The sequence below is a fragment of the Gossypium arboreum genome, chromosome 5 (assembly GCF_025698485.1).
Source record: "Gossypium arboreum isolate Shixiya-1 chromosome 5, ASM2569848v2, whole genome shotgun sequence".
NCBI classification, from domain to species: Eukaryota; Viridiplantae; Streptophyta; class Magnoliopsida; order Malvales; family Malvaceae; genus Gossypium; species Gossypium arboreum.
The window spans coordinates 87,863,717-88,006,236 of NC_069074.1; the positions used below are offsets into that span (position 1 = coordinate 87,863,717).

Sequence of the window (142,520 nt, forward strand, 5' to 3'; positions counted from 1 at the left end):
TTTGAACTTTTTTGAAAGAAAAAAAAAATGTGGAGCTCGCTTAATTCATTCATCAAACATACAATCGAGTCATACATGAGTAGCGTGAGGAGTAATGTTATGATTGGACGGCACTTTGAATGCAATAGGATGCTTCTTGTCCTACTTTGTAAAGAAGTCTCTAGTTATTACACATCTACTCCATTATTTATGTATACCCTGTGTTAGGTGATTGGTTGAGCATCCATCAATTGCAGTCTTAACTCATTTAACAAAATATAATGTCAAAACCTCTATCCCGATTTAAAAGGCACTCATAGACTGGCAGTTCAAGAAGTGGTCTAAGATGTACCCACATATCACCATCCAATTGGTGACCCAAAGATTAGCCACCACTATGTTTTATACTGCTCGCATGGGATCCGTCATCATGTCATCTGTTATTAGTGGTACACTCTCATCTTTAAGAAAGAACAATTAAGGCTTAACCATAGATATATAGTGGACTTACCACTTGATGGACCACATATGCAGGCCACCATTTTTATTGTCGGTGACATGATACTGTTAGGCATTGGGACCTTTCTTCTATATATACCTCAACACACAACACACGATAGATAAATAATATTTTTCCCATTTTTACTCCCTTAAGCCTTAGCACTCTACAGTCTCCTCTCATTATTGCCTTTTCCTCTCCAACTTCCTTCTTAGCTTTACTCTGGCTCTATGCCTATAACAAGTGAACCGACTTCTTTGTCATCACCATCTTCTCTTTCTTGGTCCTTTTAAACACTAGTATCAACGTACCAAATATCTAATCAAATCATTTTATAAAATAATAAATAAGTTATATAAAATTTTTAAAAATAACACAATAGGATTTGAACCAAAGATCTCATAATTTTAACATTTCAACTTTACCAATTCAACCAAAATTTTATTTATTTTTATCTAATTTTTTATAAATATATTTGTTTCGAAAAAAATTCGCCAACACCGTGGGTGTGTAATAATTTAGTTTAATATTTAAGAATTTGATTGAATATGTGTAACCTATTAATTGAGACTATCTATGAAATTATCAAAATCTATTATTTTTGGTATTTTTATCTTTTATATTTTTATATAAACTCTAGAAAAATATATACACATGACAATATTTGAGCCCAAAATATTATAGTTTTCATTATCTCAGCTCTATCGTTTTAACCAAAACCACATTTTTTTCTTACGTCATTATTTATGATTTTTATATAATCTTTTTTCACCTACATCATAAGTTTGTCATAATCTAGTATTTATAGAGCAGATAGGCAATTGTTCTGATTAAGGTTAAATCACTTTTGGGGGCCTGAAATTGGTAACTATTTAGTTTGAATTTTTTTGGTCCAAGTTAGTACTTGATATTTCCTTAAAGACCCTAATGTTCAAGCCTCAATGTGGGAAACAATTGTCAAATTTAGGGACTCACCTAATTCAAACCTCAATATGAGAACAATTGTATAGATATTGAGTGGTATCTGATTTCTTTATTATAGTTAAATTTTGATTTTAGTTTTTGTGCATATATAGTTTTATCTCTTTGTTTTTATAATATTTCAAATATTTTTATCGTAACACTTCGGTTTAATAATTTTATTGTGTCTCATGTGATAATAATTTTTCATTTAATCTTTTAATATCTCATTTATAACTTAATTATCTATAAATTTGTGAATTCGATATTTGAATTTATGTCTTAATTATGTCATGTCAGTAAGTGTTTATATATCAAAAGATATAAATAATAAGAATTTTTATATAGTGTAATTGAAACATTAACCAAATTTATTGAGTAGATTAGCTTTAGATTGGATTAATTGAGGTCGAGTTAGATTAAAATCTAAAGATTTTTCAAATTACGTCACCTTTGATTTAAATCACTTTGAAATACTTGTTTAAATTTCATTTATAATTTATATCATTTTCATGTCCGAGTTAAACCTATTTAAATTATCGATTTGTTTCTATGATGAAATCGAATAAAAAGTGACAAAATGCGAACATTAAGCAGGTGGGTCGTTTTCCAATTTCCATGGATGCCACACTGATTTTAGGTTTAATTAAGCTTTCACTTTCATGCACCAAAGGGAACCTACTAACATGCTTTTTAAACCTGTCTCGTTGTCTTGTCTGAAAATACCTGCTTTCAATTTATCCATTCCCCCTTTTCAGCAATAATAAACCTAATCCAAAAGCTTAACAAATATTGCCTAAATCAAGTGCACTCAGAAACGATAATGCCAGTTTCTCTCCCATTCCCTTTCTAATTTTTCTATCATCCTCTTTTCATCTTCCAAAAACTCTTAGGGTAGTTCACATGGTGTAAGAAACCCATAGAGCACCATTCAATGAAAGTTGTTTAAAATTGATTGTGAACCTTGTGTGTTGGTGTCATTGTCAAAGTGTTCATCGCCCAGGTGTGGTTTAGATTTAAGTCGTGCTAGTCGCGTTGCTGTTAGAGTTTTGCCCTCATTTTGTAATTCATCAAAAAAAAATTGATGATTGTAGTTTTTAGTTTATGTTAGTTTAATTTTAATTTAAAACCATTTAGTTTTCTGGGGAAACAATAATAGTTCTAATTTAGTTTCTTTTCGTTTTTGTTTTTGGTTATGTTCTTGCATATTTACAAAATTTATCAAGGCAAGTGTGTTGCTAGATCTAACATGAATCATTATCGGGGAACTTTATCAAGATACACCAATGTAATAGTGAAAATAATATTGAACTCTAAGATGATAGAAAAAGGAATAAGTCATTTAAAACTTGCTCTTCATATATCACGAATACGATGAGATCTCTTGCGAACCTTTGATAATGACTAATCGATTTACCAAAATTTGATTTGACAATGACGAGACAAAAATACAATTATTAATGATTGATCCCACACTATTAACTAATATTTATGGTTTGTGGTAATGAAAGTGTCTTTTATTACAATACCAATTAGGATAAGCATGGTTTGGATTAACGTTCTTGAAATTAAAAGCATAGATGACATATGTAGGACCAACTTTGAAGGTTTTAAAATTAACCCTACACCACATTTGAATCCAAAATTATCACTTTAAATTTTTTTTAGATTACTAATTACAACTAACTACATTAAAATTATAAATAATATATATTTCAGCAATTATAATTAGAATAAATTCAATAAAAAATATACATGAATTAAAAATTAAAATAATTCGAACAAAGTTTATATATAATGAGACTTAAACTCATAATAAATCTGAAAGAGAATCTACATGACTACACATGGTATTTACGAATAGTGAGGCTTAAACTTATGTTTAGAGTCCCAATGTTTTAACATTTGTCAACACTACTAAAACCGCATTGATCACTCTAAATCTTACATTATTTCAAATATAAACAACAAAAGAATTGCGTTCGGATATTATAAATAAAAATTTTCTTTTTTGGGATTCCTTTAGCTTCTAAGCTTTAAATTTTAGTCAATTTACTTTTTATTGGACGAAAAGTTTTCCGAACTATTAAAATTTTAACGGTATTGATGTGATAACTCCTATGATGATTCATGTATAATTAAAAATTTAAAAATTAAAGAAAAATAATAAAACAAATATGATTAACTAAATTTATAATTATGTATACTTAAATAAAATAACAATCACAAACCCAAAACCAAAACAAAATAAAACAATATTTGTCCCATGAAAATTCATCATTTACTTCTTATTTTTTCCCCTCACATGCATGTACCTGATTTTCAATGGTGCTTGTTAGTAAATGGCCAAACCAGAAGATACTTTTGTAGTTCGACAAAATCATTGCTGTACTTGAAACAGCTACAATTACTTCAACTGTCATTTATCAGACATAATTATATGTACAAACACTCCAAGACAACTGAGTTTCTGGGAATTTTCTTTTTGGCTGCAACTATTTGATAATATTTCTCAATCCCCCCCCCCCCCGTTACGTGTGCAGATAATCATTCTTGGTATTCCAATACCACCCACCAATCTCCGGGCCAACTCCATGTTCTACACAGTGTACTTCCATCCATTCAAATCTTCCCTTACTTTCATAAGGGATGTAAATGGGATGCTTGTGTTTCTAAGCTACTCGATTTCTATTCAAAAAGAGCTCAAATTCAATTTGATTATTGTTAAGTCAAGATCGAGTAGCTTTAGCTATAGTACAAGTTATGTTCGGATATCTTAATACTTGATTCAAACAACTCATGAGCCTAAACGAATTTTTACCCTTGATATATATTCACTTAAAACCTCCCAAACCCTATTTGTGGTTTAAATAATGTAGATGAGCTTAATCAAATTGAGTTCAAATAGTTCTGTTTTACTTTGAGTCAAGCTTAAACTTTTATAATAGTATTGACTAAACTTGAGTTGAGTTTAAGTAGTGAATGTTGAATCGAACTCAAGTTTCTTGTTGTTTGATATTGACTTAATTAGATTACTTCTCTCCTAGCTAGCAATGACAAAAATAGCATCGAGATTAAAATTGAATCTTCTTATCATAAAATTCTGTAGAAAATAATCCTATTCATGTGTTAGATCATGGTCCAATTTCAAAATATTGTTGTCTAGAATTGAATTTGACTTGGCCTAACTTATCTCTATGGCTCGGTTCATAAATTATAAAATATTAACAATTTTTTTATATTTTTTATTATTTAATTTGAATGCCAGCAGAATCTAGTCAATTCAAGATCAAACATATCCTATCCAAGGTTGGAGTTGGATGAGTGCTTGACCAATGAACACATCTATTAAAAATCAAGATTAAAAGAGACTCTCATACTAGAAATGTGTTTGGATTGTGGTAAGATGAGAAAAATGTAAGTAAAATAAGAAAAACCAAAGGCTGTTTTCTCTTATTCAGGTAGGATTTTTTTTTCTTTATTTAATGAGAACCGACTATATCAAAAATGATTTTTAGTGACATTTTGAAGACATCATAATTAATAACAACACAAAAAAGGTAGTTTTTGAGCTTCTGTGATGCTCTCAACGAAACGTAAGAAAACGTCACGCATGAAAAGTAATGAAAAAATTTTCGTGACACTTTAAAACATCACAAAATGTGCTTTTTTGTGACATTTTTTATTGTCACTAAAAGTAAAAAATTCTAAAAAAAATTTCATGACGCTTTAGAACATTACAAAATGTGATCTTTTTGTGACACATTTTAACGTCACTAAAAGTAAAAATTCTCACATCACCAAAAGTTTGTTAATCTGGTGGCGCGTAAAATGTCACGAAATTTGAACAAAAAAAAGTCACGAAAAGTTTTTCTGTTTAGTGACCCTTTCTTAAAACTCAATTTCTTAAAAGCATAGAGGAAAGAAAATATATTTTAAAATTATAAATCTTTTTACACTTTTTATGATTTATTTTATTTTTAAATGGTGTAATTAAAAAATGTTATAACACATCATTTACTTTCTTTTCCATTGATGAACTAAAAGATAATTGTTGCAATTTATTGTATTTATATTTAATGCATTGATCATGTGTAATTTCATGCGCTATCAATGAATAAGATAATGATATGTCATTAAAATGTTTTTAAATAAAATCTGTGTGACTTAATTTTTAAAAATGTGTTTGCATCGGCTTCATTGATAATGCATAAAATAAGGTTTTTCCTTTTCGCTAGAATGTATATGCTTTTGCTTTGGTGTCTGTGCATGTGATTGGTCATGGCAAGTCAAGTTGTCTCATGTCTTTCATTCCTTTCTAGTAAATATGGAATTTGGTTTCTAAAATTTACCTTTGTTAGATAAAGAGAATGGAAAGTTATTGATCATAAAGGAGAGCACAATTGAAGAGGAAATAAACTACGACTTATGTCTATTTGGCACATTCTTAGAGGAGCAGATGGTGAATTCGAAAGCAATGGAGAAGACTTTGTTAAGTAAATGGCGTCTGATTGAGGGAGTTTGTATCAAGGCTCTCAATGACAATCTCTATCTTATTCAGTTTTATCGTAAGTTTGATTTTAATAAGTTGGTCGAGGCCATGATCATTTAATAACTGTTTGTTGCTTGTACATCAATTGAAACAATGTGAGAACCACTTTCATGTTGATGTTCATTATGATGATTTTGGGGTTCAAATACGTCAATTGTCATTGGGTTTTGACATTGTATCTCTAGCCAAAAATCTTGGAAATCTTATGAAACATGAAAAGAGAAATCAATAGGATAAATATATATATATATGTGTGTGTGTGTGTGTGTGTGTGTGTGTGTGTGTGTGTGATTTAAAGTGAGGCTTGATATCCGAGAGCCTCTTATGAAATGAAAAAAACCTAAGCAAGCAAGGGAACAACTATTTAGAAGTGGCTTTTAGTTATGAAAGGATTCTAATTGTTTGTTATCTGTATGGGAATGTCAATCATAGTTAAGCTTATTGCCAAAACTATTGACTATCTCAGAAGGGAAAGCTCAACAGGAATGGATAAAAGAAATCAAGGAAGAAGTCAAAGCATAAAATCAAGCCGGATAGAGTCCTTGGAGGTGAGATTAGCAAGATTATCAATTCCCCATTCAACTTCAAGTTTTTATGAAATATAAAGTTTGAGTCCTACAGAGGACCAGGGCACAAGGATTGAAAACAAAATGGCCATTTTCTGAAAGTAACAAGTTTAAATCGGCCAACACATGAGTGGAATTTTCTATGGATGTTGAGAAAGAGAAGGGCTTTGGAGAAAATACTTCAATATCCAAAATGAAAAAAAAAAAGAGGCTATGCAAACAAGGAGTATGTAATAATGCAAATAAAAGAAAACAAGAAGAGGGTGTGAGTTCTTGTTGGTTCCACTAATGATGGGAAGAATAGCAGTGGAGGTGTTTACTCTTTGCTGAATGATGATATTTTTACCTATAGTGTTATATCGACGAGTTCTACTTAGTAGGCTTGTCGAGCTCCATAATTTGCTTAGCTTGGAACTACCGAGGATTTTGCAACATTCATGTAGTTATAACTTTTAAAAAGTCGGTTTGTTCTAATAAGTTAGATATTCTATTCTTGATGGATACACTTGTTTGTGAAAATAAAATTGAGGAGGTTTAGGACACTCTAGGAATGGATTTTTTGTTGGATCTGGTGCCCTAAGTGGGGTATATTTGCTTGTAAACTTGTAATTTTTTTCTGAACAAATTAGTTAATAAAAAAATCATGGATTACATTAATATACTTTGTATAATGTTCTCATATGGTTTTTGCATGCAAAGCAAAATAGAAGAAAATATTAACTTACTGGTTGTCTAATATTTAAACTAATACTAAGTGGTATTACGTGGTCTAATCATAATACGGAAAGACAACTTATATTAGTAGACGAACCTAAACATGTTCTTATTCTAATTGGAAATGAGCAAATCGATTGAAAAACTAATATATCATCTATCAAGTGCAATTAGGGAGATGTTTTATCTTGGGCATCGAAGTGGATGACTCCCAAAAGATAGAGACATAGATGTGACTGATTGGATTGATAGCACATCGGACTGGACCGAAGAAGAATAGATCTTGAAACTGTTTATGAATTTATTCACTTATGACGTTCAAAGTGTGGCATACCTTAATCCTAAGTGGATGACGAACTATGTATGCGTGACTCGTATACTTTGATGTAAGTAAAAGTTGAGTTTAAATAGGTAAGGAACCAAAAGTTGGTGTGTTGAGTATATGACTTCTGTAATATGTAGCATCATTCATAGCAGTGGAATTCATAGCGCGATTGTTATCAAGCATTGTGATCAAGGTGTCACTCTATGTCAAAATTTTTAATACAAAGAGTAATTCAATATAAGTATATGCAATTTTTATTTCTAGTACTCCCCCTTACAAGGTGCATATTCTTGAAACATTCTCCCCTTTTTAAGATATCAATTGTTATTTCAAGAATAAGGTATGAAAATCAAAATAGTACTATGTTTTTGGATATCAAACCTTATCAAAACTACAATGATACTAATTATGAAAAACGTAAGTAAGAGAAAAATATGAAATCATATTTTATTGAATGAACAGAGCATATTTTCATATTTTATTGAATGAACAGAGCATATAGCTAAACAAAAAAAATTCATTCAATAAACATATTTAGCATCACACATTATCACCATGTTAAACATAAAATTCTATGAAGCATATGGCATGACAATGGTATCCAATCAGTGATATAGTAATACAAGCGTACAATGAATACCAAAAAAAGTGTAATGTGAGGGAGATGATCATGACATATTAATACAAGTAAATTTTAAATAAAAGCACAAAATATGTCATGGAAAATGTAACTAAAGGATATGTTAATTCATAGCAAGATACCAATGAAAGGAATCCTAAGTCCTAAACTTAAGTCTAATCCTAATTGTAGTTCTAAGTTCAATTATAGCTCTAAACTTAATTCTAAGTTAAATTCTAGAGCTAGTCCTAAATTGAATCTAAAATTTGATCCTAATTTTAGTCCTAAAACCAGTCCTAAAGATTAATTCTAAGACTAATTCTAAGTCTATATGCTAACCCTAATCATAAGTCAAATCCTAAAACTATACCATTCCTAAAGTATGTACAAGTATACCTTATACATAACTTAAGGTAACATGGTAATTAGAGCTTAAGAAAAAGAGTTTAAAACTTTATACTCTATAAAATGACCATCAAAGGTTCAAAATAAGATAAAAGTACTTTCGATTATCTTGAACATTTTCAACAAGATTTAAGAATTAAAACAAAAGTGTTCAAGTGATAGTTTGGCCTTAATTTCAAGAAATTCAAAAGTTTATCTTTAAACCTCACATTTTCTTGAAAAGTCAAATGATTTTTAATAAAGATTATTAAAATACAAAGTATTTTCAATTTAATTTAAAATTTTAAGCTAAGACACTCCTCTAAGTATATGTACAAATATGACTTGATCATACATCATTTATATGTACATAGGAACTTTTAAAAAAACCTAAAAACTAGGTATTGATACCTTACCTCATGAAGAAAATAGCATAGAAGTATCGAAACCTTGTAATATATATTGATACCCTATAGCAAAAGTGTAGGAAAATGCAATTTAAACAAGCCTACACTCCTATATAAATGTTCTTAAAGCCTATAGAAAGTATTTTAACATGTGTACAACATAAAACATATATAAATAACAAGAAAATAACAACATAAACATGCTAGAATCGAAGAATCACTAGGTGAGTTCTTTGTGTAAGCCAAAAGTGATGCGAGTCTAAAGGCCCAATTTTAGACCCATGGATGTGATGGGCTTACACTGCCGAATGCCCAACAACAAGGTTAAAGGCCAAGCAAATCAAACCAAGATTTGATCAAAGACAATATGTGAAGATGAATCTTTTCGTAGAAACCAAGAATGGTACATGCACAGAATGTGTGAAATTTATTTGGATGTACTTATTTAGATTAATTAGTTTAAAACTATTCTTATTTAGATTAATTAGAGTTTCAATATACTTTAGAGTTTTATTTGGATGTACTTAGCTAGTCTATATAAAGGCTTCTTCATTGTTCATTAAGGACACAATTGTTTTCATTAATAAAGTTTTCAACTCTGAGAGTAAGTTTCTTTGTGCAATAGTTCTTTCTTGTGATTTTTAGAAGTAGTTTTCTTCTTGATTTTCTTCAAGGAGTCGTGGGAATTCATTCTTCACCCTTCAATTTGCCAAAAATTATTTTATGGAGGATTGATTAGAGTTATTAATTGAGTTTGTTAGTATTTATATCTCAAAGTATCCAATTTGACATTTATCCATCTATCTATCATATCCATTGGTTTACTCGTTTCATCTTCCACTTTATTTTAATCTATCTTTTCTTTATTTAGCTATTATTTTTAATATTCATTTTAATTTTTAAATTTCTTATTTTTATTAATTTCTTTACTTTTTCTAAAACTATTTAATTTCTTGCAAGCTAATTACAGTGTAATGAATGACCCTATCACATTATTAATAATAATGAATTAATTTGAGTTATTAATTATTTGTAACCCACATTAAAAGTTGTCCAATCAAGGAGAAGACTTTTAGATGATTTTCTAGGGACAATTAAGCTTGGATATTAATAGGATTGAAGGGATTATTTTGAGAAAAGTAAAGAAAAGAGAAGTTTGTCAAATTATATTGTAATTGCAATCATTTCTATGTTCAAATCACTCAATTTGTTTATTATAATTAATCAAAGCAGTATTTTAATTTTCTTTATTTTTCTTCTACCTATAATATAATTTAATCCAACCTTAGAAATGATTGCAATTACATAAGATTTCACAAAATTAATTGAATTGATGCTTCAAAAAGGGCAAATAATAACATTTATCCCAACAACTTTTACAAATTTAGAATAATAATCAACTTTACAGTGCATGCTTATGTGTTCCATTTATGAGACATCTTCCTAAATATTCTTTCCTTTTTTCACATCACTAATAAAATAAATATAAAATCTATTACACATGGCTCGAAGGTTGGTCTGAAATTTGAGGAGATATAGATAAAAATTTTAAGTCCAAAAAATAGGTTTAGGCAAAATAATTAGGTCCGTTTAAAATATGAGTTGGACTTGAGCTTAAACATTCAAGCCCCGAATTCGGCCTAACCTGTTTTAAAGTTTATAATATTCTATATTATATTTTTTTTATATTATATAATTTAGAACACATTAAAAAACTTATACTAAATGTATAATACAACTCTAATATAAAAATTAAAATAATGTTAAGATTATTATATAAAACTTTCAATAAATAAAAATATAATTATTAAATATTAAAATAATATCATATAAATTTAAAAATAATATGATCGGGCTTAAAGTAGGCTTGGGTAAATTTTTACAAATATGAACGGATTTGAATAAAATTTTTAATCAGTATTTTAGGTCAAGCTAAATTTAACCAAGTAGAAAATTTATTAATATTATACTTTGATCCAACTCATATAATCATAAATAGAAACACAATTATGAATATAAATAATATGGATTCGAATAACTATAATTAAAATCAAGTATTAAAAAACATAATGAATTGGCAATCGAAATGTCTTCCAACTTAAATTATAATAAATTTAGACAGAATTGACGCATAGTAATTTTCATGTCATAAACATTTTTGAAATGTTAAAAATATTAATTTAAAAAAATGAAATGATAATTACAGTGAGAGAAATCAAATGGGTCCACATGTTTGCAAAAATAGGTCCCATTTAGAACATAAATTAAGGGAAAGAAACAAGCAATAAAGTTCAAAATCTCGCCGGGATTAATTGCTTTTTTAATCCTTTTCATTTCTTTTCCACTTGTCTTTTGGGGGGGACAAAAATTATGAAACTTTTTCTTAAAATTGGTCACGAGACGAGACACTGGTGACCTATTTCATTCAAGTGCTTCCATCCATAAATAATTAAGCTTTAAACCCTTAAACAATCTCTTCTTAATTTATCTTCCTATGATATTATATAAATATATTAAATTTATATAACTATAAAATATATTAAACACAATTGAGATATAAAATTTGATTATGATACACCTAAAATTATGTAATAATTATATTTATAAAAAATTGATATAAATAACAAATGAGACTTTGATTGAATGGTTAAAGTATAAATTTTAAATACTATAGAGGATTGAATTCAAATCTTATTATAATGGTTGATTTGTCCATGGGTCGGACCACTTGGCTTGCCTGAAAAATGGGAAGGTTTTGGCAAAAATATAGGTTCAAAAAATGGGCTTGAACAAAAAAATAATGCTTGTTCTCTAAATAGGTCGAGCCTTGGGTAAGTTTTTTTGGTACGGGTCCGAACCGAATTTGCAAAAAAAAAATGGTGTTATTTTTTTACTATTTTGCCATTGTTTTTTTTCATTGCTTTGCTATCATTTTGTTGTTATATTGTTATTATTTTGTTATTATTGTTGGGATATTATATCACTCTTATTTTATTATTAATTTTGCTACTATTTTAGAGGTATTTGTTTACTAAATTGCACTTATATTAGTGTTATTTAAGTATATATTTTTTTAATTTTTTTCTCTTTTGTTGAAAAACATTTATTTTAATGTTTTAATGTATTATATTTTTAAATTTATTTTTACATAAAAATTTAATGCGGGTCGATCGGGCTCAAGTTTAAGCATTTTTATCTAGGTCGAGCCGGGTTTGAGCTTAGAAAACTAGTCTAAATTTTTACTTGGCCTAGCCCGACCCATGGACAACTCTATACACTGGTATATTTTTTATGTAAAATATATAAAATGACAAAACACCCTCAAGATAGTACAATTTAGATTGTAAAGTAAGAGTGTTTTGGTTATTACCAAACTAAATTGGTATCAAGTTAACTCATAACACTAACTTGATCAAGTATAAAATATACCTTAATATATGAATAAATTTTCTAAAAATGTCGTTTTTAAAATAAAATTACAAATTACTTGATTAGGCTTTTTTTTTTTTGGAAAATTACAGGACTAAGTAGAAATAGCATTTCTAGTTGGAAGCGTTTTCAACGTATTAACACAAAAACGCTTCCAATTGGAAACACTTTCTGCCCCCGATATCTATTTTTTTAAAATTTGGTGTCATCTCTTGTGAAAATAAAATTTGCAAAAAAAAATTTTAGTATAGATACTAAGTCTCATTTCTCTTATTTTCTTAAGCGTTATGGGATATGAGTTTATAAAGACTCATAATTCATTTACAGTTTGTTAGTTTGTTCCTAAACAGTGTGAGATTACTTATTTTTTTTATTAATAACATATTATTAAAGGCTACACTTAATTCTTAAAAATTGATGACAAAACTTTGTACAATATTAATAAAATATTATTATTCAATTTTCTTTTACAACTTTATCCCTTTCCTAATTGTTTCTGCTTTTGTCACGAGATTAGTGGGCCACGTTAACAGTTAATGATTAATCTCCCTCCAATCTTTGATTTGCAATTTTGTATGGATTTAGGTGAACGCATAATTACTTATATGCCCATGTAAAATAAAATAATTTTGAAATATTAATGGGTGGTTTTGGCTCTATTTTTATTTTTTAGGAAAGCACTATTTCTAATTTCCTAGATATCAAAATTATATAAAATAAAATAAAATAAAATATATTTTCTTATTTTATAATTGATAATCATAGAAATATATAATTTTCGTCCTTCCCATCTAAATGATTAACTTGAATAGTCGATTGGGTCTTAACTCACTGACATAAGTATTGTTACCAATGCAAAAAGATATGAGTTCAAGTGCGATAAAGCGCATTATCCTCTTATTTATGAGCTGAATATGAACCATGAGTAGTCGTAGACATTATGTCAAAAAATTAAAAAAAAATTCAAATTATACCCAAGACATAAATTATTTTATTTAAAGTCAAAAGAATATCCTTACAATTTCTCATTATAAGATTCAAACTTTTAATTATTTGAACTTCCTCCAAAGGCCTCATTAACAAACTTTTGACTTATAAAAATACCTAATCATGCTATAATTTGTAGTCATCAACGTAATTAATTTTAAATTATAAAATAAGCTTTCATAATTTAACTTAAAAAATATCAAAATAAAAAAATAATTTCTCAAACCACAAAATATGTTTTTCTTTCGCATCAAAACTATTTAGTAAGTGTTTTATTAAATTAGTATCATTCTCAATCTGGTCAACAATTCGATTAAGAAATTACACAAATATTCTCCGAAATTAAAATAAGTTATATTATTCGAGGATAATCTAATCTTTTATTTAATAATAATATGTACATTGTGAGATTTAAAATCAAACCAATTATATTAGTAAAACTTTTAATTTACCACTCAATTAAGATTTTATTTTGATATTTTAGTTTGTGTCACAAGTTAACTCGACATTGATTCAAGATTGATGACAATACTATAATACAAAAATTTAATTTAATGTTTTCATTTTAATATAATATATATTTCATGTGTTATTATTAATTAGTTTTAAACTATACGTTTAATTATTTATTGTACTTATTTTTAAACATATATTTGTGTTCTAAATTTGTGGTTTTTCACTGCATACACATGTGATAGGATTTCTAATATTTATAAGAAATTTTTAAAAATAAATAAATAAATTTCTGTTGAAATGACAAAGTAAGGTTTTAGAAATCTTGGTATTTGAAGTTTAAGTCGATCTAAGTTATTAATTGAATATGATAAAGATGTTCATGAATTAAATTAGATCTATATTTATTTTTTAGGAACCCTTTACTCAAATTATTTAAAAGAAATTATAAATAAATAAATAAATAAATATATTATTAAAATTAGTTGCTACCTTTCCCAAAATAGATGTGACCATAAAATATCCAAAACTTCATAAGGGGCATAAAAGTTTTGCTATCTTACTATGGTTCATTAATTTGTGATCCAACAACATCCAAGTTGGGGAATTAATTACCACAGTAATTTATGTAAATCAATGCTTAAATGAGTGAGTAAATTAATTGTTGTGGTTGGATTGCAAGTTAAATTAATTTTTCACAATTTAAAAAGGAACGATTATTAAAAGGTTTATTGAAAATAAAAATAAAAATAATTTAGTTAAAGTATAAATATGAGTAATTAAATTTAGATTTACCTATCTACCTACCAAAGGGTAATATTAAAATGGAAGTTATATTAATGGTTGTAATTTTGCTTTAATCAGCAGATTGATCACTGGTACATTTGGCACATATCTAGAGAAAACAATCAAGATGCTGATAGATAGATTAAACTAGCTCAACATAAGACACATGATTTATACTTATATGAGGTCTCCTCGTTAAGGGGAACAGTTTAGACTATGTAATTAATTTAAGTACTCTTTCTGTAAAAAAAACAAATAAAAACAAATGAAAATTGAATTTGGTAAAGAGGTGAGTAAGCCTTTTTGTTCATTGGAAGCAAATGTTTTGCATTCTAAAGTAACCAAATAATGGACCATGATTTGGATATCACAAAAGAAAAGTTGAATTTAGAGTATATAATACTTTATTGATAGATATATTGTTTTAAATTTTAAATGTATTTATAAAAAGTAATCGAGATAAAAAATTATCTAAATTATTGAAATGTTTGATTAATTAATATACATGGTTGAAACATATTAAAATTTTAATTTGAACAATATTTAGCATTCCTCCGAATGGACGTTTACTTCTAATATGATGCATTTAATTTTTTTTATCTCACATTACAATATCATTACTGTATCTAATCTCAAATAAACAGATCACATATCTGAAAGAACGCTTAAATTATTTAATATCGATTTAACACCGAAACTATAAGGATAGTGTGATAGTATTGGTCCTACAACAATACCGACTACCATAGTTGAATTTACAATATCATGTTGATTATTATTTTATGAAAAATGATTTTTGTTCTGTCCATTTGTATCTTGTTTCCTTTATGGTACATTTGCTCACCAGTCAAATGGTCTGCACAATCCAGTAGGCTGAATTTACATGATTTGAAATTTGAGTAATAAAAAATATTTTTAAATTTAATTCAATTATAAAATAATATTAATATTCAACTATATTGTTGTTGAAGTCTATGTCTTCGGTATAACTTATTTTATTTGTTAATATTTATTAAAATAAATTTTTTCTTCGATATTTGATATTAATCGTCAAATCTACTTGGATTTAAGATATGTTTAGTTATCCATTTTTAAAACTTGCTAATCGGATTTAAAAAAAAAAGAGTTTAACCGTTCATTGACTTAAATAACTTTTAAATAGTTTAAAAACTTAAATGAAAAATTTCAAATAGTTCAGTAATTATTTTATAATTTTTTAAAAATAAGTGACCAAAACGTAAATTGTTTGACTTAGATTTTACGTAAATTGTTCGACTTAGATTTTAACTCATTGCACACATTTGGTTGGAAACTAAGTGTGTTTGTATACTAAAGGCTCTGTCATATATAAAAGTGATTCTGCTGTTATAGGGGAAATTATGCGAAACCATAATGTGGAGTGGATTTTTAGCTTTAATAGATTTTTGGGGAATTGCTCAACGTCGGAAGCTAAACTCTGAGGAATCTTAAATGGTTTAGACATTTTAAGTGTTCAGGATATTGATCATATAATTATTCAGACTAATAGTCTTGAGACAGCTAAAATTATTCAAAAGTGACCAACGAGAAGTTATCACTCAACCTTGACAAGGAGAATTCTTTAGTTACTGACACAGTTTAATTATTGCATGTTTCGCATGTTTCTAGAAAAGACAATTAAGAGATTAACAAACTAATCAAGCTGGCATAAGGGGGGAAGCCATGAGATGCGAATTTTTGAAGTGTTCCCTCTAGGGGAATTGAACTAGCTTTTGTAATCTGTATTTGTTTTAATTTTTTAATTTTTAAAAAAAATTCATACAACTAAAAGGGTATAAAAGTAATTCAATAAAAATTCAAAAAACAGTACTTTTAACGGTAATTTTATACAAATCCCCGATCTAATCCAAAAACCCCTTCTTTTTTCCTTTCGTTTCAGATTTTAAAATATTAATCAATCTAACAAATCTTAAATATATTTCCCTAAAAAGCCCTCTCTTTGCTCAGATCCAAGCTTTCTATTTATTTTATTTCAAAAAAGTTTTTTTTATTTAATTATGCATATATTTTTAAATTTCTGACATTAATCCCATAGGCCATAGCTAAGCAGAAAAGAAGAAGAAGCTCATTGTTTACTCCAAAACAACTTCAGCAGTTTTTGTGTGTGTGTGTCTCTGTGTGTGTGTTTAAATGTTTGCTTCTAACAACCTTAATCTTTTGTAAGAACTTTTTTTTTCTTTTTTGAATTTCTATGATTTTTAATCTTGGATTTTTCTATATCTTTCTGGGATTTTAGCAGATGATAGTTCCACCGCAGTTTTTGAACAAAATTCGAAACGTTTCAGTTCTCTGTTTTGTTTCTTTTACTTCATAATTTATGCTGTTTTGATCTCTTTTTTTAGTCTTTTTTTTCCAGTGCGAGTTTAGTAAAGAAACTAAATTGAGTTTCTAAAAGAAGAATTCACTTTTTTTCCGGTGGATTTTAGGGTTTTTGTTTCTAAAAAATGATGTTATCGGTGTCGCCGATGGCTCCAGCGAAAAGTTCGCTAGAAGAAATGTTGGAATCTCTCCGGCGACAAGACGAAGTCGACAAACCTAAAGATTTACCGCCGGCTTTACCGGTCCGGCCGACTTCCAAAGCCAGACTCCCGTCGGCTCGCTGGTCCCTTCCGACGAACTTCAAAATCGATGCTAATGGTGTAGATGGTGCCGTTTTAAGTGAAATGAAAGGAAAAGAGGAAGTTAAGAGGAACGAAAATGAGCTGGGAGTGAAGATAGTTAGTTTTGGGAGTAAAAAAATGAGGAAAGATGTGAATGTGGATTCACCGTATAATTTGGATGCCGTGGAAGAGAAGAAAGGGGAGGATTTGGAAGGGCAAATTGAGGTGAAGGGAGGGAAAGGGACTGCTAATATTGGGTATTTTATTAACAAAGTAAGTATTAAGTGGCAATTAGGGGTTTTTTTTCCCATTTTTGATATGTTTAACTTGGCTTGATATTTAATTTTTAATATATATATATTTGTTGTTGCTGCTAATGTGTTACTGCGTAACCCAATGAAGCTTTTGATTAGTGAGCTTAAGAAGAGTTTTTATTATCTCTAGATTAATCTTAGGGTGATATTTGATAAATCTGCAAAAGGTTTTGTTTTCTTTGCCTTTTTGATTTAATGCTAAGTAGTAAATTTAGTAGACACAGGAGAAAATATAGAATTTTATGAAATGGGAATTTGCAGAAAAGTTTAGGGTGTTTAGCTGTGAATTTTTATTTTTTTTTTAAAAAAGGGTTTTCTTGCTGTTAGTAATGTGAGTGTCAAATGTAATGTTGCTTTAATGAATCTTTTAACTAGGAATACTTATGAATTTTGATGAAATGAGTTTGGGGTGTTATGCTTGGAATTGAGGGCAATAACTAAATGGAATCCAACTTTTTCATTATAAACTTACGATTCATGATAATGAACTTGGAAATATTAAAATCTAGAGTTGGTAGTGTTGTTGATTTGTTATACGGTGCTTGGGTTTATAACTCAAGTATCTGGATTATCATCTGGATTGCAAGATGACTGTGAATTGTGTTCTTTTATTGGAACATCATGAAATCGGAGCATCCACTTGGCATTTGTTTATCTTCTATAAAAAGTTACTACTATCTTAGGTCAATTATTTGATTAAAGAAAATCTATTCATTGTGAGAGGATTTGGTTACAGAAACTTCATGTTTGGTGTCGGCTATCCAATGGGATGTGGGCATCTGGAACTGTACAATCAACTTCTGGAGAGGAATCAATTGTTTCCCTCTCCAATGGAAATGTAAGTTCAAATGTGTCATGATTTTTGCAATTGTATAATGACTAGAGTATACCTTTTGGCAGCTTGGTGTTTAATTTATATTATATGGCTCTTGTAGGTCATCAAAGTCTCTACCAGCCAGCTCTTACCAGCAAACCCAGGAATTCTGGAGGGTGTGAATGATCTCATACAGCTCAGTTATTTGAATGAGCCATCAGTTCTTCACAATCTTAAGCGCAGATATTCTCATGATATGATATATGTAAGTAGGATAAAATCCTTGCTCATGTACTTATTTTTGAGGATTATCTCTGCTTCTGAGCTTCATTAATATATATTTTTTCTTTGTGTAGAGTAAAGCAGGTCCGGTTTTAGTTGCCGTCAATCCATTCAAAGATGTCCAAATTTATGGGAAGGATTTTGTCACAAGTTATAGAGAGAAAGCTACAGATAGCCCTCATGTTTTTGCTATGGCAGACAATGCTTATAATGAAATGATGAATGGTGAATGAATCAATTCTTTCCTTTTTTCTTTCTAAAGTTAGCATAAAGTGATTGTAGCAAATTGTTTCTGATTATTTATTGTCTGTAATTTAAATTTTGCAGATGGATTAAATCAGTCTATAATCATAAGGTTAGCTGGATGTTTAATACTTGTAGTTATATATGATAATATATAACTTGTGGATCTTTAAGCAAATTGTTTGTTTTATGAACTGTAGAATTTCATAATCTAAATTTATCTTGCAGTGGGGAAAGTGGAGCTGGGAAAACTGAGACAGCAAAATTTGCAATGCAGTACCTAGCTTCCCTTGGAGGTGGATATGGTGGGAAAGAGTGTAAAATCCTTCGGACGCATTGTATACTTGAAGCATTTGGGAATGCAAAGACATCTAGGAATGACAATTCTAGCAGATTTGTAAGTTCTTCTTCCCCTCTTTCATTTGCCCTCTGTTCTTTACTGAAGGTAAATATGTATAAATTATTCTCATGGCTAAAAGAATCAATGCTAATTTTTACCCTAGATGACCAACTTCTACTGTCATTTAGACATTTCACATCTCCTATACCTCAGAAAAAAACGTTGTGTTTATCACTCTTTCTGGTGCAGGGGAAACTTATTGATATTCATTTTACTGCATCGGGGAAGATATCTGGTGCCAATATCCAAACTTGTAAGCATGGTGAAATTGAAAAATAAAATGCTATTATACTTTATAGTAATAAAATAGTATAGACTAATCCTGGTTGCTGACTTGGTTTTTGTGCTAATATTGATTCACTGATGACAATTCTGGATAGTTCTTCTCGAAAAGGTGAGTTCTTGCCATAGTTCAACATTATATCAGGTTTTATCTTTGTTGTCATGTATTGTGTCTGATGTGGATGCTTTTTGTCACCTTTGAGCAGTCAAGGGTAGTTCAACTGGCTGCTGGTGAAAGGTCTTACCATATCTTTTATCAACTTTGTGCTGGCGCTTCACCAGCTCTAAGAGGTGCAATTTCATTTTACAGTGTTTTGCAATCCATGCTAGTTTAGAAAGTTGAAATCTGTATTATCTACGTGGAACTATGCTTGGACATGTTATTTCTTTCAAGTTGTGAAACTTACTTTTTAAGATATTGTATCATATGATTCGTATCATTTAAATATTCGGGTTGCCAAAGCATTCCTGCTACTTGGTCTTTTGTTCACTAGATTGAATCTGTGAAATATATTTATGATACTTGGAATCATGTCTTTGCAGAGAGATTGAATCTTAAAATGGCTAATGAGTACAACTATCTTGTCCAGAGTGACTGCTTGGTAATTAATGGTGTTGATGACGGTCAAAAATTCCAAAAGCTAAAAGTAATTCAGAAGACCCGATTTTAATGGTGCCATCAATAGTGTAGGCATTTCTTTACCCTTTAATTTCTGTCTCATTGGCTTTTAAGCAATAGTTTCTCCACTTCTGCAGGAAGCCTTCGATATTGTTCAGATTTGCAAAGAAGAGCAAGAGCAAGTATTTGCAATGCTTGCTGCAGTGTTATGGTTAGGAAATATATCATTTCAAGTAATTGACAAAGAAAATCATGTGGAGGCATTAGCTGACGAAGGTATATGTGCAGTAAAGACCTCATTATATTTGATTTTCATCATTAGTAGTTATATGCCTGCTAATATAATTAGTTGTTGGATCTATTTAAAATTAATTTTTTAATCAGTCTTTTGTTTCATGTTTGTTAATATATTGTGTTCATAAGATCCTTATTTATGTGCGGTCTTTTTTATTCCTTGCTGCAGCTTTAACCAGTGCTGCCACGCTGATCGGTTGTGCACCACATGAACTGATGCAAGCTATATCTACTCATAGAATCCAAGTTGGGAAGGATAGAATTGCTAAAAAATTGACTTTGCAACAGGTTTGTTTAGTATTTGTTAACGAAATTGTTCTTTCTCAATCCCTCATAAGTTGCATTCTGTATTTGCTGTGATGCATACATTAACAAAATGATAATACATTAACTAAATTGTAATATAGGCAATCGGCACTAGAGATGCATTGGCAAAATTCATCTATGCAAGCTTGTTTGACTGGCTTGTGGAACAAATCAACAAGTCACTTGAAGCAGGCAAAAAAAACATTGGCAGGTCCATAAGCATCCTTGATATTTATGGGTTTGAGTCATTGAAGGTAAATAGTTTCGAAGCAGCTGTTTGGGGATTATCATTGTGAATTTCAGTTTGTCCAACCAATAATGTCGTCATCTGATTTTCAGAAGAATAGCTTTGAACAGTTTTGTATAAATTATGCAAATGAGAGGTTGCAACAACACTTTAACCGACACCTCCTTAAGCTTGAGCAAGAGGTAAGCAACTCAAATCTTTTAATTGCCAGAGTATTTGACTTTTGTTTAAGAATGATACCTCTATACTCTTAAGTTGGGATTTTGGTACTGTGCCTTCATCTTACTGAACATATTAATTTTCAAGCCAAAAGTTCTTTATAATCTAGTTCTCAGTTGTCTATTCTTATCTCTGGATTTGATTTCACTTCCTTATCTGAGATTATTATTTTGGCCAACTTCCTGTTATTTTTTTTCCTCATTTTTCAGGAGTATGATTTGGAAGGGATTGATTGGAGTAAAGTTGTTTTTGAAGACAACCAAGAGTGCTTGGACTTATTTGAGAAGGTAATTTGAAGGTTCAATGGTTTCTTTGTTAGCAAGGTTCATTTGAAGTTCCTAGGACTATTTTAAGGGATTGTTGAACTCTGTTCTGTATCTTATGTATCATGTGTTTCTTTGTATTCTATATTTTTTCCTTTTAGATAGAACTTGAACTTGGTCTAACTAAAGTATGTTGTCTTAGCTTGGGTGCTAATGTTGGCTGAAGATTTTATTTCCTTATCACATCTTGTTGCATTTCAAATAAAAACGTGCCTTTGTAATCTGTCTTTCTTCATTTTTGGTGTTTCTTTTGTAGAAACCCTTAGGGATACTTTCCTTGCTGGACGAGGAATCAAATGCACCCAACTCAACTGATTTCACCCTTGCTAATAAGTTGAAGCAACACTTGAATTCTAATTCATACTTCAAAGGAGATAGAGGCAGGGCCTTTTGTGTTCTACATTTTGCGGGCGAGGTCAGTTATTGGTCTTTAGAGGACAGTTTGAAATTCTTTTTAGGATTTGTCCTTTCATTCAATTTCAAAGGAAATTAATCAAGAAAGTGGATAATATTCAAGAACTAGTTGTTTTGCTAGAACTTAAAGTCTGGTAAACCATGTGGCCTTAGGTGATTTCTTTGCTTCAAATCCACCTAAGTCAGCCTTACTCTTGAAAATGGGAATTCACAGGATTAGAACTTAAGTCTAGCAAACCACGCAACCTTAGGTTATTTCTTTATTTCAAATCCACCTAAATCAACCTTACTCTCAAAAATGAGAATTCACAAAGGAATTTCTCTAAGGCACCGAAATAAAGCAGAAAAGTCAGAAGAAAGCAATAGAACACGAAGTGTATGAATAAATGTTTTCAAAAATATTCTCTAGTTCAAGAATGAAGTGATTACAAATGAATGGGGAGAGCTTTATAGTTAAGTTTCCCCAGAACCAACAATACAGATCGAATTATATCAATGATTGAGATTAGTGCTTATCTATAAGATGACAGTTCTAAGGGATTTACATAATTATTCTGGTAAAAATATAAGTTATTGTAGTGTTTACATTTTAACCTGTATCTAAGTAGATAGGTATTGAGTCTCTTCCAAGCAATGAGCCAGTCTTGACGGGCCGAATAACCCCAAGGGAACATGAAGAGTCTAAAATGTGTACATTAGTTTTGGGCTCCTTTGTGCAGCTCGTGACATTCTCCCTCACTTGTTGACAAAGAAGAGAGAGATGGGAAAAACTAAAATTGCACTTTTCCGTAACAAAATAATTTAGTGTGCAGATGATAATATTAATTATATTTATAAAACAATCCATGTGCCTTTAATTAATATAGGTGTAAAGTAATCTTTATATATAGATGAACGCGTTTATTGTAATGGGTTTATTGTATTTAAATTAAAAATACATTTAATTAAATTATATTTTTATATATAAAATATTTACACAATATATAAGTGATTTATTTTATCTAAAATTTGAATACATTCTAATTTAATTAAAAGAAATTATCCACATGGCATTTAAATAGATCGTCCAACTTAGCATTGAATCTTATACCTTGTAATATATGATATATATTTGATTTGTTTGCAAGTTAATTAAATGGCATTCCATACTAATAAAATGGTATGCATACATGATTATTGATTTTATATGAATTCTGCCAGGTACACTATGATACTAATGGCTTTTTGGATAAGAACCGTGATCCACTGAGCTCTGAGGTAGTCCAACTTCTATCATCCTGTGACAGTCAGTTGCCACAATTGTTTGCCAAAAAAATGTTTAATCAACCTCTGCAATCAGTAACTTCATTGGACACAACAATGCAAAGTGTTGCTTTGCAATTCAAGGTAAATTTTCTTTCTTGTGATCCAAATGTATCTGTGATTATAGACTAATATTTGAATTTGCCTTTGAAAACCTTTACATTTCTTTGGCAATGAGGGATATCTAAAACTGTTTTTGGAAATATTTGTGTTTACCACATGCTGGCATGCTTTGTAAATGTGTTTTCTTCCATACTTGCAGGGCCAGCTCTTCAAATTAATGCACCAGTTGGAGAGTACAAGACCTCATTTTATTTGCTGCATAAAACCAAACTCCAAGCAACTCCCTGGTACATATGAAGAAGATCTTGTCTTGCAGCAGCTTAGATGTTGTGGAATTTTTGAGGTTATTAGAATCTCGAGGTCTGGATATCCTACTAGAATGACACATCAGGCATTTTCAGAAAGGTAAGGGATAAAACCTTTTTTAGTTTATGGCTAGTTTTAGTGTTTTTAGTTTCTTTTTTTCTTAATATTATTTTCAGCATAGTTATCTTATATTTGTGCATTTCTCAGGTACGGATTCCTACTGTCGGAGCCCATTGTATCTCAGGATTCATTGAGTATTTCAGTTGCACTTCTAAAACAATTTAATGTCCTTCCTCAAATGTATCAAATTGGCTATACCAAACTGTTTCTTCGAACTGGACAGGTAAGTTCTTTACTCTTGTCGTTTCTCGGAGTTGGGCCTTCAAGTTAACATACTTCTGGAAAACAGAGTTTCAAACTTATTTCATTCTGTTTATGGTTTGCAGATTAGTGCATTGGAGGATAGGAGAAAACAGGTGTTGCGAGGAGTAATTGAGGTTCAGAAATACTTCCGTGGTCACCGAGCTCGTCGTCTTTTCCATGAGCACAACAAAGGAGCGAAAAGTATTCAATCATGTAATTTCTTCCAAGCAAAACTTATTTCCATTTTATATTACGAGCACCTATATTTTGCCAGTTCACATTTTATTATTATTTGCTTATCAATTGACAGACATTTTCTTTCCAATGCAGTTGTCTGTGGTGAAAATATACGAAGGAAGTATGCTGCTGAGTCAAATAGATGCTCAGCATTTGCTTCTCAATTACTTGATGAGCAGTTGATGGCAGTCATATATTTACAATCTGGTAAATATACGTGGTAACTAAATTTTTCGCTTTCCACTGTACGGTTTTCTTATCATAACCACTGTTTTTTTTTTCCTTCCATTGCAGTAATCCGTGGGTGGTTGGCCCGGAGACATTTCAACAACATGCATAATTTGAAACAGTCAAACCGTGGAAGTGTAAAATCTAGACGAAAGATTGGTAGGAAGATTTTTGAAGCAAAGGTATTCTTTAAAAATATACTGACCATTTATTTTTATTTATTGCTTGCATCCAAGCATGTTTCTTTTCTCCTAGTATGACCCGTTTTATTGGCTGACCAGGACATGCCCCATGAGCAACAGATTCAAGTTCTACCTTCTGTAATGGCAGAGCTCCAAAGAAGGGTTCTCAAGGCAGAAACGAATTTGAGGCAAAAAGAACAAGAAAATGCCACATTACGGGAACAATTACAGAAGTCCGAGGCAAGGTGGTTGGACTATGAGGCAAAGATGAAATCAATGGAAGAGATGTGGCAAAAGCAAATGGTGTCACTGCAAGTAAGTTTTTCTGTTTTTATATATTAATATCAAAACATGTTTGTACAAAGGTGATAGTTGTTGACCGACACACAAGTTCTTGGATAAAAGTATCATGAAGTACTACGAGTTGGATTGCGTTTTGCACCCTCTACTAAAAAAATGGGTAAATTAGTCCATGTAAGCTAAATTAAAAAGCAAACTGGTCTTTTCCGTTAAAATTTTCATCCATATCTACTGTTGAAAACTGGTCATTGTTCATTAGCATGAGGTACACATGACATGCCATGTGTCAGTGTCAGGTTATTCCGTCAACTGCGCCAGTTTTTAATAGTACAAATGGATGAAATTTTTAATGGAAAGGACCGATTTGTCTTTGATCTAACATATAGGGACTAATTTGGCTATTTTTTAAGTAGAGATGACAAAATGCAATCTAACTTTTAGTACAAGGACCTCTATGGTACTTTTTACCGAAGTTATTGATAATCATCTAAGTCATTGTAACATTGTTATGATCCTAATGATTGTAGTTAATCATGTAAACTGACTATTACTTTACATGTAATGTTATAGAAAAAATTTATTATAGTAGTAACTTAGATGTCAACGCATTTATTGCAGACAAGTCTTACTGCAGCCCGAAAGAGTCTTGCTGCTGACAATGGTGCAGGTCAGCTAGGAAGAGCTGATGTGCTATCGCCTCGATGCTATGATTCTGAAGATAACGTGTCCATGGGATCTCGAACAACCGGTGGGAACACACCTGTCTTATTTTCTGGTGCTATGCCTGATGTTGTTGGGGGGAGAGAGAATGGTTCTTTGAATGCACTGGGCAATCTGTTAAAGGAATTTGAGCAGCGGAAACAAAATTTTGATGCCGATGCAAAATCTTTAATTGACATCAGAGTGCCACAGCAAGCTTCTAATGTGAATCCTGATGATGAACTTCGGACATTAAGACTCCGGTTCGAGACATGGAAGAAAGATTACAAGCTGAGATTAAAGGCAGCCAAGGCAAGACTACATAAGCGTGGCCACCCCGAATCAGACAAAGCTCGAAGAAAATGGTGGGGGAAGCTAGGTTCAAGAGCGTGATAGAATTCCCAGGTTGAAAGCAATACGCTGAACTGCTGCCAAAAAGAACCGCCCCTCTTCCATTCTCAGGTACAATTTCTTTACATTTATGGTAACAGATACATATTATAATGTGCATAAGACAAATAGGGATTTTGTTGAATTGAGACTGTTTTTTTGCTTTGAATAGTTTTGTCATAGTTTTCTTTTTTGTGTATAATTCTGTGTTTGTTAGTGATGTAAGATCAAACTTTTGTAATTTCTTCGTAATTCAGATGAAATCAGAAATGTTTATATGCCTTTCCTTAACTTATTTTGTTATGGAAAAGTGCAATTTTAGTTTGTCCCATCTCTCTCTTCTTTGTCAACCACTCGATACAAGTGTCATAGACTCTATATTAATACATGAATATGTCAAAATATATATATTTTGTGTCAAGGTTAATATGAAAATATAATATAATCATGACATGAATGCAATTTCTTAGCTCTACATGTTCCATTTTTTAAATTCAGAAAACAGTAAAAATACATATTATATATCAAAGAGAATCGTTTTGGCATTTTATTATGATTAGGATTCGGCATTGTTGTTATTAGGTAAAAATTGTTCTCTAGAGCTAACTTGGATTGGGATGAGACAGATTCAGGTATGTGTACAACCTTAGTATGTTTATTTTTATGGGTAAATATAAATTTTGGTACTTGGTTTCAAGGTTCAAATTGGTAACTAAGTATTTTTTTATCCAATTAGATATCTAAATTTGGTCAAAATGTTCAATTTGATATCTAACCCTTTTTTTTGGTCCAATTAGTTTCCTAAACTTGACTTTTTGCTTCAAATTAGCACCTGAAGTTGGCTTCATAATCTAAATTTGTTCAAATAAGTCATTTACTAGAAGTTCTAATTTAGACCAAAAAGTTAAGTACAAATTTGAATATAGAAGCCAAGTTCATATGCCTAATTAAACCAATATAAAATTTATATCAAATTGAACCTTGAAACCAATTTAAAACCAATTTTAAATTTCAATTACCTAAATTATACAAAAAATTTAAATATTAATTTAAATCTTGAAGTCAAACTCAGATACCAAAATGTATGTTTATCTTTTTTTCATTGACCTTTCAAGGATCATACATACCATCCGAGTTAAGTTATTCGGATTTCGAATTTAATTATCTGTCCAAAAATAATATGTTTAGATTTAAAATATATATATTTTAGTTGTATTTAGAAGATTGTTGATGTGTCATATCTTTGTAACTATTTAGTGTCTAACACCAATACTTATTTATCAATGAGTTAAATTCAATTCTTAATGATACATAATTTGATTTGTCAAAGTTGTTCAAAATCTACAATCACATAAATACACATATCTCAATTTCTAATCCACATAAAGCAAATTATACAAGTTTTGACCTTTTGGCTATTTTCATTTAAGACCCAGGCACAAACTTAGTAGCATAGACCCAAGCATTGTTTGCCACAGGGTTATCAAGGTGGTCCAATAGGTTCTCCAAGGGACCTTTACCAGTAACAATGGCTTGAACAAAGAAACCAAACATTGAAAACATGGCTAGCCTACCATTCTTGATTTCTTTAACCTTAAGTTCAGCAAATGTAACAGGGTCATCAGCAAGACCAAGAGGGTCAAAGTATTGTCCACCAGGGTAAAGATCATTGCCTTCACCAACACCAGGGAAGCCATTGATGCGGAATCCTTCGACGAGTCCCATTAGGACGACTTGGAATCCGAGAACGGCAAGGATGCTTTGAGCATGGACTAGGTTAGGGTTGCCTAAGTAATCCAAGCCACCTTCTGAGAAAATTTGAGCTCCTGCCTTGAACCATACCGGTTCCTTGAAATCAACCCTAAGCCATTTCTCAAGTACTTCTGGTGTGATACAGCCTAGTGCTCCCAACATTGCCCATCTTCCATGGATGACCTGAATGTTTTGTTTTGGTAACAAAGAAGTGAATATTTATCAAGGCATGAGGTATAGCTTTTAATGAAAATGAAAAGTTACAAAATAGTCACTTAATTATTCAATTTTATTTTTTTTACTCACTAGTTTGACTAACATAAAAATGAATGGATTGAGTGATTATTTTGTAATTTTTCATAATTAGGTAATAAAATATCATAATTGAGTGACTATTAATATAGTTTATTCAAAACTATAATCTCTAAATTTTGGGCTTGGAAAAAATACTTTTAAAATCAAATAATATTTTTAACCTTGATATATAATGTAATATTTATGTTATGTGGGAGGGTTACCTCAAGAGCCCTATTCCTGGCAAAGGCCTCAGGGTCGGCTGACAAACCAGCAGTGTCCCAACCATAGTCACCAGGGAATTCTCCAGTCAAGTAAGATGGAGTCTGAGCTGAAAATGGTCCCAAGTACTTCACTCTGTCTGGTCCATACCATAGTTCATTTCCCTACACATATCACACCCCCAAAATCAGAGCAAACAAAAACCAATAAACAAGCTCGAGTCTTTATTTTTCATAAATAGCACATGAAAATGAAAAGAAAACGTATACGAAAAAATTTAGAAAATCACACCTAAATCGAGAAACATAGGTTAAAACTACTCACCAAAGAAGAAAATTGTAAAAGAAAGGGAAACCTAAAGAACTAACCATTGCATATTTGGGAGTGCCCAAAGAGACAACATCTCTAAGAGGGTTAGCATTTTTGGTTTGGCCAAGAAATGGGGTTGGCCTAAGAACAATTCCAGAGCTAAGCATGGAAGCCATTGTTTGTCAATGGGGATTGATTTTGAGTTGCAAAATGTATGAAAATGGAAGTGAAGATTTTATATGTGGTGAAGAAAAGAAGAATAAAAGGAAATGAATGGCAAAGAGGGGGTAACGGAATTGTGGTGGGGATTTAAGGCTTCAAATTTTCAGCCAATGAGAAGGCTGCAAAGGATTTTTAAGTATCTCCTACTCATATCCTTATTATCCACAATTTATATATTCCCCTTAATTTGTTTTCCGAATGTATTTACCAGAACGAGTTGAATAATTTTATAAACATATTAAATAAGTAAATATTAATCACGAGTCTTAAAATTATTTCATATTTAGAATAAAAATTAAATCGTCAATTATTAATTAAGATAAAAAAATACTTATCATCTAATTTAATTCTTGTTGTTTACTTAAATTTAAAAACACTTATCACCTAAAAACAAAATTAACCTTAAAGAAAAAAAAACAGTAGAGACGTTCATCCAATTGAAATAAAAACGCCGCGTGTTTGGTTTTAATGCAATGAAGTGGATTATTGACCAGTTGTCGATTCACCGTTCACCGACGTCCAACGTTATTGCCACATGTTAAATTTTTCTAGATTTTTCATATAAATCGCTGTTGGGATTTTTTATTTTTGGAGTTTTTAAAATTTCAATTTTAGGGATTTATTTGATAGACATATTTAGATAATTTTTTAAAAAATTGAGTAATATATTTGAATAATTTAAATAAAAATATATAGATTTTAAGTTTATTTTTAAAAATATAAAATATGAAAAAATTTATTTTATTTTTTCATATTTTATAAAAGTTATTTAAATTTAATTTCAAAAGGAATAAAACTAAAATGTAAATAGATTAAAAGTTAAAAGAAAAGTTTAAAAGCATTTAATCAGTGATGTGCTATCTTGTTTTCATCCAATCTAAGAAGATAATTGTTTCATCAGGTATATAATCGCACTTTAGTCAGGTGCCGTCAATCACAACGGCGGCAGCGATGAAGCTAGAACAATTTTTTAGAAGGGTCGAATGAAATTTTAATTTCTTTATAGTCTATATATCTTTATAATTTTTAAAGGATTAAATCGAATTTTTATCATTTTAAGGGGCTAAAATATAATTTTACCTTTACTAATTTAAAATTTTAAAAAATTTTAAGAGGCCTAAATAGCACTTTTTTATTTTAAGGGGTCGAGACTCTTGTCAGCCCCATAGGTTCGCCTATAAACGGCAGCATCGAAAAAAATTATTTCTTTTAAAACCAACTAATGATTGGTTTGTTATGAAGTGTGGTACTGCTAATAGCATTGACGACATCGAAGTTCACTATTCAAAACGAGTCATTTACGTACATGGTTTTGAAAAGTGCGTCATTTTCATAATTAATAAAAGAATTTTGGGTCAATTTTATAAAAAGCCATTTACATATTATTAAATTTTTTTTTATTTTTTAGAAATTTTAATTTCGTTTTATTATTTCAACTTTATAATATTTTATATCATCTTTTATAATTTTTTATATTATATTATATATATATTATAAAACAAACTCTCAGAAACCTTTTTTGAATTTATATGTTTATAATATATATGTTTTTCAAGGAATTATGTGTAATGTCTATTTTTTTTATAATTTATATATATTTGAATTTTGAGTTTATTATAGGTGTTATGTCATTAAACATGTATAGAGAAACAATAACGTGGCATATTTTTATTAGCTAAATGTGTAATTTACTCTTTCAACCTATTATTTTTGGATTAATATAATAAAACAATAGTTCAAATATTAAATTAGGACTAAATTAAAAAATAGATACTAAAATGGAAAAATGAATATTAATTAGGGATCAAATCTTAAATAACCCAAATGTCTGCATATAAAATTCGTGCTGTATCTTATTGGTTTTACTATCTGAACAGTCTAGGTTTTAAGTTATTAAAACATTTGCCGGTTTGGATGGTCGAGTTTTAAGCGAGATTCCCAGAAAAATAGAACAAGAAAAAGGGAAAGCCATTTGGACGGTCAATTGCACGTATTTCATCCTTTGGACGGTCTAGATTTACGAAAAAGAACACTAAAAATCTTGCGGTGAACGTGGATCGAACACGTGACCTTCAGATCTTCAGTCTGACGCTCTCCCAACTGAGCTATCCCCGCAAGTACTCTTTTTGGAAGAAAATATGATTACTATTTCAATAATAAATCTTTCAAAGATTAAAGAAAACTAAAATGCGGTGAGCGTGGATCGAACACGCGACCTTCAGATCTTCAGTCTGACGCTCTCCCAACTGAGCTATCCCCGCAAGTGCTGTTCTTTTGGAAGAAAATATAATTAGTATTTCAATATTAAATCTTTAAAAGAAAGAAAATTAAAATGCGGTGAGCGTGGATCGAACACGCGACCTTCAGATCTTCAGTCTGACGCTCTCCCAACTGAGCTATCCCCGCAAGTGCTGTTCTTTTGGAAGAAAATATAATTAGTATTTCAATATTAAATCTTTAAAAGAAAGAAAACTAAAATGCGGTGAGCGTGGATCGAACACGCGACCTTCAGATCTTCAGTCTGACGCTCTCCCAACTGAGCTATCCCCGCACTTGATTGGAGGTCTTAATTAAACTATAACATATTGAGTACATAAGTGAACCTGAACAAACCATTAGTTTTAGATATGTTTATTATGTGATTCTACAATTCACTGCCTATTCTTTTTGAAGTTTTCTAAATTTTCAATTATTTTTAAATTTTTACATTTTTAAATTTTTGATTTTTAGAATTTATATATTTTATAATTTTTCAGAATTTATATATTGTTGGAATCTTCTTTATTTTTTATAAATTTTAATTTCGTTTTATTTCAACTTTTTATATTTTATATCATGTTTTTATAATATATAAATTATATATTTATAATTTTGATAAATTTATAGAGAGATTAGTAACTATCACCGAAATCAAGGAAGAATGATGATAATTATGCAAAGGCAAGAGATGAATGAAAAGAAAGATTGTCTATTTCTTCTTTCATCTCGAGCGAAATATGATTAGGCGGCTAACTCGAACCCCTCTGGTAAAATAAGAACAACACTCACATTCAAAGCCCCTTTCTTACTATTAGCAAGAACTTGTTTCAGTTGCATATCATAAGGAATTCTAACAACCGCTTCAAATACAGCATCAGGAAATACCGCTTGTGAAATCTCAATATGCATGGGTTTATTCGCTAAATGGCAGTTGGCACATACAATACGCCCATGCAAAACAAAATATAAACAGGAGAGATTCCCTACAAAGCAAAGACAAAAATGAACAAGAGTGATTCCTTGCCAAAAGCAACCAAGAATGAATAGTGAGATTCCCTGCAGAGCAAAAACAGAAATGAACAAGAGTGATTCCCTGCCAAAAACAACCAAGAATAAATAGTGAGATTCCCTGCAGAGCAAAGACAGAAATGAACGAGAATGATTCCTTGCCAAAAGAAACCAAGAATGAACAGTAAGGTTCCCTGTAAAAAAACCCAAGAATGAACAGTGAGATTTCCTGTAAAACGTTGTAATTAGAGAATACATTCTTTGCAAATTATAATAATAATATGAAAATTAGCTATTATGCAATCTTTGAAATAATGTAAGGGATTGAATTTCCCAGAAAAAAAATATTATAAAGAGGCACGAGCTCTTTGTAATAGGCTCCTAGTTTTGCAATAAAGGACACGACTTCAAACACTCAATACAGATATCAAAATTTGTTTTTCCAAACTTTCTATTTTTCAATTTAAGTTTTTCAAGCTATTTTGTTTTTCAAAAACAAATTAAATTTAAATTTAAAATTTTATTTTTAAATAAGACAAATCAAATTTATATTTCAATTTAAGTTTTCAAAATTTTATATTATATAATTTATATATTATAAAACAAACTCTCAGAATTTTTTTTGCATTTATATTTTTTTGCTTTTCAAGGAATTATGTACATGTATATTTTTATAATTTATATATATATATTTGAATTTATTATAGGTGTCAAATCTTAAATAACCCAAATGTCTGCATATGAAATTCGTGTATCCTATTAAGGATTTAGACGGTCTAGATTTAACATATTTCATCATTTGGACGGTCTAGATTTAACGAGAAGAGAAGTAAAATATGCGGTGAACGTGGATCGAACACGTGACCTTCAGATCTTCAGTCTGACGCTCTCCCAACTGAGCTATCCCAGCAATTGTTTAATGGATTTTATAAAAGAAAATATATTTAGTAAAGAAGTGAATCAATACTCCTTGAGAGAAAACAAATTCACTGCCCATTCTTTTCATTTTGCTCGCTACTCACCTCTCCTAACAATTCATGCTTCCCTTCCCATCCTCATTTTCACTTTACCACTACCAATTTACGCGGTTGACATTCATAAAATGTAATTAATAAATTACAAGTGGATCCGCTATTCTAACAAAATCATACATTTCTAGAAAATTACAGTAAAATTTAACAAATCGCACTAGAAACGTCTTTACCAGCTTTGATTATATGCAAAACAGTAAACAACTCTTACTAAGTTGACAGTAAATTTCTTGCATCGGAAACGAAATGTACAAATCAGATCAGTACATTCTCGACCAAGGTCTGCTGCCACATGGAGTTGCTCTTCCTCAGAATCATATATAGGTTGATGCCAAGATGCTGATGGGGGACACTAAATCGTGACAACACTTACCTTCTCAAAGCACCATAACTTTTTGTTACCTAAGAAACAAGAAGAGAGAAGGTTCAAATTTCAGTCATGGAATCCTGATGCATGAAGGGAAAAGAATACTGAATAGAAACTTGCCGAGATTAACAACACAGTGAAGCTATGAGTAGAATCGGAACACAATTTGTAATTTAGAAGCGACTACAGTAAAACATGCACTGAAACCTGAGTAAAAAAAGGATGCACAGCAAAAACAAAGAGAAGATCACAAACCCGAGGTTGAGGTTTATTAAATCTCCGAGCAATCTCTTCAGCATCGTCGTCGTCGTCATCATCATCAAGCTTGTTCATGAACACACTATGAACTGAAGAGTTATCAGATTTCTTTCCCCGCTTAGATGTAGTGCCTCTACCTCTTCCCCTTGGTGCAGCTCTTTTGCGTCCCCTACCTTTAGTAATTTCATCATTTTTGTTTTCCTTCAAAAGATAAGAAAGATAAGAAACATTTATCAGTCCATGTTTACATTATTTTATATGGGGGTATTATGTCAATATGGACACCACAATTCAAATCCATGTTGCTCCAACTCTTCATTTTTCTATAACTACCCGTGTCTAACATACATTAACAACAATTACTCAGACATGGGTATGGGAAGATACCCCTCCAAATACATGGAAAAGCTTCAAAAAAATGAACATAATGTGTTGAACCCATACCAATATCTAACATTCACATCCTAGTCCAGATAACATAGATTCAGATATAAAAACAAAGAAGACTTTTTTGAGGGATAATCCATGTTTAAAAGGCGATCATTCTTTAATTTGCGACTACGTGTACAGTCAAAGAGGAGCAATAGGAAATGAAACATGGATGCTGGTAAGAAATTAATTGAGAAGGGATTTCATACCGAACTGCTTTCAACCTCGTTAATTTCATGTTCTTCACTTGAAGCAGAGTCAACGTTCTCCTCATCATCAGCAATACTTTGAACCTTAACCGAGGTAGATCTGCTTTAGGCAAATTAGCCATGAAACTTAGCCAGTGATGCAAATATCCAAACTTGTAAAGAAATTAATAACGAAATCTCTAGTGCAATAAAGAAAGAGATATGGCATACTACTAACAACAATTAATATTTCTAGTTGTGAGCTCATTAGTTTCATTTTCAAGTAGTAGCAAAATTAGAAGCACCATTAGTGCAAAGCAAGAAACACTTAGCATTAAACTAGAGTTGACAATCCCATAAGAAGGTATCGGGATTGATATTGCATTGTACTGGTACTTTTTTTCTATAGACCTAAGTCAAATTACTAGTCCACAGGTTAGATCGAAGTGTCACCTTTGAGAACGGCGAAACCCCAAAGTAGCATCAAGAGTTGTCTGCTTTAAGCCACTAGAGCCTCTGCCCCTACCTCTACCCCTTCCTCTAATGGAACTTTTACCAAGTTCAGAAGCATCACGTGATGGTCGAGAAGCTGCTGAAGAACCTTTCCGGCCTTTATTGGCGGAGCTTAATATTTGCGCTGTGTCTTCATCATCACTAAAGGAGGCTGCACTTCCTATTCCTGTAACATTTTTGCTCCGGATGTTCTATAATATTGAAGAAAGAGAAGTTTAGTTGCAGAGAATTTTATATAAGCAACCCGAAGCAACATACATGTTATCATGGTTGATTAGCCCAGAACAAATATCAAATAAGATACCTCAATCAACTGCATACTGGATGTGAACTGAGGGGTATCTGTAGGGTGTGAAGACCTTTCTTTGACACGTTCCTGTAAAATTAACAGATGAATTGAAGTATAGCCTACCATTTCCATCTATTGGAGGCACAAGCAAAAAAGAACAATTGACCAAGGAACAATTTTCCAGTTGAGGATATTGCATTTAACAGTAAAAGTTTGTAGTAATGTTTATATCAACTTGAAGTTCTTGCCTCCAAGCACTCTCCAACTTTAAGAATTAAGTCTTCCTCTTCGAACTTTGAAACATCTGAATCCTTTCCAATTTTTTTCTGTCGAATCAAAAGAGTAAAAAAATCACTACCAATGAAGAAAAGAACTAACCACTGTCAAACTAATACAAGCAGAAAATCATAAGCTTATGTTGCAATATACAACCCAAAAGGAATTTATAATTGAAAGATCCAGTGGACATAAAATCAAACAAGGACCAAAACAAGCCTTTTTCGAGATCAAGGAAGGCTGTATGGATCAAATAAAGCCATTGAGCTCTATTTAGAACCATGAGTTAAACCAGTAGAAGTTATTTCCTTTTAATACTTTCTGCCATTTCTTCTTTGGTCTTCCCCTCCCCATTCAGACATTATGATTTGCATTATTTTAACAGCATATTGGGTAGCCTGTAAATACTTACACGAGTTTCTTCAAGATTATAATGCAGACAGTTATAGAAAGCCATTTTGTCATCCTTATTAACAAAATTGTGCAGCGCAACATCCAAGTCATTGACTGGAAGAATCTCCATTTTCTGCAAGATAGATATGATAAGAAGGGCCAGGCTAAAGGTGAATAAACTTCAGAATAAATACTTGTTTCCTGCTATGCAAGTCCCACTGAGCGCACTAATTCAAAAGAAAACTGGAATTTAATACAACTTTCATATGCAGAAGTACTCAATTCATGCTTAATCATGTACAATTGAGCAAGCATCGAAAATAGAATAATTAGTTTTCAATAAAAAAACAGTTTCCATAGGAACAATATTTCGAGATGATTATGCTCAGTACCCTCCAGGACTAAATGAAATAAGTATTAAGTGATATATATAAAAATTAAGAAAGAGGCTAAGGAAACAGGGAATGTTAAGTTTGATTTACCAGATTGTTTTCAGCAACTAATGCTTCTATATTCTGTTGATTTAGTTCTTCTGGACGAAGCCTTTCAGAATCATCAATTTTGGCTACAACCATTAAAAAAACCTTTTAAGTTAAACTCAAGCTATACCATGCTTCTATGAGCTAACATCAAGCAGATAAGATTAAGACATCAGGAGAGTTTTGACAATCCAGATGCTGTTTTGGAAACATCTTATGGCAGATTTCTCTAATAAGTAGTACCATCTGATAGTGTTCAAAAGTGAAATCAAGCTCCCAAGCCAACAGCAGTTTCAGTATATGCTTGTCACTTTCGCCCCTTGAGCCTTGTAACAGAACATTTCACTGGCTATCTATTTTTCTTAAGAATTAGGGGTTTACAAGATTAATTTCAGCAGGCATAAGCTTGTTTACCTTCTTTCTGACTCCTTTTAGAAGACTTGGAGAATATGAGAATATCTTGGGGATTTGCAACCTGCAAATATTGAATTCTAATAATTTAGTGTGTAAATGAAAGAAAAATTAGAACTTATTCATCATATGGTACAAGCAATAGCCTCAAGATACCTTCCCAACATACTTCTGCCCGAATCTTTGAGGATTTATTGTCATGAATCCAGAGTAATCCACCTAAATATCACAGAGTAATATTGAAAAGGTTATCTCTGAATGCTAAGGTACATTCTTTTTGGAAATCAATGCCTTACAGAATCAAGACAAGCATAGGGTAAAGTAGAATAATAATAAAAAAATTGCAAATAATACAGGATAGATGATCTAAGAAACAAAAAAAGAAAAAAAAGGGGATGTGTAAGCATTTTCCAAATGGTGAAGTGCTAGCAACAAAGATACCATGACAAAAGATATCTGAATATAGTAAAAGATTTTAGACATATGACTCATTTGACAACATCGAAATTTTCAAGTGAGATCCTTTATATCTGTCACCATATACCAACCAACACATCCAACAATAAAAAAATTCAGGTGTGCACAAAAGCTATCATAGTAGCATCGTTCACAAAACAGAGTCTGAAATTACCTTAACTCGGACTAATGGGAGCTTCCGCTCTGATCCATTGACAGCTTTCCTATTAGATTTCTCTATCAGACCGCTCACCTAAATCAAAAGTTAAGTTATTACTAAAAAGTTGGCAAAGGATTTTGTCCCTACCATAAATAACTAAAAAACTTAATTTGTTAGACTTCTCTACTGGATAATACAGGAACTCAGAAAGTCCAAAACTGTCATCTCATGCAAGAAAGAGACTTGCCACTTTGTCCAAATGTTCAAGAATTGAGTTTTGATCATTGGGATCAATGTCAGGTTCGTCCTTCAGCACAACCTAAATCATGAACATGAGTAAGATAAAAGAATTATTCTCAACTTCTTGCCTTTTGAAAATACTTTTAAAAATAATTAAAAACAGAATTGCTTTACCTCGGTATATTCGAAAGGCCTCACTGATGTCAAAGGTATTTTGTTTGGACGATATTGATTTCCCTACAAAAAAAAGCAGCAAATTATGGAGAGAAAATATATAATGAAGAAACAGATGCTGATTGATTAAATGAAAAATCCAATCTTTCATAGACATGCAACCTTAATTTCTAAAAGGAGCACATGTTTTGGTTTTGATTCTCCATCAATCAGTGACGTTGCAATGGAGGAACCTGGTTGAGTAATGTGAAATCCCATCCCTGGTACTTCCTATGAAATTAAAATCAACCTTCAATTTTTTTGCATCCTCAAAGGTATAGAGGCTAAGACGAAAATATTTTACACCTCCAGCACCTGAGGGTCAATAAGACATTCATGTTCATGTCCCCACACTATGAAATCAAGGAAGCGTGGTAAGAAGCGCTCATTTATCGCATTTTTAGCATTCATCTTCACTCTGCAAGCCACATTATAAAAAGATTTAATACGTCCAAATGTGAATTTACATCATAACATCTTTCTCCACTTCTAATTTTGGACATGCATGAAATAGCTCAATCAAAACACAGAACACACGTAAACATGATACACACAGACATGGACTAGCAACAACCACACACACAGAACCTGTTCTGATGAAGCACCAGAATGTTGAACCAATCAGACACTTCACACCCTTCTTGAGGTTCAGGTCGCATCCATTGCACGGCATGGGGGGTCTGAGAAACCAAATACAATAAACCAAATAAACAGGAATTTTAACTGAATATCCAGGAACTCAGAAACTAATGAGCTGTAAAAATGATCAACTTTAACTTGTAGAGTACCTGAAACATTCTGTTGAGCCGTTCATCTCTAATATTCCCAAGACCATAAAGAGCTAGAGCAGTTGAGCCCTGCAATTCAAAAAGAAACATAACTTTTCCAATGAAAGACAATTACCTTTCTAGCTCATATTAACAAAATGACAAGCAGACCTTCCTGATAAGAATAGGGTAGAGTGTAATCTGACCAACGCCTGAACCACCAAGAACCATTTTCCCGAAATAGTTGACAAGGTTACATGCAGAAAGAATATCAACTGCAGAAAGGTTGTCCTGTCACCAATAAACACTTAGGAACAGAACGCACAAATAATTTTAAGAACAGCAGACTTATTCACTCTACGAAAACAAGATTACCTAACAAATCAAAAAGGGAGTAAACAGTTGGAAAGTTTTTTCTATGATTATTGTATCCCATATGTAGATTGATATGGGATTAGAGAAACATGAAAATTTACGAGACATAGGGTGGAACACCAAAATTAGAGAAAAGGTTGAACAAGCAAGATTTATCTATAGAATGAAAGATACAAAGGGGGAAAGGCATGTTTCAATGAATTCCTTACCACTCCAGCGGGGTCATCGTGGTTTCCATGAATGCTAAACACGGGCAAGCCAACATTGAAGTGAGGATCCTCATAATTCACATGCCCAAATCTGTAAAGAGAGCAATGCATTTTACAAATGAACGTGATAAAACCTGTGAACCAGCAATCAAGCAACCATTGGAAAGAGCATATTTGCATATCGGGTGCATATACATCTACAAAGCAAGTAAATGAACTTACTTTAATTAGACTAAACAAATTTACCAAAAAAAAGAAAAACATTTGGGCATAGAATCATTTATTAAATATTATCACATCACTAGCTAGACAAAAATATGAGCCTTATGACTTATGGCAAAGTACAAGACAAAGGTAAGATACAATACGACACTGAAAAAGAGAGACCATTACGCATTCTGAAAATTCACAGTCTGGTCACTAACAACTTGAAATTGCACAGGTTGATCATTAAGGCAATGCCGACGAAGAATCTCAATGGCCTTAACCAAAGTTGACCTCGAAGGCTTATTTTCATGGAAAAGATCTCCTCCAAGAAGTAAAAAGTCCACCTAATACCAAATCATAATCAGTGCATACCAGCACTAAAAGAAATTAGGGAAGAAATTCCATGTTTTAGCAAATATACCCGTTTTTCCTCTGCAATTGAACATATTTCATCAAACGATTGAAATGAATCATGTCGTCGTATTTCATCTTTCTCCATATAACCTAAATGACAATCCGTCGCTACTAGTATTCGAAGTGTGTTGCTACTATCCTCACTGCAAGTTTTTTTTCCTTCAATACATAATATCAAAGCCCCCACCCAAAAAAAAAAAGGAGAAAGTTACCTTCTTGAGCCGGCCATAGTAATAGATTAAGCTCTAAAATTCAAAACCTGAAACAAAAAACAAACAGAGAAAGAACTTAGTTTTCAACAGCAAGTAAATCAAATAAAAAGGAGAAAATATATTAAAAAAGAGGGAGGGAGTACGAGATTAGCTGCCAAAATAAGTGATATGAAGTGTAAAAAATTTCCAGTTCTGTATGAAGCTGAGAAAGTGAGGGAAAAAAACCGGCGCGTAATTTCAAAGAAGAAAGGGCAGAAGAAAATGAGACAGAATTTGGGGGAGACAATAACCCGGTTCACGTAACCCGGTTCCAAGAAGAAAAGGGGTGTAATATGGTGGAGCTGATCTCAAGGTAAGAAGATTCTGTTCGAGTTTTATACTTTAAATTAGTATTTCGGAGAAAATTGAGATGTAATTTATATAATTAGAAAATTAAAATTAAAATTTACTTTTTAATTAAAAATTTTACTTCAATCATTAATAGCGTTAGTATTTCTTTTATTAAATTTTACTTACTAGCAAGTATACTTATTAAGTTCATAAAAATTTCTCGATGTTAAATAAGATTTTTATAACTGAACTAGTAATCAAACTAATTATACCATCAATTTTCGATTTAACAAGTTTTTTTAATTTGTTTGAATAAATTATTAAAAATATTTAAAAGATAGAGGAGGTCAGTTCAACTGATTAGTTTAATCGATTCACAAGTTAATCGATCCAACTTCTTTTTTTAGACAATACCCCCAACTGATCCAATCTAATTCTAAAAACAATGAGTCAGGGTTTAGATTAAAATTTTTAAATAAAAAAAAAAAGAGAAGATTTACAGTAGCATAATTTGACATTTGAAATTCAGTTGTCAAACTTTAACAAGCTCAAAAACTTGAGGGTAAAAGTATCATAGAGGCTCTTATTAGGAGTTAGATTACATTTTGCCCTTTACTTGAGAAAATTAGTCTTTATACATTAGATCAAGGAGTAGATTGATCCTTTGTGTTAAAAAATTCATTAATTTCTAGTATTAAAAACTGGCGTGATTGACGGAATAATCAAATAGATACACATGGCGTGCTAGGTATACCTCATGTTAACGTATATAGACTATTTTCAACAGTAAATGGATGGAGTTTTTAAGAAAATGATCAGTTTACTCTATGATCTAGCATATAAAGACTGGTTTGTTCATTTTTTTAGTAGAGAGGGCAAAATGTAACCTGACTCCTAGTACAAGAGCCTCCATGGAACTTTTACCAAACTTGAGAACCACTTGTTGAAATTGAATATAGTTAAACTATGCTATTAGTCTCTATACTTTTTGAAAGTTGTGGATTTAATGTATTTTTATTTAATCATTTTTAGTCATTATACTTTACAAATTTTAAAATTCCAATCCTCACCAAAGAATAACTATTAAATTCATTAAGTAAAATTTAGTTATTTCCAAAATCTGATGCACTAAACATGTTATCATATGTGTAATGTCATATTAGCTTATTATTTTCACATATTAGTTATAACAACCCGTTTTTCAATGGTGTCGAAAATAGTGATTTCAAGACCACACTCTCCTCTTTGGAACCTTTAGATCTTCAGTCTGACGCTCTCCCAACTGAACTATCCTCGCAATTATAAGTAAAAAATAATTATTATTATATTGAGCATGAATTGCATCGAATTTCCCTTATTTGATCCAACAACACAAAATTCAAGTGCATTAAATGATAACTAAGCTATGCATATTTTAAAAATGTTATTTCAACTACGTTAAATGAAAATTGAGGTATGGATATTCTAAAAATATAGTGAAAGTGAATTGACCAGGTGATCCTTCAAGTATTTACTCTAACACTCTTCTCTATGGATATTTTTAAAATGCGATGAACGTGGGCCGAACATCTTTATTCTGACACTCTCCCAACTAAACTATCCTCGCAACTATAAGTAATAATAATAATTATATTGAGTATTATCCCATCGAATTTCCCTTTCTTGATCCAACAACCCAAAATTCAAGTATATTAAATGATAACTAAGCTATGCATATTTTAAAAATGTTATTTCAACTACATTAAATGACAAGTGCACTATATATATCTAAAAAAACGACTATGAAAGCATATCAAAGACGTGACCTTTGAAGAATTTGGTCTATCACTCTCTATTTATGGATATTTTTAAAATGCGATGAACTTGGATCAAACACGTGACCATTATATCATCAATTTGATGCTCTCTGAGCTGAGCTATCCTCACAATTGTGATTAAAATTAATAATAATTACATTTAGTATGAATTCCATCGAATTTCCCTTTTTTGATCAAACAACCTTCGTTACATGATAACGAAGCTATGGATATTTTAAAAAGTTATTTCAACTATATTAAATGAAAACTGTAATACCCTGAAAATCTTTACAGTAATATATTATCCTTGATATAATAAAATAAGGAAATAAAGTGATAAAAAGGGAAGTTTTGAGTTATGGCAACATTGGGAAGTAAATTATGATATCTTGATTCAGGAAAGGACTAAATTGTAAAAGTTAGAAAAGTTTTGTTGCCTAAGAGTAAATACTCAAGACTTAAAGGGTTAAAGTGTAAATATGAAAAAGTTGAAGGACCAATAGTGTAAATATTTTAAGGGTAGAATGATCTAGAAACTAAGGAAAATGGATGAATTAGGACCAAATTGAATAAGTGAAGAACTATGAGGGACTAAATTGCAATTTTACCAAATTAAATGATGACTCAAGGATGGAATTCTAAAAGATCATGAAGGGCAAAATGGTCAATTAGTAAGAGAGAGAATTCTAGAATGTAATGATTATGTTAATGATATTTTAAATTAATTAATTAGATAAATATTATTTTATTAATATTTTATGAGATATTTAATATTATTTTATTATTATTTATTTAGTATATAAGGAAAGAAAGATGAAGAATTTTCATCATCTTTCCTTTCCATGCAAACTAACGTGAGAGAAAGAGAGGAAGAAAGAAAGTTTTACTTTCTTTACAATTTGGTCATTTTACCAAAAATTCACCATTTTCACCCAAAAATCAAATGAATTTCCATAGCTACCAAGAGAGAAAATGTTAAGGAGAACATGGGGAGTTAGAATATCAAGTTGGATTCAAGAAATAGAAGCTGGAGGAGAGAGAAAATCAAGTTAAAGATTGGTATCAAGAGAATAAGGTAAGTACATCAAGATTTCAATATGTTTTTAAGTTTGTTATTGTTGATAAATCATGGAAATAATGTTATAGTAGAGTTTTATTACATAAGGTCCTATGTTCTTGATATGTTAGTGAAGAGAAAATAAGAGAAAGTGATGAGAAATGGTGTAGAAAAAGAAAATAAGGGTGTTTTAACATGGTAATTAATATCTTGCACTAAAACAGTTATGGACAGCAGCAGTAGTCTAACTTTGAAAAATCACCATAAATTTTATAAATTGAATTAGAAGATGAAAAAAATATGGAATTAAATCTTAATGAGTCTAGTTTCTCATAGAAGAAACAGTGTAAGCAATGAATTTATAAATTTTGATATATAATGAATTTTGTGAGACAAGGTCAGAATGAATTCGGGTTCCCTATTTAGACTTTGAAAATAATAAAAAATGAAGAAAAATAATTAGAGGCTTAAATTTATATTTATAGAATCCTGAATGAGTCTAGTTTTATTAGAAACAAACTAGAACATCATTTGAATTCTGTAAAAGGAGATAACTAATTTTAGTGAAGAAGGGTCAGAACTGTCAGACAGCAGAACAGGGTGACTTTAATGAATAAACTGTACTAATTGGCTAAACCAAAAATTCTGAAAATTTTATGATAATAATACATGTGAGTCTAGTTTCAGGAAAAATTAACGGATCTTAATTTCGAGTTCTGTAGCTTAATATATAAATAATTTAGTGACTATGACGCAAATGGACAGTTTTGAATGTACATATAAGTAAATAGTGAAATTATTGATAATGTTACTTGTTGTATGTTATATAAATTAAGGATGTGGAATGGAGAGGAGGAGGAGGAAAATATGTATGAATATTCATCTAGCATGGCTAATTTGCATGTTTTAGGCTCGTGGACTAAATTGAATAAAAGTAAAATTTTAGGGGCAATTTTGTAAAAATGTCAAAAATGACTAAATTGCATGAAATAGATTATTTTATTATTTAAATTACAAAAATTTAACGAAATTATCAATTTAGTTCAAGATCGGGAAAACATGTTTTAGGGATTAAATTGAAAAGTGTTGAAATTATGGAAAATTTTGATATTTTATAGAATTCATGGACTGTTATCAATATATATGAGAATAATAGTTGGAAATAAGGATTAAATTGCAAGAATTTTACTTTCCGTCCCTAAGGATGAAATCGTCATTAATTAAAGTTTAGGGCAAAATGGTAATTTTGCCTAGAGCATTAATTAAATGTATTAGAATATGAAATGAATGAAAATGATGATCAAATTTATTTATAAAGATCCGGACGACACAAATACGAGACTTGATCATGGAAAGAAAATATATCGAATAATGAAATAATAAACACGAGCAATCAATGAGGTAAGTTCGTAACTTGAATTATATTCGAAATGCTTGAGATTGTATGTTATTGATGTGAATATGATTTGAATGTTCATTGTATGAAAATTTATAAAACATTGATATATTTGATAAAATGGGAAGAAATCCGGTTGAATGAAAGGAAAATTCGATGGATCTCGAAAAGGAATTGACTAAAAAAGGATCTAGCCTCGACGGGTGATCCTATCCTGATATAGCCCTCCCAAGAATATGTGTAAAATGGATTTAGCCCGGACGGTAATCCGAATTAGGTCTCAATTTAGCCTCGACTGGTAATTCAGATCCAAGCTCATTAGAGTAATTGTCGTTGCAGGGATTTAGCTCGACCGGTAATCCCGACAATACTCTATGAGTTTATATTGCGGGATTTAGCTGACCGGTAATCCCATTGCAAGGATGAGGTTCATGGAGTGTGCTCTCGATATGAAATGTAAGACCATGGTTGAAAGATACCATGGCAACTTTGAGTGTAAGACCATGGTTGAAAGATACCATGGCAACTCGAGTGTAAGACCATGGTTGAAAGATACCATGGCAACTCGATATAAAATGTGTAAGACCATGGTTGAAAGATACCATGGCAACTCGATATGAATGTGTAAGACCATGGTTGAAAGATACCATGGCAACGTGATATGAAATGAACAAGACCATGGTTGAAAGATACCATGGCAACATGACGAAAATGAGTAAGACCATAGTTGAAAGACACTATGGCATCATGTCAAAGATAAATAAGACCGTGGATGGGAGACGCTCTAGCATCTGTTGAACAATTGATATTCGTGTAATATGTATCGATGACGAATGGTTATATGAAATAATTATGAAGATAGATAAACGAAATAAGTATAAGTACATGAAATATAATTTATGTTAAGTTTGATATAAGCTATTACCTAATAAATATACATAAAATATATAGAAATGATGGAGCATGAAATATTGATATAATGAAATGAATGATATATGCTTATGAAGAAACGGTAAGAGCATGATATGTTTCATGACATGTACATATATGATTATCTTTGATATGTCGATACAAGGAAATTATGTAATTGAGACTATTATTAAACTCAAGTGCGATATGTCGAGAAAATAGATATATCAGTGTTGAATTTATATGAGATATGTGCAAGTATACTAACAATGTTGCTGTTTGATGCTTATACAACTGTCAAACTGTTGATTGAATGGTAATATATTTATTTATATGATGCATTGAATCGGTAAGTATTTAAATTTTTTTTAGTGATCTGTAAATGGTAGTAATGCTCCGAAACCCTGTTCTGGCAGCGGATATGGGTTAGGGGTGTTACAAAAACTGAGTTATGGGTATTTTAGAAATGTTGTGAAAGTGGATAGACCAACTGACATTTTAAGTATTTAGTCTGAAAACTGAGGTATGGGTATTTTAGAAATGTTGTGCAAGTGGATAGACCAACTGACATTTTAAGTATTTAGTCTAACACTATTTTTTATGGATATTTTTAAAATGCAATGAACATGGATTGAACACGTGACCTTCAGATCAAGTCCAGAGGACAAATCAATAGGAAATGCTATTTGCTTCGTAAGAATAAGAATTCACTTCTATGAAATGAAAAAGTTTCACGGGAATTGTCTTGATCGTCAAATATCATTGAGAAATAGGAAGAATCGAACGATTTCCTGCAATTCTTTCTAGTATGGAATGACTAAAGAATCAAGCTACAAATCTCGATCTATACAAAACACACTGGATTTTTACTTTCGGGTTCATTGATAGCAGAAGACCCTTACTCTATAGGGGTGCTAGCGCTTTACTAATAGAATATCAAGTAAAAGGGCCTAAAAAACGTAATAGGTTGCTACTCTAAGCTCGCTTTGCTTCTTCAAGATCCACCCCTTATGGAAAATTAAAGCACTAACGTGCCTTATATTATTTAGTAAAGCAACCTTTCACATTAGGCGCTCATGTTTTTTGTTTGGGTGGAAGCTGGCGGCAAAGCTTGCTTGCTTAACTAGATACACGGAATTGGAATCTCCTCGCATGCAACTATTTCTATCAGGAAAGCCTCGTTTATTCAAAGGACAAATTTTTTTTAACCCTTTTTGCTCATAAGTAAGCTGTGGTAGGAATCAATAAGAAAACTTGACATGCTCTCAAATTGAGCTATCCTCACAATAATGAGTATAAATATTAATAATTACATTGAATATTTTAATTTTTTTTTCAACTAAATTAAATGAAAACTTAAGTATGGATATTTTAAAAATACTATCTTTAAAATGCGATAACTGTGGATTGAACACGTGACCTTCAAAACTTCAATCTAATACTCTCCCAACTGAGCTATCCCCAGAACTACGAGCAAAAATAATAATAATTAAATTGAGTATAATTCAATCGAATTTCCCTTCCTTGAGCCAACAACCCAAAATTCAAGTACATTAAATGATAACAACCCAAAATTGAGTATATTTTTCTGGGATTTTAGCAGATGATAGTTCCACCGCAGTTTTTGAACAAAATTCGAAACGTTTCAGTTCTCTGTTTTGTTTCTTTTACTTCATAATTTATGCTGTTTGATCTCTTTTTTTAGTCTTTTTTTTCCAGTGCGAGTTTAGTAAAGAAACTAAATTGAGTTTCTAAAAGAAGAATTCACTTTTTCTCCGGTGGATTTTAGGGTTTTTGTTTCTAAAAAATGATGTTATCGGTGTCGCCGATGGCTCCAGCGAAAAGTTCGCTAGATGAAATGTTGGAATCTCTCCGGCGACAAGACGAAGTCGACAAACCTAAAGATTTACCGCCGGCTTTACCGGTCCGGCCGACTTCCAAAGCCAGACTCCCGTCGGCTCGCCGGTCCCTTCCGACGAACTTCAAAATCGATGCTAATGGTGTAGATGGTGCCGTTTTAAGTGAAATGAAAGGAAAAGAGGAAGTTAAGAGGAACGAAAATGAGCTGGGAGTGAAGATAGTTAGTTTTGGGAGTAAAAAAATGAGGAAAGATGTGAATGTGGATTCACCGTATATTTTGGATGCCGTGGAAGAGAAGAAAGGGGAGGACTTGGAAGGGAAAATTGAGGTGAAAGGAGGGAAAGGGACTGCTAATGTTGGGTATTTTATTAACAAAGTAAGTATTAAGTGGCAATTACGGGTTTTTTTTTTCCCAATTTTGATATGTTTATCTTGGCTTGATATATATATATATATATATATATATTTTGTTGTTGCTGCTAATGTGTTACTGCGTAACCCAATGAAGCTTTTGATTAGTGAGCTTAAGAAGAGTTTTTATTATCTCTAGATTAATCTTAGGGTGATATTTGATAAATCTGCAAAAGGTTTTGTTTTCTTTGCCTTTTTGATTTAATGCTAAGTAGTAAATTTAGTAGGCACAGGAGAAAATATAGAATTTTTATGAAATGGGAATTTGCAGAAAAGTTTAGGGTGTTTAGCTGTGAATTTTTATTTTTTTTTAAAATAGGGTTTTCTTGCTGTTAGTAATGTGTGTGTCAAATGTAATGTTGCTTTAATGAATCTTTTAACTAGGAATACTTATGAATTTTGATGAAATGAGTTTGGGGTGTTATGCTTGGAATTGAGGGCAATAACTAAATGGAATCCAACTTTTTCATTATAAACTCACGATTCATGATAATGAACTTGGAAATATTAAAATCTAGAGTTGGTAGTGTTGTTGATTTGTTATACGGTGCTTGGGTTTATAACTCAGCAAGTATCTGGATTATCATCTGGATTGCAAGATGACTGTGAATTGTGTTCTTTTATTGGAACATCATGAAATCGGAGCATCCACTTGCCATTTGTTTATCTTCTATAAAAAGTTACTACTATTTTAGGTCAATTATTTGATTAAAGAAAATCTATTCATTGTGAGAGGATTTGGTTACAGAAACTTCATGTTTGGTGTCAGCTATCCAACGGGATGTGGGCATCTGGAACTGTACAATCTACGTCTGGAGAGGAATCAATTGTTTCCCTCTCCAATGGAAATGTAAGTTCAAATGTGTCATGATTTTTGCAATTGTATAATGACTAGAGTATACCTTTTGGCAGCTTGGTGTTTAATTTATATTATATGGCTCTTGTAGGTCATCAAAGTCTGTACCAGCCAGCTCTTACCAGCAAACCCAGGAATTCTGGAGGGTGTGAATGATCTCATACAGCTCAGTTATTTGAATGAGCCATCAGTTCTTCACAATCTTAAGCGCAGATATTCTCATGATATGATATATGTAAGTAGGATAAAATCCTTGCTCATGTACTTATTTTTGAGGATTATCTCTGCTTCTGAGCTTCATTAATATATATTTTTTCTTTGTGTAGAGTAAAGCAGGTCCGGTTTTAATTGCCGTCAATCCATTCAAAGATGTCCAAATTTATGGGAAGGATTTTGTCACAAGTTATAGAGAGAAAGCTACAGATAGCCCTCATGTTTTTGCTATGGCAGACAATGCTTATAATGAAATGATGAATGGTGAATGAACCAATTCTTTCCTTTTATCTTTCTAAAGTTAGCATAAAGTGATTGTAGCAAATTGTTTCTGATTATTTATTGTCTGTAATTTAAATTTTGCAGATGGATTAAATCAGTCTATAATCATAAGGTTAGCTGGATGTTTAATACTTGTAGTTATATATGATAATATATAACTTGTGGATCTTTAAGCAAATTGTTTGTTTTATGAACTGTAGAATTTCATAATCTAAATTTATCTTGCAGTGGGGAAAGTGGAGCTGGGAAAACTGAGACAGCAAAATTTGCAATGCAGTACCTAGCTTCCCTTGGAGGTGGATATGGTGGGAAAGAGTGTAAAATCCTTCGGACGCATTGTATACTTGAAGCATTTGGGAATGCAAAGACATCTAGGAATGACAATTCTAGCAGATTTGTAAGTTCTTCTTCCCCTCTTTCATTTGCCCTCTGTTCTTTACTGAAGGTAAATATGTATAAATTATTCTCATGGCTAAAAGAATCAATGCTAATTTTTACCCTAGATGACCAACTTCTACTGTCGTTTAGACATTTCACATCTGCTATACCTCAGAAAAAAACGTTGTGTTTATCACTCTTTCTGGTGCAGGGGAAACTTATTGATATTCATTTTACTGCGTCGGGGAAGATATCTGGTGCCAATATCCAAACTTGTAAGCATGGTGAAATTGAAAAATAAAATGCTATTATACTTTATAGTAATAAAATAGTATAGACAAATCCTGGTTGCTGACTTGGTTTTTGTGCTAATATTGATTCACTGATGACAATTCTGGATAGTTCTTCTCGAAAAGGTGAGTTCTTGCCATAGTTCAACATTATATCAGGTTTTATCTTTGTTGTCATGTATTGTGTCTGATGTGGATGCTTTTTGTCACCTTTGAGCAGTCAAGGGTAGTTCAACTGGCTGCTGGTGAAAGGTCTTACCATATCTTTTATCAACTTTGTGCTGGCGCTTCACCAGTTCTAAGAGGTGCAATTTCATTTTACAGTGTTTTGCAATCCATGCTGGTTTAGAAAGTTGAAGTCTGTATTATCTACGTGGAACTATGCTTGGACATGTTATTTCTTTCAAGTTGTGAAACTTACTTTTAAGATATTGTATCATATGATTCGTATCATTTAAATATTTGGGTTGCCAAAGCATTCCTGCTACTTGGTCTTTTGTTCACTAGATTGAATCTATGAAATATATTTATGATCCTTGGAATCATGTCTTTGCAGAGAGATTGAATCTTAAAATGGCTAATGAGTACAACTATCTTGTCCAGAGTGACTGCTTGGTAATTAATGGTGTTGATGACGGTCAAAAATTCCAAAAGCTAAAGGTAATTCAGAAGATCCAATTTTAATGTTGCCATCAATAGTGTAGGCATTTCTTTACCCTTTAATTTCTGTCTCATTGGCTTTTAAGCAATAGTTTCTCCACTTCTGCAGGAAGCCTTCGATATTGTTCAGATTTGCAAAGAAGAGCAAGAGCAAGTATTTGCAATGCTTGCTGCAGTGTTATGGTTAGGAAATATATCATTTCAAGTAATTGACAAAGAAAATCATGTGGAGGCATTAGCTGACGAAGGTATATGTGCAGTAAAGACCTCATTATATGTGATTTTCATCATTAGTAGTTATATGCCTGCTAATATAATTAGATGTTGGATCTATTTAAAATTAATTTTTTAATGAGTCTTTTGTTTCATGTTTGTTAATATATTGTGTTCATAAGATCCTTATTTATGTGAGGTCTTTTTTATTCCTTGCTGCAGCTTTAACCAGTGCTGCCACGCTGATCGGTTGTGCACCACATGAACTGATGCAAGCTATATCTACTTATAGAATCCAAGTTGGGAAGGATAGAATTGCTAAAAAATTGACTTTGCAACAGGTTTGTCTAGTATTTGTTAACGAAATTGTTCTTTCTCAATCCCTCATAAGTTGCATTCTGTATTTGCTGTGATGCATACATTAACAACATGATAATACATTAACTAAATTGTAATATAGGCAATCGGCACTAGAGATGCATTGGCAAAATTCATCTATGCAAGCTTGTTTGACTGGCTTGTGGAACAAATCAACAAGTCACTTGAAGCAGGCAAAAAACACATTGGCAGGTCCATAAGCATCCTTGATATTTATGGGTTTGAGTCATTGAAGGTAAATAGTTTCGAAGCAGCTGTTTGGGGATTATCATTGTGAATTTCAGTTTGTCCAACTAATAATGTCGTCATCTGATTTTCAGAAGAATAGCTTTGAACAGTTTTGTATAAATTATGCAAATGAGAGGTTGCAACAACACTTTAACCGACACCTCCTTAAGCTTGAGCAAGAGGTAAGCAACTCAAATCTTTTAATTGCCAGAGTATTTGACTTTTGTTTAAGAATGATACCTCTATACTCTTAAGTTGGGATTTTGGTACTGTGCCTTCATCTTACTGAACATATTAATTTTCAAGCCAAAAGTTCTTTATAATCTAGTTCTCAGTTGTCTATTCTTATCTCTGGATTTGATTTCACTTCCTTACCTGAGATTATTATTTTGGCCAACTTCCTGTTATTTTTTTTCCTCATTTTTCAGGAGTATGATTTGGAAGGGATTGATTGGAGTAAAGTTGTTTTTGAAGACAACCAAGAGTGCTTGGACTTATTTGAGAAGGTAATTTGACGGTTTGATGGTTTCTTTGTTAGCAAGGTTTTTGAAGTTCGTAGGACTATTTTTAGGGATTGTTGAACTCTGTTCTGTATCTTATGTATCATGTGTTTCTTTGTATTCTATATTTTTTCCTTTTAGATAGAACTTGAACTTGGTCTAACTAAAGTATGTTGTCTTAGCTTGGGTGCTGATGTTGGCTGAAGCTTATCACATCTTGTTGCATTTCAAATAAAAACGTGCCTTTGTAATCTGTCTTTCTTCATTTTTGGTGTTTCTTTTGCAGAAACCCTTAGGGATACTTTCCTTGCTGGACGAGGAATCAAATGCACCCAACTCAACTGATTTCACCCTTGCTAATAAGTTGAAGCAACACTTGAATTCTAATTCATACTTCAAAGGAGACAGAGGCAGGGCCTTTGGTGTTCTACATTTTGCGGGCGAGGTCAGTTATTGGTCTTTAGAGGACAGTTTGAAATTCGTTTTAGGATTTGTCCTTTCATTCAATTTCAAAGGAAATTAATCAAGAAAGTGGATAATATTCAAGAACTAGTTGTTTTGCTAGAACTTAAAGTCTGGTAAACCATGTGGCCTTAGGTGATTTCTTTGCTTCAAATCCACCTAAGTCAGCCTTACTCTCGAAAATGGGAATTCACAGGATTAGAACTTAAGTCTGGCAAACCACGCAACCTTAGGTTATTTCTTTATTTCAAATCCACCTAAATCAACCTTACTCTCAAAAATGAGAATTCACAAAGGAATTTCTCTAAGGCACCAAAATAAAGCAGAAAAGTCAGAAGAAAGCAATAGCACACGAAGTGTATGAATAAATGTTTTCAAAAATATTCTCTAGTTCAAGAATGAAGTGATTGCAAATGAATGGGGAGAGCTTTATAGTTAAGTTTCCCCAGAACCAACAATACAGATCGAATTATATCAATGATTGAGATTAGTGCTTATCTATGAGATGACAGTTCTAAGGGTTTACGTAATTATTCTGGTAAAAATATAAGTTATTGTAGTGTTTACATTTTAACCTGTATCTAAGTAGATAGGTATTGAGTCTCTACGAAGCAATGAGCCAGTCTTGTCGGGCCGAATAACCCCAAGGGAACATGAAGAGTCTAAAACGTGTACATTAGTTTTGGGCTCCTTTGTGCAGCTCGTGACATTCTCCCTAAGTTGTTGACAAAGAAGAGAGAGATGGGACAAACTAAAATTGCACTTTTGCGTAACAAAATAATTTAGTGTGCAGATGATAATATTAATTATATTTATAAAACAATCCATGTGCCTTTAATTAATATAGGTGTAAAGTAATCTTTATATATAGATGAACGCGTTTATTGTAATGGGTTTATTGTATTTAAATTAAAAATACATTTAATTAAATTATATTTTTATATATAAAATATTTACATAATATATAAGTGATTTATTTTATCTAAAATTTGAATACATTCTAATTTAATTAAAAGAAATTATCCACATGGCATTTAAATAGATCGTCCAACTTAGCATTGAATCTTATACCTTGTAATATAAGATATATATTTGATTTGTTTGCAAGTTAATTAAATGGCATTCCATACTAATAAAATGGTATGCAAACATGATTATTGATTTTATATGAATTCTGCCAGGTACACTATGATACTAATGGATTTTTGGATAAGAACCGTGATCCACTGAGCTCTGAGGTAGTCCAACTTCTATCATCCTGTGACAGTCAGTTGCCACAATTGTTTGCCAAAAAAATGTTTAATCAACCTCTGCAATCAGTAACTTCATTGGACACAACAATGCAAAGTGTTGCTTTGCAATTCAAGGTAAATTTTCTTTCTTGTGATCCAAATGTATCTGTGATTATAGACTAATATTTGAATTTACCTTTGAAAACCTTTACATTCCTTTGGCATTGAGGGATGTCTAAAACTGTCTTTGGAAATATTTGTGTTTACCACATGCTGGCATGCTTTGTAAATGCGTTTTCTTCCATACTTGCAGGGCCAGCTCTTCAAATTAATGCACCAGTTGGAGAGTACAAGACCTCATTTTATTTGCTGCATAAAACCAAACTCCAAGCAACTCCCTGGTACATATGAAGAAGATCTTGTCTTGCAGCAGCTTAGATGTTGTGGAATTTTTGAGGTTATTAGAATCTCGAGGTCTGGATATCCTACTAGAATGACACATCAGGCATTTTCAGAAAGGTACCTTTTTAGTTTATGGCTAGTGTTTTTAGTTTCTTTTTTTCTTAATATTATTTTCAGCATAGTTATCTTATATTTGTGCATTTCTCAGGTACGGATTCCTACTGTCGGAGCCCATTGTATCTCAGGATTCATTGAGTATTTCAGTTGCACTTCTAAAACAATTTAATGTCCTTCCTCAAATGTATCAAATTGGCTATACCAAACTGTTTCTTCGAACTGGACAGGTAAGTTCTTTACTCTTGTCCTGTTTATATGTTTCTCGGAGTTGGGCCTTCAAGTTAACATACTTCTGGAAAACGGAGTTTCAAACTTATTTCATTCTGTTTATGGTTTGCAGATTAGTGCATTGGAGGATAGGAGAAAACAGGTGTTGCGAGGAGTAATTGAGGTTCAGAAATACTTCCGTGGTCACCGAGCTCGTCGTCTTTTCCATGAGCTCAACAAAGGAGCAAAAAGTATTCAATCATGTAATTTCTTCCAAGCAAAACTTATTTCCATTTTATATTACGAGCACCTATATTTTGCCAGTTCACATTTTATTATTATTTGCTTATCAATTGACGGACATTTTCTTTCCAATGCAGTTGTCTGTGGTGAAAATATACGAAGGAAGTATGCTGCTGAGTCAAATAGATGCTCAGCATTTGCTTCTCAATTACTTGATGAGCAGTTGACGGCAGTCATATATTTACAATCTGGTAAATATACGTGGTAACTAAATTTTTCGCTTTCCACTGTACGGTTTTCTTATCATAACCACTGTTTTTTTTTTTTTTCTTTCCATTGCAGTAATCCGTGGGTGGTTGGCCCGGAGACATTTCAACAACATGCATAATTTGAAACAGTCAAACCATGGAAGTGTAAAATCTAGACGAAAGATTGGTAGGAAGATTTTTGAAGCAAAGGTATTCTTTAAAGATATACTGACCATTTATTTTTATTTATTGCTTGCATCCAAGCATTTTTTTTTCTCCTAGTATGACCCGTTTTATTGGCTGACCAGGACATGCCCCATGAGCAACAGATTCAAGTTCTACCTTCTGTAATGGCAGAGCTCCAAAGAAGGGTTCTCAAGGCAGAAACGAATTTGGGGCAAAAAGAACAAGAAAATGCCACATTACGGGAGCAATTACAGAAGTCCGAGGCAAGGTGGTTGGACTATGAGGCAAAGATGAAATCAATGGAAGAGATGTGGCAAAAGCAAATGGTATCACTGCAAGTAAGTTTTTCTGTTTTTATATATTAATATCAAAACATGTTTGTACCAAGGTGATAGTTGTTGACCGACACAGAAGTTCTTGGATAAAAGTATCATGAAGTACTACGAGTTGGATTGCGTTTTGCACCCTCTACTAAAAAAATTGGCAAATTAGTCCATGTAAGCTAAATTAAAAAGCAAACTGGTCTTTTCCGTTAAAATTTTCATCCATTTCTACTGTTGAAAACTGGTCATTGTTCATTAGCATGAGGTACACATGACATGCCATGTGTCAGTGTCAGGTTATTCCGTCAACTGTGCCAGTTTTTAATAGTACAAATGGATGAAATTTTTAATTGAAAGGACCGATTTGCTCTTTGATCTAACATATAGGGATTAATTTGCCCATTTTTTAAGTAGATATGACAAAATGCAATCTGACTTCTAGTACAAGGGCCTCCATGGTACTTTTTACCGAAGTTCTTGATAATCATCCAAGTCATTGCAACATTATTATGATCCTAATGATTGTAGTTAATCATGAAAACTGACTATTACTTTACATGTAATGTTATAGAAAAAATTTATTATAGTAGTAACTTAGATGTCAATGCATTTATTGCAGACAAGTCTTACTGCAGCCCGAAAGAGTCTTGCTGCTGACAATGGTGCAGGTCAGCTAGGAAGAGCTGATGTGTTATCGCCTCGATGCTATGATTCTGAAGCTAACGTGTCCATGGGATCTCGAACAACCGGTGGGAACACACCTGTCTTATTTTCTGGTGCTATGCCTGATGTTGTTGGGGGGAGAGAGAATGGTTCTTTGAATGCACTGGGCAATCTGTTAAATGAATTTGAGCAGCGGAAACAAAATTTTGATGCCGATGCAAAATCTTTAATTGACATCAGAGTGCCACAGCAAGCTTCTAATATGAATCCTGAAGATGAACTTCGGACATTAAGACTCCGGTTCGAGACATGGAAGAAAGATTACAAGCTGAGATTAAAGGCAGCCAAGGCAAGACTACATAAGCGTGGCCACCCCGAATCAGACAAAGCTCGAAGAAAATGGTGGGGGAAGCTAGGTTCAAGAGCGTGATAGAATTCCCAGTTTGAAAGCAATACGCTGAACTGCTGCCAAAAAGAACATGCCCTCTTCCATTCTGAGGTACATTTTCTTTACATTTATGGTAACAGATACATATTATAATGTGCATAAGAGAAATAGGGATTTTGTTGAGTTGAGACTGCTTTTTTGCTTTGAATAGTTTTGTCATAGTTTTCTTTTTTGTGTATAATTCTGTGTTTGTTAGTGATGTAAGATCAAACTTTTGTAATTTCTTTGTAATTCAGATGAAATCAGAAATGTTTATATGCCTTTCCTTAACTTATTTTGTTATGGAAAAGTGCAATTTTAGTTTGTCCCATCTCTCTCTTCTTTGTCAACCACTCGATACGAGTGTCAGACTCTATATTAATACATGAATATGTCAAAATATATATATTTTGTGTCAATGTTAATATGAAAATATAATGTAATCATGACATGAATGCAATTTCTTAGCTCTACATGTTCCATTTTTTAAATTCAGAAAACAGTAAAAATACATATTATCTATCTAAGAGAATCGTTTTGGCATTTTATTATGATTAGGATTCGGCATTGTTGTTATTAGGTAAAAATTGTTCTCTAGAGCTAACTTGGATTGGGATGAGACAGATTCAGGTATGTGTACAACCTTAGTATGTTTATTTTTATGGGTAAATATAAATTTTGGTACTTGGTTTCAAGGTTCAAATTGGTAACTAAGTATTTTTTTTATCCAATTAGATATCTAAATTTGGTCAAAATGTTCAATTTGGTATCTAAATCTTTTTTTTGGTCCAATTAGTTTCCTAAACTTGACTTTTTGCTTCAAATTAGCACCTGAAGTTGGCTTCATAGTCTAAATTTGTTCAAATAAGTCATTTACTAGAAGTTCTAATTCAGACCAAAAAGTTAAGTACAAATTTGAATATAGAAGCCAAGTTCACATGCCTAATTAAACCAATATAAAATTTATATATCAAATTGAACCTTGAAACCAATTTAAAACCAATTTTAAATTTCAATTACCTAAATTATACAAAAAAAATAAATATTAATTTAAATCTTGAAATCAAACTCAGATACCGAAATGTATATTTATCTTTTTTTCATTGACCTTTCAAGGATCAAAATCGCCTATCCGATTAGTTACAAACGCTTTTTGACAAGCGTTTGCCGCATACATACCATCCGAGTTAAGTTATTCGGATTTCAAATTTAATTATCTGTCCAAAAATAATATGTTTAGATTTAAAAAATATATATTTTAGTTGTATTTAGAAGATCGTTGATGTGTCATATCTTTGTATCTATTTAGTGTCTAACACCAATACTTATTTATCAATGAGTTAAATTCAATTCTTAATGATACATAATTTGATTTGTCAAAGTTGTTCAAAATCTACAATCACATAAATACACATATCTCAATTTCTAATCCACATAAAGCAAATTATACAAGTTTTGACCTTTTGGCTATTTTCATTTAAGACCCAGGCACAAACTTAGTAGCATAGACCCAAGCATTGTTTGCAACAGGGTTATCAAGGTGGTCCAATAGGTTCTCCAAGGGACCTTTACCAGTAACAATGGCTTGAACAAAGAAACCAAACATTGAAAACATGGCTAGCCTACCATTCTTGATTTCTTTAACCTTAAGTTCAGCAAATGTAACAGGGTCATCAGCAAGACCAAGAGGGTCAAAGTATTGTCCACCAGGGTAAAGATCATTGCCTTCACCAACACCAGGGAGGCCATTGATGCGGAATCCTTCAACGAGTCCCATTAGGACGACTTGGAATCCGAGAACGGCAAGGATGCTTTGAGCATGGACTAGGTTAGGGTTGCCTAAGTAATCCAAGCCACCTTCTGAGAAAATTTGAGCTCCTGCCTTGAACCATACTGGTTCCTTGAAATCAACCCTAAGCCATTTCTCAAGTACTTCTGGTGTGATGCAGCCTAGTGCTCCCAACATTGCCCATCTTCCATGGATGACCTGAATGTTTTGTTTTGGTAACAAAGAAGTGAATATTTATCAAAGCATGAGGTATAGCTTTTTAAGGAAGATGAAAAGTTACAAAATAGTCACTTAACTATTCAATTTTATTTTTTTTTACTCACTAGTTTGGCTAACGTAAAAATGAATGGATTGAGTGATTGTTTTGTAATTTTTCATAATTAAGTGATAAAAAATCATAATTGAACTACTAATATAGTTTAGTCAAAACTATAATCTCTAAATTTTGGGCTTGGAAAAAATACTTTTAAAATCAAATGATATTTTTAACCTTATATATAATGTAATATTTATATTATGCGGGAGGGTTACCTCAAGAGCCCTATTCCTGGCAAATGCCTCAGGATCGGCTGACAAACCAGCAGTGTCCCAACCATAGTCACCAGGGAATTCTCCAGTCAAGTAAGATGGAGTCTGAGCTGAAAATGGTCCCAAGTACTTCACTCTGTCTGGTCCATACCATAGTTCATTTCCCTACACATATCACACCCCCAAAATCAGAGCAAACAAAAACCAATAAACAAGCTCGACTCTTTACTTTTCATAAATAACACATGAATATGAAAAGAAAACGTCCAAATATATGAAAAAATTTAGAAAACCACACCTAAATCGAGAAACATAGGTTAAAATTACTCACCCAAGAAGAAAATTGTAAAAGAAAGGGAAACCTAAAGAACTAACCATTGCATATTTGGGAGTGCCCAAAGAGACAACATCTCTAAGAGGGTTAGCATTTTTGGTTTGGCCAAGAAATGGGGTTGGCCTAAGAACAGTTCCAGAGCTAAGCATGGAAGCCATTGTTTGTCAGTGGGGATTGATTTTGAGTTGCAAAATGTATGAAAATGGAAGTGAAGATTTTATATGTGGTGAAGAAAAGAATAATCAAAGGAAATGAATGGCAAAGAGGGGGTAAGGGAATTGTGATGGGGATTTAAGGCTTCAAATTATCAGCCAATGAGAAGGCTACAAAGGATTTTTAAGTATCTCCTACTCATATCCTTATTATCCACAATTTATATATTCCCCTTAACTTATTTTTCGAATGTATCTATCAAAACCAGTTCAATAATTTTATAAATATATTAAATGAGTAAATATTAATTATGAATTTTAAAATTATTTCATATTTAGAATAAAAATTAAATTATCGATCATTAATTAAGATAAAAAAAATATTTATCATCTAACTTAATTCTTGTTGTTTATTTAAATTTAAATTTATATATATATAAGTACACCTAAAAACAAAAATAAAGTTGAAGAAAAAAAAAAGAATAGTAGAGACGTTCATCTAATTGAAATAAAAACGCCACGTGTTTGGTTTTAATGCAATGAATGGACTATTGACCAGTTGTCGATTCACCGTTCACCGACCGTCCAACGTTATTGCCCCATGTTAAACTTTTCTAGATTTTTCATATAAATCGTTATCGGGATTTTTTGAGTTTTTAAAATTTCAATTTTAGGGATTTATTTGAGGATATATTTAGATAATTTTTTAAAAATTGAGTAATGTATTTGAGTAATTTAAATAAAATTTATATAAATTTTAAGTTTATTTTTAAAAAATAAAAAATATAAAAAGATTTATTTTATTTTTCTCATATTTTTTTAAAAGTTATTTAAATTTAATTTCAAAAGGAATAAAACTAAAATGTAAATAGATTAAAAGTTAAAAGAAAAGTTTAAAAGCATTTAATTAGGTACAGTCATCAGTGATGTGCTACCTTTTTTCATCCAATCTAAAAGATAATTGTTTCATCGGTATATAATCGCACTTCAGTCAGGTGCCATCAATGACAACGGTGACAGCGATGAAGCCAGAACAATTTTTTAGTAGGGGTCGAATAAAATTTTAATTTTTTTATGATCTATATCTTTATAATTTTTAAAGGATTAAATCAAATTTTTATAATTTTAGGGGGCCAAAGTATAATTTTACCTTTACTAATTTAAAATTTTAAAAAATTTTAAAGGGCCTAAATAGTAATTTTTTATTTTAAGGGATCGAGACTCTTGTCAGCCCCCTAGATTCGCCTATAAATGGCGGCATCGAAAAAAATTATTCCTTTTAAAACCAACCAATGATTGGTTTGTTATGAAGCGTGGTACTGCTAATAGCAATGATGACATCGAAGTTTACTATTCAAAACGAGTCATTTACGTACATAGTTTTGAAAAGCGAGTCATTTTCATAATTAATAAAAAACTTTTAGGTCAATTTTATAAGAAGCCATATACATATTATTAGAATTTTTTTTTTTAGAAATTTTAATTTCGTTTTATTATTTCAACTTTATAGTATTTTATATCATCTTTTATAATTTTTATGTTATATTATATATATATATATATATTATAAAAACAAACTCCCAGAAACTTTTTTTGAATTTATATGTTTATAATATATATGTTTTTCAAGGAATATGTATAATGTCTATTTTTTCTAATTTATATATATATATTAATTTTGAGTCTATTTTTTTCTAATTTATATATATATATTAATTTTGAGTTTATTATAGGTGTTATGTCATTAAACATGTATAGAGAAACAATAACGTGGAATATTTTTATTGGCTAAATGTGTAATTTACTCTTTCAACCTATTAATTTTTGGATTAATATAATAAAACAATAGTTCAAATATTAAATTAGGACTAAATTAAAAAATAGATACTAAAATGGAAAAATGAATTAAATAACCCAAATGTCTGCAAATAAAATTCGTGCTGTTTCCTATTGGTTTTGCTATCGAACAGTCTAGGTTTTAAGTTATTAAAACATTTGCCGGTTTGGATGGTCGAGTTTTAAGCGAGATTCCCAGAAAAACAGAACAAGAAAAAGGGAAAGCCATTTGGACGGTCTAGATTTACCAAAAAGAAAACTAACAAACTTGCGGTCAACGTGGATCGAACACATGACCTTCAGATATCCAGTCTGACGCTCTCCCAACTGAGCTATCCCCGCACGTGCACAACTTTTCGAAGAAAATATTATTACTATTTTAATCTTAAATCTTTCAAAGAAAGAAACTAAAATGCGGTGAGCGTGGATCGAACACGCGACCTTCAGATCTTCAGTCTGACGCTCTCCCAGCTGAGCTATCCCCGCACTTGATTGTGGGTACTTAATTAATATATAACATTTTGAGATATGTTTATTAATTTTTTTTAATTTTTTGATTTTTTAGAATTTATATATTTTTAAATTTTTTATAATTTTTCAGAATTTATATACTGTTGGAATCTTCTTTATTTTTTATAAATTTTAATTTCGTTTTATTTCAACTTTTTATATTTTATTGTGAAAGTGGATAGACTAGCTGATATTTTAAGTATTTAGTCTAACACTATTTTTTATGGATATTTTTAAAATGCAATGAACGTGGATTGGAACGTGACCTTCAGATCCAGTCCAGAGGACAAATCAATAGGAAATGCTATTTGCTTCGTAAGAATAAGAATTCACTTCTATGAAATGAAAAAGTTTCACGGGAATTGTCTTGATCGTCAAATATCATTGAGAAATAGGAAGAATCAAACGATTTCCTGCAATTCTTCCTAGTATGGAATGACTAAAGAATCAAGCTACAAGTCTCGATCTATACAAAACGCACTGGATTTTTGCTTTCGGCTTCATTGATAGCAGAAGACCCTTACTCTATAGGGGTGCTAGCGCTTTACTAATAGAATATCAAGTAAAGGGGCCTAAAAAACGTAATAGGTTGCTACTCTAGGCTCGCTTTGTTTCTTCAAGATCCGCCCCTTAATGAAAATTAAAGTGCTAACGTGCCTTATATTATTTAGTAAAACAACCTTTCACGTTAGGCGCTCATGTTTTTTGTCTGGGTGGAAGCTGGCGGCAAGGCTTGCTTAACTAGATACATGGAATTGGGATCTCCTCGCATGCAATTATTTCTATCAGGAAAGCCTCGTTTATTCAAAGGGCAGATTTTTTTTAACCCTTTTTGCTCATAAGTAAGCGTTGGTAGGAATCAATAGGAAGACCTGACACGCGCTATCCTTACAATAATGAGTATAAATATTAATAATTACATTGAATATGAATTGGATCAAATTTCCCTTAATAAATGAGAATTAATCTATGAATATTTTAAATTTTTTTTCAACTAAATTAAATGAAAACTTAGGTATGGATATTTTAAAAATACTATGAAGGTCGACCCTTCAAGTAACTAGTTTAACACACTCCTATATAGATATTTTTAAAATGCGATGAATGTGGATTGAACATGTGACCTTCAAAACTTCAATCTAACACTCTCCCAACTGAGCTATCCTCACAACTATGAGTAAAAATAATAATAATTAAATTGAGTATAATTCAATCGAATTTCCCTTCCTTGATCCAACAACCCAAAATTCAAGTACATTAAATGATAACTAAGCTATGCATATTTTAAAAATGTTATTTCAACTACATTAAATGACAAGTGTGCTATATATATCTAAAAAAACGACTATGAAAGCATATCAAAGAGGTGACCTGTAACGCCCCGTACCCGAGACTGTCGCCGGAGTCGAACATGAGGTGTTAACAGACTTAATTCATTACTTAAACAACTCATACAATTCATTTTAAAATTTCCAGACAAGCTGGCTAACTGCATCACAGTCGCTTTAAAAATTTGTATCTCGAGTTCCAAAACTCAAAATTAAGATCTGTAAATTTTCACTGAAACTAGACTCATATATCTATCTACTAATTTTATTCTAGAATTTTTGGTTAATCCAATTAGTACAGTTTATTAGTTAAAGTCTCCCCTGTTTCAAGGTTCGACTACTCTGGCCTCTGTGTATTACGAATTAGATATCTCTCTGTATAGAATTTCAATGACTATGAAATTTATTTCTCTTAAAACTAGACTTAATAAGGAATCTTTACATATAAAGCATGACTTCTAATTATTTTTTTACAATTTATGGTGAATTTACAAAATCATAACAGGGGATCCAGAAATCGCTCTGGCCCTGTTTCACAAAAATTTAAACATCTCATAAAATATAGCTCATATACCTGTTTTGCTTCTTCCATATGAAAATAGACTCATCAAGCTTCGATTCCATAACTTATTCATTATTTAATTCTATTTCTACTATTTTTAGTGATTTTTCAAATTCACGTCACTACTTCTGTCTGAATCTATTTTATGGTAAATTTTACCTATTTTATGGTTTCCATGGATTAGCTAGCAATTTGACATACATAACACCAAATATGATCATAATTAGCCATTCCAATGGCTAATCATTACCAAGCATTTTTATACCACTCAATAACCATATCATAAGACCATATATACAAAATGATTATAATGCTATACATGCCATACTCAAAATATACAAGCCATTATGCCAAGATGGTATACGGATAGTGTGAGCGTGCCTCCGACCGTTCCCGATTTCCGAGCTAGCTTGTCAAAACTACAAGGAATGAAAAGGAGGGAGTAAGCATAAATGCTTAGTAAGTTCACATGCAAATAGCAAGTAACGTAACCATATAAGCAAACATAAAACATCATTTGCATAATCATCACCAAAACATTCATATCACATTTTCATTTATCATCTTACCATATTGTTGTTATATCGAGTTTTCAACCCGAGGGTTAAGTACATACCTGTTCAAAGTATCCATTTCACAACACTTACCAATACGTCCCTTTTATCTTGAGTATTCCTCCATTTGAGTAGAACTTTACCCGTTGAACACATCGGAATATAATTCGGATACATGGAAAGTTTGCACATAAGTGCCACATATGTAGCCAAGCTACTATGTAACCCGCCCATAAGCGAACTCGGACTCAACTCAACGAGCTCGGGTGTTCGCATCCATGAGTGAACTCAGACTCAACTCAATGAGTTCGGATGCCTAGTTACATCTCACGAACTCGGACTCAACTCAACGAGTTCGGACATTTGCATCCATAAGTGAACTTGGACTCAACTCAACGAGTTCGGATGCTCAACCATCCTAGTGACATGTCACTTGTATCCTAATTCATTCCTAAGGTTCAACGGGACCTTTTTCCCAATCATGTGTCTCAACCATCTTCTACGGAATGCCGATACCGATACACGGAATGCCGATACCGATACTCGGTAGTATTTCACATTTTCCAAGTATATCACATAATTTGACATATTATCAAACAATTGTCACAAGTATGATATTTCATAATAATTATCATATCATTTAAATAACATTAAAACATTTAAAATAATAACTATATTACCAACATTTACATATGAACTTACCTCGTATGTGAAAATGGCTACTTTTACCATTTCGTCCACAACTTGGTATTTTCCCTATTTTAGCCCGAATTTTAGTTTTCCTTGCACTATCATTTAAAATATAGTCTAATTAGGACTCACATTATTCAAATTGACCTAAAATCATATTTTTGAAAAATTACAATTTTGCCCCTAAACTTTTGCATATTTACACTTTTGCCCCAAAGCTCGTAAATTAAACTTCAGCCTATTTTCTTATGTTTTATGACATGCTGATCATTTTTCCCTTCTATGGCAACATCAAATTCTCACTCTAACATGTACTTATGACTATTAGGTATTTTTACCGATTAAGCCCTTTTGCTCGTTTTCACTTAAAACCGAGTAGCACAAGTTGTCTAACATAATTTAAAACCTCATATTCTATCATAAAACATAAAAATACACAAATTTCACCTATGGGTATTTTTCCAAATATAAACCCTAGGTTAAATTATTGTTAGCATAAGCTTAATCGAGCTACCAAGACTCCAAAAACGTAAAGAACTTGAAAAACGGGGCTAGAATGGACTTACAATCGAGCTTGGAAGCTTGAAAAACCCTAGACATGGTTTCTCCTTGCTATATTCGGCCATGGGGTTGAAGATGAGCAAAATTGGCTTTTAATTTTGTATTTTAATTCATTTTACCCCTAAATGACCAAAATGCCTTTACTACTAAACTTTCCAAAAATTCCATCCATGTCCAATTTTTGTCCATAGACTTAGAATTTGGTAAAATTTCTATTTAAGACCTCCTAATTAATATTTCAAAACAATTTCATACTAGAAACTTCTAGAATGCAAGTTTTGCAAATTATTCGATTTAGTCCCTAATTTCAATTTAAGTACTTTATGCATAAAATTTCTTCATGAAATTTTCACACAATCATGGAATCATATCATAGACCTTAAAATAATCATAAAATAATTATTTCTATCTCGGATTTTGTGGTCACGAAACCACTATTCCGACTAGGCCCAAAATCAGGATATTACATGACCCTAGAAGAATTTAGTCTATCACTCTCTATTTATGGATATTTTTTAAATGCGATGAACATGGATCAAACATGTGACCATTAGATCATTAATTTGACGCTCTCCTAACTGAGCTATCCTCACAATTGTGATTAAAATTAATAATAATTACATTGAGTATGAATTCCATCGAATTTTCCTTACTTGATCCAACAACCTAAGCTATGCATATTTTCAACATGTTATTTCAACTACATTAAATGTAATGAAAATTGAGGTGTGGATACTTTAAGAACGTTGTCAAAGTGGATAGAAGACTTGACCCTCAAAGAATTTAGTGTAACACTCTCCTTTATGTTTTAAAATGCGATGAATGTGGATCGAACATGTGACCTTCAGATCTTCAGTCTGACGCTCTCCTAACTGAGCTATCTTCGCAATAATGAGCATAAATAATAATAATTACATTGAATATGAATTGCATCAAATTTCCCTTGATCAAACAACCTAAAATTCAAGCTCTTTAGATGATAACTAAGCTATGAATATTTTAAAAATGCTGTGAAAGTGGGTCAACCACCTCAAGTATTTTGTCTAACAGATTCCTTTGTAGATATTTTTAAAATGGGGTGAACGTGGATCAAACACGTGACCTTCAGATCTTCAATCTGATGCTCTCCCAACTAAGCTATCCTCGCAACTATGAGTAAAAATAATAATAATTAAATTGAGTATTAGTTCAATCGAATTTCCCTTCCTTGATCCAACAACCCAAAATTCAAGTACATTAAATGATAGCTAAGCTATGCATATTTAAAAAATGATATTTCAACTACATTAAATGACAAGTGCACTATGTATATTTAATAAAAAAAAAGGCTATGAAAGCGGATCGAAGACGTGACCCTTGAAGAATTTAGTCTATCACTCTACATTTATCGATATTTTTAAAATGCGATGAACTTGGATCAAACACGTGACCATTAGATCATCAATTTGACGCTCTCCCAACTGAGCTATCCTCACAATTGTGATTAAAATTAATAATAATTACATTAAGGATGAATTCAATTGAATTTCACTTACTTGATCCAACAACCCGAAATTCATGTACACTCTCCTTTATGTTTTAAAATGCAATGAACGTGGATCAAACACGTGACCTTTAGATCTTTCATCTGATGCTCTCCTAACTGAGCTATCCTCGCAATAGTGAGAATAAATAATAATTACATTGAATATGAATTTCATCAAATTTCCCTTACTTGATCAAACAACCCAAAATTCAAGTTCATTAGATGATAATTAAGCTATGAATATTTTAAAAACATTGTGAAAGTGGGTCGACCACCTCAATTATTTAGTCTAACTCACTCCTTTATGGATATTTTTAAAATGTGATAAACGTGGATCAAACACGTAACCTTCAAATCTTCAATCTGACGCTCTCCCAACTCAGCTATCCTCGCAACTATAAGTAATAATAATAATAATTAAATTGAGTATTAATTCAATCAAATTTCCCTTCCTTGATCCAACAACCCAAAATTCAAGTACATTAAATGATAACTAAGCTATGCATATTCTAAAAAGGTTATTTCAACTACATTAAATGACAAGTGCACTATATATATTTAAGAAAAAAAGGCTAGGAAAGCGGATCGAATTCATGACCCTTGAAGAATTTAGTCTAACACTCTCCATTTATCGATATTTTTAAAATGCAATGAACTTGGATCAAACACGTGACCATTAGATCATCAATTTGACGCTCTCTCAACTGAGCTATCCTTACAATTGTGATTAAAATTAATAATAATTAGATTGAGTATGAATTTCATCGAATTTCCCTTACTTGATCCAACAACCCAAAATTCATGTACATTAAATGATAACGAAGCTATGCATATTTTCAAAATGTTATTTCAACTACATTAAATGTAATGAGAATTGAGGTGTGGAGATTTTAAGAATGTTGTCGAAGTGGATAGAAGACATGACCCTTGAAGAATTTAGTCTAACACTCTCCTTTAAGTTTTAAAATGTGATGAACGTGGATCAAACATGTGACCTTTAGATCTTTAGCATGATGCTCTCCCAACTGAGCTATCCTCGCAATAGTGAGTATAAATAATAATTACATTGAATAATTGCATCAAATTTCTCTTACTTGATCAAACAATCCAAAATTCAAGTTCATTAGATGATAATTACTATGAATATTTTAAAATTTTTATTTATGCGATGAACGTGGATTGAACACGTGACCTTCAGATCTTCAGTCTGACGCTCTCCCAACTGAGCTATCCTCGCAATTGTGGGTAAAATTGATAATAATTACATTGAATATGAATTCCATCCAATTTCCCTTACTTGATTCAACAACCCAAAATTCAAGTACACTAAATGATAACTAAGCTATGGATATTTTAAAAATGTTATTTCAACTACATTAAATGAAAACAGAGGTATGGATATTTTAAAAATGTAGTGAAAGTGGATCGACTAGGTAATTGATATTTTCAAAATGCGATGAACATGGTTCAAACATGTGACCTTTAGATCTTCAATTTGACACTCTCCCAACTGAAACATCTCGCAACAATGAGTGAAAATAATAATAATAATTACATTGAGTATGAATTGTATTGATTTTCTCTTACTTGATCAAGCAACCAAAAATTCAAGTTCATTAAATGATAATTAAGCTATGAATATTTTAAAAATTTTATTTTAACTACATTAAATGAAAAATGAGCTGATATTTTAAAATTGCTGTGAAAGTGGATCCCACACCTGATTTGAGAACACATGGCCTCGTTTTAGATCCCAACAGAGGGGTTCGCACATGGGTTTCACACACGGCTTCGCACATACTGGGGTTTTATCTATGTTCATCAATGCTCTATTTCCTATATTTATGAATTATATACAAAGATTTCTGTTTAGATCCCACACCTGATTTGAGAACACAAAAACCTTAGTTTGGGAGAGGAAGTTGAAGATCCACTTGAGGGAAAGAGGTGAATTTTGAAAGCTTGAATCATTTTTCTTGAAATTTGATTTTAGTATTTGGTGGAGAACATGAACTTTTGGAATTGTTCTTGAAAATTTTGTGAAAATTCTCGGGTTTGAAAACTTGATTATTTGTAAACTCTTTTTTCCTAATTTTAATAGGATTAGGAGTTATTTTAAAATTAGGGTTTGATTTGAATTAGGGACTAATTTGAAAAAGAAAACAATTTTGGGTTAGGCTATTTTGTAAATTCAACACTTTTATGGGATAAAATGTAAAAATAAAATATTTTGACTAAATGTTTACTAGGGATTTCAAACTTGATACCTAAGGATAGACTAATACCTTACCACTAAATCAACAAACTCATTCTTGTCAAATTTTTAACAAAAATAAATTTTAAGGCATTCTAAATTTTTCTTACCTTATGTTAACAAAAATTAATTAATTTTACTCCTATTTCATCTAGGCCTATTTTTGGGATGTGGCACCCCCAAGCCATCTACCAACATTGTCTCTTGCCACTACGGCAGTTGAAGCCAACCTCGAATTCGGGAATCTCGCCCCGTTCGTGTTCAGCTTGAAGATTGAAGAATGTGATATACATCGAAATCTTCTCTTTGGAATACATATATTAACTTTAATTTAGCGTATTTGAATACATCAAACTCTAATCTTAGTTCAATTTTAACATTTCATTAAGCTTGTTATTTATGTGGCACAATTTTTCACTAAGTCATGTGTAATTTACTGATTAAAAAAAATTTAAATTATTTACACTTAGATTTAAAAAAAAAAAACAAATTTCTTGAGGAAAGATAATAAACTCATTTTTCAAATGTGTTCAATTTAAGTCTTATGAATGAAAAAGAAAATCACTTAAAGACCTTTCCCTTTATATGTAATATGAGGTCCGACACAATTTGACTTTAGATTAATCGGAACACAATTTGATTCTGGAAGGATCAAAACTCAATCTAACTATTGATTAGGACAAGAAAAAAAAAACCAAAGATTGCTAAAGTTGAAAACTCATCATTATTTGCCCTTTTTTTTTCTCTTTAATTCTAATGACAAATATTCTTGTGCTGAACCAAAACAAATTATGTTATGCTTTGACTGTTTCTAAAGCATTGAACTGGTCCTTAAACAGCAAGAAAGCAAGGTTGCCAATGCAAAAATAAATGAAACAGCCAGATCTGTGTGTCACAAATGAACCAAAATCTGTTCCAACTATGCATTGCCACCCTTCTCCATATGTTTTGTCAAATTCCTGCATCATAATACAAAATTAGGGTTAAAAAATCAAGAAAATTAAAAAAAAAATATTTCGAACCAAAATGTTTGGTTCGATTTTTAGTTACTATATAAGATATTTAAAAAAAAATTTAGAAGAACCGATAGAATTCTATTTTTTTTCTCAAAACTGATTCAATTAAACTATTATTGTTCTTATTACAAAGCCTTCATGATCAAAGCCATAACAAAAAGCATTGGAGACTGCATATTCAAGGGCGAAGCCAAGAATTATATGATGGGTGGAGATACAATTAAAAAAGTTTGGGGGTCAAAGTTAAAAATTTTATATTAAGATGACTTGAGCTAAACTTTTTAACTTTTAAAAGGGACCAAAATTACAATTTTTTTTATTTAAAACAAACTAAAAAGATTAAACTGAACTATTTACATTTAAAAAGCACTAAAAAAAAATTAAACCATTAAGCCAAGGGACCAAGTTTTTGCCTGCCTTGCCCCTTTTGGCTTCGCCCCTATACATATCACACATGAAATGAATCATTGGTACAATGCCATGAACCTCTAATTCATGCTCGTAAATGGTTCAATTTCCATAAACACTTTGCGGTGTGTCAGTACAGTGATGGAAGAACTCTTAAAACTTTTCAGTGATCAGGATTCAGTCCCCGACAATCTCAACTACAAAAAAGAAAAAGAAAAATTGCATTTACTTGTTATCTCACCTTCTTTACGAACCGCGCAATGTCGGTAGCTTCGGTGACGTCGAAGAAATCGAGGGCTTTAGCGGCAAGATGGAGGGCATCTTGTTGCATGGTTTGAAGCATATCAGTGTCACCAATGACTGCCTTGCCTTCAAGCATGGCTGATATAATAGATAATATGAAAGGAGTTCAACAAAGATTTGAGGTGATAAAATGAAAGCAAAAGTAGGGTATTTATGGATGAAAATAGAAGGCGTTAGCCGTTAGGTGCCAATGGATCAACCAGGCCAGGATTTTACATTTTGTGGTCGCCAATAGATCCAATGGAATATACGGAAATGAACCCACTTTGATACTGCAAAAAAATAACTTGAATTTGATGGATTTTGACTCCACCCAATTTTATAGAAGTGGTTTTTTTTTTTAATTTTTTATAAAATTTAATAATATCTAGGGAGTTAGTGCATTATTTGAGATTTGAATTTAGTACATGTTTTTTCTATGCAAGTTAGTTTCTAAATTTAAGAATTGTTTCCGCGTTGGAATTCGAAAAAAAGTTTAGTTCCAAATGTGAGAATAATTGCTTAATTCAAGGACTAATTTGAACAAAAAGGTTAAACTCCAATGTGAGAACTATTACTAAGTTCAGGCTCCCAAAAATTGGATGAACCCTATTTCAGGGGGAACAAATTGGAATTATGGAGTTTGTTCTTTAATTTTTGGGATCAAATTAGGGATAACAATTGAGTGAGACGGGACAAATATTGTTAAATCCACCATTGCTCTACAGTTGGCACACTCTGCTCCACCATCCGTCATACTCTACTATGGATGTATAATATTGAAAACTACTATCACCTCCATCGATGTTATATGCATCCATCCTCACCCACCTCACTCCATTTCAATTTAATTTTTGCTATTTATCTTTAATACTTTCTATCTATTTAAAGCTAAGTAAATATTTAAACATAAATTTTCAAAAAAAATTCAAACATAAAATATATGAATTTTTTCTATATTAAAATATTACATTTTTATCCTATTAATAGCTTACATATACAATGATACAATGGTAATTTCATATAATGGAGCAGGTTGGGGCGGGACAAGTAATTACTATAACCACTCCATACCTACTATCTAAAAGAAAAAAATCCACCCAGCATATTCACTTTTCATTATATATATATACTCCATTCGAAGTGAATAAATTCAGAATCTATTGAATGATTCGGGTTTATCATCTCTAGATTAAATTTCTATTTTAAATTTTAAATAAAATAAAATCGAAGAGAGAAGCATCATGGGCGAATTGAAGGGAGTAGGCAATGATCTTAACCCTAAAATATGATCAAAATAGAATTCATTTAATTTAATCCCTTTTATGGATAATGAAAATCTAAGGTAATATATAGGTTACCATAATTACAAGAGAACCATTGTGGTCGTATATTGCAAACACGTGGATTACTCGTTTGTGGCTCATCAATATGATGGTCATACTCTTATTTGTCAAGTTCTGCCAAATTTTGGTACATTTCACATTTGGGATAAAGTTTTGACAGATCTTTCCATATTCTTTGATATAATGGCTTTACAAAAGACCCTTCAATTATTTCGGAAAAATTAATTAATTCTTTTCTATTTTTTTATCTAATTGAGTTTTCAATTTAAAAAATTAATCAATTAAATCCTTTAACCATTAGATATAACCGTTTTGATGATGTGGTTATTAACGATCCCTGAGTCTATTATTTTTACATACATGGCATCTATGTCAGTCAGTTTGTTAATGTGCTACATTAATAAAAAAAATGTTAAATATTATAAAAGAATGTTTAATACTAATTAAATGAAAAAACATTTATTAAAATAACTTCATCTTCCAAGCGATTGATGGTGTCATCGCGGCCTCTGATGACTATCTTTAACCAATAATGGCACCAAACCAATTGCCTTTTTCCTGATTTCTTGATTGTACCGTGTATACCTGAGACAATAGACCTATGACTGTGAGAGATTTCAAACACTTCATTTTCCATGCGCACATGCAATTGTTGCATGTGTCTCGGCACGACTAAATTGCATGATCTATGTTGACGAACTGTACAAACTAGAACACATGTATAACGTATGGAAATCTGAATTCCCACATGTCTTAGATGAAAGCATGTGGCCACCTGTATTGAGCGCTCCGTTCGAGTTGGTACCTAATATTTTGTTACGTTGCAAGCCAAAAGGTCGGCCGACTTCTACTCAGATACGCGACAATATGGATATTTGGAAAAAGACAAGTCAACCAAGGTTATGCAGTTATTGTAGGAACCCAAGGCATACGAGGCCAACATGTTCACACTTGGGGGAAACATTAAGGACAATACCTCATTAACACATTTATTTATTCATTTGATAGACAATTTGTTCATGTTTTCATTACTTCTCATTTTTTGGTAAATTGTGAATATTGATATATTATTGATGTAAAATACAGTAAAATACAATATAATCAATACTTTTTAATTTTTCCATAGATTGTAAAATATATATACATTATGGATGAAAAAAACTGTATACAATACAAATTAAAAGTTAACGAAGTAAATGATGGTTTACATGACAAATCTTTAAAAAAATCATCAACGTCATTGGACCGAATATGTGTGTCACAACCCAATGGGTGTCGGTTGCTAGACGGATTTCTTTGTACAAGTTGGGTTTTCAGCTCCACATCTTCGTCTTCGTTTTCATCTCCTTCCTTCGTGGTTGAGTGCAATGTCCTCCTACCTTGCTATCATATGTCCTCCATTCCACTAACATGTCATCGTGAAAATGAGCCACCACGGTAGAATAGTGATGTGGGGGATGTTTGCGACACTATCGACAAATAAATGTATGGTGTCACATAACCCGATTGCGGATATAATGTTGGAATTGTCGAAGGTGACAGATACGTCGATGTTGTTGTTGGCATTGGCATGTAATATGGTGTTGGGGACGAAGGTGGTGCAAAAAACATATCTACAGAAGGTGTTGAAGCAGATTATGGTGGTGCATAGTGTGGTGCTTGTGTAAAAATAATGGGGTTAGTGAAAGTACCAGAATAATATGAACCATACTGACCGAGAGGTGGTGTAGCCCTTGGTGCGTCATGTTGGGTTGGAGCTGAAGTTTACTCTATTGAGGCATACACTCCCGACCTAGGATTGATGTGGGGGTTGTCTTGGTCTCCTAGTACGACATTGCCTAGTCCTTGCCTCTTTTGAAAGAAGATATGGCTTGCTGTGATGTCTGAACCATGGCATGTAGTTCGGAGAGGTTGCCAATTTCGGAGCGAGAAATAGTTCGTGACTAGGTATGAAGTCATACCTATGCTCCCAAATGTTGATATATTGCCCATGGAATTTAGGCAAATCTTCATCGATTCTTCCTCACAAGTCGACCTTGTATAGTGCTTTGATGTCTTTGGGTGATGGCAGAATAGTTTGCCTAAACCCAAACTGTCGCAACACTCAACTGAATTCATGCATCTCCACCATCGTGTAAACTATCAATGACACTTTCACGTTCCATATATTGGGATTGGCCAAAAATTCGACTAGGATGCATGCTGGAATTATCAGATCAGCACGCTTTCCTGCTACATAAGTAGAAAACATGTCTTACTGGACACATTTTCACTTTCTCTCCAAAATCAATTTATTTCCTTAAATATCCCAACAAACAACCTAAAACCATAATTTTTTTAATAAAATTTAGCTAGGTAAAATGAGTTGAAGGAAAGAAAAATGGATATTCTATGTTATTTTATTTTTAAAAGGTTTAAAGTGTTATTATAGTTTTATTATTATAAATAAATTCATAATAATTTTATGAGTTGATAATAATCCAAGTGTAATTTTGCATATTATTTTATGAGTTAATAAAATTATTAAAATAAACATTTCAAATTTTTAAAATGATTTCTTTAAAAAACTGTACATGTCCACTATTTAAAATTCTTCCAAAAATGTGAATAAAAGAATGAGACACTTCAACAAGCTATGTTTTTTTTGTCCTTAGCAGAAGCTGTTTAGAAAGTTTCAATGTTCACTTACAGTCCAAGAAAAGTGGGGTTTAGAAGATTTACGCATTGGTGATATTTTTAATTGGTTTGGGAAAAATGGAGTGTGATCTGAAGTTGGTTTGATTGCTAAAACTTGTTGGCACTTCATGACAATATCACATAATTACTCATATTTTATGTAATTAATCTTAAATTCTATCATCATTCACAGTGAAATTTTAGGCGCATCTGTTCATAACAAGTATTAGATAAAATTGTCATATTTCAATAGTCATATTTCTCTTAAATTATTCCACAATTCAAATGGATACTACACAATTAAATTTTCTGCATTCAAGAATCATGCATAATATATTTCAATAATGGAATACTTCTCTATCATTTTCAAAATGAAAACAGGTAGATATTCATAGCAAGAATGATTCATACCAAATATATAATTTTTCCTTATTTATAATCCCAATATAAGATCCGTGACAATGAATACCTTTTAAACGTAATGAAATCTTTGAGATTAACTAGAAGATAATGTATTAACCATCACAATTTCTGTTCCTTCATATATTAATATATTAGTTCTTTCAAAGCTTTCAACTAATTTTGTACCACTAAATATTCCATTAATTTTGGTTTGTTTTAGTACCAAATAAGATAAATACTTTCTACCTGTAAAGATAGTATTCATTATTACAATGTCAATGACACATATAATTTCCTTCCTCAAAAATATTAATAAAGGCATACGACAAGTATGTCATCAATTATCATTCATATCACATTGATAACCTTTTGAAGGTTTATCATGTTTTCACTTCTAGTGGTTATTACTATGCCACTTATCATATTCATGAGTATATCATTTAAATTTATTTTTATGCTTGCCGATTTAATAGATCGACTTACTAATAAATTTTTCATTTAAAGGAAACGATATCACAAAAGTTTATATCAATTTCATGAAATTAAAATTGTATCATAAACATAACAAAGGATTTAAATAAATAAATAAATAAATCATCGCTTTAGTATTACACTAAAAATATATAAATATTATTTTAATAGTCTATATCTTTATAATTTTAAAGGGTTAAATAAAATTTTTATTATTTAAGGGGCAAAATGTAATTTTATTATTACTAATTTAAAATTTTATAAATTACAAAGGGCCTAAATTGAAAGTTTACCATTTTAGGGGGCCCCTGGGTCTCTTAGTGGCTCTGCCACTGTCCACAAGTAGTGATAACGTATTATCAAATAAATAACAAAAAAGTAAATGAACAAAAAGTAGGAGAACAGAAGGGAAGTATGTATTTTATTCATCAATAGAGATGTTTTACGATGCTTCTCTAAAATTTATATTTATAGACATAAAAAATATAAATTTCTACTTCTAATAAACATTAAAGTCCTAATGTATATATCAAACTTCTAATCCACGGGTTGAACTTATATAGAATATTGAATCCATATTTTAGGTAGGATCAAATTTGAACCCGATTCAACCAAGCTCATTAACAATCAACATCTATTTGTATATTAACCTTTTATTTTTATTTTTATTTTTATAAAAGCACCTCTTCAAATTCTCTTAATTTTGATATTGATCAAATTAGTCTCTCTAAAAAATTATAATAATTTAATCTCTTTCGGTTTTAAAAGTGAACAACTAAAGACAATTAATCATGACAAATAATATTTTTCTTGTCAATTATATATAATTTAGATTAATATAATAACAAATTAAACTCTCAATGTTTACATATTCAGGCAATTTAATCTCAATCATAAAAAATTTGAAAAAATGTATACGATTTAAAAAATCTAAAAGTTCCAAAGGAATATAGAAAAAAACTTTAGCTTCAATATTAATATATATAGAGAGAAATAATATATAAAATTTAAGAGTTAAATTTAATATTATAGTAATTAAAATTATGTAAAATTGAAAAACATCAATGTTTTATGATTAATTATCCTTACACACTCATATTTAAAATTGATAAGAATTAAATTATTTTATTTTTTAAAAAATAATTAATTTACTCAATATCAAAATTGATAAACAACCTAAAATTAATTTTATCAATATTTTTAGTTTTTTCAAAGCCAAGGCCATGAGGAATGTGAGGTGACAACGGAATCCCAACCGTCTTTGGTCATTCAATTTTAAAAAATTATAAATTTCAAAAGATTTTATTTAAGTTATTGGATTGTTAAATAATTATTGTATGGCTTTCTTTGTTTATATCACCTACACTAATTAAAAATCTTTTTTCTTCTCTCGTTCAGTTTTTTTATGAAATAGCTTTTTAAAATTCAAATAGCTTTTTTTTTTTTATCTTCGATACTGATTATGAAATTAACTTAAATCTAAATTATGTTTTACTCATCGATAGATATTGATTTGTTGTATCAATCCTCAAATCGTCACTTAGAGCTTACTGGTTAGACTTTTCTTTTAAAAGAAAAAAACTTAATAACCCACCGATTCAAACAAAACTTTTGAATAATTCCGTGAATTAAATAAAACTTTTTTAATTAAATGATAAAAATTTATTAATAATTTAATTTAATGATATTTGGTGTAATTTAGAATTAAAAAGTAAGTGTAATGTTGAGATGGCAGAATCAAAACCAATGGATAGAATATCTACCAAAAGGACTTCTCCACTGTCTATGATTCTCCAATATAATAAATTGGTTTTTATTCAGTTCTATTTTTTTAAAGAAATGGAATACTATTTATTAATTATATATATATATTTCAAACCATTCCAAACCAATATTCCTTACTACACTATAACTTCAATAATATCTAAATTCAAATATTTAAATGTATTTTAAAATCCAAAAATTTTAATATCTATATTAAAATTGAATATTATTGTTCAAATCCAAATTAAATAAATTATTTGTAGGAATTTATAGAAATTCAAATTTGAAAAAGTAAAATAGTAATTTAAAAATAATATATTTAAATAATTGAATTTGAGTTTATCATATTTAAAACGGATTCACACAATAAATATTTATATATATTTTAAATCTAATATGAATAGTAATGAAAATATATAAAACTAAATATTACTTTAAATTTATAATGTCCAAACTTGTTACACTCCAATTGTCCGGATCCACGAGTAAATTAATGAATAGTGCAAGCAAAGCTCAAAAGAATTTTTCGTAAAAATCCTTTGAACTAATAGTTGAACGGATCCCTCTTATTAATCACAACACCAAATTTTTTTATGATGTCACTTCAAAAGTGACACAAGATATATCATAATACCACGCTACATAACTTATACCATCAGATCACTTGACTTTGATTCACTAATAATAACTCGACACATGTCATTTAGGGATAAGAGATTAAGAGTACATAAGGCTCAAAGCAACAGACAGTGAAGAGAGAGCCTTTTTCCCCACTTCCTTTTACTGTTTCTCACTCCTCTTTGTTCTCATCTCCGACCATTCTATCTAATAGCTCTCCGTCTTGTATTCCGCCACCTTCTCTACTTATCTCAAATCAATCATCAACAAAACTCATAAATATAATAGTAAATATATGTATCTTTGCTGTAAACTTTCATCGTAATATGTTATTGTTGTAATTATGTTGAATGATTTTTTTTTCTTTAGAAAATTAATTGATACATTAATCCAAAAAAAGAGATTGAATTAATTAACTAGTTAATTAATATAAATCATTTGAATTAAATAAATTAATTGAAAAAATTATTCCTCTTTTAAAAATATAAATTTTAATAATTTATTTAAAATAGAAAGTTAAAAAACCAGACTTATTAATCTGTCGTACCACCGGTGCTGTTACGAAAAACATTGCTGGTTTCTTTGCTATTCAGGAAGGTTCGTTGTCGAATGTCAACCGTTCCATGGAAGGCTAAAAAGTAGTGATTTTGGTGGCGGTGTGCAATCCCGCACTGACATCCAACCCAACACTCAACGTGTCACCGACAAATTCGTGTCGGTAACGCAACTCTGTTCCAACCAACTAGATTCCCCCCACTTGTCTCCCTTCAACATTTCCATGAATTTTGTATTCATTTTTTTATGTTTAATTTGGGAAATCTTCTAATCCTTCTTTGCATCTTATTCGCCACAATCTTTTCTCCACCTCTCTTTTCGAGTTTTTCCCATAACCAGCAACTTCGTTTTTATGTTCTTTGTTTCCTAACCAAGTTTCTTTTTTCAGTTTCCCTGTCAGCTGAAAGACCCACACCATTAGAGCACACACACAGGGCTGAGAGAGAGACGAAAGCAGTGGGGTTATAACTTATAACCATGGGGCGTCGTCTCTTTGCCTGTTTTCGTAGGGGTTCATCGTCTTCTTCAAGGAATGAAGTCCATGCCAATGGGAAAACCAATGGAACAGTGGTTGAAGAGTCGGCGGAAGGCTCAGTCCTGGTCGAGTTGTTCTCTTCACAGGGGTGTGTTACATCGCCGGCGGCGGAGTTGCTTTTGTCGAGGCTAGGGAGAGGGGATTTTCAGTTGGATGCCCCGGTGATTGTGTTGGCTTATCACGTTGATTATTGGGATTATATGGGGTGGAAAGACCCTTATGGTTCAAGCCTATCAACTGTTCGACAAAAGGCTTATGTGGAGGCTTTGAGGCTTGATACCATGTTTACACCTCAGGTTGTGGTTCAAGGCAGGGCTCAGTGTGTGGGTAATGATGAAGATACTTTGTTATCCACCATTGCCGGTGCTCCCAGGTTCCCTGCTCCAACATTCCAGGTTTCTATTACTTTTTCCCCCCTCTTTTGTTTATAATGTCTTTGATTTCCATCTTTTTTTTCATTGAATTGTAAATCTAGCCCTTTGTTAGAATCTGGAAGTTTTTGATGATTTTGATCTGAAGATCCCAGAAAGTACCTGTGAAGAGAAATTAAGAAATGTAGTAAGTTTAGGTAATGGATCCTCTGTTCAATTAAATAATCATTAACTCATGTCATGAACATGAATCTTGAAACTTTTCTAGGGAACCATGGATCAATAATGGAATACATATTTAGTGAATCAAGATCAAGGCTAGACCACCTCAACTATCAAAGATATATATTTGTTAGTTTATTATATTTTCTTCTATATTTCATGGGTAAAAGTATTATAGACACCCTTAGTACGATGTATTTTGCATCTTATACTAAAATATGGGTAAATTAATCCTTATAAGTCAGAACAAAGAGTGAACTAGTCATTCTATTAAAAATTATATTTATTTTTCATTAAAATTGGTCTTGTACATGAGGGATCACGTGTAACTGTCTAATTATTTCATCAATTATACTAATTTTTAATAATAAAAATCAATGAAATTTTTAACAAATGACCAATTTACTCATAGATTAAACGAGCAAGATTAATTTACTATTTTTTATTAAAATAGGCAAAATGCAATATGACTTCCTATTAGAGAAAATACATTGTAAAATGTATAGTCCCCAGAATTAAATGATGAGTTGAGTTTGGTAAGCAAATAACAGATCTTGGTGGACGGAACGCATTTATAGGTTTCTCAATTGTCATAGTGGCTTTAACTTTAATTTCTTCTGTTTTTCACCTAACTCATTAAATAAAGAAAATGAGTTAGTAGAAACTAAAAAAATAAAAGAAAAATGGATTTTTGTTCACCCTTCCTTTTTCTTGAAGGATTTTTGCCCATGGATATTCGAACATTAGTTTAGATATAACCCTCCTATGCAGGGCAACACCAGAGGGGAGGCAAGGCTTTGGCCTCTTAGTTACTTAAAACACTAGATTTTGTTAGGGTGAATGTACTTTAGAGGTCCCTCTATTATAGGGATCTGATCAAATTAGTCCCTCTATTATTAAATGGATCAATTTAATCCTTGTATTGCTAAAGAAAATCGAATAAGGCCAAATTGGAATAGAATTAGCATTTATTGTTTAAAAAAATATCATTTATTGTTTAATTGATTTAATATTTTTAAAGTTATGTGAATGAAATCTTTTGCTTGAAATTGAACTGCAATCAAAAGAAATAATTTTAAGACATTTTTGTACAATAAATATTAACTCGGTTACATTTTGGACTTATTTGTTTCTTTTTATTAGTATATGGACTATTAATTCATTTAATAATAGAGGGATTAATTTGATTCAGTCCTTATAATACAGAGACCTCCAAGGTACTTTAAACTTTTTGCTAGTTAATAAGATGATCAAATGATATTTTGGCTCTAAAAATTTATAATTCAATCTCAAACTGTTAATATAAATTTCTAGCTTTATCCCTGCTTCAAGCACCCTTTAAATACATAAAAAAGCATATAAAATACCGAATAAGACACAAACTCACACCTAAAGGCTATTAGATATTGGCTCTCACTCGACACTCCCTCGTCTCTCGCAGTTCATCTCTTTGCCGAGTGCATAAATCACCTTCAAGATATGGCCTTGGTGATAGAAATTTTCCATTTTCCTTCTGCTAATGTTGTTGAATAGCGACACCGAGGCAGCTATTCCTTGAAAACAAGTCCTTTTCAAACCCTTAGCCTAGTAAGCTAATGTCTCAAAATGGACTGACCCAATACTAATGCTTGTTTGCTACACATGAAAAATGGATAATGACTAAGGCCACCATTAGTTGGTTTAAATTGAGGTAAATGTACCATGGGGGTCCTTATTCTGGGAGGTGGATTGCATTTTGCCTCCTTTACTAAAAAAATGGGTCAATTGGTGCTTATATGTTATATCAAAGAGCAAACTAGTCCTACTTTTCAAAAAAAAAAAAAAGCAAATTAGTCCTTCTATTAAAAATTTCATCCATTTTAATTGTTAAAAACTGGTCCTTGTACGTCAGCACGAGGTACACATGGCATGTCATGTGTAAACTATCTAGTTATTCAATCAGCTACATCAGTTTTTAACAATAGAAATAGATAAAATTTTTAAAAGAAATAACCAGTTTGCACTTTGATTTAATGTACAGGGACTAATTTGTCCATTTTTTAGTGAAGGGAGAAAAATGTAATTTAACTCCTAGTACAGTTTTTTCTATGGCACTTTTACCTTTAAATTGGTTTAACTGGTCAAAACGAAGATATTTGGTTTGGTTTTTTCAGTTTTGAAAGTTAATCAGTGTGAAAATCGATGTATTCGACCAGTTCAGTTACTGAGCTTCAAATTTGATATCCTAATAGATTGAATTAACATAACCTTTTGATAATTTAACCCGTTTAGTCAGTTTATCAGAATGTTGTAACCAAGCTAGCATAGCAAAGATCAGTTCATACAATTCATGTTAATCTTTCATTGACAAGAACCAAATCTTAGATATAAAACAAAGAACTAAATTTCTGTCTTAAAACAGGCTAATTTCCAAAGGCCTACATCAGAGTCCTTACAAGTGACCTTAACAGGAGCTTTGAGGTCTAAAGTAGACAACAATGGTGTCAATATAATGGTGGCATTGTACGAGAGCGGATTGGTAAATGACTGCCCAGCAGGTGAGAACAAAGGGAAAGTCTTATCCAATGATTTCGTTGTTAGAAAGCTCGAAAAACTCTGTACTGTCAAAGACGTATCTGCTAAGAAGACAGTCTCTGGCACTGTTACTTTCACTCTATGGGATGGTTTCAACAGTAGCAAATGTTCTCTCGCCGTCTTTGTTCAGAACAACTCCTACCAAATCCTTGGTTCTCAGAACTTTCAACTTCCAAATGATATTTGAAAATCAAGGGTTTAACCAAATCGATTCATACAGTCGGTGGTGTCCGATAGATTTAGGACTCGAATCCTGGTATTTACACCCCTTTCTCTTGTGCCTAGATTAAAGCATCTTTTGTATAAAAAAGATCTTGAATTATTGTGATATGAGTACAAATTTTTAGGCAATTTTCATATATAGGATGTGTTCTGGTTTGGGATTGAATTGTTTTCTTATTTCCTGCTTTTATGGTTTAGGATATGGAGATTGGAGAGAGACATTTGCATTCATTATATGATTTTTTTTTTTTTTAACTCTCAATATTTTGCTCTTCCTTTTATAACTTTACTTGTTTCAGTGTCATGGTTGAACTGATGAAGGCAGTCCAAAGCAACAAAGGTTTACAATTTGTTGACTACTGTATACATTTGGTTTCCATAAATCTTGAGTCGAGTTGAGTAGAATTTTAAAATTTTTGAATATTTTTTGGAGTCATTTGTATTTTAGGTTTACGTTTTCAGGTTAGGTCATTATAAGTTTTAGTTATCATGTGTTTAAAGTGTTCCAATTTCTAGTCTGTTAAAATACGTCCGTCTCTGTACTCAGACAAAATTTGGAATTTAATCTTTGTACTTAAAAATATCAAAAATTAGATTTTCTTAAATTTTTTTATTTAAAAATTTCAGTTTAGTCATTAATGTTATTAGTATTTTTCATCAAATTTTGCTAACTTGGTATGTTAATTAAACTATCCTCATATGACACTGCATATGATTGACAAAAAATAAACATATTAAGTTGACAAATTTTGACAGAAATTACAAACTACGATAATAATTATGATTAGAATTTTTCAATTAAAAAAAAGTAGGATTAAAATTTTAAATTTTAAAGTACATGTGAATAAATCTCAAATTTTAGATAAGTAAAGGGGTGACCAACATGTTCTAAGATATTCCTCATATTTATTCAACTTATCATCATCTCCAAGTTTGTTAAACAAATCAGAAGATGGAGCACAAATTTTATTAGCTTGAGAAGTGGAAGATGAAGATCTGATATTGTTCTTAGCATGCTGTTGAATTTGACCTTTGAGCATAAATCCATGTACAAATTCCTTGATCTTTCAATGCCTCAATAGCTCCAATGCTAGCTGCTGCAATCCAAGCTCTTGTTCAACAACTCATGGTTATAATCCTTTTTGCTATACTTTTCAGATCAAATGGCTTTTTTTTTCTTAAGCAAATGATAATAGTGGATATGAGGTTCTTATATAGTGACTTCCTGGGGGACAACAAGAGATGGTATTCAAATAAAAGAAATGGTTTTAATTGTATCCTACAATAGAGACAATGATAGTAAAGAAATGAACAAAATCATCAAAGATAAGGTTTTGGATGGTTTGTTTTTGGTTCCTTTAGATTTGGGGATGAACCCTTCACTATTTACATCCAATTTATTGGCTTCTATTACATCTTTCCATAAAAAATTGAAATCCTAATGTAACTTGAGAAGTGGATTGGCTTGTTCTCCATTTATGTTCAAATTCTTCCCATGTTTTTTTGTTTTTGGGATTTGAAGTTTTAGGCTCCCTTTATTTGTCAGTAAAATGTTTGTTTTTAGGCTCCGAAAAATAATTTACTTTTCTGGTATTTGAATAAATCTATGTAAAATATTTTTTATTTTTATGACAGATTTTCTAAAAATATTTTCTGAATTTTTTTTTTACATATATTAATAAATTTATATTTTAAATTATTTTTACATATACTGCAATGATTTATTTATAAATATATAAATACAAATGTTTTGCTACAAGTACATTACTGAAAATTGAAAATAGTGATCAACCCCTTAAAGGGTTGAAACAGGCCAAAACTCAACAGATACCGAATATCTTCCAATACCTAAGTTAACATTCACATAAACCATACCAATTGTATCAAATTCGGAGAAATGTAGTGATTGCATTTTGCTGAAGCAACAAAATCATTTAATGACATTAACCGGCAATGGTCACATTGACCAACGAAAGTGTTGAACAAGACTAACAAAATTTCAGCTCAAAAGATAAAAACCAATCATAACTGGCATCATTAACGCCATATCTCATGTCATTCATGCATCACAGCATCCTTATCGTCAAAATAATTCCCACAAGTATAGAATTGATCAAATTCACTAAGATAACAATAACCAATTCCTCTAGATAACATTACCAGCTTTTAATTGTTATTTCTTCGCTTGTGAGAACAAAGCAGTCTGGGAGGGTCAATGTTTGTGTAATACTTCTTGATTGTCTCTGTGATTTCAAATCCAAATTTCTTATAGAAGTTGATGGCATCTTCGTTGTTTGTGTGAACATGCAAGTAGATTTCCGGTATGTTTTGCTTCGAACAGAGATAAAGAACATGGTTCAATAGCCTTGTACTTGCGTAAATTAAAGATTTTTAACGAACTATGGCTTCTATTCAGAACCAATGAGAACATAATTTTTCAGCAAAAACATGCTGAGGCAGTTTAGTTACACTCTACATTTCTTCATCGTTGACCTCATTGCAATTTGCAAAAGACAACCATTATTGTGCCACTGAACATGTGCAGATATTTTAAGAGCGCAAGTGAAACCAGAAGTGATCCGATTCAAATTATAGGTATTGATAATGTTAAAGGACAATACTAAGATCATCCAATTAGCAATTAGTTTCTTGCATGACCTATTCCAAGGAAATGTTGTTTGTCTACTCACCAATTCCTAGCCCACGATATGGTGCTAAAACACCCAATGTCATGATGTACACACGGATGGCCCCACCTTCCTTCTTTTCCAGCCGGCAAGCAATTGATCCGACACAGATGTCACTGTAATATGCTGAGTTAGCATGCAAAAGAGTGATTGTTAGAACAAAATACTAATTTTTGGATAACACAGGCTATTCTCCAACTTACTCTCATCAGGTCTCAACTCATGTAATAGCTATGTATAACAATCACATCATCTGTTACGTGAATATGCATGCGTCACCACAAACAATTTATTCTGAGCCATCAAATTGAATAAAAAATAATTAATTACAGCTTTCTAACCATCAATGTGTAACATAGTAATTGATATCATATGATGAAGCCACTATGACAGGGACATTACAAACATGCTCTGCACATTCATAAGATCATAGAGTTAAAAAGAGGATAGAGTTGCTCCAAACTTCAATTGAGTGTATTTCTTAGAGCATCACTTGAGGATTAAGGAGAAAATAAAACAAATATGCAGTTACCAAGACAGAAGGAAACGATAAGATAACTTCTCTCCAAAAAGTAACAGGTTTTGAAATTTCTACAGTTTCTGTGAAAAGATGTAGACCATCAAGCTCAATAGGTGCCCTCCAATGCAAGGCAGCAAATTTCAGAATCAGGAAGTCTTTAGCCAGGGTTTTTATGACTCTAAAGTTCGCCAGAAAACTTCAGGGATAGCTACTACCCGCTATTTAACAGTGTAAAAGCAATGCAGGATAAGGAAGGATGTATTAACGTTACACAATATGCAGAAGATCATGGAAGAAAAGGTGACTGGACCAGCTAAGATTGGTAACATAAATATTTGAGTGTAAGGCAGCACAAGCACAACAGCAGAAGCAAAGAGTGTTTTTGAGGCATGTTTTCATGAGGATGACTGGTGACACGCATTTTTAGAGTTTAATAAGCCCAGAATATTGACCATTGAAACCAAAACACAATAAATAGATCAAGCAATTCAATATAGGTGGGGTTATCTAACCTAAACTATCTAATCCAACAAGGAATTGCTTCTACCAATGATCACATGAGAAGACACTAAACTGATAACCGAAAACATGTTAACGGTATCGAAGGTCACTCATGTGTAGGTTGTAGTTTCAAGACAGCCAAGTTCATCATTCAGTAACTTGAAACATCAAGGATAAAGTTTCTAGTCTTGGAGAATCTATACATATTAAACCATTTTCCAATCATGTATAATCAAATGCCAATATAAATCAAACTAGCCCATAAAAGGCCATCAATCTTCCGACTCAAAGAACCAAAAAGCCAAAATCAAACGCAGAAATCAAAACCAACAAAATAAATTCCCATAATAGGATACTAACTACATACGCAGAGGGAAAGAGAACAACAAAAAAATTCCCAATAGATGGCATATACTAAAGAACGCAAAAGAAAAAAAAAAGATTCAAAAAGAAACCGGTGCAAAGAAAATGCCAAACAACATTGGACCAACCAAAAAGAGTTCAACAACTTTCAAAAGAAAAAAAAATGAAAACCCAGAAAAAGATTAGGAAAAACGGAGCAAACCAAGCTTGGTGAATTTGCCAGAAGCGAGAGCATCGGCGTAGTACTTATCGTTGTAACGAACAGGGAAGAGAGCTGTGTTGAGCTTCTTCAGGTGCATCACGTTCTTGTCCCTCACTCCATCAAGTAATATTGCTACTTCTCGCCCAGCCCCCATTTCTTAACTCCTTTGCGATCTATTTGGCCTAATAAAACAAAAGATTTGCAGAGGGGATATAATAATGGTGTGGTGAGGGATTGTACAGACAGACTTAGATTTCTTGTATGTGACAAAAGAGGAAGGGTAGAGGTTGGCTTTTCAATTTACAGCGACGGTGGAGGGATTCGCTACTCATGGAACTTGGGGTTTCTCGTTTCCCTGAGAAAGACCCAGCGAAGTGGAACCTCGATTTTCCTGAGAAAGAAGAGAGCAAACGAAACAGCAGCCTGAGACGAGAAGATATGCGAGGGTAAGAAGATGAAGAACAAAAGAAGGAGAAGGAATGAAGAAGAATGAGATGGACTGATGAAGAAGGAGGAGGACTGATAAAGAAGGAGATGGAAAATGACTTCAGGACGAAGAAAATAAAAATACAGTGCAAAAGCGTGAACGGCAGGATTCGAACCTGCGCGGGCAGAGCCCACATGATTTCTAGTCATGCCCGATAACCACTCCGGCACGTCCACTGATTTTGTTGGTTTTTGTCATTGTTTACTTAATATTGTATTCTTTTGCATACCACCACAACGTACATTCATTCTCTTTTTGAATTTAAAAACAACCATCTCATTTATCATAAATATTTAAAATTCATTTTAAGATTATCTAAAAATAAAAATATTACCATCTCTTAATCTTTTTTATAAATTGGAAATAAAAAATCTTTTTTGTTGGTTTTAACTCTCAATATTTTGCTCTTCCTTTTATAACTTTAGTTATTTCAGTGTCATAGTTGAACTGATGAAGGCAGTCCAAAGCAGCAAAGGTTTACAATTTGTTGGCTACTGTATACATTTAGTTTCCATAAATCTTGAGTCGAGTTGAGTAGAATTTTAAAATTTTCGAATATTTTTTGGGGTCATTTGTATTTTAGGTTTACGTTTTCAAGTTAGATCACTATAAGTTTTAGTTATTATGTGTTTGAAGTGTTCCAATTTCTAGTCTGTTAAAATACGTCCATCTCTGTACTCAGACAAAATTTGAAATTTAATCTTTTTTCTTAAAAATATCAAAATTAAATTTTCTTAAATTTTTTATTTAAAATTTCAGTTTAGTCATTAATGTTATTAGTATTTTCCATCAAAATTTGCTAACTTGGTATGTCAATTAAACTATCCTCATGTGACACTGCATATGATTGACAAAAAATAAATATATTAAGTTGACAAATTTTGACAGAAATTACAAACTACGATAATAATTATCATTAGAATTTTTAAATTGAAAAAAAATTAGGATTAAAATTTTAAAATTATCTCAAATTTTAGATAAGTAAAGGGATGACCAACATGATAGTTCTAAGAGATTCCTCATATTTTTTCAACTTATCATTATCGAAACCATTTTTTTGAAAAACGACGGTCGACTTGGATTTTAAAAAATGAAAATGAAAAAACGGGAGTCGCCACCAATTCTTTTTGCTAAGGTGTGATCAGGTCACCTCGAAAAGTGGTTGTGTTTAATAATCAGTTTGATTTATCAAAACAACGATTATGGTCTACGAAAATCAGAAAGACAGGTTCGGGAGTCGGCTACGCACAAAGAAGGGTTAGCACCCTCGATACGCGCAAAATTGGTACCTAGTTGATTAATCAGTGTCTTAGTGTCAAAGATTTGAAAACTTGAAAGAATTTAAAATACGATCCCTCTTTGTATTAACGTTAATTAAAAAATGATTGAATAACTTGAATCGGATGTTAAAGACTTCTCATCTCGAAGTAATAAAATATCACATCCAGTAAGTTAGGACACGACATTTTGAGCCTTCAAGAATGAGCTTGCCTTTTATTTAAAATTCATGTATTTTAACCCATTTTTTAAAAGGATATTCGGTTATTTAGGGTAAACGAGAAAAATCGAAACCCAATGAGTTAGGGCATGTTTTCTCGAATTCTTAAACACCGAATATTGCCTTTATTTGTAAAAAATCTTATCTCGAGGTAACAAGATGTCGTATCCAGTAAGTTAGGGCACAACACCTCGTATCTCCGAGAATAAACATTTTATTCAAAAATCGTATTATGATTTTAAAAGAATATTCCGTTATTTAGGTTAAATGAGAAAAACCGAAACCCAGTAAGTTAGGGCACGATTTTCTTGAATTCCTAAATACGGAATATTGCTTTTTTGAAAGAATTATTTTTGTCGGGTAAAGTTTAATATAACATAAATTTATAAAAAAAAATTACGATATTAACAAGCATAGCGGGATAATAATAAATATGTAATGTAAATGACAATAATAAGAATAGAAATAAAGAAGTAAAACCAAGCAATGTAGAAAAAGATGGGTAAAAATTAAATAATATATGTTTATTTATAGCCTCAATCTGTTCCACTGCATCTTGTTGCTTCGATCCGCTCCACTGCAACTTCAAGGAGATAGGACTCGTAACTTTAACCTGCTCCACTACTACTTAGGGAGATAGGATTATGGCTTAAATCTACTCCGCTACTGTTTAAGGAGATAAGATTTGTCATATTCGATCTGCTCCATTACTACGTCATGGAAATAAGATCTACAACCTTTAGTCTGCCCCCTTACTACCTCAGGAAGATAAAACTACAATCTTCAGCCTGCTCCTTTGCTACCTCAGAGAGATGAGGCTGATGGCTTAGATCTGCTCCCTTGCTACTTCAGGAAGATAAGATTCACCGTCTTCGATCTGCTCCATTGCTACCTCATGGAGATAATATCTACAATCTTCAGCCTGCTCTACTGCTGCTCAGGAAGACAAGGCTAGTGGCTTAAATCTACTCCCTTGCTACCTCAACGAGATAAGATTCGCCATCTTCGATTTGCTCTATTGCTACCTCATAAAGATAAGATCTACAATATTCAGTCTGCTTCCTTACTACCTCAGGAAGATAAGACTACAATCTTCAACCTACTCTCTCGCTGCCTCAGAGAGATAAGGTTGGTGGCTAAAATCTGTTCCTCTGCTACCTCGAAAAGATAAGATTCGCCATCTTTGATCTGCTCTACTACTGCTTAAAGAGATAAGATCTTCAATCCTCAGTCTGCTTTTTTGCTACCTCAGGAAGATAAGACTTCAATCTTCAACCTGCTCTCTTGCTACCTCAGAGAGATAAGGCTATGACTAAAATCTACTCCCCTACTACCTCGGGAAGATAAGATTCGCCATCTTCGATCTGCTCCATTGCTACCTCATGGAGATAAGATCTTCAATCCTCAGTCTGCTTCCTTACTACCTCAGAAAGATAAGACTTCAATCTTCAATCTGTTCTCTTACTATCTCAGAGAGATAAGGTTGTGAATTCACCGATGTTGCTACGCTGTCCTCTAGAGACATGATCTGTACAATCGGTTTCATGTATCTATGCTTATGCCAAATAATTAGGATGCTATGAATCAAATGCTTCTAACTAGATGTGTTATGAATGATATATGAATGTAGAAATGAAAATGATCTTTTTTAAAAGGCTTAAGGTATCATTACTTGTTGTTCATCAGGGCTTTATCAATGACGTATTATTCGGTCTTTTTCTTCAGTTGGTATCCCTGGCAGAAAACCCGAAGAATAAACACAATTTGGGACTATTCTTTCCGACATTTCCAACCTTTCAATTTGGGTTAGTTTTAACTAATTGGTCCCGTTTCAAGTCTTTGCACTATTTAGAAGTGTTTCAGAGTAATATGCAGAACTCCTTTTTTGAATATCATTAGTCCATTTATCATCATTTCAATAAAAAAACACTTGAAAAAGATTATCGCAATGGACAATATGGAACTTTATTGAGAGCAAAGCTCGAAATTAATAAGGTAATCAACATAGAAAATTTTGCTAAGATACAAAATGAATGAAATGAAAATGGATACCCCATATATCGTAGCATGAGCTTCTCTACACAGAACTTCTTGAGGACCCTTTGAACTTCATATGTGTTTAGAAGACCAAGAGTACTTTGTTGATGTCCGAATATGTAGTGTCCCTCATTCTTATTAATTCAGAGAAGACAAGATTACACAGGCCCTATCTTCAATCAAAATTTAAATTGCCAATTCCTGGGTTTTCAACTCAAAACTCCTCTGGTCTCAAAGCACCCTTTCACGGTTTTTCGCCTTGGCCTCTTTTTTTTTTTTAGGTAAAGTACCTCTTGATCGAATCTGAATTCATGGGATTAGTCAAGATTTTTCCATCCATCTCAGTCAAGATCAGAGCTCCTCCAGAGAAAGCTTTCTTCACCACATAAGGTCCCTCCCAATTTGGCATCATTTTTCCTCTGAAGTCCTTTTGTATGGGAAGGATCTTTTTCAAAACAAGGTCTCATTCATAGAATTCTCTAGGGTGAACTTTCTTGTTATAAGCCTGCATCATTCGCTCTTAGTACATTTGACCATGGCGAATAGCTTTCAGCCTCTTTTCTTCAATTAAGTTCAACTAATTGTACCGTGACTGGATCCATTCCGCTTCATCTAACTTTAGTTCTAAAAACACTCGTAGAGAAGAAATTTCAACCTCAATAGGTAGGACCGCCTCCATTCCATAAACGAAAGAGAAAAGTGTTGCCCCGCTAGAGGTTCTGACTGACGTTCGGTAGGCGTAGAAGGCGAATGGTAATTTTTCATGCCAATCTTTATAAGTCTCCGTCATTTTTCCCACGATCTTCTTGATGTTCTTATTGGCCAATTCCACTGCACCATTCATTTTTGGGCAATATGGTGACGAGTTATGGTGTTTGATCTTGAATTGGCTACAGACCTTCGCTATCGTGTTGTTGTTCAAGTTCAGTGAATTGTCTGATATGATCCTCTCAAGCATCCCATATCGATATATGATCTTCTTTTTTAAGAACTTGCTGACTGCCGATTTCGTGACGTTGGCGTAAGAAGTAGCCTCTACCCACTTGGTAAAGTAATCAATGACCACAAAGATGAATCGGTGCCCGTTAGATGCTTTTGGCGAGATCGGCCCAATGACATCCATGCTTCACATAGAAAAAGGCCATGGAAAAGTCATGACATGAAGAAATGAAGGCGGTACATGAATCTTATCTCCATAAATTTGGCATTTATGACACTTCTTGGCATAGTTGATGCAATCCCCCTCCATAGTGGACCAATAATATCGAAATCTCATGATTTTTCTAGCCATTGTGAAACCGTTAGCGTGTGTTTCGTAGACACCCTCATGGACCTCTTTTAAGATTTGCTTAGCCTCGACAGTGTCCACACATCTTAAGAGCACCTGATCCTTCCTTCTTTTATATAAGATCTCTCCATCCAAGATATAGTCACTGGATAGCCTTTTCAATTTCCTTTTAACATTCACTGTTGCTTGGTCTAGGTATTCACAATTCCTTACATATCACAATATAACTTGATACCAAGGGTGATCGTCCTTTTTTTCTTCTTCTTCTTTGATGTTGTAATAATGAGCCGGAGTCTCATAGATACTCATCTAGATAGACTTCATATCCTCTTACTTGTTTACTTTGATCATAGAAGCTAAAGTTGCTAAGGCGTCAGCCATCTGGTTTTCCTCTCGTGGGAGGTAGTAGAAAGTGATATCGACAAACTCCTCAATTAGCTCAAGAACTAGCCTTTGGTAATTGATCAACTTAGGGTCTCTTGTCTCACATTCGCCTTTGAGCTGATAGATCACTAATGCAGAATCCTCATATACTTCTAGCACCTTAATTTTGCATTTAATGGCCGCACGGATACCCATGATACACGCTTCATACTCCGCCATGTTATTTGTGCAATCAAAGTCCAATTTACTAGTAAAGGGATAATGATCTCCATTTGAGGATACCAGAACTGCCCCGATTCCGTTACCCACAGCATTCGAGGCTCTGTCAAAATATAGTCTGCAAGGATGATTTTCTTGAGAGTCTTCTTCAATCGTTGCAACATATATTAGATCTTCATTTGAGAAATCAAAGCTCAAAGGCTCATAATCTTCTAGACCCCTACTGGCCAAAAAATCTAATATCGCACTTCCTTTTATAGCTTTTTGGTTCACGTAGACTATGTCAAACTCAGAAAGAAAAATTTTTCAACGAGCCATTCTTCCGTTCAAAGCATTTGACTCCATCATGTACTTTAAAGGGTCTAGCTTTGAGATGAGCCAATTTGTATGGTACAGTATGTACTGTCTCAATCTTAAGGTTATCCAAATCAAAGCACAACATAATTTCTCGATCAATGAATATCATGTCTCACATTCAGTGAATTTCTTACTAAGATAGTATATCACTTTTTTTTTTCTTCCTGACTCATCATGTTGGCCTAACACGTATCCCATAAAGTTTTTGAACACTACCAAATACAGTATCAGTGGCTTATCTGGGCAAGGTGGCATCAGCTCTAGGGCATTGGACAAGTAATGCTTGACCTTATCAAAAGTTTTCTGGCACTCCTCATCCTATACACCTAGGTTGTGTTTCCTAAGGAGACGGAATATCGGGTCAGATTTCTCCGTTAATTGCGAAATAAACCGGGCGATGTAATTTAGTCTTCCTAAGAAACCTCGAACTTCTTTTTGAGTGTGTGGTGGAGGTAATTCTTTTATGGCCTTGAATTTATCTGGGTCAATCTCAATCTCCTTTTCACTAACTATGAATCCTAACAGCTTTCTTGACCTAGCCCCGAAGGTACATTTTGCGGCATTGAGCTTTAGCTGAAACTTTCTTAATCTTAAGAACAGTTTCTTTAAGACTTGTACGTGTTCCTTTTCTGTTCTGGATTTCGCAATCATATCGTCGACGTAAACTTCGATCTCCTTGTGCATCATATCATGGAACAGAGTTACCATGGCTCTCTGATATGTTGCTTCTGCGTTTTTCAGTCTGAATGGCATCACCTTATAACAAAACGTTTCCCACATGGTCACGAATGTGGTCTTTTCCATATCTTCAGGATACATCTTTATCTAGTTGTATCTCGAGAAGCCATCCATAAAGGAGAAAAGTGAGTAACCTGCTGTGTTATCCACTAATGTATCAATGTGAGGAAATGGAAAATTGTCTTTTGGGCTTGCTTTGTTCAAATCCTGATAGTCCACACACATTCGTACTTTTCTGTCTTTCTTAGGAACGGGGGCTATATTGGCTACCCATTCTAAGTACTTAACCACTTGTAAGAAACCGATATCGAATTACTTCTTGACCTCTTCTTTTATCTTCAACAGAACATCGGGTCTCATCCTTCAGAGTTTCTGTTAAACTGGTTGGACTCTTCCTTTATGGGGAGTCGGTGTACCACGATATCAGTATCCAACCCGGGCATATCTTGATATGACCATCGAAGACATCCTTGAATTCTTGTAGTAACTTAATGAGGTCGCGCTTTGTCTCTGTGGCAATACAGGATCCAATCTTCACCTCTTTTCCCTCTCCTAAGCTCACAATTTCCACTGACTCCTTGTAAAGTAGGATTTGTTTCTCTTCTTGTTCTACCATCCTTAACAAATCGGGAGATAGATACAATTTTGGTCATCTTCAAAGTTCTGAGAATCTTCCGTACACATATTTTGCTCAAAAGGAGACTCTGAGTCAGTAGCAGTATTACTCATATCATTGATATCTAGAGACCTGTTATAAGGATAAGAAAAGTCCAAAGAATAAAAGAATCTAAGAATATTTATTGGTGGTATGATTACGAATGAAATGGAAAGAATAAAAGAATATTTGCTCAAGATGATATGCAAAGATGTATTTTTATTGAAATAACGATACTGGACAAGAGCTTATTTCACAAAAGGATTCTTATTTCCCATAGGCTTAGAACAATAAGCTTGTTTTGGACATTACTCTGAATTAATTTTAAAAGTTACAGGGATCTCCTCCGTGGTCCAATTGTTCAAAACGCTCCCCGGTATGTATAGGTAAATGCCTAATTGATCCTCTTCTCTCTTTTTTCCTCGTATATGGCGTTAATGCTAAAGTTTTCCAACATTTCTTCTGTAGACCCTTTCCCTATCGATCTTCCTTCGGATTAAATAGTCCCTTTTGACACGAATGTTCTAAATATGGAAGGAAAGGTTATTGGCTCCCATTTAACCTCTTCCCTGCTTAAACGCACTCTTCTCCTTTCTTGTTAACCTTCCTTGTAGGCTTCTTCCAAGCCCTCTCCCGGGTAAAGCTCCTTTCCCAACTGTTAGTTGTAGGCCCATCATTGTAGTTTTAGAGATTTTAGGCGTCGGGACCTTATTTCCTTCGACAATAAAGGTCGCATTTACAAATTCTAATAACCGAAAAGAATATTCTATGGCTTCGTCATCTGTCCCCACATATGGTGCATCATTGTTAACGGATGCAATAATATCTTTTTCCGCGTTTATGGTCACCAATCGGCCTTCCGTTATAAATTTGAGCTTTTGATGTAACGATGACAGCACTGCTCCCGCTGAGTGAATCCATGGCCTTCCCAATAAGCAATTGTATAAGGGCTTGATGTCCATTACCAAGAAATCTACCTCGTACATGCTTGGATTGATCAGAAGGGGTATTTCAATCCTCCCTATTACTTTCCTTTCAGTGCCATCAAATACCCTCACTACGTTTTGGCATGTTTTCATATGGGAACTATCCACTAGCAGCCTATTCAGTGTGGATAGGGGCAGGACATTTAGTGCCGATCCATTATCAATTAATACTCCCGGCAATGTATATCCCTTACAGTGAGTGGTGATATGTAGAGCCTTTGTGGATCCCATTCCTCCTGGTGGTATTTCGTCATCATTAAAGAAAATAAAATTATCGGCACTGATGTTGTTGACCAAACGGTCCAGCTTGTTGATAAATATGTCTTCCGCGACATAAGTTTCGTTTAGCACTTTCATTAACGCGCTCCGATGTGTCTCGAAGCTCAAGAGTAAGGCTAGCACTAAGATAAGAGCTGGCTGCTTATGTAGCTGTTCTACCATGCTGTATTCACTGTACTTCAAGAATTTCAAGAATTCTCTAGCCTCTTGTTCAGTCATTGGCTCGTTAATTGGTAATTCGAGCTTGACCGTTTTCTTTTTTCTCTGCTCGACTATTGAAGCCTTTTCTTTGAAAATTTCGATTCTTGTACCCAAAGGATCATAACGTCTTCCACTACGTGTATAGAAACCTACATCTTGGCTTTCCTCTGAAACACTAACCGGATTCTCCTCTCCTGGGATTGTCACATTGCAGTCATAGTTCCAGGGAACCCTTTTGCTATCATTGTAGGGAAAGGATACAGGTTTTTGAATTATGACTCTCGGCGCCATTTGTATTCCTGCTTCATTTTTCCTTGGTCGCGAAATGATCACTACAAGGTGATTAACTTTTTGAACCCCTTCTGTTGTTCCCTCTTCTGAGGCGTAAACCTCCCCTTCTTCTGATCCTTTAATTTCTTCATAAAATTCCATCTCTTTATTGTCCATCAGATTTTGCACTATGGACTTGAACTTATTACATTCTTGGATGTCATGGCTCTCATCAGCGTGAAACTCGTAGTATTTTCTCGCTTCTCTGGGCCTTTCTCCTGAATGTTGTGCGATTAAACCTTCATCGATCATTTGTTTCCAAACCCAACTCAATAGGGTTTTTTACTTCTGTCATGTCGGCCTTGATTCTTTTGCTCCCACTCTCGACTATCGCGTTTACCCCTTTATTAGCATGATCAGATAACAAATTTCCTACTACGTTAGGTCCTGGTGGGTCGCCAAATTTTACGATACCTATTTCGATAAATCTTTCTACCAACTTTTTGAACACTGTGCAGTTCTCAATCGAATGCCCCGTTACTCCTGCGTGGTACTCACATTGGGCGTTTGTGTCATACCATTTTAGGAACAGGGGTTGTATAGGCTTCAAGTAGAAAGGTGACACCACATGGGCATCGAATAAGCTCTGATACAATTCCCTGTATGACATCGGGATAGACGTGAATTTGACTCTTTCTGTGTTAGGCTTTGGGCTGGAATCTTGTCTTGTGGAGCCCTGATGGCTAGTAGTCATTGCCCTCGGTTGGCTTACGGTGACTGGCTTAGAATAACTTTTATTGTACACGTTCGTGTTGTTTACCTCATTTTCTTTCCTTCTCGGGGCTGATTTCTCGGCATTTTCCCTACTTCAATCTTCCTGCATCTTATCGCGTTTTCTATCATTTCTCCAGACATTAATATGTCTGAGAAGCTCTTAGTAGTGCTTCCCAGCATGTGGTTAATGAATGGAGCCTTCAGAGTATTGATAAAGAGCATGGTCGTTTCTTTCTCCAGAAGAGGTGGTTGGACTTGCGTCACCACCTCTCTCCATCTTTGAGTGTACTGCCTGAAGCTTTATTTTATTTTTTCTCCATGTTTTGTAACGTGATTCGATCGGGTGTTATGTCTATCACGTGGTCGTATTACTTCATGAAAGCTTGTGCCAAGTCTTTCCATGAATAGATTTGAGCACGGTTTAGTTGGTTGTACCATTTGGCCGCAGACCCGACCAAACTATCCTGGAAGCAATAGATCAACAGTTGATCATTGTGAATGTACCCTGCCATCCTTCGACAGAACATGGTGATATGAGCTTTTGGACAACTAGTTCCATTATATTTCTTAAAATCTGGAGTTTTGAACTTAGGAGGGAGCCTTAAATCTGGGGACCAAAATTAGGTCTTTGGCGTCCATCCTGCAATGGTAATCAGCATTCTCCATTGTTCTGAGTTTTTCTTCCAGCCATCTGTATCGATCCTCTAGTTGTTTTGGCAGTTCCACTCTTATTTTCTCCATCTCTGCTACATTATCAAGATCAGGAACAACGGGATTGGTTGGGTTATCCCCAGGATTGGAGCCCGAGCCTGTTTGATAGTTCATTGGTGCCGAGGTATCGGTTTGATACTGTTGAGGCCTGATAGTAATAGGTATCCCTCGTGGGTATACTTCTGGTGGCGTCTGGGCGTTAATTGGAGTAAAGCCCGGGGGTAGATAGGATCCTCATTTTCGTTCGCAGTATTCTTCCCTTTTTCGCATTCTTTGACTAGCAACTGCGCCAATTGGCTTATCATATTATTTTGGGACTCTTGCATTTGTTCCCTCATATCTTCTTGTATTTTAGCTAATTGCTCTTGCATCTGTACTTGCAATTGCTCTTGCATATCCCTTTGCATTTATTCTAGTCTTTCTAATCTCTGATCCATTGCTTTAGTTTTGTGACGGGTATTGTAGCGGTATTTAGTTGGTTGACTCTTGTTGATTTTCAGATTAACTGAAATAATTTGGTTTAATTAGGGTTTTTTCGTGAAATTTAATGCATATGATGAAATGTGATGCAAAATGAATGAAATGAATGTAAAAAAGGTATTGATTCTGATTCAATTTCATTAGAACAACTTTACTAGAAGAAAAAATTTCTTTACATAGAGCTGATGATTACATATACAACTTTGCCCTAATGCCCAAAGCCTTAATCTTCCTAAGAAGCTAAGCTAAGTCTCGGCCTCGATCTGATTCTGATTCGTACTTTAAGCTTAATACATCAGGCTGAACTGCCAAGGTTTGCAAATGATCAGCTACCTCTCGAACTTGAGCCACAGCCTCACCCATGACATAATCTCTATTTCTGATATGATCTTGAGAGTGGTGAAGTTATTCTTTGCAATGTTCATTGTTTGCCTCAAGGAGTTCCACTCAAATTTAACAATCTTGTACTGCAGTATCGAGTTCCTCGATTTTTCTTTTCAACTCATCGATCTTGCCTAGACTGGCCTTTAATTTAATTACGGAGTTACGACTGCGATGCTGATGTAGTGATTTTTCCAATTCGACCACCTGAGCTCGTAACCTCTCTTTTCGCTTTGGCTTTCTGATAAACCGTAATTTATACATATTTCTATCCCATACTTAGCATATTTTATAGATGATTAATAAACCATAATTTATACATTTTTTACCCCATGTTTAATGCATTTTTTGGATGATTTCCCATTAGAATTGGTGAATTCGATGCTCCTAATGCTTTAATTTCATGTTTTATACGTAGGAGAGCATAGGAGAGCAAAAGGAATGAGAAACGGGCTAAAAACGGAGAAAATGGGCTAAAGTACGAAATAAACACGGCCTGGACCCCCTCACACGGATAGACCACACGGCCGTGTCAATTGGGTAGGCTCGAACACGACTTGAAGTAATCGAACACGGGCGTGTCACACAGACGTGTCCTTGCCGAGCCCAAGTTAAGTCTAATTCAAAAAAGGCTAATTTTGAGGGCTCTTAGGCATTCGAAAGCCTATAAATACACCATAGAGGAGGAAGAAAACGACACACGGAGAATAGGGGGTAAGGAATTACTCTAAGGAAACTGATTGATCCATCTCAAAAGCCGGATTCATCATCAAGACTGAAGATCTCTCCTCAATTTCCCTTCAGGAGTTTTGGGTTTTCTTTATGTTTTGTATTCTTTATCATTCTGAGATGTTTTCTTATTTAGTTATGAACTAAATCCCCTAAATACCTAAGGGGAATGAAACCTAAGACAAATCTTGTTATTATTTTCTGAGTCGTATGATAAATATTTAACTTGTTCTTAATTATGTGCTCTTAATTCTTGCTTTGATATCTCAGGATACTGATTCAAGATAAGCTCTTATTCAGAGGGGGAATAGACCCTGTCTAAGAGTACATTTGTCATAATTAAGCGGAGTTGATTGCGCGCCTAGAAATAGGGTGAAGATTTTGCCGAATTAGGATGAAACCTAATAAGGGGATCCATAGATCGAGTTAATGCAACTCTAGAGTGTTAATTAGAGAAAAGTCTCAGTTATTCAGTCTAGGGATTAGAAGTTATTAGTCTTGAATAGGGATAATAACATAACTTAGGGATCTCCATGGAACAAGTCGAATGAATAAATCGTCCGATTCGAAGCCAGAATAACAAGTAAAATCTAGGTGGATTTTTCTTTAGGTATTGCCTTAAGTCAATCGATTTTCCCCAAAAGCAAATTCCTCAATTCTTTTCTCTGTGAGTTCATAGTTTAGATAATTAGTTAATTAAAACAAAAACCTCTTTATTCTTAGGCTAGATAATAAAAAGATAGTCATTACTTGTACTTTTAGTTCCTTTGGGTTCGACAATCCAGTCTTGCTAAAACTATACTACTGTTCGATAGGTACACTTGCCTACATCGTAATAATAGTTAGTTCAAGAACGAGTAATTATAAATTTTTAAAACCTATCACGAAACCACTCGATCAATGATTTTTCCTTAAAATTGGTGAATTCGATGCTCCTAATGCCTTAATTTCATGTTTTATACTTAGGTGAGCATAGGAGAGTGAAAGGAACGAGAAACGGGCAAAAAACGGAGAAAATAAGCCAACGTATGAAGTCAACACGGCCTAGACTTCCTCACACGGGCAGACTACATGGCCGTGTCCCTTTGGCAAGGTCAAAGAATAATTTACACGGGTAGATCACACGCCCGTGCCCATTTAACAGCCTTGACCACAGCCTTAAGCAATCGCACACAGGTGTGTCCCTGCCGAGCCCAAGTTTAGTCCAATTCAAAAAAGGTCAATTTTGAGGGCTCTTAGGCATTCCAAAGCCTATTTAAACACCTGAGGAGGCACTTGGACAGGGGACGGAGAGGAGGAAGCAAGGAATTGCTCAAGGAAAGCCAATCAATCCATCTCAGAAGCCGGATTCACCATCAAGACTGAAGATCTCCCTTCAAATTCCCTCAGGAGTTTTGGGTTTTCTTATGTTTTGTTATTTTTATCTTTTGAGATGATTTTTTCATTAGTATGAACTCAAAACCCCTAAATAACTAAGGGTGATGAAATCTAACACGGATCTTGTTATTATTATCTGAATTGTATGATAAATATTTGACTTGTTCTTAATTATGTGTTCTTAATTCTTGTCTTGATATTCCAGGATATTGATTCAAGTTAAGCTCTTATTCAGAGGAGGAATAGACCCTGTCTAAGAGTAAATTTGTCATAATTAAGCAGAGTTGATTGTGCGCCTAGAGATAGAGAGACATGATTTTGCCAGATTAGGGTGAAACCTAATAAGAGGATCCATAGATCGAGTTAATGCAACTCCAGGACATTAATTAGAAAGAGATTTCTATTATTCAATCTAGGGTTAGATGTTGTTAGTCTCGAGAGAGATAATAATATAACTTAAGGATCTCTACGGAACAAGTTGAATGAATAAATCATCTGATTCAGAGTCAAATAACAAGTGAAGTGTAGGTCGATTTTTCTTTAGGTATTGTCTTAATCAATCGAGTTTTTCAAAAAGTATTTTCCCCAAATTTCTTTTCTGTGATTTCTTAGTTTAATTAATTAGTTAGATAAACAAAACCCTTTTATTTTTTTAGGCTAGATAATAAAAAGAAAGTTGATACTAATACTTTTAGTTCCTTTGGGTTCGATAATCCGATCTTGCTAAAGCTATACTGCTGTACGATAGGTACACTTGCCTTCATCGTGATAATAGTTAGTTTCAAGAATGATTCATTATAAATATTTAAAACCTGTCACGAATATCACGTATCACTTTCCAACAAACTCTTTTTCAAAACGTCCTTCCGCATTCGAACATCTTGAAACTTCTTCTCCCAATGATCGGTTCTATTCTTTTCTTCTTTAATTTCTTGACGCCACTGCTCCGACATTTTAACCAAACCTACAATTCTTATCAACATACGCAGCTTCTTGTAATTAGTTTTCAGACTATCCAAATCTTCCTCGGCCTTGTTCTTTCTCTTCCTCAATTTTTCGGCCTCTAGCTTATGGATATCGGAGTCTAGTCCCAACTTCATCTTTTCCTCTTCTAACTGCTCTATCTTTTTTCCCAACTCTGAGCTCATTTTCTCAAAGTCTTGCTTGATGATCACTAGCTCGGACAGAACTACTTGTAAATGCTCTTCTATCGGCTGAGCATTTTCTTGACTTGGCATTATGATGTTGTCGTTGATTCTTTAACTCCACCACCAGTCATACTCGGGGGTCGTCATTGGGCTTACAACAAATTCTTTCATCCTATGGTTTTGGTTCCAAGCATTCGATATCTCACGGACTCTCTTTCTATAATTATTGTCCTTATATGAGAACTCGCGCTGAGCCAACCCTTGTGTCACCGGTATGAACTGCCTTGATCGATATTGTCTTAACACAAGTAGTGGAGTGTATCCAACGGCTCCCCATATCCCAAGTAGAGGGACCCAGTTAAAGTCACCACACCGATATAAGATCTCATCGGAGATCATCCATAGGGCCCTCTATTCAACATCTTTAACTTGAAAATTCCAGAGAATCGCTATCCATTTCTCTTCGAGAAGGTTATCCCGTCTTGGTGTAGCCACTAACTCCTTCAATGAGAGTAGTTTTTAGAAAAAAACTCGATATGAGACCTTTTTCACCCTCCAAAAGTGACTATGGAACCATGATAGCAAAAGTTACGCACATCCTATAAATCTGCCTTCACCCGCTCTCCAGTAAACATTCAATGATCTAAACGTTTCGGCCAAGATTACAAGGACAGGTGTGACCCCTTTATCAAGTCAATCAAATAGATCTGAGACTGCTTCATCTACGTATCCTAATGTCTTGGGAAAGAGGACCAAACCGTAGATGCTCAAAGTGAAAATATCAACCCTCTTCTTCATATTCGGATGTGCTAGAATTAGATCTCTCAAGTTCTTCCAAGGAATACAAACACCGTCTTCTTTTTTCTTAATTTGGGCTGCAACCCATTGTTCGCTCATCCCCGTGATATTTATCAGTCATTTTACAAAGGGCGGGACTTTAGCAGCTCTGGAATAGGCCTTGTTGACTTTAACCTTTGGGCAACGAAGTAAGGCCATATACTCTTCCACAGTAGGTACCAAATCAACTCTCCCAAAAGTGAAGCAGCTGTAAGTGGAGTTCCAAAATTGGGCGAGAGCTCAGAATAAGCGTTTGTCTACTTTCACCTCGAGTAAATAGGGTAAGTCTCCATAATTATGATAAAATGACTGCTTGATCTCGTCGTTCCAACTGTTTCATATCTCTTTTAATTCTTGTAGCGCATTTTGAACCACACTGATGCGAGTAAAATCCCATAATTCTGACTCGTATCCCTTAGTCAAACTATCACCTTTCTCTTACTGCATCTTTTCGAACCATATTCGGACGGCTGCATTTTCTTCCACTCTATCAAGAAATCTTTTTTCCATGCTAAGTTTTTCTATCTAAAAATCAAACGTGAATCAACACCTTTTTATAATGTAATGCCATGAAATAACAGGAAAACACAACAAGTCAGTATTATATACATAAAATAGAACTCAAAGCAAACAAGAAGTAATTAAGCACCTATTCGGGTAACTACTAGGGTTTGGTGTAGTTCTACCTAAGGAGGGTTCCTACGGCTCACTATATGCGGCTCGTTTCTAAAGTAAAGGTACCTGAACCAGCAGATTCCTTGATCCTCACCCATTATAGGCTCATATAGACCGAGTTCAGTTAAGGGGAATATATTTCCCTATGGCCGCACGAAGATAAAAATCTCACGAAGATAAAAATCTCACGAAGATATAGGTACGGATGTACCCCGAAAGCGATCTATTATCCTACATGGAAGTGAAAACCTCACGAAGTAATAGTTTCTCACTCCCACTTAAAAGGGGAAGATCAACCGATCATGCAATACAATGAGTAAAAAGATACCAAAATTTAAACCAATACAACAATTAGAAACCATAATGATGAAGATTGTAACAAAGACAGATAAAATGCAACGAAAGGATCGTACATTTAAACCAAGTTTTCAATTTTCGACAAAAAGACAAAAGTTAATCAACTTGTGGCTTGACTCTATTTTTTAAGTCCCCAACGGAGTCGCCAAGCTGTCGAAACCATTTTTTTGAAAAACGACGGTCGACTTGGATTTAAAAAAAAAGAAAACAAAAAAAGGGAGTCGCCACCAATCCTTTTTGCTGAGGTGTGATCGGGTCACCTCGAAAAGTGGTTGTTTTTAATAATCAGTTTGATTTATCAAAACAATAATTTTGGTCTACGAAACTCAGAAAGACAGGTTCGGGAGTCAGTTACGTACAAGGAAGGGTTAGCACCCTCGATACGCCCAAAATTTGTACCTAGTTGATTAGTCAGCGTCTTAGTGTCAAAGATTTGAAAACTTGAAAGAATTTAAAATACGATCCCTCTTTGTATTAACGTTAATTGAAAAATAATTGAATAACTTGAAACGGATGTTAAATACCTTCTCATCTAGAAGTAATAAAATGTCACATCCAGTAAGTTAGGACACGACATCTTGAGCCTTCAAGAATGAGCTTGCCTTTTATTTAAAATTCATGTATTTTAACCCCTTTTTTAAAAGGATATTCAGTTATTTAGGGTAAATGAGAAAAATCAAAACCCAGTAAGTTAGGGCACATTTTTTCGAATTCTCAAACACCGAATATTGTCTTTATTTGCAAAAAATCTTATCTTGAGGTAACAAGATAAGTTAGGGCATAACACCTTGTATCTCTGAGAATAAGCATTTTATTCAAAACTCGTATTGCGATTTTAAAAGAATATTCCGTTATTTAGGTTAAATGAGAAAAACCGAAACCTAGTAAGTTAGGGCACGATTTTCTCGAATTCCTAAATACGGAATATTGCTTTTTTGAAAGAATTATTTTGGTCGGGTAAAGGTTAATATAACATAAATTTATAAAAAAAATTACGATATTAACAAGCATAGCGGAATAATAATAAATATGTAATGTAAATGACAATAATAAGAATAGAAATAAAGAAGTAAAACCAAGCAGGCAATGTAGAAAAGATGGGTAAAAATTAAATAATAAATAGATAAAAATTATAGAAATAAAATAAAAAGAAACCTAATAGTATATACATGAAATAGTTGAAATTAATGATAATACTTATAATAATAATAACGTTAAAATATTAATATTAGCAATACTAATAAATACAATAGTAAAAGAGGATAATAGTAAACATAATAATGATAATAATAATACCAACAATAATAATGATAATAATAATAATTTATGAAAATAAAAGAAAATGATAATAGTTTACAAATAATAATGATGCTAGAATAAAATAGAAAAATTACAAAAATATCAATACATTATTAAGAATCATAAAAATAAAAACATATGTTAATAATAATAATGGTAAAAAGGAAAATAGTAATGATAATAATAATAATAATAAAGTAGAAAATAATAATCTAATAATAATATAAAATATAAAATATAATAAATAATAATAGAAAATGAATAAAACATAAAAAATATAATGATAATAGTGGTAGCAATAAAAGTAATAATAGTAATAATGGTAGCAAATATAATAATAATAATAATAATTTTGATAATAAAATAGCAAAAATGACTAAAAGGGATTAAATCGAACTTGAAACCAAAGTTTTGGAGCAAATTCGAAGTAAATAAGAGAGAAAAGGATTAAATTGCATGCGCAAATAAACAGGAGGGACTAAAACGGGCAATAACCATTCCCTTCAAAACGCGCAGCATCGGGGTGGGCCCAATTGAAAAGAAAACGAAATTTCAGGGAAAAATTAAAAGAGGGAAAATCTGATTGCAAAACAAAAAAAGGTGGAAGGGCTAAACGCATAAATATCCCCTTTGTGGAAAACATGCGGATCCTAAAGCAGGTCGGGTCAGTACGCGGGTCATGAGGCAAAACGACGTCGTTTTGGGAGTTTTAAGGCCAGTTCCAAACCGACGACGTCGTTTTGGTGGCCTATATAATTTAGTTTTTTGACAAAAAAAAATCACTTGCCCCTTTGTTTCTTAAAAAAAAATCTGAAATGCTTTCTTTCTCGCTGGACTAAGTCCAGGTTCCGGCCAAAGTGGCGCAACATCTCCGCCGCCGATCGTCGTCGTCGTGATGATCAAGGTACAGCAAATTAAATTCAGTGTAATTGTTTTTACTTTAACATATGTATATGTAAAAAAAAAGGGAGAAAGAATAAAAAAAAGAGGGGAAGATTCGAAAAGAAAAAAAAGAAAGAAAGAAACGAAAATCACCTCTTTTCCGTTTTGATTTTGTTTTTCTTTTTCTATCTCTTTTTGATGTTCAATCTCGATTATTATGTGTTTAAAAAATATGTTATTTTCATTGATAAAAAAAGCCCCCTTACATTCGGTTTCTTGGCTTATATAGCCATTTACAAAATATTAAATCTATTTGTGCATCTCTGCTTGTCATTTCCATTTTAATTCTTGCAGGCGCAAGTGGGCGGTGGCAACAGTGGCGGTGAAGCAAGTGGTGCTGCAGGTGGGTCAGAGGGCAGTTGGCCGAAAGTCAGACATAGGGGTGGCGGCTAGTTAGGGTTTTTTTTTCTTTTTGTTTTTTGAAAATTTTTGGGATTTTGGGTTAGGGTTTAAGTGGTTTGGGTTTAATTTGGGCTGATGATTTAATTGAGTTTAAAGTTTGGGCTCATGTAATGGGTTTGGGGTTTTAAATTGTAAAGGACTTTTTATTTTGTAATTGGGTTAGTTTGCTTATGGGCCCCGGGCCAAAATTGGGCTGTACAATCATTATTTTCAAGTTTGTTAAACAAATCAGAAGATAGGGCACAAATTTTATTAGCTTGAAAAGTGGAAGATGAAGATCTGATATTGTTCTTAGCATGCTGTTGAATTTGACCTTGGAGCATAAATCCATGTACAAATTCCTTGATCTTTCAATGCCTTAATAGCTCCAATGCAACTCATGGTTTTAATTCTTTTTGCTATACTTTTCAGATCAAATGTTTGTTTTTTTCTTAAGCAAATGGTAATGGTGGATATGAGGTTCTTATATAGTGACTTTATGGGGGGAAACCAGATATGGTATTCAAATAAAATAAATTTTTTAATTGTATCCTACAATAGAGACAATGATAGTAAAGAAATGAACAAAATCACCAAAGATAAGGTTTTTGATGGTTTGTTTTTGGTTCGGGGATGAACCCTTCACTATTTACATTCAATTTATTGGTTTCTATTACATCTTTCCATGAAAAATTGAAATCCTAATGTGACTTGAGAAGTGGATTGGCTTGTTCTCCATTTATGTTCAAATTCTTCCTGTCGTAACTATTTTTTTTGAAAAAAAAACAGGAATCGACTTGGATTTTGAAAATGAAAACAAAAAAAAAAAAAAACTGGAGTCGCCACCAATCCTTTTTTTTGATGAGGTGTGATCGGATCACCCTTGATTAATCATTTTAATAAAATTTAAGATTTACTAAAACAATAATTTTTTGGTCTACGAAAATCAGAAAATGAGTTCGGGAGCCGGTTACGCACGAGGAAGGGTTAGCACCCTCGATACGCCCAAAATTGGTACCTAGTTGATTAATTAGTGTCTCAATGTCGAAAATTTGAAAACTTAAAATACTTTGAAATACGATCCCTCTCTTTGTAAAAAGGTTAAAGATCTTCCCATCTCGCAATAATGAAATACCATGTCCAGTAAGTTAGGACACGATATCTCGAACTTTGAGGCTGAGCTTGCCTTTTATTAATGTATTTTAACTTTTTTTTTAAAAATGTTCGGTTAGTTAGTGTGAACGAGGGAAATCGAAACCCAGTAAGTTAAGGCACGTTTTCTCGAATTCTCAAACACTGAATATCGCCTTTATTTTAAAACAAATTCTTATTTCGAGATGACTAAGTATGATACCCAGTAAGTTAGGGCACAACACTTCGTACCTTCGCGAATAAGTATTTTTAAGACTCGTATTATGATTCAAAAGAATATCCCGTTATGTAGGTTAAATGAGAAAAATCGAAACCCAGTGAGTTAGGGTACGATTGTCTCGGATTACCAAATACGGAATATTTACTTTTGTGAAAGAATTACTATCGGGTTGGTTAAAACCTAAATTCGTAATGAAACGAAATAATAAAGAATGCATAACAAATAAAGATTGACAACCATAACAGGGTAAACATAAACACAAATAGGAATGATAACGATAAAAACGAAGATAAAATATATCGTCAAATGAATAATAAGAAAGGAAATAATAAACAAGCTAAATGTTTGAAATTATTTTTTAAGAAAACTATAAATAAAATAGATGATGAAATAATAATAATGAGAGTAAATGATAAATAAATAAAATAAATGTGCTAAAATACATATATATTAAATTAGTTAATGTAAAAAATAATAACATATAATAAATAAAAAGGGAAATATAATAATAATAATAATAATAAGGTATCGTAATATAATAATAATAATAATGATAGTAGTGATATTAATAATAATAATGGAAAATACTAGTACCTTAATAATAACATATGTTGATAACAATAATAATATATAAAGAATAGGAAATAATAATGCGGTAAAAAGGAATAATATGCTAACAAAATAATAGTAGTAGTAATAATAATTAATGGTAATAAATAATAATAATAATAATAATAATAATGTAAATAAATACAAAAGAAAAATATATATATATATATATATATATAACGTAACAAAATCAATATAAGATTAGTTAGTTTAATAATATGATGATAGCAAGAGTAGTACGATGAAAATAATATTATTGGTCAAATCATAAAATTAACAAATTAAATAAGATTGACTAGAAGATGAAATAACATGAAATGTATATGATGAAAATAGGTAAGTATCATGGAAATAAAAAAATGAATGGAGCAACAATATAGATGAAATGTATACATGAAAAATAGTAAGTAAATAAACAATATAGATGTACGTGATGATGATGGTACAACAAAAAAAAAAAACAAATTTTAAAGCAAAAATACGGGATAATAATAAATGAATAAATGAACTGAAATTAAAATGAAATTTAAAATCTTATATAATAGTAAAATGAGTGATTGGTCAAGATATAAATAGGAAAATGAATGAAATAATAAAATAAAAATAAAAAAGAATAAAATATGTAAATAGACAAACTGATGAATAAATGTATATATAAAAAATAAGAGGGCTCAATTATAACTTAAATAAAATTAAGAAAGTAAATTGAAATAAATAAATAATAAAAGGTTAAAGTGTAAGTAATAAAATAGTTGAAATAGGCTCAAGGACTAAAATGGAATGCGCGTAAATGCACAAGGGCTGAAAGTGCCAATGTTCCCAACCCCCCGAAAAAGGCACTCAAGCGGGGACTAAATTGGAGTGGCGCGCAAAGTTTAAGGCAAAAATTAAAGAAATGGAATAGTATTAAATTAGAGGTGGTACAAATGGGAGGGACTGTCTGCGCAAATTCTCCTTTTAGGTGGAAATGTGCAATTCCAGCCTGTTGAGCAGGTCAACACGCGGGCTCCCACTTCCTTAATTGCATCACTTTAAATTTAATATAGCTTTTATTATACATTCATATTTTTTAAAGCTTTCAAAACCACGTTTCTAAGCAAAAAAAAAAACCCCAAAATTCCTTTCTTTTACTCCCCAAAAATCCTCTTTTTCAGCTAGGATTTCACAAACCCATCATCGCCGTCGTTCACCATGCCGAACGGAGAGGAGGACTCCGACGACGAGCCACAAGGTGGATCCGGTAAGACTCTCTTCTCCTCTTTTTTTTTTATTTTTTTTGCCTACTTTCGTTTAATAGATTTGTAAACAAAAATAAAAAGAAATAAAAAAGAAACTAAAGAACAAAATGAAAACCAAGAGAATACGATCGAAAATCAACCTTTTTTTTATATTTCTGAAAAATCCTCGGTACAAGAATGGGGATCCCTCCTTTTACAATTTCTTTCGACCTCTATTTTTAGCCAAAAAAAAATCAGATCGAATCCAAAAAAATCCCCCCCCCCCCATTTTAATGAACATGAGGCATTTATATAGCCCAAAATCCAAAGAAAAAAATACAAAGAATTTCATTTTTTGGTGTTTTTCTTTCTTGTCCTTTGTCTTCTTTTGCAGGCATAGAGTGGTGGAGGCAAGTGGGTGTCTTGGTGGCGACAACCTGGTCTGGCGGGCCAAGGTGGGGCGGCTAGGGTTCTTCTCCTCCTTTTTTGCTGAAAATTGTTTAGGTTTAAATGGGCTTAGGATTTTAGTCTGTTGGGCTAAATTGGGTTTGGTTAGGGTTGGTTTAAGTTGGGCCAAAATTGGGCCTCAACACTTCCCATGTTTTTTTGTTTTGGGGATTTGAAGTTTTAGGCTCCCTTTATTTGCCAGTAAAATATTTGTTTTTAGGCTCCGAAATATGATTTACTTTTCTGGTGTTTGAATGAATCTGTATAAAATATTTTTTTGTTTTTTGACAGATTTCCTGAAAATATTTTCCGAAAAAGCTCTTTTTACATATATTAATAAATTCATATTTTAAATTATTTTTATATATATTGCAATGATTTATTTATAAATAAATAAATACAAATGTTCTGCTACAAGTACATTAGTGAAAATTGAAAATATTGATCAATCCCTTAAAGGGTTGAAACAGGCCAAAACTCAACAGATACCGAATATCTTCCAATACCTAATTTAACATTCACATAAACCATAGCAATTGTATCAAATTAGGAGAAATGTAGTGATTGCATTTTGCTGGAGCAACAAAATCATTTAATGACATTAACCGGCAATGGTCACATTGACCAACGAAAGTGTTGAACAAGACTAACAAAATTTCAGCTCAAAAGATAAAAACCAATCATAACTGGCATCATTAACGCCATATCTCATGTCATTCATGCATCACAGCATCCTTATTGTCAAAATAATTCCGACAAGTATAGGAATTGATCAAATTCACTAAGATAACAATGACCAATTCCTCTAGATAACATTACCAGCTTTTAATTGTTATTTCTTAGCTTGTGATGTAGCGGTGAGCTTGGTAAGTACAAAGCAGTCTGGGAGGGTCAATGTTTGTGTAATACTTCTTGATTGTCTCTGTGATTTCAAATCCAAATTTCTTATAGAAGTTGGTGGCATCTTCGTTGTTTGTCTGAACATGCAAGTAGATTTCCGGTATGTTTTGCTTCGAACAGAGATAAAGAACATGGTTCAATAGCCTTGTACCTGCATAAATTAAAGATTTTTAACGAACTATGGCTTCTATTTAGAATCAATGAGAACATAATTTTTCAGCAAAAACATGCTGAGGCAGTTTAGTTACACTCTACATTTCTTCATCGTTGACCTCATTGCAATTTGCAAAAGACAACCATTATTGTGCCACTGAACATGTGCAGATATTTTAAGAGCGCAAGTGAAACCAGAAGTGATCCGATTCAAATTATAGGTATTGATAATGTTAAAGGACAATACTAAGATCATCCAATTAGCAATTAGTTTCTTGCATGACCTATTCCAAGGAAATGTTGTTTGTCTACTCACCAATTCCTAGCCCACGATATGGTGCTAAAACACCCAATGTCATGATGTACACACGGATGGCCCCACCTTCCTTCTTTTCCAGCCGGCAAGCAATTGATCCGACACAGATGTCACTGTAATATGCTGAGTTAGCATGCAAAAGAGTGATTGTTAGAACAAAATACTAATTTTTGGATAACACAGGCTATTCTCCAACTTACTCTCATCAGGTCTCAACTCATGTAATAGCTATGTATAACAATCACATCATCTGTTACGTGAATATGCATGCGTCACCACAAACAATTTATTCCGAGCCATCAAATTGAATAAAAAATAATTAATTACAGCTTTCTAACCATCAATGTGTAACATAGTAATTGATATCATATGATGAAGCCACTATGACAGGGACATTACAAACATGCTCTGCACATTCATAAGATCATAGAGTTAAAAGAGGATAGAGTTGCTCCAAACTTCAATTGAGTGTATTTCTTAGAGCATGACTTGAAGATTAAGGAGAAAATAAAACAAATATGCAGTTACCAAGACAGAAGGAAACGATAAGATAACTTCTCTCCAAAAAGTAACAGGTTTTGAAATTTCTACAGTTTCTGTGAAAAGATGTAGACCATCAAGCTCAATAGGTGCCCTCCAATGCAAGGCAGCAAATTTCAGAATCAGGAAGTCTTTAGCCAGGGTTTTTATGACTCTAAAGTTCGCCAGAAACTTCAGAGATAGCTACTACCCGCTATTTAACAGTGTAAAAGCAATGCAGGATAAGGAAGGATGTATTAACGTTACACAATATGCAGAAGATCATGGAAGAAAAGGTGACTGGACCAGCTAAGATTGGTAACATAAATATTCGAGCGTAAGGCAGCACAAGCACAACAGCTGAAGCAAAGAGTGTTTTTGAGGCATGTTTTCATGAGGATGACTGGTGACACGCATTTTTAGAGTTTAATAAGCCCAGAATATTGACCATTGAAACCAAAACACAATAAATAGATCAAGCAATTCAATATAGGTCGGGTTATCTAACCTAAACTATCTAATCCAACAAGGAATTGCTTCAACCAATGATCACATGAGAAGACACTAAACTGATAACCGAAAACATGTTAACGGTATCGAAGGTCACTCATGTGTAGGTTGTAGTTTCAAGACAGCCAAGTTCATCATTCAGTAACTTGAAACATCAAGGATAAAGTTTCTAGTCTTGGAGAATCTATACATATTAAACCATTTTCCAATCATGTATAATCAAATGCCAATATAAATCAAACTAGCCCATAAAAGGCCATCAATCTTCCGACTCAAAGAACCAAAAAGCCAAAATCAAACGCAGAAATCAAAACCAACAAAATAAATTCCCATAATAGGATACTAACTACATACGCAGAGGGAAAGAGAACAACAATAAAATTCCCAATAGATGGCATATACTAAAGAACACAAAAGAAAAAAAAAACAGTGCAAAGAAAATGCCAAACAACATTGGACCAACCAAAAAGAGTTCAACAACTTTAAAAAGAAAAAAAAATGAAAACCCAGAAAAAGATTAGGAAAAACGGAGCAAACCAAGCTTGGTGAATTCCCCAGAAGCGAGAGCATCGGCGTAGTACTTATCGTTGTAACGAACAGGGAAGAGAGCTGTGTTGAGCTTCTTCAGCTGCATCACGTTCTTGCCCCTCACTCCATCAAGTGATATTGCTACTTCTCGCCCAGCCCCCATTTCTTAACTCCTTTGCGATCTATTTGGTCTAATAAAACAAAAGATTTGCAGAGGGGATGTAATAATGGTGTGGTGAGGGATTGTACAGACAGACTTAGATTTCTTGTATGTGACAAAAGAGGAAGGGTAGAGGTTGGCTTTTCAATTTACAGCGACAATGGAGGGATTCGCTACTCATAGAACTTGGGGTTTCTCGTTTCCCTGAGAAAGACCCAGCGAAGTGGAACCTCGATTTGCCTGAGAAAGAAGAGAGCAAACGAAAAAGCAGCCTGAGAAGAGAAGATATGCGAGAGTAAGAAGATGAAGAACAAAAGAAGGAGAAGGAATGAAGAAGAATGAGATGGAAAATGATTTCAGGACCAAGAATATAAAAATACAGTGCAAAAGCGTGAACGGCAGGATTCGAACCTGCGCGGGCAAAGCCCACATGATTTCTAGTCATGCCCGATAACCACTCCGGCACGTCCACTGGTTTGTTGGGTACCGTCATAATTTATTTAATATAGTATTCTTTTGCATACCACCACAACCTACGTTTCATCCTCTTTTTGAATTTAAAAACAACCATCTCATTTATCATAAATATTTAAAAATTCATTTTTAAGATTATCTAAAAATAAAAATATTACCATCTCTTAATCTTTTTATAAATTGGAAAAAAAAATCAACGAAAATTTTAATTTAATTAAATTAATTAAATAATTTATACTCATTTCAAGATATGTAATTGTCCATAAAAAAAAGTCAAAAAATGTTGTCTCCAATCAAGGATTGAATTGTTTTCTTATTTTCTACTTTTATGGTTTAGGATATGGAGATTGGAGAGAGACATTTGCATTCTCTTATCATTTTCTGTTGCCTGATCAGGGTATTCACAATTCTTCACATATCGTAGAATATCATGATACCAAGACAATCGTCTCTCTCCTCTTCTTCATCGATATTGCATCAATGAGCTAGAGCCTTACAAATACTCATCTGGATTAGCTTCATGTCCTCCTGCTTATTTACTTTGATCAAAGAAGCTAACGTAGCCAAAGCGTCATCCGTTTGGTTTTCATTTCGTGGGAGATAATAGAAAGTGATATCATCAAACACCCTATTTAAATCCAGAACTAGCTCTCGATAGTTAATCAACTTTGGGTCCCTTGTTTCCCATTCACCCTTAAGCTGATAGATTACTAGCGCAGAATCCTCATGTATCTCCAGTACTTTGATTTTCCGTTCGATGGCTGCACGGATTCCCATGATACATGCTTCATATTCTGCCATATTGTTTGTGTAATCAAAATCCAATTTACAAGTGAATAGATAATGATCTCAATTTAGGGATATCAAGACTGCCCCAATCCCATTACCAACAGCGTTTGACGCCCAATCAAAATTCAGTTTCCAATGATGATCTTCTGGAATGTCTTCTTTAGTAGTTGCCACATACATTAGATCTTCATTAGGGAAATCAAAATTCAAAGGCTCGTAATCTTCTAAAGCTCTACTAGCTAGAAAATCTGCTATTGCACTCCTTTTCACAGCCTTCTGGTTCACATAAACTATGTCGAATTCAGAGAGCAGAATTTGCCATCGGGCCAGGCTTCCACTCAAATCAGTTAACTCTATCATATACTTTAGAGGGTCCAGTTTTGAGATTAAACAAGTCGTGTGTTATAACATATACTGCCTCAATCTCCAAGTGGTCCAAACCAAGGCACAACATAATTTCTCAATTGGCGAGTATCTCATTTCACACTCAGTGAATTTCTTACTGAGGTAATATATCGCCCTTTCTTTCTTTCCCGTTTCATCGTGTTGACCGAGTACACATCCCATTGAATTGTCAAATACTGTCAAATACAATATCAATGGCTTACCAGGATTATGTGGTATTAGCACTGGAGAATTGGACAAATATTGTTTAACCTTGTCAAAGGTTTTCTAGCACTCATCATCCCACACACCTGGGTTGTGTTTCTTGAGAAGGCGAAATATGGGGTCACATTTCTCAGTCAGTTATGAAATGCACCGGTGATGTAATTTAGTCTTCCCAGGAAACCTCAAACTTCCTTATGAGTGCACGGTGGAGGCAATATTTATATAGTCTTTACTTTGTCGGGGTCGACCTCAATTCCCATTTCGTTGACTATAAAACCCAGCAATTTTTCTAACCTAGCTCCGAAAGTACATTTTGTTAGATTGAGCTTTAGCTGAAACTTCCTAAACCTCAGGAACAATTTTCGCAAAACCTGTATATACTCCTTTTCTGTTTGGGATTTTACGATCATATCGTCGACGTAGACCTCAATTTCCTTGTGCAACATGTCGTGAAACAAGGTTACTATGGCTCTTTGATGCATTACTCCTGCATTCTTCAACCCGAATGACATCACCATATAGCAGAAAGTCCCCCATAAGGTTATGAATGTGGTTTTTTTTATGTCTTCAAGATGAATCTTTATCTGATTGTACCTAGAGAAACTATCCATGAAAGAGAACAGTGAGTAACATGCTGTGTTGTCCACCAAAGTGTCGATGTAAGGTAGTGGGAAGTTGTCCTTTGGGCTAGCCTTGTTTAAGTTCCTGTAATCTACGTACATCCGCACTTTTCTATCTTTCTTAGGGACGGGGACAACGTTGGTTACCCATTCTGAGTAATTAACAACTTGCAATAATCTAGCATCAAATTGCTTCCAAACCTCTTATCTTATTTTTACTGCAACATTGGGTCTCATCCTTCGAAGCTTTTATTGAACAGGCTTGCACTCTTCCTTTATGGGGACGCGATGCACCGTAATATCAGCGCTTAACCCAGGCATGTCCTAATACGACCACGCGAAGATATCTTTGAACTCTTGCAGTAATTCAATAAGGTCCCGCCTTGTTTCCTCAGTTATGCAAGTTCCAATGTTCACCTTCCCTTATTCTAAGGTCACATTCTCGACTGTCTCATTATGGGGTAAAATATGTTTCTCTTCCTGCTCTACCATCCTTAACAAATCTGAAGGTAAGCTATAGTCTTCATCATATTCAAAATCCTGAGATCCTTCCAGACACATGTCTCGCTCAAAAGGGAACTCTGAGTCTATAACAGCGTCACGCATGTCATTGATATCTAGAGACCTATTGTTGGCATGAAAGTATAGCCAAGAAAAATAAAAGAATCTAATAATAGCGTATTTTTATGGCATGATTAAATATAAAATGCAATAAAAGAATATTTGCTTAAAGTAAAAGAATATTTACTCGGAATAAGATATAAAGGAGTATTTATATTGACATAAAAATGTTTTGAACACGAGCCTATTTCACAAAAGATTATTATTGTTTCTAGGCTTTAAAACAACAAGTGTGTTTTTAACATTACTCTGTATTAGCTCTAAAAACTACAAGAATTTCTTCCACAGTCCAGTTGTTCAGAACACTTCCAAGCTCATAAGGGCAAATGTTTGCTAGGTCTCTTTCCATCACCTTCTCTTCAGATATGATGTTGATGTTCAGACTTTTCATCAAATCTTCAATCGTTCCTTCTCCTGTCATCTTCGGCTCAGGATAGATAATTCCTCCTGACACAAATGTATTGGAAATATGGGGAAAAGTTATCGGCTCTCATTTGACCCTTACCCCACTCAATCGGGCTCTTCGTCTCTATTGCCTCTTTTCCATCTCCCTTCTCTTTTGCTTCGCATCTGGCTTATACCCTAAGCCAAAACGATCCTGTTTATCAACCAAAATTGGCACCTCAACTCGTCTAAGAAGATACTTTCTGAGTCCCCTTCCAAGCAATGCTCATTTTCCCACTGTTAGTTGCAAGCTCATTCTTATAGCCTCAGATATTTTTGGCATCGGGACCCTGCCCCTTTCAACGATGAAAGTTGCGTTTACAAACTCTAATGATCGAAATGAACACTCTATTGCCTCATTATCATTTTCTATATATGGCGTATCACTAGTGACGCATGCAATAATGTCATCTTCTACATTTATCGTTATCAGTCGGCCCTCTACCACCAACTTTAGCTTTTGGTGTAATGATGATTGTATTGGCCCTACTAAGTGAATCCATGGCCTCCCCAATAGGCAATTATAAGAAGGCTTGATATCCATGACTAGGAAATCTACTTCGTATGTGTTCGGTCCGATCAGAAGAGGCACTTTAATCCTTCCCATTACCTTCCTTTTGGTGCCATCAAATGCTCTCACTATGTTTTGGCATGACTTCATATGAGAACTGTCTATTGGCAACCTATTCAATGTGGATCGGGGCAAGACATTTAATGCTGATCCATTATCAATTAGTACTCCCGGTAATGTATACCCCTTGCAGCGAGTGGTGATGTGCAGAGCTTTGGTGGATACCATGCCCCCAGACGGTATCTCATCATCACTGAAAGAAATGAAATTGTCAGCACTTATGTTGCTGATAAGACGGTCTAGCTTGTTTACCGAAATGTCATCAGTGACATAAGTTTCGTTCAACACATTCATCAATGCATTACGGTGTACCTCCGAATTTAAGAGTAGAGCTAGCACCGATATGCGCGTTGGTTGTTTGTGTAAATGTTCTACAATGCTATACTCGCTGTGTTTTAGGAACTTCAAAAATTCCTTAGCTTCCCTCTTATTTAGAGGCTCAATAACCAGTGGTCCTGACCTTTCTTCCCCCTGTTCAATCATCAAGGACTTCCCTTTTACAAGCTTGGCTTTTGTATCTGATGTGTTGACCGGACTCCCTTTCTCCTAATAACGCCACATTGCAGTTATAATTCCAAGGCACCCTTTTGTTATCCTTACAAGGAAAAGCCGCGGGTGTCTGAATTACAACTCTCGGTGTAATTTTTGCTCCAGCTTCATTAATTCTTAGTCGTGAAATAATCACCACCGGGTGATTGACCTCAGAAACATTCTCCATCGACCCCTCCTCCGAGGTGCATACATCTTCCTCCTCAGTAAATTGAAAGAAATCCAGCTCTTTGTTGTCCATTAGACCTTGTACCAGGGCTCCGAATTCATCACATGTTTTAATCTCATGGTCCTCCTTATTGTGGAACTCACAGTAGTTCCTCCCCTCTCGGGATTTGCTCCTCAAGTCTTGCGTGATCAACTCTCTTTCCACCATCTTTTTCCAAACCTCCCTCAACGGGGTTTTCACTTCTGTAACATCCAACTTAAATTTCCTCCCCATATTCTCGACTATCAAGTTTACCCCATTATCAGTATGGTTGGGTAACGGAATTCCTACACCAGGTGCATCATCGAATTTCACAACACCCATTTTGACGAGCCTTTCGACTATCTTTTTGAAAGAAGTGCAGTTCTCTATCGAGTGTCTCGTGATTCCTGCATGATATTCACATTGGGCACTTGCATCATGCCACTTGGGGTATGGGGGTTGCAACGGTCTTAAGTAGAACGGGGATACAACGTGTGCATCGAATGAACATTTGTACAGCTCCCGATACGTTATCAGAATGGGAGTAAACTGGGGCTTCTCCGAGTTCTGCTTTGTATTAGGCTCTTGCCTTGACGAAACTTGCTGGCCCATGGCTACCGCTTTTGGCTGGTTTACCGTGATTGGTTTCGTATAACCCATACTTACATTGCTGACTTCATTTTCTCTCTTTTTCGGGGCTGACCTCCTGGTGCTTTCCCCAGCCTCTATCTTTCCGCACCTTATCCCATTATCTATTATTTCACCGGACATTACTATGTCTGCGAAACTCTTAGTTGCACTCCCCAGCATGTGATTAATAAAAGGTGCCTTCAAGGTATTAATGAAAAGCATGGTTGTTTCTTTTTCCAACAATGGCGGTTGGACTTATGTAGCAACTTCGCTTTAAAAATATGTGAACAAATCGAGTTGGATTTTAAGATTCACTTGTTCCAAAGGAATAAAATATCACATCTAGCACGTTAGGACACGATATTTTAAACCTCCAAAAACTGAGATCACCTCACACAACAAAATTAAAAAAGGGTATTCGGTTATTTGGTCCAACGATAAACCGAAACCCAACACGTTAGGGCACGATCTTTCGAATTTCCGAACATAGAACATTGCCTTGTTTTGAAGTTTAGACAACACAAACGAAATTTTAAAGGGATATTCGATTATTTGAACAAACAGAAAATCGAAACCCAGCACGTTAGGGCACGATTTCCTGAATTTCTAAACATCAAACATCTCTTTTATTTTATAAAGCCGGCTCAAAATGCATCAATTTGATTTAAAATAAATTGGAAATTTTGGATCAATAAATTGAAATTTTCAATTGTAGTGTGACACTCACAAAAATTTCAATTATACAAATGAGGGACAATATATGAAAATAAATAAAAAACAAATTAAAACATACACAACAGTAATAAACCCACGTCATACATTATGCAAATGTTTACATTGACATTCAAGAACTTATGTACCCAAGAAACGATTTTCAAAGAAATATAGAACCAATTAACACAAATAAAATGCAACAGATGTTAAAACGATGATAAACATGTTTGAAATCAATGATGCGAAATCAAATAAGAATTTTGAAATTATAATACATACAACAATTTAAAATTAATTTAAATAAAATTTTATGATAAGTAATAAATGTGAAAGTTTGAAATAGAAAAAAAAGATAAATAATATATAGAATAATAACATACAAACAAATCTTAAAATAAGTATTATATGAAAAGAAATTTACGTTTAGTAATATATAAATGAATTTTAACACAAATATTATAAGGTAAAATAATATACAAAACAATATATATGAAATGGAAAAACTTAATATTAAATAAAGTATATGAAAATATTATTAATATATGAAAGTGTTTGAAATAAACAAATATATGTGTATATATATATATAAAGGTACGAAAATAAATTTCATATAAATCTCTAAAGTATAAAATTATATAAGAGAAATCAATAAATTATATAACAAATCAATGTAAAAATATACAAAAGGAAATTAAAACAGTACAAGATACCATGTTAAAATAATATATATTTTAAAAAAAAGAATAACTAAACTTAATTGAAAGAAAAGCAAAATCAAAAGGGTAATTTATAAACAAAACAAATCATTTAAACCAAATTGAGGGCCAAAATAAAATGCGTTCAAATATTCAATGATTAAAACTGTAAATAACCCAAACCCCAAAACGCTGCGTGTAAGCACGGATTGAATTAGAACAGCATGGACTAAATTGCAATAACACAAAAACTTCAGGGAAAGTTTAATAAAACAAATAAAATGCAAATAGGGGCTAATTAAAAACTGGAACAAATGGAAAGGACTGGCCGCGCAAATTACTCATTTAAGGTAAAATGCGCAGACCAAATCAAATGCGCGTGTTTTCTACTCCCACCCCCCAATGTTGTTTTTTTTTTAATTAAAACATATTTTTATTTTAAAAAAAATTTGATTGAAGGTTTTAAAAAAGAAAAAAAAAAAGGTTTCTTCATTCTCTGCTAGGGCTTCATTTGCATGCCCCAATGGTTGCCGCAGCACCAACGCCACTTTCGGTGGCCAATGACGCCGAGAAATGAGTCTTTCAACCCCGATCCAAGGCTGTATTCTGGTAAGCCTTCCTCTTTCCTCTCTTATACTTGTTTTTATTGTAGATTCGAATAAAAAAAGGAAAAAAAAAAACAAAATAAAAAATAATGGTAAACCACCTCTGATCTGTAATTTTCTCACTTACTTTTGTTGATTTCTATATATTTGTTTGATTTTCAATCCGTGTTCTATTCCTCTGGAAAAAAGGAAAAAAAATCATCCTTTTTACAATCAAAATTGAAGGCTTTATAGCCAAATACAAACAGTTGCTCGCTATTCTCTTGCTCAATTTACAGATCGTGAAGACGTGAAGCGGAGCGCACAGACGTGGGGCGTGCAATAAGCGAGCTGGGGGCCGTGCTTGATGTGCCGACGTGCGTAGTGGCTGTGGCGCAAGGCAAATAGAACTCTAGGGCTTGCTGTTTCTGAAAACGATTTGGGCCATTGGGCTTGTGTAACCAAGTATTGGGCCATTGCAAAGTTTTTGGCCTGGTGTAATTAGATTTGGACTGTTGTTTTGTTTTATTTTTCTGTATATGTATGGGCCCGGGCTAAAAATTGAGTCTACAGGGGTCATTTGTATTTTAAGTTTACGTTTTCAGGTTAGGTCATTATAAGTTTTAGTTATTATGTGTTTGAAGTGTTCCAAATTCTAGTCTGTTAAAATACGTCTGTCTCTGTACTCAGACAAAATTTGAAATTTAATCTTTGTACTTAAAAATATCAAAATTAGATTTTCTTAATTTTTTCTATTTAAAAATTTCAGTTTAGCCATTATGTTATTAGTATTTTTCATCAATATTTGCTAACTTGGTATGTTAATTAAACTATCCTCATATGACACTGCATATGATTGACAAAAAATAAACATATTAAGTTGACAAATTTTGACAGAAACTACAAACTACAATAATAATTATGATTAGAATTTTTAAATTAAAAAAGTAGGATTAAAATTTTAAATTTTAAAGTACATGTGAATAAATTGTTAGAATTTATAAAATAAATCTACAATATAACTTAATAAACCAGGATCTGTCATGTCAAATCATTAAGAATAAATCAAGAACAAAACTAGATACGGAAGCGTACCTGAATCCATGGATTCCTTGAAACTTTCTGGAACTTGGGGATTTGATCTTCCAAATTAGCACACAAGAAACTCAGAGAATATCTGCTCTTTCTTTCCTAATGATGGGATATTAGAAAAGATATCTTGTGTATAATTTGGGGACCATAACCCTAATATTTATAACCTTAGCATATTAGTTCTAATCAAATTCTAATTAGCCCATCATTAATTAGAATTTGATTAGAAGAGTATCTACACATATTTAACCCATACTTTATTTATTTAATAATTAAAAGCCCAATAAAATTCTAACCAAATTAGATCACTTTTAATTTGGGCTAACCTATCATGATAGTAAATAATAACATGTAATTATCCTTGTTATATATGTGATGTCCAAATTTTCCAACAATCTCCCACTTGAACCACATATATATACTAATTACTTTATAATTACATGTCATTATATAACCTTCGAGCTCAAAATTTTTACTATCATATCCAAAAGGCATTACATGCAAATCTCGTCCATTAATTATGTTAACATAGAACCAATGCGACTTTCGTTACAAATATCGTAACTAAATCCATCCATGATCACGTATATTAACACAACCAAATGACATAGATCAAGTATGGATGTGTAGCATGGAAATTACATGCAATATGATCTAAACATGTCTATTTCCAACTGGTCCTTCCTCAAACTTAAGTGAGGTCAATTTCAAAATAATAAACAGAGTGAATAAATTGAATACTTTATTTCTGATCAGAAAATAACTAAATACATAAATGTCTGAAATATAAACTCTCACTAAATTATGATATCCTCAAACAATGTAACACCCATGTGAGCAGTGTGCTCATGAAAGACCTTGGGTGGTAAACCTTTTGTGAGCGGATCCGCTATCATGGAGTTTGTCCCAATGTGCTCTATGGAGATTTGACGATTTTGCACTCTTTCTTTTACAACTAGAAATTTTATGTCAATCTGCTTTGACTTAGATGAACTCCTGTTGTTATTGGAATACAGCACTGCTGACTTATTGTCACAAAATAATTTGAGTGGTCTTTTTACATTCTCCAAAATACACAGCCCTGTGACAAAGTTCCGCAATCATATTCCATAGTTTGATGCCTCATAGCATGCTACAAACTCTGCTGCCATAATGGACAAAGCTACAAGTGTTTGTTTGACACTTTTCCAAGATATAGCTCCTCCGGCTAACAGGTAAATATAGCCTGATGTAGATTTCCTACTATCTTGGCATCCAGCGAAATCAGAATCAGAATACCCTATGACCTCCAAAAGATTTGATCTCTTATAAGTAATCATGTAATCTTTTGTTCTCTAAAGATATCTCATAATCCTTTTGGCTGCTATCCAATGGTCTATACCAGGGTTGCTTAAATATCTGCCTAACATCCCAACAATGTACGTAATGTCCGGACGCGTACATACTTGAGCATACATTAAACTCCCAACAGCTGATGCACAGGGAATCTTTTGCATTTCATGAATTTCAAAGTTACTTTTAGGGCATTGAGTAAGACTAAATTTGTCTCCTTTAGCGACAGGGGTGTCACCTGGTCTACAATTCTGCATGCTAAACCTTTTGAGTACTTTATCGATATAGCTCTTTTGTGATAATCCAAGAATACCTCGAGATCGATCTCGATGTATCTGAATTCCTAAAACAAAAGAGGCATCCCTAAGATCTTTCATCTCAAAATGCTTGGATAAAAATCTCTTGGTTTCGTGCAATAAGCCTATATCATTAGTGGCAAGCAAAATGTCATCAACATATAGAACCAGAAATATGTAATTACTCCCATTGAATTTGTGATACACACAGTCATCAACAATATTCATTTCAAAACCGAATGAAATAATTATTTGATGAAACTTGTGGTACGGGAAGCTTGTTTGAGTCCATAGATGGATTTTGTCAATTTGCAAACCATATTCTTTGAGTCTTTCGACTCAAAATTTTTTGGTTGCACCATATAAATTGTTTCTTCAATGTCACCATTAAGAAACGCAGTCTTAACATCCATCTGATGTAACTCAAGATCAAAATGAGCAACAAGTGCTATGATTATCCTAAAGGAGTCTTTCGATGAAACTGGAGAAAAGGTCTCTGTAAAATCAATGCCTTCTTTCTGAGTATATCCTTTAGCTACAAGACGTGCCTTATACCTTTCCACATTACCATTTGTATCCCTCTTGGTTTTAAATAACCATTTACAACCAATTGGTTTTGCACCTTCAGGTAATGGGACAAGTTCCCAAACTTTATTGTCTTGCATAGATTTATACTCATCTTTCATGGCATCAATCCACTTTTGAGAATTAGAACTTTTCATGGCCTGATGAAAGTTGATTAGATCATCTTCCATCATTCCATTATCATCCTCATGTTCTTGGAGAAATACAATATAATCATCTGGAATAGCATTTCTCCTTTCTTTTGTGGACCTTCTTAATGGCACTTGTTCTTGAGGTTGTTGAGTTTGTTCTTCTGGAACCATTACCTCATTTTGAATGGGGAGTTGTTCAACATTGTCTTGTAGAGGTTCTAGATTCACTTCTTGATCAATGATAGGTATAAGAACCTGAACATCATCAAAAGTGATAGTAGAAATTGAGTTAGAATCCAATTCTTCCTCAAAAGCAATGTCTCTAACCTTATTTCTCCCCCCAAACTCAACATCCTCAAAAAATGTTGCAGTTCCTGTCTAAAAAATATTCTTTATTATGGGATCATAAAATTTATAGCCCCTAGATTGCTCAAAATAGCAATAAAGTAGATGCTTATTGTTTTGGAGTCCAATTTCTTTTCATGAGGCCTATAAGGCCTTGCCTCAGCTGGACATCCCTAAATGTGAAAGTGCTTTAGACTAGGCTTTTGACCTGTCCAAAGCTCATAAGGTGTTTTTGCAACTGCTTTATTGGGTACTCTATTCAGAATGTAAGTTGCTGTCTTTAATGCTTCTCCCCAAAGGGACTCAGGTAAGGTAGAATGAGCAATCATGCTCCTTACCATATCCTTAAGAGTTCTGTTTCGTCTTTCAGCTACACCATTCATACTAGATGATCCTGGCATCGTGTACTGTGGGACAATACCACATTCCTCTAAGAATTTCGCAAATGGTCCTGGACATTGTTCACCTGAGCCATCATATCTACCGTAGTACTCACCACCACGATCAGATCTAACGTTTTTAATCCTTTTGTTGAGTTGATTCTCAACTTCAGCTTTATAAGTTTTGAACACGTCCAAAGACTGAGATTTCTCATGAATGAGATATAGGTACCCATAACGTGAGTAATCGTCTATAAATGTTATGAAATATTGTTGACCATTCCATGATGCTGTAGGGAATGGCCCACAAATATCTGTATGAATTAATTCTAAGACATCTGAAGATCTGTTGGCACTCAATCTCTTGGTTTTGGTCTGTTTTCCCTTGATGCAATCGACACAAACATCAAAGTTTGTGAAGTCAAGGGACTTTAAAATACCATCAGACACAAGGCATTCAATTCTAACTTTTGAGATATGACCTAAGCGCCTATGCCATAATGATGCTGAATTTTCCTTATTTAATTTGCGTTTAATACCCCGTGATTCCACATGCAAAGTTTCATTATAGGATACAACTGTTTCTAGCAAATAAAGGTTGTCATAAGTATTTAAATAACCAGTTCCAATAACATTTGAATATAAAGACAAATTAAATTGATTGTTTCTGAATGAACAATAATATCCAAATTTGTCCAACGAAGAAACAGAAACTAAATTCCGTCTAAATGACGGTACAACAAAAGTGTCTTTTAAATCCAAATAAAAACTAGTTCCTAATAACAACCTAAAATGCCCAATTGCTTCCACTTCTACCGATTTTCCATCGCCCACAAAGATATGTCTTTCACTATCACTTGGCTTTCGGTAACTCAGGCAACCCTTTCTTTACACGCCAAGCATGATATTTGGTACAATCTTTCTTTACGTGTCCAGACTTATTACAAAAGAAACAACTCTCTGTAGCTTGTTGTTGTTTCTTTTGGGCTGGACCCTTAGCAGCTTCATTTTAATATTTTCTTTTCTTGCCCTTGTCCTTAGGGGCATTGGCCAAATGAGCACTTTCAGACTTATCACGCTTCAACCTTTCTTCCTCTTGCACACAATGAGAAATGAGCTCATTTAGGGTCCATTTCACCTTTTGACAGTTATAACTAATTTTAAATTGGTTAAACTGCGCAGGAAGCGATACCAAAACCATAAGAACAAGCAATTCCTCAGAAAGCTCGATCTTAAGTGCCTTAAGTCTTGAAGCAGTATGGAACATCTCCATAATGTACTCTCTTACGTTTCCTTGACCTTTATACTTCATAGACATCAAAGAAGTCAGAAGTGATGTCATCTCAACTTTATCGTTTTTAGCAAAACGTTTCTCAATTTCATCAAAGAAACCTTTGGCCTGAGTAATCTCTTCAAATTCAGTGCCCCTAAAGGCTTCTGGAATGCTGTGTTTCATGATCATTAGACTCATGCGATTTGCACGATCCCACCTCTCAAAGTCCCTCTTAATATCAGGGGTGCTTTCCGCGGTGAGAAGTGCAGGTTGTTCTTCCCTTAGTGCAAGGTCTATGTCCATACAGCCAAGCACTATAAGTAAGTGCATTTTCCATTTCTTAAAATTAGTTCCATTAAGCAATGGTATAGAATTTATATTAGTAGATATTGTAGCAGCAGAAGATGAATTAGCTGAATAGAGAACAAAAACAAGCTTAAATCAATATTCATAAGTAAACAATAAATTCAATATAATGGCTAATCCCATCTCAAGATACCAAACACTACATTAATATCAAATCTTTGGACAGTAATATTAATAGTAAACAGTACTCTTGTTGTAGCAATCAAACATTGACAATAAATTATGTCAAGCAATGAATTAATCTTTGGACTAACTTATTGCTTACATAAAATACCTTATAATTGTCACACATTTATCACCACAGATGCCGTTGTAATTCTGCCAAATATTAACTTACCTTTGGGTCAATCAATAAATGCATGAATCACAAAAACATATAACCATCTTAATATTTTAAATAAACTAATCTACACAAAAGAGGTCACTTTGGCGGCATTTTGTTTCAACTAATTTATTTAAAATATTAGATATCCTTAATTAAAAGCCAAAATTTGAATTTATTTGTTCCAAAATATTTACCTTAATTTCATCTTTCAATCAAATTAAAAGATAAAACATAAATATATATTTATATTATTTTCCAAAACATTAAACCAATCAAAGCATGCATATTTTATATATTTATATAAACAAACAAAACATAGATATGAATCAATTTCTATATATATATATATATATTATATATATTTATATATATATATATATTAAATGTCATATGGATTAAAATAATAATAATCACATGCCTTGCAAATACACGAACCGAATCGCAATATTTTCAAATAAAACTTAAAAACGTAGGTATCAAATAATATTACCCAATTTTAATATGAAAATCACCCAAATTTTTTTTTAATATGAATTCAAGATAAAAAAATTTTAATATAAATCTTCAAAAACAACATATATATCCGAAATATAAAACCCATGAAATTTCATGAATCAATTATTCAAATGAAGAACTTGAATCAATTCCCAATGATTCAATATGACGAGGCTCGGATGCCACTTGTTAGAATTTATAAAATAAATCTACAATATAACTTAATAAACCAGGATCTATCATGTCAAATCATTAAGAATAAATCAAGAACAAAACTAGATGCGGAAGCGTACCTGAATCCATGGATTCCTTGAAACTTTCTGGAACTTGGGGATTTGATCTTCCAAATTAGCACATAAGAAACTCAGAGAATATCTGCTCTTTCTTTCCTAATGATGGGATATTAGAAAAGATATCTTGTGTATAATTTGGGGACCATAACCCTAATATTTATAACCTTAGCATATTAGTTCTAATCAAATTCTAATTAGCCCATCATTAATTAGAATTTGATTAGAAGAGTATCTACACATATTTGACCCATACTTTATTTATTTAATAATTAAAATCCCAAAAAAATTCTAACCAAATTAGATCACTTTTAATTTGGGCTAACCTATCATGATAGTAAATAATAACATGTAATTATCCTTATTATATTTGTGATGTCCAAATTTTCCAACATAAATCTCATATTTTAGATAAGTAAAGGGATGACCAATATGACAGTTCTAAGAGATTCCTCATATTTCTTTAACTTATCATCATCTCCAAGTCTGTTAAACAAATCAGAAGATGTAGCACAAATTTTATTAGCTTGAGAAGTGGAAGATGAAGATATGATATTGTTCTTAGCATGCTGTTGAATTTGACCTTTGAGCATAAATCCATGTACAATTTTCTTGATCTTTTAATGCCTCAATAGCTCCAATGCAACTCATGGTTTTAATCCTTTTTGCTATACTTTTCATATCAAATGGCTGTTTTTTTCTTAAGCAAATGGTAATGGTAGATATGAGGTTCTTATATAGTGACTTTATGGAGGGAAACCAAAGATGGTATTCAAATAAAAGAAATGGTTTTAATTGTATCCTACAATAGAGACAATGATAGTAAAGAAATGAACAAAATCACCAAAGATAAGGTTTTGGATGGTTTGTTTTTGGTTCCTTTGGATTTGGGGAATGAATCCTTCACTATTTACATCCAATTTATTGGTTTCTATTACATCTTTCCATGAAAAATTGAAATCCTAATGTGACTTGAGAAGTGTATTGGCTTGTTCTCTATTTATGTTTAAATTCTTCCCATGTTTTTTTGTTTTTGGGATTTGAAGTTTTAGGCTCCCTTTGTTTGCCAGTAAAATGTTTGTATTTAGGCTCCGGAAAATAATTTACTTTTCTGGTATTTAGATGAATCTATGTAAAATATTTTTTATTTTTTGACAGATTTCTTAAAATATTTTCCAAAAAGCTATTTTAAATATATTAATAAATTCATATTTTAAATTATTTTTACATATATTACAATGATTTATTTATAAATAAATAAATACAAATGTTTTGCTACAAGTACATTAGTGAAAATTGAAAATAATGATCAACCCCTTAAAGGGTTGAAACAGGCCAAAACTCAACAGATACCTAATTTAGCATTCACATAAACCATAGCAATTGTATCAAATTCGGAGAAATGTAGTGATTGCATTTTGCTGGAGCAACAAAATCATTTAATGACATTAACTGGCAAAGGTCACATTGACCAACGAAAGTGTTGAACAAGACTAACAAAATTTCAGCTCAAAAGATAAAAACCAATCATAACTGGCATCATTAACGCCATATCTCATGTCATTCATGCATCACAGCATCCTTATCGTCAAAATAATTCCCACAAGTATAGGAATTGATCAAATTCACTAAGATAACAATAACCAATTCCTCTAGATAACATTACCAGCTTTTAATTGTTATTTCTTCGCTTGTGAGAACAAAGCAGTCTGGGAGGGTCAATGTTTGTGTAATACTTCTTGATTGTCTCTGTGATTTCAAATCCAAATTTCTTATAGAAGTTGATGGCATCTTCGTTGTTTGTCTGAACATGCAAGTAGATTTCCGGTATGTTTTGCTTCGAACAGAGATAAAGAACATGGTTCAATAGCCTTGTACTTGCATAAATTAAAGATTTTTAACGAACTATGGCTTCTATTCAGAATCAATGAGAACATAATTTTTCAGCAAAAACATGCTGAGGCAGTTTAGTTACACTCTACATTTCTTCATCGTTGACCTCATTGCAATTTGCAAAAGACAACCATTATTGTGCCACTGAACATGTGCAGATATTTTAAGAGCACAAGTGAAACCAGAAGTGATCCGATTCAAATTAGAGGTATTGATAATGTTAAAGGACAATACTAAGATCATCCAATTAGCAATTAGTTTCTTGCATGACCTATTCCAAGGAAATGTTGTTTGTCTACTCACCAATTCCTAGCCCACGATATGGTGCTAAAACACCCAATGTCATGATGCACACACGGATGGCCCCACCTTCCTTCTTTTGCAGCCGGCAAGCAATTGATCCGACACAGATGTCACTGTAATATGCTGAGTTAGCATGCAAAAGAGTGATTTTTAGAACAAAATACTAATTTTTGGATAACACAGGCTATTCTCCAACTTACTCTCATCAGGTCTCAACTCATGTAATAGCTATGTATAACAATCACATCATCTGTTACGTGAATATGCATGCGTCACCACAAACAATTTATTCCGAGCCAACAAATTGAATAAAAAATAATTAATTATAGCTTTCTAATCATCAATGTGTAACATAGTAATTGATATCATATGATGAAGCCACTATGACAGGGACATTACAAACATGCTCTGCACATTCATAAGATCATAGAGTTAAAAGAGGATAGAGTTGCTCCAAACTTCAATTGAGTGTATTTCTTAGAGCATGACTTGAGGATTAAGGAGAAAATAAAACAAATATGCAGTTACCAAGACAGAAGGAAACGATAAGATAACTTCTCTCCAAGAAGTAACAGGTTTTGAAATTTCTACAGTTTCTGTGAAAAGATGTAGACCATCAAGCTCAATAGGTGCCCTCCAATGCAAGGCAGCAAATTTCAGAATCAGGAAGTCTTTAGCCAGGGTTTTTATGACTCTAAAGTTCGCCAGAAAACTTCAGGGATAGCTACTACCCGCTATTTAACAGTGTAAAAGCAATGCAGGATAAGGAAGGATGTATTAACGTTACACAATATGCAGAAGATCATGGAAGAAAAGGTGACTGGACCAGCTAAGATTGGTAATGTAAGGCAGCACAAGCACAACAGCAGAAGCAAAGAGTGTTTTTGAGGCATGTTTTCATGAGGATGACTGGTGACACGCATTTTTAGAATTTAATAAGCCCAGAATATTGACCATTGAAACCAAAACACAATAAATAGAGCAAGCAATTCAATATAGGTGGGGTTATCTAACCTAAACTATCTAATCCAACAAGGAATTGCTTCTACCAATGATCACATGAGAAGACACTAAACTGATAACCGAAAACATGTTAACGGTATCGAAGGTCACTCATGTGTAGGTTGTAGTTTCAAGACAGCCAAGTTCATCATTCAGTAACTTGAAACATCAAGGATAAAGTTTCTAGTCTTGGAGAATCTATACATATTAAACCATTTTCCAATCATGTATAATCAAATGCCAATATAAATCAAACTAGCCCATAAAAGGCCATCAATCTTCCGACTCAAAGAACCAAAAAGCCAAAATCAAACGCAGAAATCAAAACCAACAAAATAAATTCCCATAATAGGATACTAACTACATACCCAGAGGGAAAGAGAACAACAATAAAATTCCCAATAGATGGCATATACTAAAGAACACAAAAGAAAAAAAAAAAAAAACCAGTGCAAAGAAAATGCCAAACAACATTGGACCAACCAAAAAGAGTTCAACAACTTTAAAAAGAAAAAAAATGAAAACCCAGAAAAAGATTAGGAAAAACGGAGCAAACCAAGCTTGGTGAATTCGCCAGAAGCGAGAGCATCGGCGTAGTACTTATCGTTGTAACGAACAGGGAAGAGAGCTGTGTTGAGCTTCTTCAGCTGCATCACGTTCTTGTCCCTCACTCCAAGTGATATTGCTACTTCTCGCCCAGCCCCCATTTCTTAACTCCTTTGCGATCTATTGGTCCAATAAAACAAAAGATTTGCAGAGGGGATATAATAATGGTGTGGTGAGGGATTGTACAGACAGACTTAGATTTCTTGTATGTGACAAAAGAGGAAGGGTAGGTTGGCTTTTCAATTTACAGCGACGGTGGAGGGATTCGCTACTCATGGAACTTGGGGTTTCTCGTTTCCCTGAGAAAGACCCAGCGAAGTGGAACCTCGATTTTCCTGAGAAAGAAGAGAGCAAACGAAACAGCAGCCTGAGAAGAGAAGATATGCGAGGGTAAGAAGATGAAGAACAAAAGAAGGAGAAGGAATGAAGAAGAATGAGATGGACCAGACGGAAAATGATTTCAGGACCAAGAAAATAAAAATACAGTGCAAAAGCGTGGACGGCAGGATTCGAACCTGCGCGGGCAGAGCCCACATGATTTCTAGTCATGCCCGATAACCACTCCGGCACGTCCACTGATTTTGTTGGTTTTTGTCATTGTTTACTTAATATTGTATTCTTTTGCATACCACCACAACGTACATTCATTCTCTTTTTGAATTTAAAAACAACCATCTCATTTATCATAAATATTTAAAAATTCATTTTTAAGATTATCTAAAAATAAAAATATTACCATCTCTTAATCTTTTTTATAAATTGGAAAAAAAATCAACGAAAATTTTAATTTAATTAAATTAATTAAATAATTTATACTCATTTCAAGATATGTAATTGTCCATAAAAAAAAGTCAAAAAATGTTGTCTCCAATCAAGGATTGAATTGTTTTCTTATTTTCTACTTTTATGGTTTAGGATATGGAGATTGGAGAGAGACATTTGCATTCTCTTATCATTTTCTGTTGCCTGATCAGGGTATTCACAATTTTTCACATATCGTAGAATATCATGATGCCAAGACAATCGTCTCTCTCCTCTTCTTCATCGATATTGCATCAATGAGCTAGAGCCTTACAAATACTCATCTGGATCAGCTTCATGTCCTCCTGCTTATTTACTTTGATCAAAGAAGCTAACGTAGCCGAGGCAGTTATTTCAGTGTCATGGTTGAACTGATGAAGGCAGTTCAAAGCAACAAAGGTTTACAATTTGTTGGCTACTGTATACATTTGGTTTCCATAAATCTTGAGTCGAGTTGAGTAGAATTTTAAAATTTTCGAATATTTTTTGGGGTCATTTGTATTTTAGGTTTACGTTTTCAAGTTAGGTCACTATAAGTTTTAGTTATTATGTGTTTGAAGTGTTCCAATTTACGTCATTAAAATAAATGCATCTCTGTCTTACTCGGACAAAATTTGAAATTTAATCTTTGTACTTAAAAATATCAAAATTAGATTTTTTAATTTTTTATTTAAAATTTCAGTTTAGTCATTAATGTTATTAGTATTTTCCATCAAAATTTGCTAACTTGGTATGTTAATTAAACTATCCTCATATGACACTGCATATGATTGACAAAAAATAAACATATTAAGTTGACAAATTTTGACAGAAATTACAAACTACGATAATAATTATGATTAGAATTTTTAAATTGAAAAAAAGGTAGGATTAAAATTTTAAATTTTATAGTACATGTGAATAAATCTCAAATTTTAGATAAATAAAGGGATGACCAACATGATAGTTCTAAGAGATTCCTCATATTTCTTCAACTTATCATCATCTCCAAGTTTGTTAAAGAAATCAGAAGATGGAGCACAAATTTAATTAGCTTGAGAAGTGGAAGATAAAGATCTGATATTACTCTTAGCATGCTATTGAATTTGACCTTTGAGCATAAATCCATGTACAAATTCCTTGATCTTTCAATGCCTCAATAGCTCCAATGCAACTCATGGTTTTAATCGTTTTTGCTATACTTTTTAGATCAAATGGCTATTTTTTCTTAAGCAAATGGTAATGGTGGATATGAGGTTCTTATATAGTGACTTTATGGGGAGGGGGGAAACTAGAGATGGTATTCAAATAAAAAAAATGGTTTTAATTGTATCCTACAATAGAGACAATGATAGTAAAGAAATGAACAAAATCACCAAAGATAAGGTTTTGGGATGGTTTATTTTTGGTTCCTTTGGATTTGGGGGATGAACCCTTCACTATTTCCAATTTATTGGTTTCTATTACATATTTCCATGAAAAATTGAAATCCTAATGTGACTTGAGAAGTGGATTGGCTTGTTCTCCATTTATGTTCAAATTCTTCCCATGTTTTTTTGTTTTTGGGATTTGAAGTTTTAGGTTCCATTTGTTTGCCAGTAAAATGTTTGTTTTTAGGCTCCGAAAAATGATTTCTGGAAAATGATTTACTTTTTTGGTGTTTGGATGAATCTATGTAAAATATTTTTTATTTTTTGGCAGATTTCCTGAAAATATTTTCCGAAAAAGCTATTTTTACATGTATTAATAAATTTATATATATTAATAAATTTATATTTTAAATTATTTTACATATATTGCAATGATTTATTTATAAATAAATAAATCAAATTATTAGACAAATGTTTTGCTACAAGTACATTAGTGAAAATTGAAAATAGTGATCAACCCCTTAAAAGGGTTGAAACAGGCCAAAACTCAACAGATGCCGAATATCTTCCAATACCTAATTTAATATTCACATAAACCATACCAATTGTATCAAATTCGGAGAAATGTAGTGATTGTATTTTGCTGGAGCAACAAAATCATTTAATGACATTAACCGGCAAAGGTCACATTGACCAACGAAAGTGTTGAACAAGACTAACAAAATTTCAGCTCAAAAGATAAAAACCAATCATAACTGGCATCATTAACGCCATATCTCATGTCATTCATGCATCACAGCATCCTTATCGTCAAAATAATTCCCACAAGTATAGGAATTGATCAAATTCACTAAGATAGCTGTAATAGGCTAATTTTGTACTGGGCCCCCCAAAAATAATAACCGAATCAATAGAGTTAAAGAATGCAATCGGTTGAAAACGAGTCTAAAAGGGCCAAATTGAAAGACAATCATTAAATTTTGGCCAAATTAAAAAGATGGAGAAAGCTAAGGAGTTCAAATTTTGTTGACTTGGTAAAAGGCTAAAAATAGGAATATATGATTTTTTTGTTGTTTTTATTTTATTTTATTTTATTTAGGCTATTTTTAGTAAACTCCGTGTATATAAATAGGGGTATTTTGTTCTTTGAAGGGGAGACTTGGATGAAGATTTTTGTCTTCCTACTTCAATTTGAAATTGGATTATTCTCTCTTTTCCTATTTCTATTGGAATTGAATTATTTTCTTTTCTCTTTCAATTACGTGGGAATTTTGTCAATTTCATCTCAATTTCTTTGTTTTTTCTAAATTCGTCCAATTGTTTTTAGCCCTTCCCTTTTTTTTATTGTTTTGCAATTAAGTTTTCATTTTTTTTGCCCTAAAATTTGTTTTGACTGCATTTTGGTCCTCCTTGAGGTTGTGCGTTTTGGAGGATGGGGATTATATCCCTTTTGGTCCCTCCTTGTTATTCGCTTTAAGGTTTGAGTTAATCTTTTTTTTTCGTTATTTTATTATCAAATTAACTAATTTAATATATTATTGCTATTATTATTATGTTTCTATTTATATTTATTTTGTTATTCTAATACTATTATTATTTATCTAATTTTTATTTCTACTATTATTATATTTCTATTTATTATATTTTATTTCTATTTATATACTAATATTATTTTCATTATTATTTTTCTTATATATGTTTTTTACTTTTTTTATTAACATTCTATTTATTTATTTATTTATTTTATATTTTTATTATTATCTATTTAAACTTTTTATATAACGCTCATTTCAAATTTTTATATATTATTTACTTTAATATTTTCACATATTATGTATTTCAAACTTTTTTTACACATTATATATTTTGAATTGTTTATATATTTTCATATACATTATGTATTTATTTGTTATTTGTGATTCATTATTATAACATTTTGTTTATTAATTATTACTTTGCGTTGTACATTATTATTCCATCGCATTTTATTCGTTTAAAAGGTCGTGTTTTAATATCGTTTAAGTTTTAAAATCATTTTATTCAAAAGTTTTCAAAATAAGGCAATACTTGGTATTTGGCATCTTTGAGAAGATTATGCCCTAACTTGTTGGGTTCCAATTTTCCTCGTTAAATCTAAGTAACCGAGTACCCCTTTTTCAATCAAAAGGCATAAGTTTCAAATACAAGCTTATTCTCAGGAATTCGAGGTGTTGTGTCCTAACTCACTGGATATGACATTTTGTATCTCAAGATAAGGATTTCTAAAAAATAAAGGCAATGTTCTATGTTTAGAAATCCGAGAAATCGTGCCCTAACGTGTTGGGTTTCGATTTTTCGTTGGACCAAATAATCCAATATCCTTTTGTAATTTTCAAATGTATGAGCTTTTGAAAATCAAGAATTGATCGTGGTTTTGAAGGTTTAAAGAATCATGTCCTAACGTGCTGGATGTGATATTATATTCCTTCGAAACAAGAGCATTTTAATGTTCAATTTGAGTTATTCAAATGCTTTAAAAGAAATTGTATTTCAATTTTTTAAAAAAAAAACTTTAGACAATAGGACATTAATTAATCAATTGGTACCAATTTTGGGCATTACGAGGGTGCTAACCCTTCCTCGTGTGTAACCGACTCCCGAACCCTTTTTTTTCTCAAATTTCGTAGACTCAAAATCATTGTTTTAATAAATCAAAATGTTTTATTAAAATGACCAATCTCAAGGTGATCCGATCACACCTCAAAAAAAGATCGGTGGCGACTCCATTTTTGTTTTTAAGTCGACTCCTGTTTTTCAACAAAAAAAATGGTATCGATAGCTTGGCGACTCCACTGGGGACCAATAAGAGAGTCAAGCCATAAAATTGATTATTTTCTATCCTTTTGTCAAAAATTGAAAATTTGATTTGAAAATCATGATTCTTTTGTTACATTTGTTTATGATCCCTATGTTTGCTAGAATATTTTTGCATTGCATTGCATGACCGTTGTGGTTACACCTTTTAAGTGGGAGTGAGAAACTATGCCTTCGTGAGGTTTTCTCCTCCGCATAGGCTAGTGGACTGCTTCCGGGATACATCTGTACCTATTTCTTCGTGAGGTTTTCACCTCCGCATAGCCATAGGGAAATGTATTCCCCTGAACTGAACTCGATCCACATGAGCCTATAATAGGTGAGGATTGAGGAATCTGCTAGTTTAGGTATCCTGTCTTTAGAATCAAACCGTATATAGCGAGCCTTAAGAGTCCACCCTAGGTAGAACTGTACCCGAAATCTAGTGGTCACCCGAATAGGTGCTTTATTTGTTATTTATTTATTTTGTACTAACGTGTTTGCTTTTGTTTTGTTTATAACTGCATTGCATTACATCATCATAGAAAGGAAGTGTTGATTCATATTCGATTATTAAATAGAACAGTTTTTCATAGGAAAATGAATTTCTTAATAAAATGGATTATAATACGGTTGTTTGAATATGGACCAAGTAAGCACAACGAAAGAAGGCTGATAGTTCGCGAAGGAAAACAAGACTTTGTTTTATTGCTTGAGGATTCAAGCTGATAAAGATTATTCGAGAGCTGTCACATCCCAACTTTCTTAAAGGAGTTAACAAGCATCACGAGGATAAGTGAGTAATAAGTCGCGTCCCGAATCAAGCAAAAAGGAGCTAGTGGAGGCATCTATTGGAATTTTGAGAGATTTGACTTTTACGAAGAAAAGGGGTCGGTGTCTTTGCTTGAAATATAAGGGCAAGGCTGCATATGTAATCCGTTTTATGTAAAGGAATTTGTTTTCTAGAAAAGTTGTTCTAATAGAATTGAATTCAGAATCAACGCCCACATTTCTTTTGCTTTCATCACATGCATTTGCATTGCATTGCATTGCATCATTTGCATTAGATTTCCACAAAGGACCCTAATTAATTGAAATCATTTTAGTTAATCTGGAAACCGATAAAAACTTACCAACCAAGTGTCGTTATGGTATCCGTACTAAGACAAAAGATATGGACCAAAGATTGGAAAGACTTAAAAAAATTCAAAAAAAGATGCAAGACCAGTTACAAATACAAATGCAAGAGCAACTGACAAAGATTTGGCAAGATATGAGAGACCAAATGCTAGAGTCTCAAAGGAATAGGATGAATCCGTTGTCCCAATTACTGACTAAGGGGCTAGAAAAAGGAAAAAGCTCCATGATTAATGCTGGGGAGGACAACAAGGGGCCTCTCTACCCTCCCGGTTTCACCCCGACAAGTGCTGAGACATCTCCACAAGGTGTACCTATCCAGAAATATCAGGCCGATACCTCGGCACCAGTGGATTACCTAATAGGCTCAGGCTCCAATCCGGGGGGCAATCTAATCATTCATGTAGTTCATGATCTAGACAAAATGGAAAAATCAAAGAGGGAACTCCCAAAGCAACTGAAAGACTGGTACAAATGGCTGGAGGAAAAGTTCAAGGCGATGGAAAATGCTGATGATTATCGTGGAATTGACTTCAGGGACCTGAGCTTGGTTCTGAACTTAATACTTCCCGACAAGTTCAAAATGTCTGAATTTGAAAAGTATAACGGGACTAGTTGTCCTGAAGCTCATATCACCATCTTTTGCAGACAAATGACTGGGTATGTCAATAATAACCAATTATTGATTCACTGTTTCCAAGAAATTCTGGTTGGGACAGCATCCAAATGGTACAACCAATTGAGCCGTACCTAGATCAATTCATAGAAGGATTTAGCACAGGCCTTCATGAAGCAGTATGGTCATGTGACGGATATGACTCCTGATAGGATCACTTTACAGAGTATGAAAAAGAAACTGAATGAGAGTTTCTGGCAATACGCCCAAAGGTGGAGGGAAACTGCCATATAAGTTCAGCCACCTCTCTTAGAAAAAGAGACTACCATACTTTTCATCAATACTCTGAAAGCCCCATTCATTAACCATATGTTGGGAAGCACTACTCTGAGCTTTTCAGATATAGTAATGTCTGGTGAGATGATTGAAAACACGGTAAGGAGTGAGAAGATAAATGCGGGAAAGAACGCTAAAAGGTCAACCCCGAGAAACAAGGAAAATGAAACGAACATCGTGAGCATGTCTTCCAAATTGGTTAACGTAGGCCAGCCGAGGGCTGTAACCACTAGCTATCAATACTCTTCAAGATAGTAATCCAACTTGAGGCCAAATACAGAAAGGTTCAGATTTACACCCATCCCTATATCATATAAGGAGTTGTTTCAAAATCTTTTTTATGTGCATGTAGTGTCTCCGTTCTACTCGAAACTCGTGCAACCTCCATTCCCAAAATGGTATAATGAGAATGCTCAATGCGAGTACCACGCAGGAATAACAGGACACTTAATCGAAAACTGCACTACATTTAAAAAGTTAGTCGAAAAATTTATTGAAATGGGAATTGTGAAGTTTGATGATTCCCCAGAACCTAATTCTTCTGGCAATGAAGTGAATGCGATATTTGAAAGTGGGGACAAAAGAGTTGCGATGACGTGAACAAGTCAAAAGCCTGAAAGGAATATCAGGGAATCTAAATGACATATCCGAAGAGAGAATCGGGGAATAAAAGTTTCCATATCCTTGCATACTTGGGAATGTTTTGAATAATGAGACTGTGGAAGAGATCTTTGTATTTTTAGAGCTAATCTAGAGTAATATTCAAAACACGCTTGTTGCTTTAAGCCTAGAGGCAATAAAAATCCTTTTGTGACATAGGCTTGTGTCCAGAATTTTTATTTCAATAAAATGCATCTTTTTGAACAAATATTCTTTCATTTTTTTTCCATTTCATAGTATACATTCTTTTGTTATTTGGACTGTCTTTTAAATATTATTTTATTATTCATTCATGATCATATCATACAAATAATCATCCTTAGAATCATTTATTCTTTGGAAATATGCCTTTGTACCTACAATAGGTCCCAAGATATCAACGACATGAGCAACACTGTAACTGACTGCCTTTTAGGGTGAGATATGTGTTTAAGCAGATCTCAAGACTTTGAAGATAACAGAGATTGTAACCTATGTCCTGATTTTTTTAAGGATGGTAGAACATTATGAAAAATAGATCCTACTCTACAAAGGGTCAGTAGACATTGTGAGTAAGAGGTAAAGATCGGAGCCTGCATTGCCACGAAGACAAAGTGAATCATCATTGAGTTACTCCAAGATTTCAAAGATATTTTCGCATAATCATGTCCGGATATGCCCGGGATATTAAGACCTATAGATGCTAATGTCTATACGGTCTTAGAAGGATACATGTTAATAGTTTCACGGTAGCCACATTAATCATGAGGTTTGGGTACTATTGATCCACCATAGAGGGGGATTATATCAGTTAGGCAATATTTAGGGAGACAAGATTCATGTGCCTCATTTATTTATTCACAGACTTTCTCTACCAGGGGGCATGGATGTTATCAGACCATTATTGTCTGATCGATTCATCTTGGTGGTCGTCGATAACTTCACAAAGAGGGTGAAGGTCACTTCATATGCCAGTATTACAAGGTTGATAGTCATCCAAATCCAAAAAAAAAAAAGAGGGAAAGATCAGGTGCCGACATGTAATATCAGAAAAGATCATGTCTAATACAACTACACAATGTCAAAAGTTTACAGTCTATTCAAAGATCAGACACCATATCACAGTGCAGCGAAGGCAGCCAAAAAGAAAGAAGCAAAAAAGATTGTAGAAGGTGACCCAGACTTGTAAAGATTGATATAAAGAAGTTACCATTTACCCTATATACTTATCAAACGTCAGCTAAGACCTTCATCCAGGCAATGTCTTTCTCATTAGTTTATGGAATAGAAGTGTTTTTTCCATTATTTCTTTTCTCCGAGTCTTGCCAGAACTAAAGGTTGGATGAGGTAGAATGGATCCAATCCTAATATAATCGGTCGAATTTGAAGGATATCTGTCACAATCAGATGATGCGGGCTTACGACAAAGGGGGTTCATCCTAGAGAATTGGAGACCTGGCATTAAAGAAGATCTTTTCTATACAAAAGGACTTTAGAGGAAAGTTGATGTCAAATTGGGAAGGACCTTATGTAGTAAAGAAGGCCTGTTCTAGAGGAGCATTGATCTTGATAGAGATGGATGGCAAGGGCCTTCCCAATCCGATGAACTCAGGCTCAGTCACAGTTAATAGTTTCAAAAAAAAAGAACACAAAAAATAAAAGAAAAAGAAACAAGTGAGGTAAAGGCGAAAACCCGTAAAGGGCGCCTTGAGATCAAAGGAGATTTGAGTTGAAAACCTGAAAAGGGCGGCTCAAATTTGGATCAAAATGGGGCATACAATAGTCTTGCTATGTTTGAATTAACAATGAAGAAGTATGCTACGTCTTGGGGCATCGAAAAAATATTCCGGATTCTCTAAACACAAATTGAGCTCAAAATGGTCCTCAAGAAGTTGGTATAGAGAAGCTCAGGCTGCGATATCTAGGGCACTTAGTTTTCGTCTTACCCATTTTGAATTTGCTATCCTTTGACTACTTTATTCGTTTCAAAATACACTTGCAATAAATTTCCTTTTTAATTGTATTTGCTATCATTGATTAACTTATTTGTTTCGAGTTATGCTCTCGATTAATTTCCTTCTTGTCCATTGTTATGATTTTTTTTTCAAGCATTTTACATTGAAATAACGATTAGTGGACTAATAGTACTTTTATTAAAGGAGTTCCGCATATTACTCTAGAAGTTTCTAAATAATATAAGAATCTGAAACAGGACTATTGTTTAGAACTCGCCAAGCTTAAGGGTTGGAAATATTAGAGAAAGATGATCATCTCTTTGGAACTTTTATTGTTTGAACAAGACATTTCGTCAGTGATACAACCTCGACAAATAACAAGCAAGTCAACCCAAGTGTAAAAGGGGATCATTCTTGGGAAAAGAAAAATGATACTCTGCATTCATGCAAATATCTGATCATTACACCCAGGGAATGGTGTAACAGATTAAATTGATTGAAGATGATACAACTCCTATACCTCTGAGTTGCAGCAGAATGGATGGAAGAAACGAAATGTTATTCCCCTAAAGTTGCAGTGAGAGGTACAAATTTTATATCTCAGAAGGTACAGTGAAATAGACCCTGAAGTTGCAATGGGGCAAACCAGTTGAGCAAAAAAGATTGTTTTTGCGGGTTTTCTGTCAGAAAATACCACCCGAGTAAAAAGGCAGCATAATACGACAGTGATAAAACTCTGATAAATAACGAGTGATGACACTTTAAACTTTTAAAAAAAGGAATCATTCTCATGACATTTCTACATTCATATCATTCATAGAACATTTGGTTAGGAGCATCTGATTTATTTTGATCATAGTATCCAAATCATTTGGCATAAACATAGGCATATGGAACCGAGTCTACAGGGTATGTTCCCTAGAGGACAATGTAGCGACATCGGTGAATTTAAGTCTTATCTTCTTGAGGTAGCAAGGAAGCAGACTGGAAATTACAGATCTTATCTCCATGTATCGACTATGGAGCAGATCGAAAATGGCGAGTCTTGTCTCCATGTATATACTATGGAGCAGATTTTAGCCACCAGCATTATCTCTCTAATGTAGCAAGAGAGCAGGTTGAAGATACAAGTCTTATCTTCCTGAGGTAGCAAGGAAGCAGACTAAAAATTACAAATCTTATCTCCATGTATCGACTATGAAGTAGATCAAAAATGGCAAATCTTATCTCCATGTATCGGTTATGGAGCAGATTTTAGCCACTGGCCTTATCTCTATGAGGTAGCAGGAGAGCAGGTTGAAGATACCGATTTTATCTTCCTGAGGTAGCAAGGAAGCAGACTGAAAATTACAGATCTTATTTCCATGTATCAGCTATGGAGTAGATCGAAAATGGTGAGTCTTATCTCCATGTATCAGCTATGGAGCAGATTTTAGCCAACAGCCTTATCTCTCTTAGGTAGCAAGAGAGCAGGTTGAAGATACAAGTCTTATCTTCTTAAGGTAGGAAGGACGCAGACTGAAAGTTATAGATCTTATCTCCATGTATTGGCTATGTAGCAGATCAGAAATGGCTATGGAGCAGATCGAAAATGGCGAGTCTTATCTCCATGTATCGACTATGGAGCAGATTTTAGCCACCAGCCTTATCTCTCTGAGGTAGCAAG

General features: G+C 32.9%; 12 protein-coding genes, 1 long non-coding RNA gene and 11 other non-coding genes across 28 annotated transcripts; 4 read left to right on the top strand and 20 right to left on the bottom strand.

Moving 5' to 3' along the window:
* The first annotated feature begins 16,525 nt into the window (after window positions 1-16,525).
* On the top strand, window positions 16,526-26,457 carry LOC108465994 (myosin-2-like). The gene is made up of 25 exons (XM_053027704.1): window positions 16,526-16,858; window positions 17,126-17,572; window positions 18,350-18,451; window positions 18,549-18,692; window positions 18,784-18,934; window positions 19,037-19,064; window positions 19,181-19,349; window positions 19,542-19,605; window positions 19,733-19,746; window positions 19,841-19,925; window positions 20,178-20,281; window positions 20,391-20,529; window positions 20,717-20,835; window positions 20,955-21,107; window positions 21,193-21,282; window positions 21,529-21,606; window positions 21,899-22,057; window positions 23,257-23,442; window positions 23,621-23,826; window positions 23,935-24,070; window positions 24,174-24,303; window positions 24,421-24,534; window positions 24,622-24,737; window positions 24,837-25,052; window positions 25,656-26,457. The coding sequence occupies exons 2-25, from the start codon at window positions 17,144-17,146 to the stop codon at window positions 26,127-26,129; spliced, it is 3,606 nt and encodes a 1,201-aa protein (XP_052883664.1). The 5' UTR covers window positions 16,526-16,858; window positions 17,126-17,143; the 3' UTR covers window positions 26,130-26,457.
* A 942-nt stretch (window positions 26,458-27,399) lies between these two features.
* Window positions 27,400-29,065, bottom strand: LOC108464900 (chlorophyll a-b binding protein 13, chloroplastic). Its single transcript, XM_053027705.1, has 3 exons — window positions 28,763-29,065; window positions 28,397-28,558; window positions 27,400-28,061 (listed from the first exon to the last, which is right to left on the bottom strand). Exons 1-3 carry the CDS (start codon window positions 28,877-28,879, stop codon window positions 27,552-27,554), a joined length of 789 nt encoding a protein of 262 aa, XP_052883665.1. The 5' UTR covers window positions 28,880-29,065; the 3' UTR covers window positions 27,400-27,551.
* Window positions 29,066-30,967: 1,902 nt separating this feature from the next.
* Window positions 30,968-31,040, bottom strand: TRNAF-GAA (transfer RNA phenylalanine (anticodon GAA)). The gene has a single exon. It is a non-coding gene; the product is annotated as a tRNA-Phe (tRNA).
* Window positions 31,041-31,113: 73 nt separating this feature from the next.
* On the bottom strand, window positions 31,114-31,186 carry TRNAF-GAA (transfer RNA phenylalanine (anticodon GAA)). Its single transcript has one exon. It is a non-coding gene; the product is annotated as a tRNA-Phe (tRNA).
* Window positions 31,187-31,258: 72 nt separating this feature from the next.
* Window positions 31,259-31,331, bottom strand: TRNAF-GAA (transfer RNA phenylalanine (anticodon GAA)). Its single transcript has one exon. It is a non-coding gene; the product is annotated as a tRNA-Phe (tRNA).
* A 72-nt stretch (window positions 31,332-31,403) lies between these two features.
* On the bottom strand, window positions 31,404-31,476 carry TRNAF-GAA (transfer RNA phenylalanine (anticodon GAA)). The gene has a single exon. It is a non-coding gene; the product is annotated as a tRNA-Phe (tRNA).
* Window positions 31,477-33,029: 1,553 nt separating this feature from the next.
* Window positions 33,030-33,102, bottom strand: TRNAF-GAA (transfer RNA phenylalanine (anticodon GAA)). Its single transcript has one exon. It is a non-coding gene; the product is annotated as a tRNA-Phe (tRNA).
* Window positions 33,103-33,250: 148 nt separating this feature from the next.
* Window positions 33,251-40,427, bottom strand: LOC108480471 (double-strand break repair protein MRE11-like). 2 transcript variants are annotated; one of them, XM_053027706.1, is made up of 23 exons: window positions 40,232-40,427; window positions 40,080-40,126; window positions 39,875-40,010; window positions 39,640-39,797; window positions 39,247-39,337; window positions 38,834-38,953; window positions 38,684-38,752; window positions 38,484-38,575; window positions 38,211-38,313; window positions 38,019-38,126; window positions 37,857-37,919; window positions 37,690-37,761; window positions 37,458-37,535; window positions 36,983-37,045; window positions 36,830-36,890; window positions 36,419-36,501; window positions 35,956-36,069; window positions 35,516-35,593; window positions 35,283-35,354; window positions 34,919-35,169; window positions 34,487-34,586; window positions 33,846-34,049; window positions 33,251-33,625 (listed from the first exon to the last, which is right to left on the bottom strand). In XM_053027706.1, exons 2-23 carry the CDS (start codon window positions 40,094-40,096, stop codon window positions 33,593-33,595), a joined length of 2,166 nt encoding a protein of 721 aa, XP_052883666.1. In that variant the 5' UTR covers window positions 40,097-40,126; window positions 40,232-40,427; the 3' UTR covers window positions 33,251-33,592. The 2 variants fall into 2 exon arrangements, with proteins under 2 accessions (XP_052883666.1, XP_017638975.1); XM_017783486.2 differs by having other exon boundaries at window positions 40,223-40,427.
* Window positions 40,428-46,974: 6,547 nt separating this feature from the next.
* On the top strand, window positions 46,975-56,637 carry LOC108483193 (myosin-2-like). Its single transcript, XM_017786459.2, has 24 exons — window positions 46,975-47,803; window positions 48,587-48,688; window positions 48,786-48,929; window positions 49,021-49,171; window positions 49,274-49,301; window positions 49,418-49,586; window positions 49,779-49,842; window positions 49,970-49,983; window positions 50,078-50,162; window positions 50,414-50,517; window positions 50,627-50,765; window positions 50,953-51,071; window positions 51,191-51,343; window positions 51,429-51,518; window positions 51,765-51,842; window positions 52,123-52,281; window positions 53,480-53,665; window positions 53,844-54,049; window positions 54,141-54,276; window positions 54,390-54,519; window positions 54,637-54,750; window positions 54,842-54,957; window positions 55,056-55,271; window positions 55,876-56,637. Exons 1-24 carry the CDS (start codon window positions 47,375-47,377, stop codon window positions 56,347-56,349), a joined length of 3,606 nt encoding a protein of 1,201 aa, XP_017641948.2. The 5' UTR covers window positions 46,975-47,374; the 3' UTR covers window positions 56,350-56,637.
* A 1,034-nt stretch (window positions 56,638-57,671) lies between these two features.
* On the bottom strand, window positions 57,672-59,336 carry LOC108480333 (chlorophyll a-b binding protein 13, chloroplastic). The gene is made up of 3 exons (XM_017783289.2): window positions 59,039-59,336; window positions 58,667-58,828; window positions 57,672-58,333 (listed from the first exon to the last, which is right to left on the bottom strand). Exons 1-3 carry the CDS (start codon window positions 59,153-59,155, stop codon window positions 57,824-57,826), a joined length of 789 nt encoding a protein of 262 aa, XP_017638778.1. The 5' UTR covers window positions 59,156-59,336; the 3' UTR covers window positions 57,672-57,823.
* Window positions 59,337-61,254: 1,918 nt separating this feature from the next.
* On the bottom strand, window positions 61,255-61,327 carry TRNAS-GGA (transfer RNA serine (anticodon GGA)). Its single transcript has one exon. It is a non-coding gene; the product is annotated as a tRNA-Ser (tRNA).
* Window positions 61,328-61,398: 71 nt separating this feature from the next.
* TRNAF-GAA (transfer RNA phenylalanine (anticodon GAA)) lies at window positions 61,399-61,471 on the bottom strand. Its single transcript has one exon. It is a non-coding gene; the product is annotated as a tRNA-Phe (tRNA).
* A 6,408-nt stretch (window positions 61,472-67,879) lies between these two features.
* On the bottom strand, window positions 67,880-67,952 carry TRNAF-GAA (transfer RNA phenylalanine (anticodon GAA)). Its single transcript has one exon. It is a non-coding gene; the product is annotated as a tRNA-Phe (tRNA).
* A 1,718-nt stretch (window positions 67,953-69,670) lies between these two features.
* Window positions 69,671-70,842, bottom strand: LOC108482755 (dynein light chain 1, cytoplasmic-like). The gene is made up of 2 exons (XM_017785869.2): window positions 70,635-70,842; window positions 69,671-69,928 (listed from the first exon to the last, which is right to left on the bottom strand). The coding sequence occupies exons 1-2, from the start codon at window positions 70,770-70,772 to the stop codon at window positions 69,764-69,766; spliced, it is 303 nt and encodes a 100-aa protein (XP_017641358.1). The 5' UTR covers window positions 70,773-70,842; the 3' UTR covers window positions 69,671-69,763.
* A 7,245-nt stretch (window positions 70,843-78,087) lies between these two features.
* Window positions 78,088-83,021, top strand: LOC108480429 (uncharacterized). 2 transcript variants are annotated; one of them, XM_017783428.2, is made up of 3 exons: window positions 78,088-78,670; window positions 78,896-79,437; window positions 82,037-83,021. In XM_017783428.2, exons 2-3 carry the CDS (start codon window positions 78,985-78,987, stop codon window positions 82,394-82,396), a joined length of 813 nt encoding a protein of 270 aa, XP_017638917.1. In that variant the 5' UTR covers window positions 78,088-78,670; window positions 78,896-78,984; the 3' UTR covers window positions 82,397-83,021. The 2 variants fall into 2 exon arrangements, with proteins under 2 accessions (XP_017638917.1, XP_017638918.1); XM_017783429.2 differs by having other exon boundaries at window positions 78,088-78,666.
* Window positions 83,022-84,266: 1,245 nt separating this feature from the next.
* Window positions 84,267-87,347, bottom strand: LOC108481945 (uncharacterized). Of its 2 annotated transcripts, XM_017785041.2 has the most exons (3): window positions 86,705-87,347; window positions 85,122-85,244; window positions 84,267-84,762 (listed from the first exon to the last, which is right to left on the bottom strand). In XM_017785041.2, exons 1-3 carry the CDS (start codon window positions 86,856-86,858, stop codon window positions 84,698-84,700), a joined length of 342 nt encoding a protein of 113 aa, XP_017640530.1. In that variant the 5' UTR covers window positions 86,859-87,347; the 3' UTR covers window positions 84,267-84,697. The 2 variants fall into 2 exon arrangements, 1 of the variants encoding a protein (XP_017640530.1); XR_008282829.1 differs by lacking the exons at window positions 84,267-84,762; window positions 86,705-87,347 and adding an exon at window positions 85,322-85,530 and having other exon boundaries at window positions 84,820-85,244.
* TRNAS-AGA (transfer RNA serine (anticodon AGA)) lies at window positions 87,286-87,367 on the bottom strand. Its single transcript has one exon. It is a non-coding gene; the product is annotated as a tRNA-Ser (tRNA).
* Window positions 87,368-94,924: 7,557 nt separating this feature from the next.
* On the bottom strand, window positions 94,925-96,415 carry LOC108481899 (uncharacterized). The gene has a single exon (XM_017784965.2). It carries the CDS (start codon window positions 96,413-96,415, stop codon window positions 94,925-94,927), a length of 1,491 nt encoding a protein of 496 aa, XP_017640454.2.
* A 13,993-nt stretch (window positions 96,416-110,408) lies between these two features.
* LOC108453089 (uncharacterized) lies at window positions 110,409-113,338 on the bottom strand. The gene is made up of 3 exons (XM_053027858.1): window positions 112,775-113,338; window positions 111,209-111,331; window positions 110,409-110,890 (listed from the first exon to the last, which is right to left on the bottom strand). Exons 1-3 carry the CDS (start codon window positions 112,926-112,928, stop codon window positions 110,679-110,681), a joined length of 489 nt encoding a protein of 162 aa, XP_052883818.1. The 5' UTR covers window positions 112,929-113,338; the 3' UTR covers window positions 110,409-110,678.
* On the bottom strand, window positions 113,316-113,397 carry TRNAS-AGA (transfer RNA serine (anticodon AGA)). Its single transcript has one exon. It is a non-coding gene; the product is annotated as a tRNA-Ser (tRNA).
* A 3,311-nt stretch (window positions 113,398-116,708) lies between these two features.
* LOC108451642 (uncharacterized) lies at window positions 116,709-118,662 on the bottom strand. The gene is made up of 2 exons (XM_017749307.1): window positions 117,742-118,662; window positions 116,709-117,659 (listed from the first exon to the last, which is right to left on the bottom strand). The coding sequence occupies exons 1-2, from the start codon at window positions 118,660-118,662 to the stop codon at window positions 116,709-116,711; spliced, it is 1,872 nt and encodes a 623-aa protein (XP_017604796.1).
* A 1,610-nt stretch (window positions 118,663-120,272) lies between these two features.
* LOC108453091 (uncharacterized) lies at window positions 120,273-121,207 on the top strand. Its single transcript, XR_001866508.2, has 2 exons — window positions 120,273-120,500; window positions 120,775-121,207. It is a non-coding gene; the product is annotated as an uncharacterized LOC108453091 (long non-coding RNA).
* A 7,594-nt stretch (window positions 121,208-128,801) lies between these two features.
* Window positions 128,802-131,748, bottom strand: LOC108453090 (uncharacterized). Of its 2 annotated transcripts, XM_053027892.1 has the most exons (3): window positions 131,140-131,748; window positions 129,582-129,704; window positions 128,802-129,222 (listed from the first exon to the last, which is right to left on the bottom strand). In XM_053027892.1, exons 1-3 carry the CDS (start codon window positions 131,288-131,290, stop codon window positions 129,158-129,160), a joined length of 339 nt encoding a protein of 112 aa, XP_052883852.1. In that variant the 5' UTR covers window positions 131,291-131,748; the 3' UTR covers window positions 128,802-129,157. The 2 variants fall into 2 exon arrangements, 1 of the variants encoding a protein (XP_052883852.1); XR_008282869.1 differs by lacking the exon at window positions 128,802-129,222 and having other exon boundaries at window positions 129,280-129,694; window positions 131,140-131,263.
* TRNAS-AGA (transfer RNA serine (anticodon AGA)) lies at window positions 131,684-131,765 on the bottom strand. Its single transcript has one exon. It is a non-coding gene; the product is annotated as a tRNA-Ser (tRNA).
* Window positions 131,766-142,520: the final 10,755 nt, after the last annotated feature.

Excerpts from the sequence above, each read along its gene's own strand:
- LOC108481945 (XM_017785041.2), bottom strand. The coding sequence starts at position 86,858 with ATGGGGGCTGGGCGAGAAGTAGCAATATTACTTGATGGAGTGAGGGAC. Across the intron at positions 85,245-86,704 it reads TGGCAAATTCACCAAGCTTG|CATATTACAGTGACATCTGT; the intron begins GTTTGCTCCGTT and ends ATGCTAACTCAG. Across the intron at positions 84,763-85,121 it reads ATATCGTGGGCTAGGAATTG|CAAAACATACCGGAAATCTA; the intron begins GTGAGTAGACAA and ends CTCTGTTCGAAG.
- LOC108483193 (XM_017786459.2), top strand. The coding sequence starts at position 47,375 with ATGATGTTATCGGTGTCGCCGATGGCTCCAGCGAAAAGTTCGCTAGAT. Across the intron at positions 50,518-50,626 it reads AAAAATTCCAAAAGCTAAAG|GAAGCCTTCGATATTGTTCA; the intron begins GTAATTCAGAAG and ends CCACTTCTGCAG. Across the intron at positions 51,519-51,764 it reads TCCTTAAGCTTGAGCAAGAG|GAGTATGATTTGGAAGGGAT; the intron begins GTAAGCAACTCA and ends CTCATTTTTCAG.
- LOC108480429 (XM_017783428.2), top strand. The coding sequence starts at position 78,985 with ATGGGGCGTCGTCTCTTTGCCTGTTTTCGTAGGGGTTCATCGTCTTCT. Across the intron at positions 79,438-82,036 it reads TCCCTGCTCCAACATTCCAG|GCTAATTTCCAAAGGCCTAC; the intron begins GTTTCTATTACT and ends GTCTTAAAACAG.
- LOC108482755 (XM_017785869.2), bottom strand. The coding sequence starts at position 70,772 with ATGCTTGAAGGCAAGGCAGTCATTGGTGACACTGATATGCTTCAAACC. Across the intron at positions 69,929-70,634 it reads TTGCGCGGTTCGTAAAGAAG|GAATTTGACAAAACATATGG; the intron begins GTGAGATAACAA and ends ATTATGATGCAG.
- LOC108453090 (XM_053027892.1), bottom strand. The coding sequence starts at position 131,290 with ATGGGGGCTGGGCGAGAAGTAGCAATATCACTTGGAGTGAGGGACAAG. Across the intron at positions 129,705-131,139 it reads TGGCGAATTCACCAAGCTTG|CATATTACAGTGACATCTGT; the intron begins GTTTGCTCCGTT and ends ATGCTAACTCAG. Across the intron at positions 129,223-129,581 it reads ATATCGTGGGCTAGGAATTG|CAAAACATACCGGAAATCTA; the intron begins GTGAGTAGACAA and ends CTCTGTTCGAAG.
- LOC108451642 (XM_017749307.1), bottom strand. The coding sequence starts at position 118,662 with ATGCTGGGGAGTGCAACTAAGAGTTTCGCAGACATAGTAATGTCCGGT. Across the intron at positions 117,660-117,741 it reads CAAAAATTACACCGAGAGTT|GAGAAAGGGAGTCCGGTCAA; the intron begins GTAATTCAGACA and ends TGGCGTTATTAG.
- LOC108480471 (XM_053027706.1), bottom strand. Across the intron at positions 37,920-38,018 it reads TGCTCCTTTTAGAAATTAAG|GGAAATCAATATCGTCCAAA; the intron begins GTTGCATGTCTA and ends TTTTTTTTGTAG. Across the intron at positions 37,762-37,856 it reads GGCCTTTCGAATATACCGAG|GTTGTGCTGAAGGACGAACC; the intron begins GTAAAGCAATTC and ends TTCATGATTTAG.
- LOC108480333 (XM_017783289.2), bottom strand. The coding sequence starts at position 59,155 with ATGGCTTCCATGCTTAGCTCTGGAACTGTTCTTAGGCCAACCCCATTT. Across the intron at positions 58,829-59,038 it reads GCACTCCCAAATATGCAATG|GGAAATGAACTATGGTATGG; the intron begins GTTAGTTCTTTA and ends TGATATGTGTAG. Across the intron at positions 58,334-58,666 it reads CCAGGAATAGGGCTCTTGAG|GTCATCCATGGAAGATGGGC; the intron begins GTAACCCTCCCG and ends CAAAACATTCAG.
- LOC108481899 (XM_017784965.2), bottom strand. The coding sequence starts at position 96,415 with ATGATCGATGAAGGTTTAATCGCACAACATTCAGGAGAAAGGCCCAGA.
- LOC108464900 (XM_053027705.1), bottom strand. The coding sequence starts at position 28,879 with ATGGCTTCCATGCTTAGCTCTGGAATTGTTCTTAGGCCAACCCCATTT. Across the intron at positions 28,559-28,762 it reads GCACTCCCAAATATGCAATG|GGAAATGAACTATGGTATGG; the intron begins GTTAGTTCTTTA and ends TGATATGTGTAG. Across the intron at positions 28,062-28,396 it reads CCAGGAATAGGGCTCTTGAG|GTCATCCATGGAAGATGGGC; the intron begins GTAACCCTCCCA and ends CAAAACATTCAG.
- LOC108453089 (XM_053027858.1), bottom strand. The coding sequence starts at position 112,928 with ATGGGGGCTGGGCGAGAAGTAGCAATATCACTTGATGGAGTGAGGGGC. Across the intron at positions 111,332-112,774 it reads TGGGGAATTCACCAAGCTTG|CATATTACAGTGACATCTGT; the intron begins GTTTGCTCCGTT and ends ATGCTAACTCAG. Across the intron at positions 110,891-111,208 it reads ATATCGTGGGCTAGGAATTG|GTACAAGGCTATTGAACCAT; the intron begins GTGAGTAGACAA and ends TAATTTATGCAG.
- LOC108465994 (XM_053027704.1), top strand. The coding sequence starts at position 17,144 with ATGATGTTATCGGTGTCGCCGATGGCTCCAGCGAAAAGTTCGCTAGAA. Across the intron at positions 19,926-20,177 it reads CGCTTCACCAGCTCTAAGAG|AGAGATTGAATCTTAAAATG; the intron begins GTGCAATTTCAT and ends ATGTCTTTGCAG. Across the intron at positions 20,530-20,716 it reads GGAGGCATTAGCTGACGAAG|CTTTAACCAGTGCTGCCACG; the intron begins GTATATGTGCAG and ends TCCTTGCTGCAG.